The 144,179-nt window shown below is 38.8% G+C and overlaps 2 protein-coding genes, 1 long non-coding RNA gene and 1 pseudogene across 3 annotated transcripts; 1 reads left to right on the top strand and 3 right to left on the bottom strand.

Annotated features, from left to right (window-relative positions):
• Nucleotides 1–55,272: 55,272 nt before the first annotated feature.
• Nucleotides 55,273–55,418, bottom strand: LOC114696064 (annotated as a pseudogene).
• A 9,313-nt stretch (nucleotides 55,419–64,731) lies between these two features.
• On the bottom strand, nucleotides 64,732–119,254 carry Exoc5 (exocyst complex component 5). Its single transcript, XM_028873552.2, has 18 exons — nucleotides 118,705–119,254; nucleotides 104,505–104,599; nucleotides 103,517–103,664; nucleotides 100,869–101,063; nucleotides 96,013–96,077; nucleotides 91,156–91,184; nucleotides 89,754–89,863; nucleotides 89,060–89,104; nucleotides 88,800–88,940; nucleotides 88,000–88,082; nucleotides 86,928–87,137; nucleotides 85,078–85,225; nucleotides 76,291–76,399; nucleotides 72,685–72,805; nucleotides 70,953–71,039; nucleotides 67,869–67,977; nucleotides 67,476–67,691; nucleotides 64,732–66,899 (listed from the first exon to the last, which is right to left on the bottom strand). Exons 1-18 carry the CDS (start codon nucleotides 118,729–118,731, stop codon nucleotides 66,711–66,713), a joined length of 2,127 nt encoding a protein of 708 aa, XP_028729385.1. The 5' UTR covers nucleotides 118,732–119,254; the 3' UTR covers nucleotides 64,732–66,710.
• On the top strand, nucleotides 119,067–141,055 carry Ap5m1 (adaptor related protein complex 5 subunit mu 1). Its single transcript, XM_028873553.2, has 9 exons — nucleotides 119,067–119,411; nucleotides 124,751–125,396; nucleotides 129,925–130,152; nucleotides 131,205–131,344; nucleotides 132,041–132,126; nucleotides 132,217–132,335; nucleotides 135,605–135,701; nucleotides 138,154–138,268; nucleotides 138,989–141,055. The coding sequence occupies exons 1-8, from the start codon at nucleotides 119,338–119,340 to the stop codon at nucleotides 138,234–138,236; spliced, it is 1,473 nt and encodes a 490-aa protein (XP_028729386.1). The 5' UTR covers nucleotides 119,067–119,337; the 3' UTR covers nucleotides 138,237–138,268; nucleotides 138,989–141,055.
• Nucleotides 138,330–143,695, bottom strand: LOC119088537. The gene is made up of 2 exons (XR_005092187.1): nucleotides 143,575–143,695; nucleotides 138,330–143,189 (listed from the first exon to the last, which is right to left on the bottom strand). It is a non-coding gene; the product is annotated as an uncharacterized LOC119088537 (long non-coding RNA).
• Between the last annotated feature and the right edge of the window lie 484 nt (nucleotides 143,696–144,179).

The raw sequence follows: 144,179 nt of genomic DNA, 5'->3' as shown, positions 1-144,179 counted from the left end.
GGTGGAGAGCCACTCTCCAGGACCCAGAATCTGGATCCTGCCACTGACTGTGACTCTGACGTTGAGCTGTTTATCCTCCATTGTGTAGCCCTGCCCCTCTAATTTTCCTGAACTGTTTTTAAATTTTTATTGTGTATGCCTTTGTGCCTGTGTGAATGTGTGTGAATCATGTGTGTGCTGGTGCACCCAGAAGCCAGAATATATGGCACCCCTTCGAACTAGAATTATAGGCAGTTGTGAGTCACTTACTATAGGTATTTGGAACAGAACCCGAGTCCTCTGGAAGAGCAGGACGTTTTCCTAACCACAGAGCCACCTTTCTAGTCCCCTGAATTGACTTTTAAACTTTTAATTTTTCTTCATAGTACATTGAATCTGCCACCGAAAGCCTTGGAAGGCTCATGCTGGTTTGTATGGGATTTAGTCAATGATCTCATCACTCTTCATGGGCCACTGGCATAAAACTTACCGACATACAATTTCTCAGAAAAACACCACCAACAGAATTGATGTATGATCCTTTCACTCCACTTCTAAGCATGTACACCCAAAGAACTAAAGAGCAGGGTCTCAGATAATTAATTCTATGTTCATGTTTTTAGCAACATTATTTGCAATAGCCAAGGAGAGGAGACATCCAAGCACACTTCTGTGAATGAACAGGTGAATATGGCATTTAAATACATATGTCTTAGGGTTTCTATTGCTGGGAAGAGATACCATGACCACAGAAACTCTTATAAAGGAAAACATTTAATGGGGTGGCTTACAGTTCAGAGGTTAGTCCCGTTATTATTATAGTGGGACATGGCCGTGTGCAGGCAGACACAGTGTTGGAGCTAAGAGTCCTACATCTTGCAGGCAACACAAAGTGAACTGAGACACTGGGTGGTGTCCTGAGCATGTATGAGACCTCAAAGCCCAACTGCACAGTGACTCACTTCTTCCAACAAGGTCATACCTACTCCTATAAAGCCACATGCCTTAATAGTGCTACTCTCTATGAGCTTATGGGGGCCAATTACATTCAAACCACTACATACATGCTGTGGAATCCTCTAATAAGGAATGCTGCATAGTAAATGGATGTGCTTAATACCACAGAACTCTACACTTAAAAGTAAAGTGGTAAATGTTGTGTTTTGTTTATTTTTCTACAAATGAAAATTAAAACGAAACATAGCAACTCTAAAATATTAAAAAATAAAAACAAATAAGTAGAACTTACTGGCATAGTAAAAATGTAGGCCAAGGTGTAAAACGCATGAACCAGGATGTGCTGTGAACTGAGTAAAGGACTCTTCCTGTGATGGGGGGCAAGACAATGCAGAGGTTTCTCCACCTTGTATTCTTGCTGAGGCCATTTCAGGTTTAACTAGAATTCGATCTCCTTGATGGAGAATCCCGTGGAAAATCACTCAACTCTATTCTAGGAACCTGAAGTCAAGATGCCCCAACTAACTTACGTTAGCTTCTGTTAAACTGCTTGCTTGTGCAAACCTCCCTCTGCAGCTGCTGAGTGAGATACAAGATGTGGGTTTTTTCCTTAAAAGCCCCTTTAAATGCTCTGGGCTACACTTAGGTCCAAATCCCAATGAGTTGGAATAAAGACCTTCAATTGACTGTAAACTATGTCCAACTGGTCTCTCTGGTGAGTTCCCCTTAACACTCCCAATGAGACCTTTGCAGGTACCTTTAAAATTCAACTTGAAATTCGGAGGCCATGAACACAGAAACAATCTGATACTGTGAGCGACTTGGGAGCCAACAGTCCTTCCAGATGCTTCAGGATTAGGGTCACCCTGGAGATTTCACCTGGTGGCTTACTCTTGTCCTTCCTCAGTCATATGAAACCAGTTTAGTCAGTTTTAATAGAATGAGGCTCTCCTGTATCTCCAGTACCTCATCCATGGAGGTACTAATGAGGAATGAGGAACTAAGCAGGAAAGGCATAGACAGGAAGGGTAGAGGAGCAGACAGCTCCACAGGGTGGCAGTTTGCTTGGAAACCCAGGAAGGTAACTTACTGAGAGAGGAAAAAAAGAACTCATCATCTAAACCTTGAGGTCCACCATACAGCAAGTTTAGAGCTGGGGGGCTTGCTCCTGGGGGCTGTAGAGAATATCTGTGGGAGGTCACTGGTGTGCCAAAAGTCCACAGCAGGGAAAAGCTCAGGAAAAGTGTTGGCTGAAGCCATGTGCTTCTCAAAGCCGTTAGCGAGGCTTTGAGAGGGTTCTTGAACATGATTATGGAGCTAGGCTCTCTGACTGTAATGAATGCTAACTCTTTCTGGGCCCTTTAAATGTACTCTCCTCTGTTCTAAGGCCTATACACAACATTCTGTTCACAGACACTCTGTGAATTTGAAGTAAATACTACACCATCCCATTTTATTTATGTTTTCACAATGCTGGGGGATTGCCCATGCTGGGCAAGCACTCTACCACTGAGCTTCACCCTCTGCCACATCCTCATTTTTAAATGGGGGAAGATGGAGTATAGAGATGTTAAATGACTTGTCAGAGGATAACTAGAACCCATAGGGTCATCACTGACGTGTTGGGATGAGAAGATTATCCATATAATTACTCACAATCCATCTCTCTCTTACATTTCCATCACGTTGGATCTTTCTTTAGCAACTAAATATCTCTACCAGTCTCTTTAGATATTCTTAGGAATCCAAATCCAACATGAAACAGAAAGATCAGACGTAAAGGGTCACCTTTGGCTATATAGTGAGTTTGAGGCCAACCTGGGCAACATAAGATCCTGCCTCAAAAAAAAAAAAAAAAAAAAAAGGTGCTATTTAAAGTTCATATCATGAAGAATCGAATCGACTCAAGGTCTCTTCAGTTGAGAAGGCAGTGATGACATCATATTTCCTGAAAGAGTGACGTTCAAGTATTTGGAAAGTTTGCTACATACAATAATAAACAAAAATAGGGGGTGGGGAGTCAGCTTCAGTCAGTAAAATTCTGTCATGCAAACTGAGTTGGGATCCCCAGTATCTATGTAAAAAAGCCAGGCATTGTTGCACATCTCTGTAACCCTAGCACAAGGTAATGGAGACAGCTGGTTCCTCAGAGCCCACTGACAGTCTAGCAAATTGGTGAGCACCAGTGAGAGACCCTGTCTCAAAGGTGATATGAAGGCCTCTGGTCTCCACAGGCAGACAGATAGATGTGCACCCACGGTCACAAATGCGTATGTACATATATGCATGTTTACATGCATACACACGGCGTTAAAAATAAATATTAGCTGTATTTGCAAATCATCCACGATGCTACTTGGATGTGTATATATATATATTTGTGTGATTTTACTCAGCACTTGGAGAATGCGAGGTTTCATCTCTCTGTGCTTCAGAAGCATGCACACTGCTGAGATTATTTGAGAAAATGCAAATCACTGGCTGTTTGGGCAGCCTCCAAAAGAATGAAAGTGAGCAGCCATTATCAGCAGTGTTTAAATGAAAATGCAAAATCTTTGTCTTTAAAGGTGTTTACTTAACTGCAGAGTCTGTGCAGCTGGTGGAGAGTTATAGTGGAGGAAATTACACTTTGCTTCTCCTAATCATTTCCCCACCTACCGAACATCCCCATTTCAGAGCTGCTGGGGCTTTAGTGGTACTTAAAAGTGATCAGAAGAGAATACCAACATCTCCTATTAGGACAGGGAAGAAGGCAATGGCCCCAAATAATGTGCACCCTCTTCCTGATCCCCCCTATTCAGAAAAGTTTATTTAAAAACATGATTTAGGTCTTATTGGACTTATGTTCTACTTTCTCCTGACCCAGTGCTCAGGAATTAGCAGAGAGTCAGGGAATCACCTTGCTCTGGGGAAACACAGAACTCTGTTCCCTGTAAATGTTCAGTAAAATATTTGTTGAGTAGATTTTTTTAAGTAAATAGTTATATAAATTGGTGATCAATTTGTCATTCATCATCAATTAATGGATGCCTTGAGGTGAGATATGGTAACGAATGTCTCATTTTCTCTGGAGCATTCCCGGTCTCTCCCTCCCTTACTTTGAGTCAACTGTATAAACACTTGTATAGTAGAAGCTACTTGATAACGGGTAAGCTAAGATGAGAAACTGCTTCCAAGCCACCTGGCTATGGAGAAGAATCAAAAGGAGAAAGAAAACATCCCATTCCAAAGAGAAAAAAGCTGGGACAGAAGAGCTAGCCAGTGCCGGAAAAAGATTGGCAAGTCACCAAAAAGAAGCCTAGATGAACAGCAGCTTCATCCACAGGGCTCCCAATGGTGGAACTGGTGCTTGAAGCAGAAGCCACCCAAAAGAAAACCAGATGTCCCTGGTTTTTAAAAAAACAATACAGTGGCAGTCTTCCCCTCTGGACAAGTCTACAGCTCTTACAAACCCCAAAACCAGGTTTTTGAGGTGAGACACACGGGTCAGTGATGGGGAGGAATCTCAGTTTGATACTCTGCATGACCCAGAGGGCAATGGTTGGGTGAGAGAGTCTATCATTTAAAACTGAGCTAGCCTGAGGCCCTGAGAATAGGAAGTGACCACAAGTTAGGAAACTTGAATTTAACCTACCACAGCCCAGGGCAACAGGCTGCCTCCTAGACCGTCCGTCCCAGGAGGTAGTTGTAGAGTGCAGGAAGGCCCCATGTGTACAGGCTGAGAAGTCCAGGCCCCTGGAGGCTGGGCCCAAGCACTATTGGTGTTCAGGAGATCTCACCAGCTGAGGTGAATTCCGAAGTCAGATGGCCCAGAATCTGAGGTCAGCAGGTGGATCAACCTCTGCAGCCACTTATCTGCCATTCACGAAGTAAGAAAAGATGAGGACCTGGATTACAGATAATTCCTCACTTGCCATGCAGGCACTGGCCAGAAGTGAACAGCTGCAGTGTTACAACCCTTTCTGGGAAAACTCTAAAAGGAACTCTTCCCAGTGGGCAGAACTTCAGGCAGGACATATGGTCATGCCTTTTGCTTGGAAGGGGAAATGGCCAGATGTGTGTTACAGATGTGGGCCATGGTTTAGCTGGATGGTCAAGGACTTTGAAGGAACATGATTGGGAAATTGAGGAGAAAGATACTCGAGAAAGAAGTGTGTGGATAGATTCCTGCAAACGGGCAAAGAAAACGAAGATATTTGTGTTTCATGCTGGTCAAAGAATAACCTCAGCAGGTTACAATGCAATACAATAATCAAGTAGATAGGATGGTTCTGTGGACAGGTAGTCTTTCCCCAAAACTATCACCCATGGACTTACAGAGTGCCTTATCCACTGCCATATGATTCCACACAGCATTGCTTCTGACCAAGGAACTCGCTTAATACCCGAAGAAGGGCAGCCGTGGGCTGGTGATCATGGAATTCACTAGTCTCACCACATTCCTCACCTTCCTGAAGCAGCTGCCTTGCTAGCACGCTGGAATGACCTTTCTCTTCCTTCTCCTGCTCCTCCTCCTCTTCCTCCTCTTCCTCTCTCTCTCTCTCTCTCTCTCTCTCTCTCTCTCTCCCTCTCTCTCTCTCTCCTACAGCACTCAGATGAGATCAGGTGCCTTTGGGGTGGTATCCTACAGACTGAATGACCTTTTAAGATCCAGTTATAGAGCCAACACCGTGGCACTAGATTGGAGGGCTGGGATAGAGGTATTCTGAATATTCTCTGAACAAGCATATATGGTTCTGTCTGTCCTATTGTTAGAATACATGGGTCCAGAGTTCATGAGGTTGAAATGAGAATGGTACCACTCACTATCATCCATATCAACCCTTTAGCAAAACTTTTACTTCCTGATCCCATAACCTTATGCTCTGTTAGCCTAGAAGCTTTGGTTTCAGAAGGTAAAGTAGGTGTTTCTTCCAGGGGCCACAATAAGTACTACATTGAACTGAAAGTGGAGACTTCTGCCTGACCACTTCAGTCTCCTGACACCCCAAGTCAACAAGCTAAGAAAGGAGTTATAGGGTTAGGAGGGACAATTGATCCCCACTACCCAGATGGGGATGGGGAGATCGGACTGCTTCTCTACAAAGGATGACAAAGGGCCCAGACTCTTTAGGGATGAAGATGTTAGTTATCCCTCCAGTTAAATTACCAAGACCTGCTGAGATGCTTGCTGAGAGTGGAGAAAATGCAGAATGGGTAGTAGAAAAAAGCAATTATAAATACCAGCTAAGCGATGTTACTGTTTACAGAAATGAAGATTATAATTGCCATGAGTATTTCTGTCCTATTTTGTTAAGAATACATTTGTGCATATATACACACACACATTAAACAGATATTCATATTTTTCTTTCCTCTATGTCTTTACCATATAATGTAACATCAGTTGAGGTAATACCAGTAGTTAAGTATTGTAAATCTCTATTGTCACAGTTAAGTCAGTCATGGGACACTACAAGACTAAGCAATCTACAAGGGACTTTGCCACCTCTTTGTGGGGAACAACAGTGTGCTTATGTTGTTCATGGGGTGATTACTTCATATTAGGTAGGATTGTGGACTCTTTACGATTTTTATTTGGAAATCAAGCATGACAGAAGGGGATGTGAAGGGTGGACTTCTGATGGTTGGAATCAACTAAGAGACACACCTCTGGATGGATCTGAAAAGATATTTCCTGGAGGGATGAACTGAGTGGGAAACGCCATCTTCTAGCATGGATAGTGCTTTCTGGAAGCCCCAGATATAAGAAGGTCTGAAAGAAAAGCTACTGCTTTTCTTTTTACCTGCTTGCCTTCACCTCTTGCCAGTGAGTGCATCTGTGAGTTGATACCACTGCTGCTACTGCTGCCACCACCACCATTCTTCACTGATGACCACGCCCAGCTTCTCCAGCCTCCCCATGTGGACCGAAGACCAGTGGCTTCCAGGACTTCTCTAGGCCTTAAGTGCCAGACTGGGTCTAGTGAGTTCAGCCTCGGGAGTTGACCAGTGACCTGGTTCTCAGACTCTCCGGTGTGAAGGCTGTCACCACTGGACGACCCATTCATATTACGGAAACCAATCTAATAAATCCCCCTTAGTATGCATCCATTCTATTGGTTTTGCTCCACTAGTAAACTGAACCAAGAGACCAACTGAACACAACCCACAGACTGACACACCCAGCAGGCACTGGCATCCTCTGAGATTGTCTCTGTTATAACTCATGTGGTATTTGACTTCATCTGAATTTTATTTTAGAAATTCCCATCTTTATTTTCCCTCCCCTTACCTTTGTCTAATTTTTCTTTTAAACTTTCTAATTATCAGGGGATCTTTTTTCTTTTCTCTTCTCTTCCACAGTACTCTCCTCCATGCCTCTTCACTTTCATCCATCCTTGCTTCTCCTCTCTATTTCTCCTTTCTCAGTCTCCACACTCAGTCTGAACAGTTTTAAACTCCACAGAACATTCTGTCATTTTCCATGATGACCATTGCTGATCCGTTGGTGGGCGGTGCTTGAGTTTATGTGTACTTCTGTTTCACGTGTGACTTGATGCTGCTGCTGTTACAACGGTTGGTTTTCTCCTCCTTGACAGGTGTTGGGGATTGAGCCCTTGGAAGTAAGCTGCTCAATAAGAAGACACTCAATCTTCAGACAGGTCATCCAAACGAAAAACTGACCAAGGGACCTCAAAGTCCAACTACACTGTAGGTCAAATGGACCTGGCCGGTATCTACAGAACATCCTATGTAATAGATGCAGGACTTTTACCCTTCTAAACTAGACCACATTCTAGGCCACAAAATCTTAACAAATACAAAAACACAAAAATGCCGTTTTAGTTTATTGTCAGACCATAGTGTAATAAAACTAGAAATAAATAACAAGAATAGCAGCATAAATACTGGGAGATTGAACAATATACTCCTGAATGACCAGCAGACCATTAAATAAATCAGGATATTCAAAATATTACATAAGAATATTATATTAAGAATATTTTTAAATTTCTAGAATAAAATGAAAATGAAAGCACGGCTTGCTAGAACTTTCGGGACGCAAAGGCACCAGTTCTATGGGAAAGGTAATAGTTGTAAGTGCTCACATTAAAAACCATCAGGGGCTGCAGAGATGCTCAGCATTGGAAGCATACACGGCTTTTGCAGAGGATCTGAGTTCAGTTCCTTGCCTCACCTCAGGCGGCTCACAACTCCCTGTAACTCCAGCTGCAGGAGATCTGAAACCCTCTGCTACACTCCATGGGCATCTGCATTCACATATGCACCTATTCACCCAAAGTATACATATAATGAAAACAAAGATTAATTCTTTTTTAAAGCATGTATTTATTTTTATTTAATGTGTATGCATATTTTGCCTGCATGTATGTCTGTGCAACATGTGCATGCCTGCTGCCTACAGAAGCCAGAAGAAGATTTTGGATCCTCTGGAACTGAAGACATAGATAGTTGTGGGCTGCCATGTGGGTGCTAGGACCCAAACTTGGGTCCTCTGCAAGAGCAGCAGCTGCTCTTAATTACTGAACCATCTCTCAAGGCCTCTAAAATAAATTCTTTAAAAATCAGAGATGGGGGTCAGTGAGATAAATTAGCAGGTAAATTAAATCCCATTGATCCGCTTGATAGAAGGAGAAAATTGACTCCTACAAGCTGTCCTATGACTTCCAAATTTGTGCTGTGACACACAAACAGATAAATGAATAATAAATAACAAATAAACAAATACGTGTTTGCTACCAAGACGGATGATGTGAGTTTGGTCTTTAGAATCCACATGGCGGAAGGAGAAAACCAACTCCTGTAAGTGGTCCTCTGACCTTCACACACTTGTTGTGGTACACCTTTGTGCATACACACACACATGTACACGCACGCACGCACGCATGCACAAACACACATATGCACACAGGCATACACAAACACAACAAAAAACCCTATTAAATAAAATTCGTGAATGCATTAAGGTCGTATACCAAGACAAAGTTGGTTTCATTTCATTTCATGTATACGGGTTGGTTTAACACGTACAACTCAGTAGACTGAAAGACAGAACCCACGTGATCATCTCAGTAGATATAGAAGAAACTTCTGACAAAGCTCAATATCTCTTCAGAACGAAAGCCTTGAAGAACCTAGGAATAGAAGGCACATACCTCAACAAAATAAAGACTACATATGACAAACCTATAGCCAGAATTATGCTAATAGGGGAAAACCAAGAACAAGGGCAGCCAGTTTCAGCGCTCTTACTCAACATAACGCTCAAAGTCTTAGTTGAAGCAGTATATAAGGAGAACTGAATAAGAGGGACATAAACATGGAAAGAGCAAGTCAAAGTATCTTTATTGAAAGATGACATGATCCTACACTTAAAAACCTCCAAAGACTCCATCAGAAAGCCCTTAGACCTGATAATGAAAGTAACAGGATATAAAACCAATATATGAAAGAAATCAGTACCCTTTCTATATACCAATAACGAACATCCTGAGAGAAAAAAATCAGGAAAATTCATGCTTCCTAATATATAATTCCCAAAATATAAAATATTTAGGGGCAATAATTCCAAAACTATAAAATATGTAGGAATAAGCAAACAGAATCAGGACAAATTTTTGACAACTATACGTCAGACAAAGGATTAATATATAGGATAAATAAAGAACTGCAAAAATTAAACACCAACCCCCCCCAAATCATCCAGTTAATAAATGAGCCAACAAACTTAGTATGATGTAAACATTTGAAAATATGTTCAACATCCTTAGCAAATAGAGGAATGCAGATTACAACCTACTTGAGATCTGTCTCCCCCGCGTCAGAATGACATTGATCAGGAAAACCAAGGGCAGCAGGACTAGGGCTCCATTGATGGTCGAGTGAATGCACGGGCCCTGATTCAGTCTCTGGATGGGGATGGCAGCGAGGCCAGGCAGCAGGCGTTGGCAAGGAGGTAATGATGTGGGCAAAGGGGAGCAGGGGTAGAAGGGTAAAGTGCTACAGCCACTCTGGAAGGCCATGTGGGGACTTCTAAAAATAGATCTTTCATATGACCCAGATATACATAGCCCTCAGTCAGCACGTCACAGAGAAACCTGTGCATTCATCTTTACTACTTCACTGTTTCCAAGAGCCAGGAACAAAAACTAGTCCAGATATTTGTTAGCAGATGATTGGATTTTTTTAAGTGCTATATAAACACTGTGTGGTTTTTTTTTTTCATATGTAGACTCTAGATTTAACTCTGTGTGTGTGTGTGTGTGTGTGTGTGTGTGTGTGTGTGTGTGAGAGATGCATGAATGTAGAAGGGGAGCCATGAGAGAAAAGAACTCTTTTTTAAACTTTATTTTATGTGTGTTTTACCTGCATGAGTATATGTGCATAGTGTATGTGCTTGTTGTCTGGAGAGGTCAGAAAAGGATGCCGGATCCCCTGATACTGGAGTCACAGACAGTTGTGAGTTACCACGTGGGTGCTGGGAAACAAACCTGGGTCCTTTGGAAGAACAGCAAGTGCTCTGAGCCACGGGGCCATCTCTCCAGTCTCTGAGGAGGAAACAACCTAAGGAAGGGGAGAGGGAGAAAAGAGGCAGTGATGGATTCTGTGACATGAAAACAGAGGGGTCGGGTTATTTGGAAGGAAGGGCGACAGCCAGACGGAGAGGGACGAAGAAGGGAAATGTGTGACAGGATGTGCATGTGAGCATGTTGTATTTAAACCCATCACTTTGTACGCTAACTAAAAAAAAATAATTAGGGCCTGGTGTGGTGGCATATGCCTTAGAGGCAAGCAGATCTCTTATAGAGCTTGAACACAGCCTGATCTACATAGTGAGTTCTGGGAGAGCCAGAGCTACATAGTGAGTCCCTGTCTTAAAAAAACACTAACAAGACACATACAAAAATTAATTCAAAAACAAAAAAGCAGAACAAGTGAGCCAAAGAGCACCAGATGGGCCCGCCTGCTCTGAGTTGCTAGAATGGGAGTCCTAACATCCCTTTTACTTCACGCGTCTTAACAGAGAAACGGCAAATTCCAGGACACCCTGTCTATTCCTCATCCTGGCCAGGCGAACACGGAGCTGTCGGGAAAGATGCAACAGACGGCAGAAGTCTGTCGATCACAGTTAATGGAGCCTCTGTGGGTCCTGAAAAGATCCAGGGATGCACATAAGGAAGACACTTGGAAAAGCTCATGGTTCTGTGGGTTGGTGAGACGGCTCAAGGGTAGGGTATGCACTGCCTTGCCGAGGACCAGAGTTCGTTTCCCCGCACCCACGGTGACTACTCAGTCATCTACTGTAGAGACTGCTCTAGGGAGGTCCAAGACTTCTGGCCTCTGAGGACACCTGCACACCTATTACACGCCCCCCTATACACACATAGACATAATTTTAAAATATGTGTTTTTAAACTTGTAATTCTTAAGCCCATCATTAAAAAAAAAAAAAATCTGCTGAGATAAATCCCCAAGAGACCCGGTGACCTGTATTTAAAACAAAAAAACTTGCCCAGAGAATTCTTGGGATCATTCATGCCTAGGAAGTATTTCTGCATATTGCAACCGTGTGGTCTCTGAGGATCACCCATGCACATGTGATATTTAGACGACGAATACAATAATGGGAGACACGGGTGTGTTATAAAGAATACGCTTGGTTTCCCGCGGAGCTGCAGATGCTCGGCTGTCTACGATGCTAATGAGAAGGCTTCTTGATTCCATTTGCCTTCTTGATTGGACGGCAGTGGCCTGGAAAATAAAGCAGTTGTTTTGAAATAAGCACCTTTATACCCTATCAAGGTCAACCTTTTTTCTTGATGTACTTAACTAACCATGTAAAATATTACATCAGCAAGCCTACAAGGCACTTAGAGATATATCCACATTTGCATAATGTCCTCTGTAAGTTAGTCTTTGGTCCTTAAGGGTGTTTAGAATAACTGCATGCAAGAATATACTTAATCCAATCTCATTTTAGCTTTTGCTCTTTTAAGATTTCAAAATTAATAAATCCTCCTGATACTCCAATTACCATGAGCTTTTATAAGCATAACTTTGTAACTTTAACCCATTTATGAACATACCCCACAGGCAAATGTACTAATGAATAGGAAATAACATTAGAAGTTTAAAAGATGGTCTCTTTATGAAGTAATGTAAGAAAATCCTGTTAGCTGGATCAAGTACAAAAGTGCGATTTCTTAAAAAATAGAAAATCCATCACAAAATTACATGTAATTACAATAACCAAAGGATAGAAAGTAAGAATAGTTGGAGTACCATGCATTATTTAACTTAGTACATGTTATCACTTGCTTGCATATGGATGAAAGCAGGAAAAAGAAACTGACATAAACTCTCTGCCTGTGGCTAAAGAAATGGTGGTATTTTGTGCCTGACTTCCTTGATGTGAATTCTTGACCAAATCTACTGACTTGCCTTAGGTAGAAGGTACTTCTGGCTCCTTAGTCGTTGCCTCTCACACCCACCTTTACACACACACACACACACACACACACACACACACACACACACACAATCACTGCCTTTTATTCTGAGGTTGCATTACAGAATAAAATCAGTGCTGTCGTCTCCCTCAGAGTAGGAGGAAAGCTAACTTCAGCGTGATTAACAAAGGAGATTTCTTCTTTAATCAAGTCTTCTTTAAACTAGCCACACATGGTCATCCCAGGCATGCCTGCAGATGAATTTTCTATTGCCTGAATTATTTTATAGTGATTTCATTCCGTGTGTCACTACTAAACACCACATTGCGAAGAGGTCTGTTATACACACCTCTGGTTTTTTGGTTAGGATCCTGAGACACAGAGGGGATGCATCACTTACCCAAACCACACAGCATCTGCCTAAACAAAAACCAGAATTCAGATTCATGGCCATTTCAGTCTTACATGGTTCACTGAGCTCTCTTTCTCTTTCTCAGACACACAAACACATACTCACACAAGCACTCATGTAGATACACACTCATGCACATACACATTCACACACACACTTATGCACACTCTCATGCACACATAAATACACACTCACATACACATACTCATATATACAAACTCACACACTCAACACATATACACACACTCATACATACTCATATACATTCACTCACACACATCTACATCATATGTTCACACTCACAAACATACACACACTTATACACTCACACACAACTCCCATATATACACTCATGCTCCCATACACATGCAAGTTCAAGAGTTGTCATAAAGAATTTGGAAGGAAAAACCTGTAAAAAGTGTGAAATGGTAGTATTTGACCAGCTGGGTACACAGAGCAAGGCTCCAGTGTAAACAATATTGAGTCCTACAATGGTGACTGAGCTCTGTGCTGGAGATGAAATGAAAATGAAGATGAAAGCTGACCTCTGGGCACTGCTCCTGACCTGAGTGTCAATGACATTGCTGATAACTGTCTCTGACAGCTCCAGGACAACCAGAAGTTTATGTTTTTCCTGTTTTAAGTGAGACAGAAATTTGGACAAAAACTTATATTCAAAAGCTAACTGTAGGACTAGAGAGATGGCTCAGCAGTCGAGAGCACTTCCTGCTCTTCCAGAGGATCCAGGCTCCATTCCTAGCACCCACATGATGGCTCACAGCTGTCTGTAACTCCAGTTCTAGGGGATCCTATGCCCTCTTCTGGCCTCTGCCCCTGCACACATGTAGTGCACAAACATACATGCAGGCACCCTCCTGTGGCTTGCACAGGCACCTGTACACAATACACATAAATAAAAATAAATCACCTCCTCTAAAAAAGCTAACTGAGGATGTATATATCTGGTTAAAAAAAAGAAGTGGAAATGGCATGAATGTTCAATAACTGGAAACTTTAGGGAAGAGATGATGTTCGTGTGATTATGTATTTAATGTCACAGGTAAGTTTTTGCTTGTAATAGCGTATGGAAAAAAGAGAACATAAATGTTTTCAGTAAAATTGTCCCTAATTCAATATATTGAATTATTAGCAATTGTTCTGTTTCTGAATTATGGTGAAGTTAGGACAAAGTTAAACATTTTGGTAGTTTCCGACATTTTTCAAATTCTCTGTACATATTCCTTACATAATCAAAGGCACTTTTAAAATTGTCACGCAGATCCTCTTTCACTGTTGTTGGAGAGATACATCAGTGGCAGGCATCATCTAGTAAGTAAAGATACAGGCTATGTCAGGACCCTCATCATAATATTATTTAGAGAAAGTAAAAATGTAGAAAAAAACGTAAGTATCAGTAGGAGAGCAGATGGATAAATTAGCAATTATGATATATATTTGTAGCAGGAATCTTAAAGAGTCTTATTAATAAAATCAAACCTGTGGCCAGTTATTGGGGTGAATGCTGGAAGGTCAGAGAAGTAGAACAAGACACAGCCACCTCACCTCGCCAGTTCCTCAGCTGGTCCTGTTTCCTCAGACTGGAAGCCTCTGAGTCCTCATCCAAATGGATCTCAGCTGAACTGCTGCTAGAAACCCGAAAGCTTAACCAGCCAAATGCTTCTAGTTTCTGGTTCTCATGCCTTATATACCTTTCTGCTTTCTACCATCACTCCCTGGGATTAAAGGCTCACTTTCTGGGATTAAAGGCGTGAGTCACCATGCTTGGCTGTATCCTTGAACAGATGGATTTCTGCCTCTGGAATGCTAGGATTAAAGGTATGTGCTACCACTGCCTAACTTTTTATGTTTAATATTGTGGCTGTTCTGTCTCTGACCCCAGATAAGCTTATTAGGGTGCACAATATTTTGGGGAACACAATACCACCACATATATATTAACAATTCTTATTGCTGCTGTTATCAGATCTCTTAGATATACTTCAGAGCACTTCAAGCTTCGTAACTTTTCAACCATTATCATAACTCTTTGAAGCTCTATTGTTTCAGGGCTCTCTAGAGCCACAGAACAAACACGTCTGTGAGAGGATTGGTGAGATCTGTTTGGATGACAAGATGCTGAGCTGTCCACCCTGGCCAACTGCAGGCTGGAGAGCTAGAGCCAAGCGCTGCTGAGGCCAAGATGAGGTAATGAGGCAGCTCCTCTAGAGAGCCATCACCGCAGGTCTGCATTCAAAGGCTGAAGAAACCTAGAATCTATGTTCCCAAGCAAGGGCAGAAGAAAAGAGAAAAAGGCATGTGCTCAAGAAAAGTGGAGCGTGCCTGCTCTCCAACGTCCCCTTCCTCTGCACTTTCCTCTGCCTTGACCACAGACGGCAGAAATGGCAATGTCAAAGCATGCGTTCCCCACTCAGTTAGCTGACCCAGCCACCAGGGATCTCCGGAAACACCCTCACAGACACAGTGTGCTTTGCTAATTTCTAGGCATCTCTCAGTCCAGTCATGTTGACAACCCAAACTGACTGTTATAATGCTGTTTCCAGCTGAGCAGTTGCATACACAAAACGCTCGTTGCATTTGGCGTTTTAGTATTTTGTCTTACTGTAATTGTTGGTCGTATTCACATCTTGCTTATTTCTATATTCAGCATTTAAAGAGTGAAGTATTCTGATGTGCTGATGTGGAACAGTACCCATAGTACATTGGAACGCAAGCAAAGCAAAACCATAAAAGAGGACATTGAGAAAGGTCACTCTTTTGTGTGTTCAGAAAAGTACTAAGGTTCAGGATAGAGCTCACTGGTAAAGCACTTACCAAGCATGTACAAGGCCTTGTACAATGCCCAGTATTGGAAAAAGAATGCTTTAAGCCACATGTGGTGACACATAGGCTGTAATTCCAGAATTTGGGAGGCAGAGGCAGGAGGATCTCAAGTTTGAGGCCAATCTGATCTACACACTGAGTTTCAGACCAGCCTAGGCTACATAGGAAGACCCTGCCTCAGAAGAAGAAACAAAACTGTTTACAAAAGCCTTTGCAAACATGTGTACATAGAAATCAAGGGCCAAATCCAGTTAACCAAATTTTTGGTCAGGTATGAGGGTTGAAATGATACAGGGAATTTCACATTTTACTTTATACACTTGTAACTTTTGATAGAGGTGTGTAATTAAAATACCATTTTAATGTCATTTTGAGAAATAAAACTAGGTTATCTTTATACAAGAAGATAAAATATAACTAAGATAGAGGAAGATCCACAAAACACCCAGTAGAAAGTGAGCTTGCAAGTCCACAGATGCTTGCAATTACATTAGGTAATAGTAGGTGCATAGAGCTGTTGGTGCATATTTGACTGAAGTTACTTAGTGAAGAATGAGAGCTGTGAGTTTGGAGAGGTCCAAAGAGAGCTGATCCATCCAGCAAAGGGAACACCTTAACAGGAAAGGAGAGTAAGTGAACGAAGTGTTCAGTCAATGAGTGGAGGGCCTTGGGCCCATTCTCCTGAAAACAACTGAAAAGAGCAGCAGATCACCACTGCAGACTCAGAAGCCAGGAAGCAGTCCAGTAGGACACAATATTGGAAAAATTCATCTTCAAGCAATTTAGATGGGATGACAGGTGAAATACCCATAGACAGTTAGGACTATCAACGTCAAGTACAAAATAAGAACCAAGACTAAAGGTCAAATGTGAAGAATGCAGAGGAAGGATTGTATCAGAACAGAGTCCATGGTAATATAAATGAATATATAAATGGGGAAAATGTTTTTTTTTTTAAAAAAAAAAAAACTGGCAAGAAGGCTTGAGACCTCATATGTCACAAAAATTCAAAACAGTTGCATTTCGTGAAAAACTGGAGTGTCTCTCTAGGTCCAATGTTAGGGTTAGGGTTAGGGTTATTTCAGAATGCAATCCATCACTACATCCACCCCTTAGGCCCTAAAAAATATCCTACATTCCACCTTTTTTTAATCCTATGCTTGCTTTTTTGTTTGATTTTGTTTTTAGAGACAAGATCTCATGTAGCCTAGGCTGACTTCCAATTGGTAGTAGAGTCAAGGTTGGACTTGACCTCCCGATCCTCCTGCCTTTACCTCCCTAAGGCATCAGTTGGGCATCAGCTATAAAGGTGAGTGGTTAGTGCTGTTGTGTTAGTGTGGCCTCTGCAGGAGAGACTGCTTTGGAGTGCTGGCAGGTGTGAGCACGGGAGGCTAGGTTCCAAAATCACAGCCGATATTGACTATCACTTAACACCCAGCAAAGCCTTCTCTCTGCATAAAAGAAGTGATTCCGGCATAAAAAAGTATTTTCCTCGACAGTATTGAAAACCCATTTTCTTGTTTCCTTTTGTTTTTCTATTCATGGTTCCAGGGGTCTCATGAATTAGTGGGACCTGAGGAAAATTTTGCAATATTAAACAATTAACCTTGCTCTTGCATTTGAGAATCTAAATACAATATCCAAGGAGTAAAGATATTTATACAGTTTAATTTTAATAAAACTGCTTAACGAATGAGTGCTTAGAAAAGTTAATCAAAATGGAATGTTCGTGTAGCTCGGTAGGATAGGCACACAGTACCAAACCTGACCCCCTAGCTTGATCCCTGGAACCTACGTGGTAGAAAGAGAGACTCTACTCCTGTACATTGTCCTCTGACCTCCTCCACAGTTGTTCAATAGCACACACATGTATACATTACACAAACAAACAAACAAACAAACAAACAAATGCAAAGTTTTATTCCAAAAGATGTTTGTCTAAGTAACTTTGCTTTGAAATGTTGGTATTCAATATTGTCTGTATTTTAACCGTGTTATATAAATTTAATTATTTTAGAGGGGAATTTTTAAAGATACATTGAGTATAATTTTCGTATTTATCAAAATTTTTAATTTTGAAGGGCTGGGGACATAGCTTAATTGGTTGAGTGTTTGTCTTGTGTGCATATAGGCCCAGCTTCAATCGCCAACACTGAGCAGTGGTGGAGGCCTGCAATGCCAGCTCTCAGGACATGGAGGCAGGGGGATTAGAATTTGAAAGTCAGCCTGTGCTATATAACATCCTGTCTCAAAAAAAAAAAAAAAAAAGTTTTTTTCAATGTTTTGTTTTATTTCCAGTTACTTGTTTGCTGAAAAATATGTTCAATTTGCTTTCTTGAATACCATACATATTATTTTGTAATCTTTTGAATTGCTGTTGTTAATAGAATACAGATCATGTAAGAATCCTGGTTGTAACAATAAAACTGGTGATTTTGCTAAAAAAAAGAAAGAAAGAAAGAAAGAAAAAATATTATATACACATATAATAATTTATTAAATATGTGTGAATGCATGCATGCTGGTTGGTTTTGTGTCAGCTTGACACAAGGTGAGATCATCTGAGAAGAGAGAGCCTCAGTGGTGGAAACACTCCCATGAGATCGGCCTCTAGGGAAGCCTGTGAGACGTTTTCTTAATTGATGATTGATGTGGAAGGGCCCAGTCCACGGTGGGCAGTGCCATCCCTGGGCAGGTGGCCCTCCCTTTTTTATACAGCTCAGGCCCAGAGATTGGATGCAGAGCCTGGGAGAGGCAAGAGGCGTGCGGATGGTTGTCACTGAATATGAAGTAGGTCCCTGAAATGTCCTGCGAGTGAAGCCGGGAAGAACTGGAGTTCCTTTCGCTGCCATAGCTAACAGTCCTGTAAGAATGAAGCATGGCACAGAGAGAAGGTTCCTGGGGCCTCAGTTTGTTTTTAGGTTGTGTGATGATCCAAGTGTCTGGTTGGATGCTCAGTATCAAGTTTCGCCTGAAGATGCAGAGGGCTGGCTTCTCCAGTCAGAGAACAGGAAGGAGGAGGAGGAGGACACAAAAATGTGCTCAGACAGCCAGCAACATCTAAGACAGCTAAGAAAAGCCTCTTTCACCCTCAGCATTTCCCATTCTTCTTCTTGGGAATCTGCCAGAACTTGTTTTAAATGTTTTTCTTAGTGGATAGGCAGAATTTCAAGAGGGCAGCCTTTCTAGCCTCTTTCAATCTGAGTTTTCTTTCCCTAAGACTATGTTACATTTTGGAAGTGGAATGTCCCTCCGAGGCTTGTGTGCTGAAGGGCTGGTTCCCAGTTACTGGTACTATTGAGTGCTTTAGGGAATGGGGCCTGGCTGGAGGCAGTGGGACATTGGGGATGTGCCTTTGAAGGGTGCATTCTGTCCCTCATCCCTTCCTGCTCCACCCTTCTGTCTCCTATGCATGAGGGAAACCACTTTACTCCGCCCCCCCCACCCTCCCACCATGGTGCAGGCCCAGGAGCAACAGAACCAAGTGACCATGGTAAATGCATGGGCCCAAGTAAACCTCTCCCCTGCTAGATGACTTTTTTAGGTATTTTTTCACAGCCACAGAAACCTGACTCACACAAAAAGTTGATAACATTTCCTATCTTGCCCTAGAGGTAGATCTGCAAATGTTCTTTATGACAGACCATTGAGCCAAGTCTTTTATTTATTTTGATTTTTTTCTGTTATGTGCATCTATTTCACATTAAAAAATTATTGAAAGCATTCATTCCTACCGTGGAGTCAGCTTGTTGACAATCAAATCTCAATTTGCCTTTTCATGCTTGCTAATTCTCTCACTCAGTTAAGAACATCCAGAAAACACTGACTCTTTGCACATGTATATCATGGGGAAATCCTGGAAATGATGCACAAAATATTACCCAGTCTCCCTTGTCTCACTTTACTATGGAAAAATGCATTTGTATTTTAAACATAACATGGTCTGGATATTGCTTATAATTCTATGATGCTCCACATTACTTCATGTTCCAGAGAGAGTAAGATCAAATCCCAAAGCAGAGGCCCCGACTCGGAGCAAGACCTTGTCATTTTTCATGAGGATATAGTCCAACTCTAGAAGCAGCCACGGCTTAAGGATGCCAGATTTGGAGATAAGCTTTTTGAAGTGACTGAAATTTTAATCAACTGTTTTCTAGCTCGTAGAATCCCATATGGCATTGGGTCATTCAGAACATGGGAATGTTTTGACATTGCACATCACTTTTGTTTCTCCCCCGCAAAGTAGAGCACAAGGCTCTGTTTCTGTAGGAGCTACTCCCAAGAGCCTGCTGATATCTGCTGGCAAAGTGATCTGAGCCAGTCATGTGTGAGGAGTCTCCTGCCTAATGCTTTGGCATGTCATGATCATGCACCGCTAAGTCTTTGTCAGGAACAAACCTGTTGCCAATGTTTGCTGCTTATGCCTGTTGTTATTAATGGTCCCTTTCCCCCACCCCAATAGCAATCACCCTGTTGTAAATGATAAGGGAGCCCCATTATGGCTCTCCTCCCCTTTGCTAGCAAGAGTGAAAACAGAAGAGATGGGGGAGATGGGAAGCTGGGTGTATGAGATCACTTCCAAAAAAAAAAAAAAAAAGTTCATTGGCATGAATTCCTGCATCTAAAGCCGTTATATTCTACTCTAGCCCTTTGGGATAACTGGGAGACATTGAGAAAGGCTGGACTGGTGGCTTTTCTCTCTGCTTAACTGTGTCTGGGGATGAACTGAAGCATCAAGGCATTTTTAAACTCCCCCCTGGAGATGCTGATGTGGAATCAAAATTAAGAAATTCTGTCTTTACTCCATGTAACATTCCTGCAAAGATCTGCGTTAAAATGTGTGTGTGTGTGTGTGTGTGTGTGTGTGTGTGTGTGTGTGTGTGTAATTTTATTTATTTTGGGAGACATGCACAGAAGTCAAAAGGACAATTTGCAGGAATCAGTTCTCTCTTTCCACCATGTGGGTCCTGGGGATCAAATTCAAGTCTTCAGGCCTGGTGGCAAGTGCCTTGACCCACTGAGTCATTTCCCTGGTCCCAAGATCCAAATTTTAACAATTTCCCTATTTTCTACTTGGATTCATTGAATTGTCCTTTCTTAAACATGATGAGGTCATACGACATCACAGCAAACCAGGACCTCTTATAGCAAGCTGTCTCTTATGGGACAGTGGGGAACTCATGCAGGCTCTTCTAATCTCATTTTTATGTTACTGGACTCTGGGAAAATTTTGTGACTGTTATGAAGATGCCTACCTCAGCTCCTGGCATCATAGCAGTAGCTCAGTACACAGTTCTATCTTGTTTCTGTTGGTATCCATGGGGGTTATCACACTCCAAGGGGCAAAGTGATTTCCCAGCATTCTTTATTTCATGCCAGATGTTGTCAGTGGTGTTCTTATAGTCTCATTAGTTTTAGTTGAATCAAGTGAGAATACACTATTCTAACTCTATCCCTTATTTACTTCTCATCCCCTTTCTCCATCACCATATAAACACACAGAAACTTGGTTCAAGAGGATTTATACTACAGGAACAATTAGAAATATGAATACTGTTCAGGATTTCTAGGACTGGAGCCTGCCACCAAATCCCAGGTCTTTCTCAGTCTTTCCCAGTGATTCCAAAGGACCATGTTAGAATACAACAGCTTTAGATACAGGGATTCATGGCAATGGTTCTTTTTCTGGCCACTTCATAGTGTTTCAGGTGCTCTATATCTCCTCTGCTATCTCTTCCATCAGCCAAATGGAAAAATTCCACCAGAGATTAATTCTTGCCTACATGGCACTTTCAAGATTAAAATGGGCTACATTAAAAGAACCAAAGCTTTAGCTATAGTGAAGAATATCAAAATCACTAAGAGAAGAGGCAATAACAAGAGAGTGCACCAGAAGGCAAGTAAGCCCTGCTAAAAATGAGCTAAACAATTATTATAAACTTAGATTGCCTGTCTTGATCCCTTGAATATCTGTAGCTCCCTGATTGAGACTTAACTAAAATCAAAATTCCAGGCAAAGATGCTGTGTTTATATGGGACCAGTCCATTTTTTTAAATGAGAAAATTCAAGGAAAGTTAGTTCTTGGGCATTTAAGGTGTGTACTCTCTCTGTCTCTGTCTCTCTCTTTCACATGCACATTGATCTTCACCTTTAAATATGGCACAGTTGATGGTCATACACAGTGACCAGTAAACATCTGCCTAAGAAAAGAAGTCTTTCCCCCTTTGGCCTCCACCATGCTTCAGGGCCGTTAACAAGCTCAGAGAAAACACTGTCTGGTACGAGGACAGATTCTGGTCCCTTACTGCCATCCACAGAGATTCTGAAGTTCTGCAGATACACCCTGTTTGGGTCGGATAGCAAGCCAAGTACATGTTTGCTGGGAAACTGCAAAGCTAGGGAGAGGGATCGTCTTGAGCTGGCATCATAGAGTTTGTTTTTTCTGAAATGCCATCACTATTCCTTGAAACAATCAAATCTCAAAGTTTTGTTGAGGCCTAAGTATGACATCTTTCAAGAAAGCTTTGCTGCTACAATCTGTACTGAACAATTCCTCACCAAGCTTTGTTTTTGTTTGTTTGTTGATGTTTTCTTTTGGTTTTTGTTTTGTTTTTATTTTTGTTTTGTTTGAGACACAGTCTCTATACATAGCCCTGGCTGTCCTGAAACTCACTATTTAGACCAGGCTGGCCTTGAACTCACACAGATCTGCCTGTATCTGCCTCCCGATCGCTGAGATTAAAGGCATATACCACCATACCTAGTCTCCCCTCTAAGTTTATAAATTTTTAAAGTGTTTTTAAAAATCAAGTTTGCTTATTATAAACCCTAATGGCTGGTTGCAAGTGTAGTTCTCAAAGACAGCAGTTGGTGAAGAGGATGTGCTTGGCCTGGAGAGGGGACCAATGCAGGTGACACCATCAGAAAGCAGGAAACACAGGTTGGCCCCAATTCCAATGCTCCTGGACTGTGACTCATGAGATAAAACGTGCCAATCATTGAGAGATTCCTGGACCCACCATATCCTTCCTGGACCTACCACCACCACGATAGGCCCCAGAATCCTTCTACAGAAAGCCAGTCTGGACTGGTCACCTGCCACCAGGTGCTAACAAACTTTTGCTACTGGAGTCAGTAACTCATCCTCCATAAGCCAATGCAAAGAACCAAATTAGCTATCAGAAGATGTCTCAGTGTGGAAAAGTACTTGCCCTGAAAGTTTGACAACCTGACTTCCATCGCCTAACACTTACAAAAAGCGAATGATAGCATGCATTTATAATCCCAGCATTCTACAGTGAGATGGAAGGTGTGAATAAGAGAATCTACCAGAAGCTCACAGTCCAGGCAGCCTAGAGTACACAGTATAAAAGGAACTACAAAAGAGACCCTGACTCTCAGCAAGGTGGAAGATAAGAACCAACTCAGGAATGGCCCTCTGGCCTCCACACATGTGCCATGGCACTCACACATGCATGTACACACACACACACACACACACACACACACGCACACACAATTAATTAATTAATTCTAAATTCATTTTTTAAATAGCCAAATTAATAGTGAAAGGCAGAAAAATGAGATTTATTTGATATGACCATGTTGAAAAGAGAGGCAAAGAGATCTAGGGAACCCCAAGTCCACCCTCAGGTTCCTGACATAAAAATAAGATTTAAATACAAGGCAAGAGATATGCATGATTTAGTTATGTTCAAGGTGAGTTCCCACTCATTGGCCATCACTACCATGGCTCCACTCTCCATTGTAAGATGGTGTGGCAAGTTTTCAGCACCATATGACCCTTGCTGGTAGACAAGTTGCTCCTCTGGTTGGGAGAGTCTTTAACCATTGTCTTCTCCCAGCAAGATATTGCTGGGGAGAATTTTTAGTTACCTGGGGTGCCATATTTCAACAGACCAGATAGCCAGAGTTAGGAACACAAGTGTCCCTTTAGAATGTTCTCATTCCTTCTAGGGTATAGTGGTTTGAATGAGAATGACCTCCTTAGGCTCATATATTCAAATGGTTGGTCCCCAGTTAGTAGAATTGTCTGGGATGCTTTAGGAAGTGTGGCCTTGTTGGAGGAGGTGTGTCATTGCTAGTAGGCTTTGAGGTTTCAAAAGCCCATGCTGGGCCCAGTCTCCTTACTCTCTCTCTGCTGCCTGTATATCAAGATGCAAAGCTCTCAGCTACTGCTCAAGCACCGTGCCTGTCTGCTCCCCACGATAATGATCATGGACTAGCCTTCTAAGACTGTAATCAAGTAAGCCCCCAGTGAAATGCTTCCTTGTACAAGAGTTGTCTTGGTCATGGTTTCCTCACAGCAATAGAACCCTGACCTAAATCACTGTGGTCGGGATGGATTGAGATGGCACAGGACCCTGAGCTCTCAGACGGCCAGCTAGTGGGTAACCTCAGTCTGGTCACATCATCCATCCTGTGATACGGCTCCAGGTTTGAAGTAAGTGAAGGTTTTAGGTGACACTTTTCCCATCATGAGTAAGTTTTTCTTTTTATTGGTCTCAATTCATACAATATTATTTTTGAGTTAGTATAGTTCCCACACACACACCCCAATCATATTGCAAGTTCATGGAGAAATTGAGTCATCTACACTTTGTGTATGTCCCTCTCACAGTAGTACAGGATGTGATATCTCAATATTGATGCCTTTTAAAATTATTATTACTGTGTATGCATGTATACATGTTGCAGCCAGAGAACAAATATGTAGAGTTGATTCTTTCCTACGAACATCATGTGGGATCAAGGGATCAAATGCAGGTCTTTAGGCTATTGCTGCAAGCACAATACCCACAGAACGACCTCTTATGCCCAATGTGACTATCTTTTACTGCCTACCTGGAAACCGATAAGCCTAGACACCCCTCTCCCAAAGACAGCCCCTCCTATCAGGAGACTCTCATACTGGGGCACTATCATTGGTCAGGCTTTCAAAACACAAGCAATATACTCCTTTCCTAGAGAAGTAAACAAAAAAAAAACAACAAGAAAACCTTATTAAAATCATCTTTAGATTTCCATTTTTTTTGTTATAGGCATAGCTTTTTACTTTTTAAAAAAAGTTTCTGCCCAAATTTATCCTTATTTTTTCCCTCTTAATGCCAAGTGCTTGAGAAACACACACACACACACACACACACACACACACACACACAGAGTGCCCTTCTCAGGAGACACCACCAGCATCAAAGTTGGAATGTGCTTGGCTTCGCACCCATCACAGCAAGGCGTTAGAAGATTGGATTTAGTGTTGTGCATCCACAGATATGAAATGAGGCCGACAGAAGTCTGGATCTGGGCCTCACTCCATACTGCTAACTTGTAGAGTGCCGGTAGCCAAAAGGGTTTGGAACGGCTGGCTCTCTCTACAGATGCCGCCATTCATTTCTGTGGAAACAGGACCACTTACATCGAATTACAGTTTCTGCTTAAATTAGCAGGACAGCTAGGACAGCAGTAACTTCTTCAGAGTGGCTGGTGGGGGACCTTTAGCTGACACAGCTTTCAGAGCCGTTGGCTTGCAGCAAAGCAATGTCAGTTTTTATAAGTAATTTAGAATTCGTATGATTCCATCCACCCACCTTTTATGGCAGCCAGGGGAAAATGTTTGGGGTGCGGAATAGGACAGTGGGGTGGGCAGGCGAGTGCCGACAGTGTTCCTGAAGGAAGACTAGATTATCTTACAAAATGACTTTTTTATAGAGAGATTAGGCCGTTTTAATTACAGAGCGCCATTACATAGTCATAAAATGAGATAACAGACATTTGAACCTGAAAGATGAACTTCAAAGCCCTGGCATTAAAACTTGGCTGCCTGGAAGGATTCCTCAACCAGCCTCTACCTTGTGTTGAAAACACTGCTGAGAGGCACTCCGAGGGCAGTCCATGCTTCACACTGGCATGGTGGCAGTCTTACTAACCCTCCTTCTGGGCAGTCTACTTGATGCCGCGGACCCAAGGTGAGCTGGCCACTCTGCAGATTCACCGGAATGGGTCACTGTGTGAGAGACAGCCTGCAGCCAGGAAATGGGGTCAGACGGCCTTTGAAAGGGGCATCCTGGCAGATGTAAAGTTCAAGGGGCATCCCGGCAGACGTGAAGTTCAAGGTTTCCAGACTGTATTCTGAGTTGCTCTCTTGCCTGTTTTATGGCTTGTTCTGTCTCTCTTCCAGCTCGCTGAATGTCTCCTGTCCACCCACCAAACCTGTGATGATCATGGCCTTCTCAGATTCCAGCCCTTGTCTTCAGGACCTGGGCTCCGGAACTTTTTGTAGTGTTCTGTTGACAGACAAGCCCTCTGGCGGGTGCAGCCAGAGGGCCACAAGTCCCATCCTGCCCCTGTGGGTCACTCATCTAGGATAGACCTGTGATGGGTCACAAATAGATACAGTGTGAACCTGGGATACCTGTTTCAATTGCAGGACATAGAGCAACCCAGCTTGACTATTTGTGAAAGTAACTACTGAAAATGAAGTTTGGCTATTGAATTCATGGCATATAGTTGGTTCTCTGGATCTTTGGGTTCTATTTCTACGGATTTAACCAATTTAGATAGAAAAAATAAAGGAGGGCTGGTCCTACAGCTCAGTGCTCAGTATCATGAGGCCTTGGGTTTAATCTCCAGTACACACAGTATATGTACACACACACACACACACACACACACACACACACACACACACACACACATAATGTGTATGCCTTTAATTTAATATACAGATGTTTTATTGTTATTAGTCCCTAAATATTACAGTATAACAAATACATTTGGCGTAAGTATCCTTTGTAAGCTAGAAATGATTTACGGTCTAAGGGAGGCTGTGCTAACATAACCTAAGGTTATGTGCAAACAGTTACTTTAGAGAAGGGACTTGAGCACCACAGATGTGGAAGCAATCCTCATGGATACCACACCACAACTACATAAGCATACTCATTTTAGAGTTATGGATACATTATGTACAGGAATAATGCACACGTGAGATTTATTTTTCTCTGAGGAACATATCTCATTTAAAAGTTGTATTTTAGAACAAGGCACTCCAAGTTCTCCACTGACTCACTCTAGTTTCCAATTGGAGGACATGAGTCATTTTGAAAAGCGCAGTTCTAGACGTTGAGTCACAGGAGTGGGAATCATGAGTGAGAGCTCCTCGTCTACAGCTGACTGCCTCCCCCTTTTCTTTCTGTGATCAATCTCCCCATCTTTCCACTGCAATACATTTATCTCAAGAAGCTCTCAGACAAGAAGTCAGAAAACCATGGCCATATGGCTGCCTTTGTAAATAAAGTTTGTTTTTGGAATGTGTGGGAGGCCTACCCATTTCTCTGTGGGAAGCCTGCTCCCACTTTTTCCCCAGGGTACTCTTGAGGAGGGAGGAGGGAGAAATATTTATATAAAAAAATAGAGGAGAAGGAAACAGATAGAAACACAGATAGCCTCGGGAGGACCTGGATCAATAACCACCGGCCCCTTCTGGCTCTCCTAAAGGGCCTTTTAAAGAATGTTGAGGGGTGGAGCGAAAGACCTCCCCCTAGCTCAGTCAAGTGCAGACGCTTCCAAACACCTGATAGCCATGTGCACATGGTCAAGCCATCCTTTAATGCAGCCCTGCTGGGTAAAGCAAGCTCAGATCTCACTAGGAAACCTTTGAGGCCTCCACAGGAATGGAGCCGTGTTTGCTTAAGTGTGTGTGTTTGAGTGTATGAGTGTGTGTGTGTGTCTGTGTGTGTCAGTAGGTGTTTGAGTGTAAGATTGTGTGTGTCAGTGTGTTTGAGTGTGTGAGTGTTTGAATGTGTGTGTGTATGTGAACCTGTGTGTGTCAGTGTGTCAGTGTGTGTGCCAGTGTGTTCCAGCATGTGTGAATGTGTGTGTACATGTTGTCTACAGCTCTTGATACGGCACAATGAGCCAACTAGCTTGTCAGATGCTATGATCTGAGAAATCTATTCCATTTATTATCTGACCTTTCATAGAACAAACGTGAAGGTCCCATCCTGGCTAAATAATATGGTCCACAGTTTGCAGCATGGGCTTTTTTTTTTTCTTGTTATGTGTATGGGTATGAGTGTTCCTATTTGTGTGTGTGGTGCCCGTGTAAATTTATTGCAAACCCATTGCACATTTGATCCTGCCCTAGAACTAGAGAAGCCTCTAACTGGGGCTCAGTTCCCTCTTTTTCATTTGCATCTGGAGTGACGATAAGACCAGGGAAGAACCTGGCCCCATGAGAAACATGTCGTCGTGTCCCCCCCCCCCTCTGTGAATGTCTCAGTTACCTGCTTGGAGAATTCTGTCTCTATGTCCTGGGTCCTAAGATGGCTATTTAAGATTGAATGTAAGCTGACCCTGGGAGCAAGAGTCTTCTTGGCATTTGGAGCTGAGATCTTTATTTTTTCAAGGAGAGGCCTTCATTTGGTAAAGACAACCAGTGTTCCTTGACAGTATAAAGCAGTTGCTCCCAAACATTGTCACACCTGGGCGTGTCCTGGGGCCTTTGATGTGAAGCATGGGCATCTTTATCCACTCAGGGTGAGGTGGTGGCAGTTCTGGAACACTCCCCACAGTCCACCTTATTCTTTGAGGCAAGGACTCTCAGTCAAACCCAGATCATGTCATCAACTTGGCTTCTCTTGCTAGCAAGCTGAGTCCAGGGACGCCGGTCTCTGACTTCCGAGGCTAGCAGCCATGCCCTTCCTCACTCCTGCAAACGGTTGTTTTAATTCCCAAACAAAACTTGTTTTCAGATCTACGCTGAGGCTGGGAAAGAGACTAGATGTGTTGTAAAGAATACAGAGTAGCCCTCCCTGCACACCAGACTTCCTGGGCACACTCTTCACAGTTCCATCATGGAAAGAAACCTTGAACTTAAATGCCAAGACAAGGTTACCAGTTAACTTTCCCCAGCAGATACTGAAGCTATAACATGAAAATATCATTCTTTATTCCCATCATCTCAGACCAGCAAGGGCATGTGTTTGCCTGGTTGATTTTAATGATGAAGACTAGTGGGGAACAGGTAACTCACAATGTGAATGACTGCATAGATGAAGATAAATGAGACGAGGAAGGAGACAGCATAAGCATGTGTTTATCCTTTTTTGGGGTCTAGGGGTAGAGTTTGATTGACAGAATGCTTGTTAAACATGCACGAAGCCCTGAGTTCCAACCCCAGCTGGGGGTGGGGGTGCACTCTTACAATATTGGCACAAGGCAGGTGGAGGCAGGAGCATCAGGCGTTTAAGGTTTGTTACACACTGAGTTCGAGGCCATATGAGAGTCTGTCCAAATAAAAATTTATTTGTCTTCAGAGAAAACATGCACTGCTTCCAATGAATTTAAACAATTCCTCATTTAAATAGTATTTGGTTTGATAATAGTGAGAGGAATATAAAAGTGGTTTCTGCTTCTCTAAAACATGGACACAGAAATTAATTTCAAAATATGCTCTGCCAGCAAAGTAAAGTACCTTAATACCTGTGAATTTAAGGAGGATACAAAAGGGAACTTCCCAGCACACACTATCCCAATAGTTTGGGAAGTTAGCAAAGGTAAGTTCCTGGTACGTCTCTATGACTGAAACTGTCTCTAAAACTGAAGCAAAGTAAAAACCTGTCCTCTTGTGAGTCCAAGTATCATTTTGATATTTTTATTCTCTTTTAAAAATGTGTTTCTATTTCTATTAATGGTAGATGTTTTTGTATGTGGATAGGGATTGAATCTAGCATCTCGTTCATGCCAGGCAAGGGGTCTACAGCTAAGCTACAGTTCCCAGACTGCTGTTTCAATTACTGCACTGGTGTGGGCCACAGAGAATGAGGCTCCAGGCATCTCTGAACAGAACTGACAGGCCACCTGGCCACAACTGCTTCCAGGCACAAGAAGGAACAGATTTGGACTGGGCATCACAAACTGCAATCAGTCCTCATAGCTACTGCTGTTGCACTGTGTGATCTTGGGCAAGGCATTCATTTGAAAAACAAAACAAAACACATGCACAAAGTAGATCATTAAAAAGGCCCCAGTGTACCATGATGACCATGATGTAAAGTTTCACTGATAAAATGAAGTCAAGGATAAGTTAAAGATGTAATTAAAATTAACATTTTCTCCTAGAGGTGTGTGTGTGTGTGTGTGTGTGTGTGTGTGTGTGTGTGTGTGACTTCTGTTTTATTTAATTAATCAAATATAGATCAGTCATTTTCCTACTTTGAGTGAAGAGGCAGTCTTATTACAGAAACCCCCAACTGATCTGGAGATGTCAAGACTGGAGAGGCTCCTGTCCTCCCCAGACTGGTTCTCTGGTGGAGCTGGGTGTGAGGAGGCAAGACTTCATGAGAAGCATTGGCATGCAGAGGGGCGCTCCCACATCCCACCTCTCCCCAGCTACCTGTCTTTACTGGGTCAAAGAGAGAACAGGCGGTTATCAAGGAGGGGGGACTTGGGAATTACTGTCATTGGAGACAAGGTGGGCAAAAGGATGGCCTTGGGTGCCTCGTTTCCTCATCATCGGTGACAGGAGAACAAGCTCCTGGTGCTCGCTTCTCACAGCCTGTGATTCATAGCTCAGCCAGTGAATGTTCTTAATGCTGCTGTATTGTCATTTTCATGCCTTGTTTTATTTTATGTGTATCATAATCTCCAACGTTTTTCATTGTCTATAATCATGGCACTGTGTTACCTAAGGGCATTTTTGCACAAGTATATATTGCACTTGAACAGTGGTCCCCTCTCCACACTCCCGACCTTACCCTTCCTCATACCTCCCCTTCCATTAGTTCTCTTTGTTTCCCTAGACAGTTTATATTATCTCTCATGTCAAACACACATACACGGTTTTATGCATTCATATAAAATCTAGAAACCACATATGAGAGACAGCACGGTCTTTCTGAGACTTAATATCATTGTCCCCAACTGCATTTACCTTCTTGTAAGTGACCTGACTTCATTCTTTATGTCAACCATTCAATTGCTTTTTAAAAATTTTATTTGTTTTTTATTTGCATTGGTATTTTGCTTGCATGTATGTCTGGGTGAGGGTGTCAGATCTTGGAGTTACAGACAGTTGTTAGCGGCTACATGGGTACTGGGAATTGAACCCGGGTCCTCTGGTAGAGTTGTCAATGCTCTTAACAACTGAGCCACCTCTCCAGCTCCATAAGAATATACTCTTTTTTTTCCCCCAAGGCAGGATTTCTCTGTGTAGCCCTGGTTGTTCTGGAACTCACTGTGTAGACCAGGCTGGCCTTGAACTCAGAGAGATCTGCCTGCCTCTGCCTTCCGGATGCTGGGATTAAAGGTGTGCACCACCACCACCACCACCACCACCACCACCACCACCACCACCACCTGGCTCAACCATTTAATTTTTTCAACCCTACTACCCATATTAAGGAAGACTTAAGATGTGGGGAAATATTACTGTCGTCCTCCAAAGTCTTCTGGGTAAGAAGGTATCAGCTCTACTGACTTGGGAAAGGGCTTATTGCCACATAGTAGGACACTAATGTGGGATTAGCCTAAGAAGGATTCTTTAGTCCTGGATTTACAGAGCCTCAGAGTTCAGTAACACCAAGAATAAACTCTTGATTTATAGGCCTCAGTGTCCCTTGTCCTTAACTAGGTTCTAAGAAGTCATCTTTTTCCAGGTTGAGAATCCAATAAAAGGTAAGGACAATCCGTTCCCACACTCCCCTGTGTGACTTCTCAGATATTCGTATTAGAATGGCAGTCCTATGGGAAACAAGCCAGGATTCATTAGCATTGTTTCTGCACGGCTCTCGTGTACATTTTGGAAGCAGAAAGTGGCACAGCTCACTCAGAGAACATGACCAACAGTCCAGATAGCCACTTCAGCGGGTGAAGGGAAAGTGATAGAAATGGAAATCTCCGCCCTCAGCCCACTGGTGCTGTCCCCCTTCAGGCCACCAATAAGAGTTATGATCAAAGGGAAGGCAATTTAAATTTGTTGGGCAGAATTTTTTTCTCCAGCCCATGGGCAAGGCTGTTTTATTTGCTTGGCCCTCTCTAGTCCTAAAACTATTTATGGTCAGATATTACTAAACGTGTGGAGAGCCACAGGAAAAAAAAATTACATTTCTTTTAACCAACGGTAGGGGAAATAAGTTAATTTCATGCTATTTCTTGAGGTCAGATAACAAAATGCACATTTACCCAGGAAGAGAAATCATAAGCTTTTCTTCCTAAGGTTGCGAATCCTGAAAGCAAAAGCAGCTGAGACCAGGCACTGGGTCTAGCCAAGCTCTGAGAGACCCACAGCTCCAGGGAGAAAACAGCCGATCCAGCCTGCAGAGCACAGGGTCCAGGCCGGTGGGACTCTCGCTGGCCATTCTGGCCCCTGTAGTCATGCTCCTTTGAAGGCTGCAGGGATGAAACCAGCCCTGGGAGACACGGGGAGCTGGGGAGGCTTTGTTTCCCTCTATTTCAAACATAAGAAAAATGATGGAGGTGAGAGGCTCATGATGGTTAGGAAGGAGCAGATCACTAAGAGTAGTATGGAAGCAGATAACTAAGTAGTAGTATGCTGTTGGGATGGGAGGTCAATTTGTAAGTTTCAGAGCTGAGAGTCCTAAGGGATCATGTTGTCACCCCTTTTCTGCTCATGGGAACAGAGATCAAGATGCTCGACTCACTCAAGACATAGCAAGTTGGTGGCAAGGTGGGACCCGAAGCAAGGGCTCTGCCTGCCCATAGGTCAGTTCTCTTTGACCTGAACTGCACTCTCTGGCTCAGGAAGGGAAGAAATAAGTAGCATTCAGATAAGAAATGACTTTACTAGGTAAGCTGCCTCTGGTTTGGGCCCTGTGTATGGTTCCTTCATTCCCAAACCCCTCAGATGAATCTACATTATAACTCTATTGATAGGAATGTAAATTAATTAATATGGCCATTCTGGAAAACTGTTTTCTAATTCTTCAAAAAACTAAAACTAGAATTACCACGTGACTCAGAGGTACTCCTTCTGGAGATTCTCTCAAGAAACCTGAAATGAGGACGCAGAAGAGAAGGCTTCAGTAGGGTTGGGACATCAGCTTTAGTGGTCACCAGTGAGTGAGGTGACAAAGAAAATTTGGTACATACACGTGATGAAATATTATTCAATCCTTACAAAGAGAAACGCCATTGGTGATAATATGAATAGAATTAGACAACATTCATTAAGTGAAATGAAATAAGCTAGGCACAGAAAGAGAATGCTACATCTTCTCACATGCAGCGGGCATGAAAGGCCAGGGGGTTGGAGGGATGGGGTGCGTTGGTCAAAAGCTCAGGTAGGCAGGAGGAATAGGATAGCGGTGTTTGCATATGATAGATACTGTACAGCAAGGCAAATATAGTTAAAAACAGGGTTGTGTATGTCTCAAAATTATTGAGTAAAATTGGCATGTTCTCCCTTCAAAAATCAATATTTGAGATGACAGATATTAATAAGTATGATTTAATTATATGTTATCTTCATAATTAATAACAGCACTATACCCCATAAACATATACACTGATAATTTGCCAACTTGCAATAATAATTAAATCATTTTTAAAAAATCTGTGACTTAAATCCACTCTGTGCCCCTACCAACCATATGGGTAAATAGGACCTACAACCTCTCCCCGCCCCTCTGGCTTTGAAGCCATCTTCCTGGAACCAATTCTACCCATGGACTATAGAATCTCAAAAGATGTCTCGGTTTTCCCTCCAAACCCTGTCTTTTTTTTTTTCCCCATTAACACATACCAGGCCAAGAGTTTTGCCCTAACAAACTTAGAGGCACACTATAAGAAGAGACTTGTGAGTGCAAACAGTTTAAACTTTCTTTAGTATAGTTGACAGAGACCAATACATACAAAATGAAGTCCAGGTCCCACAAGAGATGACTGGCAATACCTCAAAGTGTCTGAAAGCCATCCTCTCCAGTGTGTGTGTGTGTGTGTGTGTGTGGTGTTGGAGATTGAATTCATAGCTTTGTGTTCTAAGTATGCACTCTTCCCTTGAGTCACCCCCAGCCTTCCTCATCTCTGTTTCTCATGGAGCCAAAGGAAACAGGTGACTATGGCTTCCTGAGTAGCCCACTTGTGAAAACAATGGTTCTCACATGTTAGGACACATCACAATTCCCCAGAAGGCTTGCTGAAGGCAGACTGCTGGGCCCTATCTCCAGAGTATCTAGTTCAAGAGTTCTGGGGTATGGCTACTGGTGTCTTAGCATTTAAACAACTTCCCTTGATGATGTTGATGCCTATTTTGCTGGTCTGAATACTATACTCTGAGAGCTGATGTCTGTGGGAGACCAGCTGGGAGACCAGCTCCCACATTTTACCTCGGGGTACTCTTGAGGAGTGAGGGATAAGAGATTTAGATAGAAGTATAGAGGGGAGAGAAACAGATAGGAACACAGGATAGCCTTGGGAGGGCCTTGATCCTTATCCACTGGCCCCTCCTGCCTCTTCTAAAGGGATATTTATAGGAATGCCAAGGGGTGGAGCAAAAGACCTCCCCCTAGCTCAGCCAAGTGTAGACCCTTCCAATCACCTAGAAACCACATACATAGTCAAGCCATCCTCTAATGCAGCTCTGCTGAGTAAAGGAAGCTCAAATCTCATTAGGAAACTTTTGTGGGCCTCCACAAATGTCCTAGGTCAAGAGTAGGGTAGTCTTAGGGCAGGAGACAACAATGATAAGTATTTCCTCTTTAGTGTTTTTCACAGGTTAGAATTCATCACACAGTTTTGATGGACGACCCTAAGGCCACCAGTGGAGTTCTGCTTTACCCACAGATTGTGTTGATTGTATGCATGGGGAGACTCTCACATCCCCAAGAAGTTAGGGATCAAAAAGCTGCTCCCCAAAGGGATGGGAGATTGGTGGACCTACAGTTATGATGATCTTGAGAGGAAACACTGGTTTGATACCAAAGGATGGAGGCACAAACCCAGTTATCCATCATGCCAACTTGCCTGGTCCAGATCTTCAGGCAGAACATCCAATAAATGATGCTCCTAGATACCATAGTGATGACCTTGAGCTGTGACCTCAGGTGAGCCAGAGGATCACTCAGCACATACATACCAAGAGCATTGTCCTCAGGTAACCCAGTCCTTTCCCTGCCATACCTCGAGTGTTGACAAAGCAACTTCACACGTGTCCTCCCTGAACTCTCAGGTCTGCGTTAGGATTCACATGGTTCCCATTTTACAGATGGGTCATGGACATCTCATCAGCTTCCTTCCAGATGGAGAACTGCCATCGAAACTGGGCTGCAGGCATTCAATGCACAGTGCCACAGTGCCTCTCAGAGGTAGCAAAGTGGAGGCACAGTACAGACAGCCCAGAGACAGCTCACCAACATTCTTGCCAAAACAAAACAACAGAAGAACAGGGCAAGGCGCAGGCTGTTCAGCCAGCAAAGATGGAGAAGCAAACAAAAACAATGTAAAAGAATTAGATTTAAAAAAAAAATTTGTACAGTGATTTCCCCAGTAACAGAAAAATTTATTTCCTTTCTAAACCACCCACTGGATCTGTAAGCAGACACCTCATTCACCAGGGCCCATGGATAGACTTAAATCCTCACTTTGGCTGGTTTTTATTTTAGGGTTAACCCAGGAAGAACCACTACAGCAGGAGCTAAAATGGCTTTGTTAAAGGTGGTCAACTTCCAGGACCCAGTGACGTTAAGAATGCCAGGAGAGCGCTTTAAATATGTATTTATGAAGATGCACGTCCCTCCTAAACTCAGTCTCCTCCTTGCTTCTTATCTCTCTCCCGTCCTGGGTCAGAGCCAGCCTCAGGCAAATCCGACAAATAGAGGTTTATTTCCAGCACCACCACCACCACCCCCATCCTAATCTGCACTCCCCCACCTCCCCTATAACCACCCCAGGTGCCTCTCCCTACCTCCCTTCAGCCAAACTCCATTTTCTGTCCTTCCCAATCAAAACTTGCCCTCCAGAAAGGAGATGATCAAATTTTTCACACTCAAACCGATGGAGCACAACTTGAGCTGCACATTAAAGCTATCTTCTATTTATTTATTATTTTTAAATATACCGAGGCCTGGGCTCCACCCCACCCCCATCCTTGACCAACTCCTGGAGGTAGTTACTGACAGTGGGTATTGGTATGTAGCGGACAAAACCAGCCGAGCAACGCTCCTGGTGATTCCACCATGCAGCCAGAGCCGTAAGTCATAGTATATACGTCCATGAAAAGCTGATTATGTTACACCTTCTGGAAATGCTTGGTTTTTTTTATATCATAATGGTGCCTTAGCAGTGGGATTTTTTTTCCAAACAGGTTATGAGTTTGATGCAGGATAAGGGAGCAGTAAAGCGAGAAATGACCCCTGTGTTGAAGTTGTTCCCGGGGGAGGGTGATTCCTTTTGCAGGTTTGGAGGTGTTAAGCTTTGCTTCAGACTTGCTGTATAGCTGAGGATGACTTTGAACTTCTGATCCTCCTGCATCGACCTCTTGAGGGCTGGGATTATAGGCATTGTGTCACTAGGCCCAGTTTATGTGATCTTAGCGATCAAACCCAGGACATTGTGCTTTCTAGGCTAGCACTCTAGAACTTGCCCTGTGGTTTCATTAATGAGATGTATGGGCCCAACTATGGGAGTGTCCTTCAGACCCTAAATTTGACTTTATCTTAGCCCTCTGTGGTTTGCTTCCCACACACCAAACTTTGGCATTTCTGTCGCTGGGACTCAGCCCCAGTTTTTCTGGTTTGCCAAAACAAACAAACAAACATTGGCAGTTTTTTCCACATTGGCAGATTGTTTTCTTTGAGAGCTGACTCAGACACCTGCCCAGGACTTTCAGCCTTCAGCTAAGGGAGTAAGGTGCCCTGGTGGAGGTTCTCGTGTTACCCTGTACAAGAGGTGGGAGAAGCTCGCTCTCCCTTCTGGATGGACCTCCTAGGAAGGTAGTTTGGTAAAATCCCAGCTCTGAGGGCTCTGAACCAGGCTTGTCATTGCCCAGAAGGTGATCAAGCTCTGGCAATGGCTCACTCTAGTCTCCCACAGGGAAGTCCCAATTCCAATGCGCTCACCCAGGTCTTTGACTGCCAGACTGACAATCCCTTAGCTGAGGGAGCAAAGGTCAGCGGTTGAAGGCCCAGCAAAGGTGTGCTCCAGAGCAGAGCCTACCAGACGTCCCGTCCAAAAGGTCTTGAGACCAGACAGCAGTCTTGCTCCCTGCACGGCCTCTCCTTGCCTTTGACTCAGACGAGGGCTTTCTAAGAACTGGACTTGGGAAGTAACAGAAAAAAAATAGCACTAAGGACATTGTTGCTAAGAGGCATGGCCGAAAGAAAGCCGTTATCCCACGGCCAGTGAAGTTCTTCAAACTTCGCACCCTCGCCCCCCCCCCCCCCCCCCGGGGAGCTTTCAAAACTCCTGATACACGGGCCAGACCCCAGCCCAGTTACTTCAGAATTCCCAGGGTAGGATCTCTTGGTATCAGTACATTAGGAGTGCTACACATACCTCAGAAATGTATGCCTACATGCTCTAGATTATTATTTTTTCCTTACATCTCCCAGCTAATTCCAGTGGAAACCTACATTCATAAACCAGCAAACCATGTCTCTGAAAATGACTACTAGCCTTTCTGCAGTTAGATTCTCCTTTCCTCTAGACAGGTTGGAATCCCTGCTTCTCTTCTGTCTACTGTATTGTTTAGGAGGTCAAGGGTAAGGGTGGTTTGTGCATGCTGTGTCCTCCCTTCTAGACACTGACTGCACATCCCAACCCATGGGACGAAGCTTCGGCAATTCTCAGCCTCCAAGGAAACTTGGAGAGTGTGCACTGGGGGTCTCTGAAGAGTCTCCAATCTCCCCAGTCAATGGATTCAAACCCGAGGCTGAGAGCTGCTGGATCATGTGACTCATCTGATGCTGGTGACATATGTTAGTACTATCATAATAACATCTATCTTTACATAGGAGCAGCTACTAGGCAGAAAAATCAGACAAACGCTTGTGACACCATTATATTCGAAACAGTAAAATTGTGGGCAATTGTTCATATAAAATTTATTTACTTACTATTTATTTATCTTGAGATAGGGCTTCACTGTGTAGCTCTGGTACTCACTATGTAGACCAGGATGACTTTGAACTCGCAGAAACATTCCTGCCTCTGCCTCCCAAGTGTTGGGATTAAAGGCATGTATTTAAAAGAAAGAAAGGAAGGAAGGAAGGAAGAAAGGAAGGAGGAAAGAAAGAAAGAAGAGGAAAACAGCATCTTTGCAAGATTGACCCACTCCCACTAAATAGACATTAAATTCCTATTTTCAGCAACCTTCCCACTCAAGCCCTTATGTAGCACCGTATTTTGACTGATGTCATTAGTTACTTCTGGACAGGCTGTATGATGTAATAAGGCCAGTAGCATCACTGTTTACTGAGCATTTACTATGCAAATAGCACTTACTGTCACCTTTTATTGTCATTTCTTTCATACAGGGAGCACATTCATTTACTCATATGATGACCGTTAGCTTTCTGCTAGAGAAAAGGCAGTGTTTGGTTTTGGGGAACACATGGGTTTAGAATGAGACGGGCATAAGGCTGAATGCCTGCCCCATGGGTACCGAGCATTTTTGTCTTTAACACAAGAGATTTATTCTTTCTAAGCTTCAGAGTTGCTGCTTCTGCAAAATACGAATAAAAATAAGATCACCATAAGCAATTAATTCATTAAAGCACTAAACACAAAGCTGATGAGTATTTAGTAAGAGTAATAAAGGCTTGAGATCGTTATTTCTTAAGTGAGTACTATGTGCTTGATGCGGGCTGGACTCTGGGTATTTAGTACCCTTATCTCATAAGAAAACCCACCATTCATTTATGTATTCATCTGGTTAGCAACACTCTCAGTTAGTAAACCATTTCATAATGCTGTCTAGGCTGTGGAAGTTCACTGCTAAGAGGGAAGGCAGACAGGAAGCAAATGAAGAAACTGGAGGTGATGATACCTGAAGGGGTGTGTGTGTGTGTGTGTGTGTGTGTGTGTGTGTGTGTGTGTGTGTTGTATGCAGCAAGAGATGCTGGGAATTTGGTGGAGGAGGGGCTCCAGCTAGCAGGCAAAGGAGACATTTAAGCCACACCTTCAAGGGAGACACAGTGAGACTGGAAGACAAGGTAAGAAAGTATCCTTTAGGCAAAGGAAAAGCCATGGGATTGGTCTGGTTTTCTAGGATGAAGGCCATTGCTTACTGTAGAGGACATGTTGTCTTTTCCCTGGCAGTCTAAGGAGTCTGGATTTAATCCTTGAGCTTAGACTTAGCTCTGCCTATCACAGGTCTCAGAAATCCCCATTAAGATTTGATGACTTTTCTACACAGTTCTTATGAATCAATTGACCAGAGCTGAGGTAAGTTGTGATTTATAACAGTTACTCAGTCACTCATGACAAGAACCTGAAAGTCTAAAGGCAGAAAGGAAATATGGGCTGGTAGCTGGTCCAGCAGATATTCTGACATGATTTTTCCTGTCACTTTTTTTTTTTAAATTAGCTTTTAAATATCAAGTGCACAATTCCTGGCCCCTCCCCACCCCATAAAAGGGCTTTGGAAATGCAGAAAGCAGTATTGTAAACATTTACTTATCACATTAGAATATATTCTAAACACAAAGGATCCCATCACTTTCTTTTTATAACAGAAAGTTTTGCTCACACAAGTACAAACAGAAAGCAAACCCGTGGCACTTTCTTTGTCTGGCCCTCCTCACACTCCGGAGGCTGAAGGAAACACTTCTTGATCCCTTCCACACAGCCCTCAGCAGCCAGGATGTCTCCTGGGAAGAAGTGTTTTAGCCCTGGAGTCCAGGACCTTGCCATGCAAAAAGGAAAAAACATAGTAAAGATTGTCTCTGCCACAGGGACTGCCTCGGAGCCGGGAATGACAGCGTTATTTCCTTTTCAGTCGTTCCCGAATGTTCTGCAATGGATGCGTTCTGCTTTTAAGAATTTCCCGATTAAAAAAATATCAGAACACAGACAAAACCCTGTCCCTCTTCCGAGCCCAGTCTGCAAGGACAGTGTGTAAGGGACTCAAAGAAGCCCATGCCTTGTTCCGGTTGGAAAACACATCGTTCACTCCTTCCCACAGTCTGCTTGGTTGTGTCTTAGTTTTGGATTTCATGATTCCAAGATGACAGTTTAATCACGTGGGCCTTTGGATAGGAGTACTGTCACAGCTGATGAAAATAATAGGTGCACAATGGCTGGTTGACGATCTATTCTCTAGAAAAGCTTTTCTGGAGACTTACAGTGGGAACAAAAGGCGTGGGGGGCCCAAAAATTAAAAAAAAAAAATCTCAAATGTAACTTCCAACAAATTGCACGAAGGCAACAATAACAATATTTCAGCCATCTGTAAACAAAATCGCTAATGTTATAGTTTGATAATTAAGTTAGACAATCTTACACACTGCTTCTTTTCTAGTTAAAAAAAATAATCACAGGGGAGGAAAAACGTCACTTCCTGGTCACACTCGTACACAGCAAGAAACATTTTAATTGTAAATGTGCCTTTCAGGACCTTTAAATTTCAAAAAGATGAGGAGGCCGGATCCCGTGTGTTTACTAATCTGTAAATAGAGAACAGGCCAAGAATCAATTCTGAAATGCGGCATCAATTGCACAGGCTTCCACTTAGTTTTAGTCGAATAAAAGCCCTACTAGATACACAAATAACATCAAACTTACTGGATTAAAGAGCGGCCCCTCATACTCTAAATCGTGATTGTCAATCATCGCCCGGGATTAAGGGATATATTTTAAAAACCTAAAAGCAAGCGCTTCCTTTTAACTTCTGCCTACTGCGCATTTTGGATTACCGCCCAGAAATAGTATTACTTGAAACAAGACTGCCTCCCTCCTACCATCTCCGAGAAGTGCATTGTTCGCAGCTGCCGCGGCCCATCAGCCAGGCACGCGGCTTAACGCGCGTGCTGAGCCTTTAGGATGCTGCTGCCTGTGTTTGGAACGCAGCTTCCCATTTACTAAAGCGAGCTGATTTCCAGTTTAGTCACTGTTTTCCTCAGCATTGCTCTCTCCCTACCAGAAAGAAGCGAATTAGTCTGAGCACTAAGACCACCCCAACTTATTCGCGTTGTAAAGCGGGAGCCTCCTTTAAACCCCGCGGTGGTCCAGCGAAGCTCTTCTGGACTTATTTAGCGGAAACCCCCCCCCCCCTCCGAACACACACACCCGTTTCCGATTTTCTCATTAGTATTTCGCACTTGGGCCTCTGTCTTTCAGTACCGGAAATATTCTTTGGGAAGTCACGTGCTATAAATAAAACTTAGAAGGTGTAACCATCCAAGGGCCTTGAACGGTTTATAGTTTTTCATATCACGGGAGCTTGGAAAAGAGTTAAAACAGGCCCAGAAACTTGTAACTTGCTTGGATTTACAGGCGAGAGAAGTTATTATTTTTTTTTATAAAAACAAATCTCTGAAGAATTCCCAAGACTGGTGACAGGTTTCTTCAGTTAAAGGTAGGGGAAGACTCTAAGGCTAGGAAGTTTGGACGCTTGCTTGTCTTTGCCGTTTGGTGCTGTTTTAAACAAGTGTGTTAACATTTGTATTCATAGTAAACATTTTGGAGGTATACCTAGTAATTCAGCCATTTAAAATGATGAAAAAGAAAGAAAATATCTACTGGTTCTTTAAATTAAAAAAAAAAAAAACACGTTCCTGAACTAATCTTATGAAGAAATAACCCTTTAATAAGATTACTGAAAAAAGTGTTAAGCTATGAAAAGTTCAGCACTCTTTTAAATTGCAAACAAAACACCAAATTTCAACCCAACAGGTTGCTTTGTTTAATTCATTCATCCACGCTTGGCAAAGACATTCCAAATTTGAACTTAATTAATATTCCTTCTCTTGGTTTCCATAGTTTCTTTTTAAACATGAGTAGCAAGCGGAAACTGGCAGTAACTTTACCCATATTCTCAATAATAACTCCCTCTGGCTGTCAATATGGATGAAAAGGAAAAAAATTTCCATACCCAAGGAACCTCCATTTTCACATCTTTTGTTTAAAGCTTTGCTGGTGATATGTTTTCCTCTTTTTTATTTTGAGCATACAGTCTGACATGGTTAACACTTTCCTGGACTGTGGCTCCGTCAGTACTTAGGTAGAGAATAAAATATTCAAGTGTAGATTGCCATTCCTGGATCCGAACAATAGCCTCCCATCTCCTTCCCCTAACCAAGTAAGGGCAGTGGTCTTCTCTGCCAGAGCCGGGCAGTTCTGTGTCCTGGTAGGAACTCAGTGCCGCGGGCAAGTCGGCTGGCACAGGAGGTCCCTTTGTTTATTTTAACAGTGAATGTACGTTTCTTTGGCCACTGTGAAAAAGGAATGAGTTGGTAAGGAACATGTATACGAGTAAATGACATTAGGTCCCATAGCGTGGTTGGTGTATAGGCACAACTCATTCAGTACACTCCCTGTATTTCCCCTAAAGATATGGACTCCCTTGCAGAGCAGATAGAACCACAGTCTGGTCTTGTATCACTACCGCTTTCCTCTGCCTTCTTTCCTCCAGGGTCCATTAGCGAGCTGAATGTTTTCCACAAGTCACGACGTCTTTAGCAGAATGCTGAGGGGCATGGCATCAGAAACACCTCTGTGTTCACTACATTTCAACCTAGAACTCTGCCCATGTCTTTCTGCCATCAAGTTATGGCTAGGACTTTATTATTATTATTAATGTTATTATTATTTTACAAATAATTAAAACTTCATGGTAGCCAGGCGATGGTGATGAACTCCTTTAATCTCAGCATTCAGGAGGCAGAGGCAGGCAGATCTCTGAGTTCGAGGCCAGCCTGGGCTACAGAGTGAGTTCCAAGATAACCAGGGCTACACAGAGAAACCCTGTCTCAAAAAAAAGACCACACATTCACAAAATAACAACAATAAAACTACTTTGTAAAGAACTTTCAAGTAAAAACATTAGCAGTGAGATTAGCCAGGCTCAGAGTCTAAACATTTCAAAACTTCTATACAGTTAGAATAGCCATTCTGAACTGTGGTGCTCCATATTGGATTTTACACTTTCACTATCAATTGATTTTTTTATGCACTTATCTACCACCACACACATAAAAGAAAAAATTTATGACCAAGTTAAAGCTAGAGAAACAATTAGCTTTATATCTTCTTTTGCTGTTTTTTTTTTTTTTTTTTTTTTCTCGTTAGAAGCCCATTGGGTTATCCACTGAGCCACAGAGCCTTTATTTATTTCATTTTAATTTCAAGTGTAGGGGTGATTTGCCTGCACGGATGTCTGCGCACCACTGCTCGTGACCACCACTGAGGGCAGAAGGTGGTGTCGAGTGACCTGAACAGGTGTTGTAGAGTTGCTAGCCACCTTTGTTTTTTAAGCTAGTATATGAAGCAATGAATTTCATCATGGCATCTTCACGCATGTATGATTTCATGCCATTTTACTGTTGTTCTGAGTTTTCATCTGGCTTCTCCATCTCCGTTCATTGGCATGTTTCACACTGCTGTTAGGAAATCATTTGTGCTGACTTAATGTATCCTTTGTAGTTTACAGGAAGGTTTGTAACCTTGGATCTGGCATGAAATGCATTTCCTCTGGTTTTCACAAGTCAGGAGAGGAGCTCCTGGAGCCCTTGTGTGAGCTGTTATTCACATTCTTTCCTTATTGGCGTCAGCGTCAAAGGCATATATGTAGATCCCACCGAAAAGGCCACAAGGTCAATGACCTCTCAGGTTACTTCTCACCGGTTTTGCTAACACCCACAGCTATAAGTGACCACTCAGGACAACCTGTTATGACCACTGCTGGTCTTGTCAAGAGCTCCTCTTTTAATTAGAACCCCACCAAAACTTAGCAGACACTCATAGTGTGAATACTGCTTCTGTTTACATGTGTGTTCCTGTTTTGGCTTTAAAAACACAAGTTCAAGGGTGAGCTTATGGAGAATTTCCAAAGCTGATGTCAGCAGAACACTGGACCAACTGTAGGCCCTTTTGAGAGCAGGTCCAGAGCAGCTGCACAGGTATCATGAACACAGGGCTCACCATGACATGCTGACCCCTGGCTTTTATACTGATGCTTTTCCACACTTACTCTGCTTTCCCACTATGGTCTGATCTAGGATCTTTCTTTGTCTCTTATCACTTTCAATGTATTACAGAGTTTATTTACTAATTATGTTGTTTGACTTTCAGTGGATGGAGTGCAAGTTCTACAATGTGACTTCTTCCCTTTGCCTACAGTGCCTGGCACTTACTTGGTGCTTAGTGGTTTTGGTGAACGAGAAGATAAAGCCTTCAGTGCTGCTTGGGCCTCTATCTACCTGGGGCTCAAACTCCACGAGGGAGAATTTTGTGGTAGCTCTTCCCTGGAAATATGTTGCCCTGATTCCTGAAAAGAGCAAACCTGATATTGGGAAGACTCATCATTCGCACAGTTGGAGTGTTACAACTTACAGGTTTAGTTAATTGGGCAACACAACCTATAAGTGGGCTCATATTGTCTTTGTTACTCATCATCGAACCTGAATCAGGCCTTGGAATCTAGTAAGCTATTAACACATAGGCTCTGGGGCTGTCCTAACCCAGTGCTCTAAGAACATTACCATCAACTAACTCCTGAATCTTAACTATTTGTTCAGAATTATAAAATGGCATACTACCTAAATTTTACATGTTGGTGTAGGTATTTCCAGCCTTTGCTGAGGCAGCAAAAGGCCATATATTAGTGATGTGCTTGCTGCACAATTAAGCATGAAAGACACTGATTATTTGAGATCAAGCTATCTGAAGCTATATTAATAAAAACCTATAGCTTGATTATAATCAGGGTTTTGATAGCAGCGGTGAGATTTTTTACTCTTGAAAGTTTCTGGCTTGTTTGATGAAGTGATCTGTTTTTTAGGAGGAGTGCTAGATAATTTGGATTGCTGACAGTAGACGATCTCATTATATTTTGATGTATTCCCTTATGGCGAAAATAGCCCCGAAAGAAGCTCTTTTCAGACAAAATTAATCTAATAGTTCATCTGCTGATCTTGGGAAGGTGAAGTCATGGAAAAATACAAATCCAGATTTTATAATCTAAGCAGATATTTTTTAAAGAAATGTACCACGAAAAAAAAAAACGTAAGTGGCAACAAACAAACAAACAAACAAAAAAAGAAATGTACCACGAATATAGACGCCAACAGGGAGACATCCTGTCCTGTTTGATCCTTTTCTTACCTGGGTGGGTTTCCATTGCTTTTCTCCATGCCTTAATTCATTTCGAACATAAAACAAGCGGCAGTACCTGCTGGAGAGTATGTGTGCAGATTAAAACAGAATCTGCCACAGAAGTATTCCATGAGTGCTAACTACCATCATTAGGAGTTCCATAAATATGGGACTGGCTGTGCTGGCTATCGCGGCATTGGAGAAGTGCTTTCCTATGTGCAGATTTCCTTAGATTTAGATGGGGGCATCGGTGTTTCTTATGTGATGGTGTGAATAGGCTAACCTTGGATTAGAAACATGCACTTTACCTGTGACTGACCTGGTTCCTTTCAATCATTTTAAGGCAGAAAAGGTAAATGGGCCTTGGCATCAGGAGTAAGGTTGTGGAGCAGGGATAACTTTTCCAAGTGTTCATCTGGAATACGAATATTCTCAGAGTTTTGGTGAACAGTGTTAAATTGACTTCAACACCTGGAGCCTGATAAGAACCTCACAGGATTGTTGATACTGAGTTTTGGGTTCACAAATGAGAAAACTCACCACCATCAGTACAGTAAATCATGGGGGGGGGGGGGGACTCAAGTACCAAGCATGTCGTAAGGCTTCATTGACTACTATAACCTTAGACTTGGTGCTGAATTCAAGTATTGTATTATTTTTTAAGTTGGTCTTTTTTTTTTTTTTTTAGCCCAGCCAATGTAAGTAGCATTACACAGCAAAATATTTTCTTGCTCATGGTATATTATATAATTAGGTTAGGGGTATTTATAGCATGTTTATGTTATTTCAAAAATGAAAAGGATGTGTCATACACACATATAAGTTCACCCATCCAGGGATTATTATAATATATTTTAACATGTCTCAGGTAAAATGATGTTAATTATTCAACAAACCCAATAAGCTTACAGTATATTATATCCAGAATGTTCTAAGAATGGGCTGTGGCATCTATAGTATTTTTACCAACACCATTAAGAGTTCTGGATTTAAAAAAGGAAGGAATTACAATTTACTTATTGTTTTAAATAACATTTTATTAGGATATAACAAACTCCGAAAAGTACATATAAATGTATTCTTAAGAAATACCTTCATGCCCAGGGATGCCACAGAGCAAGCTGGCCAGGGAAGCAGGGAGGCTGACTGCAGCTCTCATTTGTCTCTCCTGGTCCCCCATCCAATCTCCTGGTCTCACCCCCACCTGCTGTGGCCTCCCTTTCACTCTGCTTCTCCTCCGACTTCCCTCCCCACTCATCCTGTTGTCTCAGCCCTAACTCCAGCAGGCATTTTCTGAGAACTTGCCAGCCCAGCCTGCCAGAGAAGTAGGCGAGCTTCAGATCCTCATTCTCTCTCCTCTGCTTCCAATCCAGTCCCTCAGTCTCATTCCAGGTCCGTAGCAGACTACCTGTTGTGGCTTCTCCTCACTCTCTACACCCTTCCCCAGGGACTAAGCAGATCCTGGTGGCACACCCTGTTTTCCTCCTTCCTGTGGACCACTCTAGCATCCCCCTCTTCTATCCCATCCCCATTCCTAAGTGTCATCTCCCAATACCTAGAAACATATTTTCTTGGGAACTCCCAGTGGCTATACCTGGCAGGATCCCAGAATAATTCCCTATGAGGCAATACAAAGCCATCTACATCCTCCTAAGACCCAGAGAGGGCAACAGAAACAAGGCACTAAACATCCACCCACCAAAGAGAAGAACAGACACCAGCACCTATAACTACAATCGTCCCAAGCTCAGACGCCTTGATGCCAGTGTGAAAACAATCAATGAGCACCAGAACAATCTGTCCCCACTAGAGACCAGCAGCCCTACTACAGCAGGTCCTCATAAATGCAATACAGCTGAAGTGAATATGACAGAAATCCTCAAAGAGGAAATAAAGAAATCTATTAAAGAAATCTATGGAAGCACAAACAAGCAGCAAAAAGGAAGTGAATAAAACAGTTCAGGACACAAATGTGGAAATAGAATCAATAAAGAAAACCCAAATTGAGGGAAATCTGGAAGTGAAAAATTTAGCAACTTAAACAGGAACCTCAGAGACAAGCCTCAATAACAGAATAGAAGAGAAAGAAGAGAGAATCTCAGGCATTGGAGACCAGACAGTGTTAAACCTAAGAATCGTGAAGAGAAAAGATCAAATCCATGATTGTCCAATTAAAGCAAGCTATATTTTGGGGTGCACCCAGGACTGACAAGCCCAGCTGTCTCACCCTAAATTGGGTTTTGAGAGAGCAGCCTCTGCTGGCCTCTTGAAGTCCCTTTTCTAGGAGAGATAGTGTTCACAGGGGCGAGAGAGTTGGACGTTATACATTGTTAGAAAAGTACAATGGAAGGGAAGGAACAAGGGTATGGATATACGTCATGTGAATGGGGTTGTAAGCAGTTTACATCAGATCTAAGAAACAGAAACTTATTCTCAATTATAAATAGAAAACTTCACTTGCAAGGACTTAACACGGGACAAACAGGAACATATTCTTCAACTTCAAACCAAAGCCTTAACCTTCACAGGACAAACAGGAGCTTGGTAATTACGAACAGAAACTTTACCTTGTAAGGACTTAACACAGGACAAACAGAAACTTATTCTTAACTGTTTTAACTGCAAACAGAACCCTTTACATACAAGGTATATTGTTCCTGTTTTGGTCGTACAATAGAAAAAAATGGATTGTTCAGTAAAAGAAAACACTAAATCTAAAAAAATCCAGGCCAAAAAAACCACCCTGGAAATGTGGGATACTATGAAAGACAAACTCTAGGAATAATAGGAATAGAAGAAGGAGAAAAAAACCAAGGTCAAAAGCATAGAAAGTATTTTCAACAAAATCATAGGAAAAAATTGCTCTACCAAAGTACAAGAAGCAAACAGAACACAAAATAGACTGGACCAGAAAAGAAATTGGCATGAAATAATCTCCTTGGCATGTAATAATCAAAACACTGAACATACAGTGAACAAAGAAAGAATATTAAAAGCTTCAAGCTTCAAGTAACATATAAAGGCAGACCTATTAGAATAACACCTGACTTCTCAATGGAGACTCTAAAAGCCAGAAGGGCCTGGAAAGATGTTCTACAAACTCTAAGAGACCACAGATGCCAGCACAGACTACTATACCCAGCAAAACTTTCAATCACAATAGATGGAGAAAAAAAAAAAGACATTTCATGATAAACCAAATTTAAGCAGTACTTATCTACAAATCCAGAAGTCAATAAAAGGAAAACTTCAATCTGAAGAGGTTAACCCCCCCCAAATCCACGAGAAATAAATAATACCAGACCAGCAAATCAAAAGAAGGAGGAAAAGAAATCACACAACAACATAATAACCAGAATCAATAAACACTGCTCATTGATAGCTCTCAACATCAATGGTCTCAATTCCCCAATAAAAAGACACAGACTAACAGAATGGATGTAAGAACAAGATCCATCTTTCCGCTGCATCCAAGAAATATACTTTAATGTCAAAGACAGACATCACCTTAGGGTAAAATAATAAAAAAAAAAAAATTTCAAGCAATGGACCTATGAAACAAGCCAGTGTAGCCATAAATATCTGACAAAAAGGGCTTCAAAACAAAACTAATCAGAAGAGATAGGAAAGGACACCACATACTCATCAAAGGAAAAATAAACCAAGAGGACATTGCAATTCTTAATATCTCTCCACCAAACACAACAGTACCTAAGTTCATAAAAGAAACACTACTGTACCTTAAGTCACGTATGGACCCTCACCTACTTATAGTGGGAGACTTCAATAACCCACCCTCGCCAATAGACAGGTCACCCAGACAACTACTAAACAGAGAGATGCTGGAGCTCACTGAAGTCATAAACCAAAAAGACCAAACATATTTACAGACCATTTCTCTGAAATTGGCCACATACTTGGACACAAAGCAAGCCTCAACAAATACAAGAAAATTGAAATAACACCCTGCAACCTATCTGACCACCATGGATTAAAGCTGGATATCAACAACAACAGAAACAATGGAAAGCTTACAAACTCACAGAGGCTGAACAAATCACTACTGAATGAAAAATGGGTCAAGATAGAAATTACAAAAGAAATTAATGTCTCTCTAGAATTGAATGACAATGAAAACACAACATGTCCAAACTTACAGGACACAATGAAGGCATTTCTAAGAGGCAAGGTCATAGCACTGAGTGTCTACATAAAAAAAAAAAGAGAGAGAGATCTCTTACTAATAACTTAACAGCATATCTAAAAACATCTAGAAGAAGAAATTGTAGCCAAAAAAATAATCAAACATGGGGCTGAAATCCATAAAATAGAAATGAAAGCAAAAATAACAAAAAATACAAAAAAATGAGACGAAGAGTTGGTTCTTTGAGAAAAATCAATCAAATTGACAAACCCTTAGCCAAATTAACTAAAAGGTAGTGAGGGAAGATTCAAATTAACAACATTAGAGATGAAAGGGGGGCATGAACAGAGACACCGAGGAAATCCACAGAATCATAAAAACATACTTTAAAATTCTGTACTCTACCAAATTGGAAAATCTAAAAGAAATGGGTAATTTTCTCAATATATACCACCTACCAAAATCAAATCAAGATCAGATAAGCAACTTCAACAGATCTATAACCCCTAAGGAAATAGAAGCAGTTGCTAAAAGTCTACTAATCAAAAAAAGCTCAGGCCCAGAGGGTTTTAATGCAGAATTCTAGCAGACTTTCAAAGAAGAGTAAATGCTACTCCTCCTCAAATTATTCCACAAAGCAGAAACAGAGGGAACGTTGTTCAGTCCATTTTAAGAGGCCACAGTTACCCTGCTACTCTAAAGACCCTGTAGGTAGAGTTTTCCTGTCCAAACCACCTGCTCCCAAATAACCAACACAGAGGCTTAATATTACTTATAAATTCTTGGCTGATAGCTCAGGCTTGTTACTACTTAACTCTTACACTTAAATTAACCCGTATATTTTATCTATGCTTCACCACGTGGTTCATGGCTTGCTACCTCATTTTCTACATGTCCTGCTTCTTTGGTGACTGGCTGGCTCCTCTGACTCCATCCTTCTTCTTCCCATCATTCTCCTAGTTTGGTTGTCCTGCCTATAATTCCTACCTGGCTATTGGTCAATCACCTTTTTATTAAACCAAACTGAGTGACAAGTATTCAGAGTTTACAAAAGGATTATTCCACAGCAAGACTCAACAAAGAAAGAGAATTACAGACCAATTTCCCTTATGAACATAGATGCAAACATTTTCAATAAAATACTGGCAAACTGAATCCAAGAACACATCAAAAGGATCATCAAACATGATCAAATGGACTTCATCTCAGAGATGCAGGGATGGTTCAACATTTGTAAATCAATAAATGTAACTCACCATATACACAAACTGAAAGACAAAAATCACATGATCATCTCATTAGATGCAGAAAAGGCCTTTGACAAAATCCAACACCCCTTTATGAAAAAAGTCCTGGAGAGATTAGGGATACAAGGGGACATACCTCAACATAATAAAGGCAGTTCATAGTAAGCCCATAGTCAAAATCAAATTAAATGGAAAAAAAAAAAAACTAAAAGCAATTCCACTAAAATCAGGAACAAGACAATGTTGTCCACTCTCTCCATATCTATTCAACATACTACTTGATGTCTTAACTAGAGTAATAAGGCAACTGAAGGAAATGAAGGGGATACAAATTGGAAAGGAAGAAGTCAAAATATCTTTATTTGCAGATGATATAATAGTTTAATTAAGTGGCCTTGAAATTTACATTGGGAAACTCCTACAGCTGATAAACTTTTAACAAAGTAGCTGGATACAAAATTAGCTCACAAAACAATAGCCTCCCTATATAAAAATAACAAACAGGCTGGGCGGTGGTGGCGCACGCCTTTAATCCCAGCACTCGGGAGACAGAGGCAGGTGGATCTCTGTGAGTTCGAGGCCAGCCTGGACTACCAAGTGAATTCGAGGAAAAGGCACAAAGCTACACAGAGAAACCCGGTCTCGAAAAACCAAAGCAATAAAAAAAATAAAAAATAAAAATAATAAACAGACTGAGAAAGAAATCAGGGGAATGACACTTTTCACAATAGCCTCAAATAATATAAAATATCTTGAGGTAACTCAAGCAAGTGGAAGGCTTGTATGGTAAAAAAAGTTAAGACATTGAAGAAAGAAATTGAAGAAGATATCAGAAGATGGATTTCTCAGGCTCATAGATAAATAGGAATAATACAGTAAAAATAGCCATCCTACCAAAAACAATCTATAGATTCAATGCAATCCCCACTAAAATGTTAACACAATTCTTCAAAGATTTTGAAAAGACAATTCTCAGCTTCATATGGAAACACAAAATACCCTATGATAGGTAAAACAATCCTGAATATTAAAAGAACTGCTGGAGGTATCATCATCTCTGACCTCAAATTGTACTACAGAGCTATTGTAATAAAAACAGCATGGTATTGGCACAGAAAGACACATTGATCAATGTAAATGAATTGAAGACCTGTACATAAATCCCTACACTCATAGACATTTTTGGTAAAGAAACCAGAAAGAAATACACACTGGAAAAAAGACAGAATTTTCTTTTTGTTTTAATTTAAAATTATTTACTTTATTTTTAGATCATATAATTACAATATTCCCCCTTACATCCCCCCTAAAAACTCCCCCAAATACCCATTTTAGCTTTCTTTCAAATTCTGATCCTGTCCTGTTTTTTTTAAATTTAATTTAATTTAATTTTTTTTTACAATACAATTCAGTTCTACATATCAGCCACGGATTCCCTTGTTCTCCCCCATCTCACCCCCTCCCCTTCCCCCCAGGATATACCCCATTCCCACCTCCTCCAGGGCAAAAGCCTCCCCCGAGGACCGAGATCAACCTGGTAGACTCAGTCCAGTCCAGTCCCCTCCTCCCAGGCCAAGCCAAGCGACCCGGCATAATCCCCAGGTTTCAAACAGCCAACTCATGCAATGAGCACAGGACCTGGTCCCACTGCCTCAATGCCTCCCAAACAGATCAAGCCAATTAACTGTCTCACCCATTCAGAGGGCCTGATTCAGTTGGGGGTCCCTCAGCCATTGGTTCATAGTTCATGTGTTTCCATACGTTTGGCTATTTGTCCCTGTGCTTTATCCAACCTTGGTCTCACCAATTCTCGCTCATATAAACCCTCCTCTTTCTTGCTAATTGGACTTCTGAAGCTCCACCTGGGGCCTAGCTGTGGATCTCTGTATCCAGATTCCTCAGTCATTGGATGGGGTTTCTACCATGACAATTAGGGTGTTTGGCCATCCCATCACCAGAGTAGGTCAGTTCAGGCTGTCTCTCAGCCATTGCCAGCAGTCTATTGTGGGGGTATCTTTGTGGATTTCTGTGGGCCTCTCTAGCACTTTGCTTCTTTCTAGTCTCATGTGGTCTTCATTTACCATGGTCTCCTATTCCTTGTTCTCCCTCTCTGTTCTTGATTCAGCTGGGATCTCCTGCTCCCCCAAACTCTCGGAATTTTCAACAAATGGTGATGGTCTAACTGGATGTCCATATGTAGAAAAATCTAAATAGATTCATACTTATCACAAAATTCAACTCCAAGTGGATCAAAGACCTCAACATAAATTCAGATACACTGAACCTGATAGAAGGGAAAATGGGAAATAGCCTTGAACTCATTGGCACAGGAGAAGACCTTCTGAACACAACACTGTTAGTGTAGGCTCTGAGATCAACAACTAATAAATGGGACCTCATGAAACTGAAAAGTTATAAGGTAAAGGACACCAGCATTCAGACAAAGCAGTAACTTACAGAATGGGAAAAGTGTGTGTGTGTGTGTGTGTTTACCAGCTACACATCCGATAGAAGGCTGACACTGAAAATTTATAAAGAACTAAATGAAACTGGATACCAAGAGAACAAACAACCCAATTAAAAAGTGGGGTACAGATCTAAACAAAGAATTCTCAAAAGAGGAAACTCAAATGGCTGAGAAACACATAAAGAATTGTTCAACATTCTTAGTTATCAGGGAAATGCAAATCAAAGCTCCTTTGAGATTTCATCTTATACCTGTCAGAACGGCTAAGATACACATAACAAGTTGACAGCTCATGCTGGCAAGGATGTGGAGTAAGAGAACACTCACTAATGTTGGGAGTGAAAATTTTACAATCACTATGACAAATGAGTATGGCAGTTCCTCAGGAGGAAGGGAATTGATCTGCGTCAAGATTCAGCTATATCACTCTTGGGCACATAACCCAAGGATGCTTCATCCTACCAGAGAAACACTTGCTTAACCAAGTTCATTGCTGCTCTATTCATAATTGCCAGAAATTAGAAAGAACCTAGAATACTTCAACAGATGAATGGATAAAGAAAATGTGGGACATTTACACAATGGAGTATTACTCAGCCTTTAAAAAACTCATGAAATTTGTGGGTAAATATGAATGGAACTAGAAAAAAATCATCTTGAGTGACCCAGAAAGACAAATATGGTATGTATTCATTTATATGTGATATTAGCTGCTAAGTCTTTGACAATAAAGCTACAACCTGTAGAACCACAGTTCTACTGGGGGTGAAGGCAGATAAATCTTCCTAGGAAAGGGAAACACATAGATAGCTATGAGTTGACAAGGTGGCTGGGGACTAGAATAGGAGGATCAAGCAAGGAAGGGGAGGGGATATGGGGAGCAACAGCTAAAATTAAGGGTCATTTGAGGGGTAGTATGAAAACCTAATATAGTAGAAGCTTCCTAAAATACATTGCATGTATGAAGATGATCTAAATGAAATTACCAAACAACGGGGGAGACAGAGCCCTAACTGGCCATATCTTGTCACCAAATGTAACTTCTAGTACTGGGTTTGGGTGACTTCTTATTGAGCTATTGGCCCAAGAAGACCCACAGGAATCCCCAAACAACGAGGCTATTGCCAAAACTATAGGTTGCTCTCCACAAACTGAGGGTAAAGCAATTCCTGAAGACAACACCTACACAACTCATAGAACATGGAGATGTCAAGGTGCTGTGTACCTAAAGCCTTCACCTCTATGGATTAGTGTTCTTGGTACTCAAAGGTGCTCTGCACAGTACCAAAGTAGAAAAGTAAACCCCAACTCAGCTACCAATCTTCTGATCTACAATGGTGTTCCACTAGTGCAACAGTGGCACAAAGCTTGTGGGGTAACCAACCCCTAACTGATCTGACTAAAGGCCCGCTCCAGGAGATGGGACCCATACCTGGTGCTTTTTTGGGTGACCAAACACCTGAGACTACAAAGTGCTAGGACCTAGGGTAAAGCCAAATAATATGTTCTTCTAAAGGGACTAGCAGTAAAATGACTCCTAATGACATTCTGCTGTACTCACAGGTCAGAGTTTGCTCAGCTCTCATCAGAGAAGTTTCCTCCTGCAGCAGATGGGAACAAATACAGAGACCCATAGCCAGACGTTTTATAGAAAGTGAGAGACATTGGAACACCTGTCCTAAATGGGACAGGGCTCAGAGAGCACTGAGGAAGAGGAGACAGAAAGAGTGTAAGGGTCAGAGGGGATGGACTGAGGACACCAAGAAACAAGGCCTTCTAAACACAACAGGATTGGCACACATATGAAATCACAGAGACTGAAGCAGCACGCACAGGGTCTGCAGGAGCCTGCACCAATTGGGGTTCTGGAGATGAAAGAAGTGGACACAAGCCCACATCCCTAACCCAGGAGCTACCTCCAATTGATAACCACTTGCAAATTAAAGTTTAGTTTTTCCAGGGGAGTCTTACCAGGGAAACAAACTACTCTTAAGTGTAGGCTGTATGCTCAGCAGTACAGTAGATAGCCAACAGAAAATGAACTCAATATCCTTGGAGGGTCCTTGTTTCATAATATTGTGTCAAGGCCTCTTTTTAAAGAAAATATTTGTCTAAGTTCTAAAATTTCTCATTTTTTACCCTTTAGGTCCTTTGCATATATATTATGGCTTTTAATTTTGTGCTTTTATGGAGATTCTTGAGTGTGAAAACTAGTGGGTCTCTGAGTCTGTATCTATTTCTTGTGTTTTTTTTTTTTTTTTAAAAAAAAAGACAGGGTTTCTCTGCGTAGCTTTGTGCCTTTCCTGGAGCTCACTTGGTAGCCTAGGCTGGCCTCGAACTCACAAAGATCCTCCTTGCTCTGCCTCCCGAGTGCTGGGATTAAAGGCGTGCGCCACCACCGCCCAGCTCTTGTGCTCTTTCTTGGGCTCTTTTTCTTCCATGTTTGCTTTGTCCTATTCCTCTGGTTTTGTTTTATCTTACTGTATTTTATTACTATTCCTTAGGTGCCTTTATTTTCTCTTGGGGGTTGGGTGTCACAGGGGTCAGCACATCCAGAGTGCAATGGATAAGCCTCACCTTGGGAAAACCACTTTTGTGATCATGGTATCTCCCTTGTCAGGTAAGTATGCCTGTTTGTTTTCTAATGAGACAGAAAGGAGGTAGACTGAGATGAAAGAAGAGGTAGAAAGGAATTGGAAGGAGTAGAGGATGGGGAAACTGTAAGCAGGATATATTGTATGAAAAAAAAAAACCCTCTATTTCCAATAAAAGAAAAAAAAATCAAAAAAGAAATGCACTCATGTTAACTGTGCTCAGATGCCCCCTTGCATTCTTTTGGACATTAATTTGCCTGTTTAAAGGCAAGAATGGGACTTTCCTGTATGCATATGGAACTGAAAAAATAAAGTAACCCAAATCCTGATATGCCCACCCCATCAGAAAGGTGTGCCCTCCACTTGGTTCACATGGCTATGTGATGGAGTTGTCTGACCTTCTTAATGCTAGCTGTTCTGTGGGATGTGGATTCTCACAGGTAAGTATCCAGTAAGCAGGAAGTTTGAGCACTTCATGTTATTTCTACCGGTTGTTAAATGCCTTCATTTGTGGCTGTCTCAAATGGTCTGCCTGTTTTCTATTTGAATCTTTCTTAAGGATATATATATTTTGTAGATACAACTTGTATTAACTATTGCAGGTATTTTTCTCTATTCTTTGGCTGCACAGAAAATGAATGGATTTTGGATTTAGGAGTGGTGACAGGAGACTCTTGCTCTTAGAAGCCAGGGAGTTGGAGGACTGTATTTGGAGATATGAAGAACACTGGAAAGCTCTTTTAGGATTTGAGATAATGAAAAAGCAAAATGAATTTGGAAATATTTCTTCCTTCCAGATTAAAGGCTCTGTCCTACCTGCATAATGAACTAACTTACACATTCCAGAAGACAGAATTCCAGGATTCTATCACAGCAGAATGGATTTCTCAAAGCTCAAGTATCTCAGTTAAGATTCTGTTAAATGTAGAGATCACTTTATAACCTTGAGCCCTCTGACCCATGATGGCTTTGTATTCTACCTTCCCTCAAGAATGTTTTAAAGTCTTAGGCACAGCTCTCACATCTGTTACTCTTAGGTAGCTAGTGCTTGTACAACTGGTATTGTCTGAAGATCTTTATCTTCAAATGGCTATTGCTAGTGTAAAGGAAAATTCATTTCTCAAATATTGGTTTGTGCCCAGCAATCTTGCTAGATTCTTACAGATTTTCTGCATATACAATCACATTCCCAAACAATGCAATTTTATTTCTTGCCTTATTATGTTGGCAAGGAGCTCTAGTATATTAAACAGAAATGATAGCATACTTCCTTGTCTCACTGCTGATTTCAGAAATCAGAATTTTAACACTTTAATAAGTCTTGCTACTTTTTATACCTACTGTAAAAAGTTTTCTTTTATTACTAATTTGCTTTAAAAAACAATGAATACTGAACTTCATTAACAATTTTTTTGCATCTTAGTTCAATAAACATGGTAGGTTTTTTATTTTTATTTATTTATTAAAATTTTTTTTTCTTTTTTTTCCAGAGCTGAGGACCAAACCCAGGGCCTTGTGCTTGCTAGGCAAGTGCTCTACCACTGAACCCCCAACCCCGGTAGATTTTGATTTTAAATAATCTATTGTTGAAATAAACCTTATGTGGATATAATGCAGTTTAGTTTTTAGCTACCGCTGGGATTAGGTTGTTAGTACTTTGGGATTTTTGCTCTACATGCCTGAGAGATTCTGTAATTTCCCTTTTTCCTGTTGGTTTTCAGCCTGGAGGTTATACTGGCTGTATGTTAGGTGTTCTACTCCTTGGGAAGTCGGTACAAAACTGGTATCATTTCTCCTTTTAATAGTTGTAGGAACTTTTCAAGTATGTCACCAGAGTCTAAGTTTTTTGTTTTCTTGTTTAGACAACATCTCACTCTTTAACCCAGGCTGGCTATGGTCTTTGAGATGTATAGACTTTGAATCTGGTTAATTTGAATGAATGGCGGGTTAGTGCTTTACAATCTCCTTCATGGAAAAAAAAAAAAAAACAAATATAAATATCTTAATGTCACTAGTGAAAATTATATGCACTAAGTTACTTACTAAATATAATTTTATAATGTTAATGAAAAGGTATTTATAATTTCCTGAATTATTGAAATATTGAATAATCTGCACACATACTTTTGGTCTAAGCATTAGAAATCCAAATAAAACCTATTTCATTTCATTGTGTCAATAAGCTCTCACAGCAGATTAGAAAGTACCTGTACTCTGAGATAACTCATCCTTTGGTGAACTGGCAGTCCAACTGAAATAACTGAACACATCAAACTTCCAAATGGTCATAAAACATGCTTTCAAAACACGAAAAGCATCAAGGACAATTAACTGTTTAATTACACTTCCATACACTATTGCCAAGGGGTCATTTTGGTAGCCTTACTCAGATAAACATGCAACTGTTTGGGATTATAGTTAAAATAACAGTGGGTGAGATTTGTGTTACAAAACTGGAGTATTTTTCCAGATACCCTTGGAAAAGTGAAAGATCAGGGCTTAGAATTAGGAATCAGGATATAAAACTTCCTAATGATATGAGCAATTACTTCAACACAAAGACAGCCAGAATTTCCAGTTTGTACTCTCTATAGGTGTGACCTCAAGGACAACTGTATTATTCCCCCAGTCTCCCTACTACAGCTAGCACTGGAGTATGGAAATACTAGGGCGCTTGTTTTCCATTTTAAGCAAAGGAAATTTTGAAGACATATACAGCTATCAAATGAAATTTCAAAAATTCATTCCCTTATCAAAGCCACAAAAGGAATACATTTCTTTTTCCAACCTTGTTTTTCTAAAGAGTGAAAATTTGAAAGTTTCAATCCCTCACAAAACCTAGGCCAAGTTCTGGAGACAGGTCTGACGAGCTTTCGGCACACAGGGATATTCCTCCTAATCCTACTTTCCTAATATACACAAACAAGCCAATGGTTTGGTCCTGTAGCACTATCCAAGTTCAGGCCTTCACCACTCCCATTAATGCAGGAGCCTGGCTTCTGCTCTCTCTTCTCTCTCACTGCATGTTTATACTGCATTGTCTAAAACAAACTCCATCTTATGATTTGTTGTTTCTATAATAAATCAACTGACCTATCACTGAAGACTTAATCGGCTAACCCAAACCATCCCAGCTTTGCCTTCAAACACACTCACTCACGCTGAACTCTCCTCTCAAAGCCATCTTTCCATTTGGTGAACACAGCAGTGGTTCAGACTCTACACATCTGTAAGCACTCTGCCCCGTCTCCTGCCTCATTTTGTAAAATAATGCTTGCATGAGTCCAGATGAAACATGGCCACCTTTGTGAACTCTTTCTATGGGTAACACAAACAAGTGTTTAAAACACTGGTCTCAGAGCCAGAGAAAGTTTGAATCCTGTTTTATCTTTTCGAAATACAACTTGGTTGACGTCTGTGTCTCAGTCTATCATTTCACACGAAGTTAACCTTAGTATGTATGAGACCTAGCGTTGATAGACATCTGTCTCACATGAAGTCAATCTGAACACATATTTTTTAAGGGCCTATAAAAACAACAATTCTATAAGTATTTTTTCCTTTGAAATTTATTAGCAAAATAATTTTATCCAGTATTTAACAGCTAAAATGTCATTCACAGTTCCTATGATGTACTCTATCATTAAATAAGCAATTACAGCAGTAAAGAGATAAACAGGCTATGCATTTTAAATTTGCCTCCAAATTTTAACTTTTTAGTGTAATATTTTATAAACAATTCACCTTTACTATTTTCCTCACTACAGTATACCCCCATATAGTTGCCTGAGTGCTAAAGCTATAATTTATTTAGAATTTAAAAATCTTTATATGATTTCTTTTCTTTTTTTTTTTTTTTGAGACAGTGTTTCTTTGTGTAACCCTGATTATCCTAGAACTCATTTTATAGATCAGGCTGGCCTCCAACTAAGAGATCCACCTGCCTCTGCCTCCTGAGTGCTGGGATTAAAGGTATGCACCACCAACACTTGACTTACATGATTTCTAAAATGACCATTCCTGTTCTTCCAATTTGGTCCTAAAGTCAATACTTCAGTAGCTGAGTAGGATGAGGATGCCCTCCCTCCTCTGCATGGGATTGGGAAATCCAGTATGGGGCACTGAATCTCATGGGGTTGTGTGTGATAAAGGGGGGAGAGGGCACAGGAGTGTATGCCCATGGATATGTGTTTTAAGAATGAGTATATGTAGAGACAATCACACAAAGCTCCCAGCACTACACACTAGAAGCAGCAGCACCTCCATTTTAATGAGTATAACCAGTGCACAAACCTTGGCTTCCAAGTACCAATTTCCACTGAAAAGTAGGATGACTGATTTGAGAGCTGCAGGAAATCTCCAGCCACACTACCCTGGGGGGGCCCAATCTTACCTCATCCTGGAAGTGAAGCACAGTTGGGCCTGGTTAGTACTTGGATAGGAGAGCTAGGGTAGACAAGTACAAAATGAACTTAGAAAAGTCTGTTGTACTGAGTGCAAGCCAGTGCCTTTAAAATGTTGGGAATGCCAAAGGAGCACAAGAGCCAACCTGAAGAGGCTCCCACTGACCCAACTAGAGACAATCTTCATGAGTCCCTTGAATAGAAAAACTGGTAATAACTGAAATTGTGATTAGACTCTGACACATACAAAGCAACTCCCCACATCATTTTACAGGGAAAAGAGCACTCTACACAGTGCAGGCCTGATCCCTAAACACATGGTTAATGAGCACTCCACAAGTGGCTGAGGTGGAGCTGTGAAGACCCGGGAGAGTGCAAAGAGAGTGCAGCAGAGCAACTGTGAAGGTCCCCACAAGTATGACTGGGATCCAACCATGAGCAAACAGGAACCAAACTCAGGGACACAGTAACTACCTATAACCCACACAGTGTGTGTGTGTGTGGGGGGGGGGGGATTTGAAAAGTCAGAAGCAACAGGTGTTCAAGCAAATGAATTGCAGATCATATGGAGCCTCACATGTTTTTTATCTGGATCTCAGAGTGAGACACTGAGACAAACCTATAAAGCTGAAGTGGGGTCTGAGGACTAGATGTCAGTTACATGTCAGAGCAGATTCCCGAGTTTGACAGCTGTATTATGGTCAGACAGAATTCTTCTTCTGGAAAATGCTAAAGAATTGTAAGATAACATCACAGGAGCAATTTACCATCAAAGGGGAAGTTTTTGTTTGGTACATCCTTAAAATTATTTCTTTACACTTGAGTTTATTCCAAAAGTTTCCCCATTAAAAAGTGAATGCAGACAATGAATACCTTATTTTTAAAAAGCTGACAAAGAATTCAATGTAACATACAAAACTCCAAAAACACAATTTTAGTTGTGGTGAATTTGGTTCAAGTCGTCCATCTCTGTATACAAACATGTTTTGGATTTTGTGCTCTTAATTTTCTTAGACTTTTCCTCATTGATGACTTTCTGAATTACACACACACACACACACACACACACACACACACACACTGCAGTGTATGACAGTAGTGTTCATAGATGTTCAATAAAATTACATGAATTCTATTTTTTAAATAAAAATAAGTTACCACTATAAAAATAACATCACCCCCTTGTGGTCAAAATTGAAAATACGTTCTACTGGAGAATCTTAATAGGCACTTAGGAAAATATTTATCAAGTATCGTCACATAATTTCATGTGTGTCCCCTACAGTATTTACAAACAATATGTGCAGAGGTAGCCCCAGTCTTCTTTAGGTTGGTACTGTGTCTGGATTTCTAGTTGGAAAAGCCACACATTTGACAGAACTGCTACATCCAAAGGCCAGAGTTCAAGAAAACCGGAAACCAAGATCCCCACAGAACTAAGGGGAAAAGCCACACATTTGACACAAGTGCTACAACCAAAGGCCAGAGTTCAAGACAACAGGAAACCGAGATCCCCACAGAATGAAGATAAAGATGACTGTCAGGCATAAGATCAGCCTCACTGAAGGGCACTTGCCTGTTTAGGATTACAGGGGCATCAAGGTTTCCACTTCGTCAGGTCTAACCTACGATTTGGAAGTCTTCCTTAGGAGATCAGTTCTACGGAACAGGTTTTACCCAATCTTCATCTAGCTTACTAATATAAAGACATTATGGAAGGGATCTTTTCTTCATTTAAAATTGCCAATAGTGATAAAAGTTATGAGTATAAATGAGCCTTTAGTTTTCTCATTCTAGATTCCTACCTCCAATCTCAACCCTCTGTATTTCCTCTTATTAAGTAGCAGGCATGGTAAGTCTGTCTTACTGATCTTTTGATTATAAAGTAAGTTAAGTGCTTTCTGGAATGTAAACATAATTCTGGTCTCAAATTTTTTAATTAAAAGTGGCTCAATTGGATACTGCCTCTTAAACACAGTAATATAAGTATTAGTATCCTGGCTAAAATGAATTATTGACAGCTTTAACACATTGCACAGTACATATTAATAGAAAAATATATGTCCGCAAAATAATGTGGATCATATTCTAATCCATTCCATCTGCTCAAATATTAGTGCAAATAATTATACATTTGTAGTGCCTCACTGATGTCCAACACAAAAAATGCCTTCCTAATGCCTTTCTTCTGAGGTTGCTTGCTATTTGGAGTATGATACGATATATTCCTATTTAAATTGGTCTTGTACGTTAAGGCAGATGACAACCCTCTAAGCCATTGAGAAAATGAGCAACTGTGTTTAACTGCTGGTCCTTTTTGCTCCACATGGATATTTAGTCATAAGAGTGAATGCTTATTGATACCTACAGCAAATAAATAATATCACCAAATAGCAGTGATAAAATATGCAGTGCCTAGTTTAAAACTACATACTTAGTTAAGTCCAGGGCTACCAGTTCCATTCACCAATGAAAATTCTAATGATTATAAATTATTAATAAATTACTTTTTGTCCTATATTTTCACTCTAGAATTAGCCATTTCAAGATGCATTAAATAGCTAACAGAATCAGCAAGCCCATGACATTTAAAGTAGTCTATTTTTGAATGTAAAAACACTGCTTTCTTTGTATCCCCTAAGGGGGAGTTATTATTTTCTCCCATGCTATAAGAAAACTGTATGAGCATATGCATGTATATATACACATACTCCTAAATACATAATTACAACCTACTCAGTCTATATAATGGTATTTGTTATGTGTGTTTTCTAGGCTGACCAGAATTTGAAAAAGAGCAAGGACGGGCAAATGGAAAGGTTTGGAGGAAAGAAGAGGAGGAAATTATGTAATTATTATAATCTCAGAAAATAAAAAATTCAAAAACTTTTATGAAATACCTAGACTCTTTCTATTGTTAAAATTATTAAGCAGAAACAATATGAAATATGACTGTATAATATATTCACTAAGGGAAACCTTTGTGATGGGTAGGTTTCCATTAAATACAAACTTAATATTGAATTAAAATTAAACGACTACTTATATAACTTTAAACACCAACTGAGATAGTATGATTGTACACTAAAATATTTTTAAAAAATCCAACAGTAGCTTGATACAGATCCTGTATTCCAACTTCATTATCTAAACTTCACAATGAGAATCAAATACTGGATGAAAAGAAAATTAAGTAAAACTGATGAGGCTATCAAAATAAGCAATATACATAATGTCACACAAATAAGAAAAATACAATATAAATTATAAAAAAGACATTATCACTCCCATTATACGAGATTTAAGTCTAAGCCTGTGTCAGCCTATAGACCTTGAAGGTCTCCTTACCTGTTCTGTGACTTAGGTCTTTCACCTGCCAAACAGAAATAATAGTACCCAAATGATAGTTACTCTGGAATCAACAATATATGCAAAGGACTTAGCATAGCACATGAGACTTAAGTCTAATAAATGTAGATATAATTACCTTTACTATGCGTTAAAATTTTAAATTGCTGCCTTTAACTTCATGAAAAATTATTTGGCACAATGATATGCACTGGTCTTCTTTCCCAAAATATGTAGTAAATTGTAGGATAAGCCTTCTCAAGTAGAGTAGTAAAGGAATTGAACATAATTCAACGAACTGGATAAATCAGAGTACTTTGTATACCAAAGTCTCTGTTAGAAATCAAGTAAGTCCAGGGGGCTTCTAGAAAAGATCTCACACTCCTGAAAAAGCAGTGAACAGTGTGTGGGCAATGACAGATTATTTTTGTAAGAACACCATGTTAATCAGGAGATATAATCTTTTCTGGTCACAAGGCATAAATTTGAGTGCCCCTTATTCTTGCACCAACAATTCAAGCATGTCTTAGCCTTATGAACATGACCACTTTAAGGTTCAGGGATATTTTAGGAGCCAATATCTCTTCATCTGGATGTGTACTAATGTAGGCAGAAACGTCTCAAGGAAGCAGTAAATTCTCTACTTTGAATCAATCTATTGACTGGTAATTACTTCACTGTGTATAAGAAGCTAGTATTCAGAAAGTAAAATATTTAGGCATAAAAGGAAAGAAAAATGGAAAGAGCAAAGAAAATATACCACAAATTACCTGCTTTAAAATTTAACTTAACCTCCTTTAACCTATGATAGCAGCACTTTTTAAAACAAGGAAGAACCTAGGGATTCACAGCAATGGCATTCCTAAAGGAGGCCAGTAATTGTCTTGGAATGGTTACATTGCCATATTCTAAAAATCGATCCACCCAATAAAATCTAATAATTCTTGATAGGGGCTCACAGTGTACTCTATCATTTTCAATTAATTCAGGGGCCATTCTAAACCTATGTATAAGGATTTGTGTGATCTATCATTTCCAGTAATTCAGAAACTAGCCTTCTTCTGAAGTCTGTGTTCTGCATCTCAAATTAAGACACTCAAATTTAGACAAACACTTCTCAGTGTTTTGAAGCACATTTTAAATGAAATATTTATACTTAAATATTATGTGTAGTTCACACAGAACTGTGGGATAGTATAAAGATTATTTAAATTTTGGTAAAATTTATTAAGCTCCATTATCTCTTACTAAAAATTTCCCATGTATATATAAAAGCATCTTATTTATTGGCAATCTTTTTTGAGTTATACATTTTGAACTAAATTTTATGATGCCCATATATGTAAATACTTTAAGAGTGAAATGCAAAGAATGTATACTGGTTTACACAACACATATTTTTATTTCTTTAGAGAAACACCCTATTCTAGTTAGATTTTTAAATCTTGATTATATAGTCATGTTCCTTTCTGCTAAAAAAGGGAGAAATCTAAACTATGAAAAATAAGGAATACTTTTAGTTAAAAAAAAATCAAATATATAATTCATTATAGATGTTCTTAAAATGTAAAAATTGGGTGAAATAAAAAAAAACAATTGCAGGGAATTTGTTTATTGAGCATGAAAGTTAACACTTCTAAATAAGGTATTCACTTTGAATTTTCTTTGTCCTGTCAGTGGACATAATGGAAAATATTGCACAGAACTCAAGCATGGAAATAATAATTAACAAAATATCTAAACAAGTAACTGCTTTACATTTTTAAAAATTAATTCAAACAAAATAATTTGAAGTGCTTCTCTGATTTGGAAGTCTTAAAATGTTATCTCATGTTTTGATTTTTTTCTTCTTCTTTTCTTTTTTCTTTTTTTTTTTTTTTACAAATTGACACTGTACAAAGAGTTCAAATGGCCAGTAAAACTACTGCCTGAAAACTGTTGGCTTGAAGTAACAGAGGTATAATTTGAATTCACATCAGTACTTTTTAAAGTGGCAACAGTACAAGTATAGATCTTATCTAGTCTCCAGACCTGTTCTGGCTCTCCCTGGTCTGAGGACTGCTTTCTGGAAAGCCTCTAAAACTGCCACAACGTCCTATAAAAGTGACAAAAGTTGGCATGCTCATTGCCCTTGCTTACCTTTGTAACACTGGGCTAAACAGAAAATGGAAATACAGTCAACAGTAACTTGTACAGTAGCTAATTCTGGATTAGACAGCTTGGTAATGTTGATAACTATTCAGAGTGAGGTTCTCAGAAGAAATAAACAATTCACCCCAAATTAGGCCAAACCCTACATTAAGAGAAAACAATGCTATGAATGAACTGAATATTACAGCTCACCTGGGTCCTAGAACACCATGAACAATATAATGGACTATATATAACTTAGAATGTATTCTTACAGAGTAAGTTAATAGGGTTTACAGAGCAATGGCCTTTCTAAATTTTTATCTGATGTTTAAACTTTTGTGAGTGTTTTATTATTGTACCATATTAAGCCAATTCAATCAATAATATCCAAGTAGGAATAACTTCAGAAATGTCTTGAAAATAGACAATGAAAGAATCTTCAGAACTGAAAAGCAGGCTTTTGCTGTGAGCTTGCCTCCAAGCTTGGAATATATAATATTTATTACCTGAAATTCTCAATTCCTCTTAAAATAGAAGACTACTGGATGTTTAGCCATCCCATTTCATTCAAGGCTGGCTGGTCTTAAGGGACTGACTGCATTGTTACTAAACATGTTGCTATTTCTCATAAATACCGTTTACACTATATGTCACTTTTTTACTCAGAGTATTAAAATAACAAACATGGTCCTTTAAAGTATTCCACCTTAAGCTAAATATAAAATAAGGTAGTTTCATTAATTTTTTACTAATTAATTGGCTTAAATCTATTTATCAAATAAGAAATAGTAAACTTGGAAGTTTTACCCAGAAAGCAGATATATTCTGATTTGTTCCTACCATCTACTTAAAACAGTTCATCATTTTAGTTTAGTTTATAACATTTTCCCTGGACTAGTACTGCTATACCTCAGGAAAAGCCCCCCAACCACCCATGGAAATGATGCTCAACTGTGGTCTTTTTGAGTTGTTACAAGTTCTTTAGGGAAATCTAATAACTTAATTAACATCACCGGTGCTAGAAAGTTAACTGAAGAACTGATAAATAAGAAGTATAGTTTTACTGCACTTCACCTATTTTAATCAAAACAGGAATGGTAGGGTTTCCAGAGAGAATGCGTCAAAGATCAAGAACCAGAACACTGGTGAAATTCATTCATCTTCTCACACCAACGTTTTTCAGGATTATAACAGTCACGTATAGGTTTAAAGAATTTGAAATTTATAAATTAAAGTATGGAATTCAATGTAACAGGGAAAAGAAAAAAAGCAAAATATAGCTAATGGTGTCCAACTTCCAATGAAATTCCTGGGTAAGTATGGCTGCTGCTTTCTTCCAGTCATTTTTTCACATAAAACATTGGCTATGTCATAAGGAATCTCCTGTGCTTCTATCACCCGAGGCCTTCTGAAATACAACACATTTCCTTTGTGACTTCAACTCAGCTGAAGTGCCGAGCTAGGCGGGCAGATCTATAGTCAGCACGAAGTTGTACGAAGGAGTGAAGGATGTTCTTGTCCAGACTGGCAAGTTGTTCTCCTGAGCAGACTTGCTTTAAGTTATCTGGAGCAACGACCAGGAGATTGCAAAGTGCATGCAGAGTGTCAAAAAGATGTAATACCATTGGAATCTGAATTGAGAAAGCAAAAGAAAAGCATTGAACCAGAACAACTTACTTCCTAGTAAGTTCTGCAAATTCTTCTCACATACTGGTTGTATGGGAGACATTCCATATGTTAGAATTTTTAAAGCTTCTGAAGAGCTAAATCTCAAAGGTTTCCATAGTTAAAACTCTTAATAATCTTTGAAAAGATCCATATTATTCAATTTTCTCAATAATTTGTAATTTGATACACTAGAACTAATTATCATTAGTATAGCACCTTTAAAAATAACTTAAATATAAAAGAAAACTGATTTTAGAGGAACACACATGAAAAAAAGGGTAATTTCCTAATGTGTGACATAACCATAATTTTTCATGAATGTTAAAAGGCACCTGGATGGAATGTGCTGAAATATGACCTTAACTAAAATAAAACCCCGAGGGGGAAATGCTAATATTGGAATATAACTGGAATAACTGCCTTTAGGTAAGCTGTATTAGAGCTCTCCTTATGATGCCAATGAAATCACACACTTCTTAACAAGTCAGTATAGGTTTTTAATGGTATGGCCTGCAAGCTCGATATTTGTTTAAACGTACCTTGAAGTCTTTGGCACATTTTCTATATTCAGCTACGTCGCAAATTGCTAACATGCCACCCATACAACTATAGGAATATTGTTGAAGATGCTCATAAATGAGCCGATGAAAACGTACTCCAAGTTCCATCAGAACTGTGTCCACATTCTTCCCATCCATGGAATTTTTAATCTTCTCAACTTGTTTTCTTACATAAGCACAGACTTTTACACATGCCTGTAAAAGTTTTTCTACACTTATTATACAGATATGTGTATTAGCTTAGCAAAGAAAAATAGTTTTTCAATTTCCAAGTATAAGAGAAAAAACTTAAAACACAATTATGCACACTAATGATTGTTCAAGCTTTAATAAAGAAGATAATATATTAGCAAACTGAATAGTTCCACTCACATTAGTATACTGAATCAAAACATTGTTTTCATCTTCTGGCTTAAAATCTGTTTTCTTTTGTTCTGCAGCCAAGATATGCTTCATCTGTCCAATCATACAATTTAATGTCCTAAAGATTGAGAACACAAAATATATGACACATTTAATTTACTCAATTTTACCTTTGTATTATACTGAATTAAGTTAAAGTATTTAATTTCCTATAATTATAAAACACTTTGGTATTGGCAAACTAGAATTTAGAAAAAAAAAGTCATTTTATGACTTGATATCCAAGAGCTCCTGGTTTTATCATCTTTCTCCCATGAAAAGATCTTTGCAATCTACCAATAGTTACTTCCTAACTAAGGCTCTTCTAAGGCAAAGCCATACATAGAGAATCTTAAGGAAAGTAGAAGATAAAAGGCTTCAAAAGAATGGCTGTGGTAGTAGGCACATTGAGTCCCATAGTTAAAGGACAATCAGGAAGATGAACAAGTGCACTAAATCCCAGCTGAGAAATAAAGGCACTGGTTAGAAGGCACCAATAATATCTAACTTGTGTGATATTCTCCAAAAATAAGCTTATGGGAATAAAACAGACTACACTAATTTAGAGTTCAGTGGCTGCAAGCAGAGTGGTCAAAATTATAAGTTTTAGGTTAAATTTAAGGGACAGACCACATAATTAAGCACAACAATAATGAGGTCAAGTTATAAAATAACAGTAGACCAACATAAGATGGTGAGATTAGGATACAAATCATGGTCTTTGTACTTTGCCTGATATATGGCAAATACTTGATAACAGGGAGCTATACTAATTTTCAATCAATATAAGACCACCATCATCTGAAAAAAGAAACCTGTAAAGTAATAGTATTTATAGTTTTCAGTAAATATTATAAAAAGTTTTAAAATTCACTCAACAGAAGTTACATGTACAAAACCAGTACAACTACTAAAATATTTCATAGATAAGCCAGAACACACTACATGGAAATATAACAATAAGCACTGCATACCTTTGTTGTTTTAGCAGCACTAAGGATTGAACCAAGGGTTCTCAGATAATAAAGTACCCTTACCTGTAGATGTAACCAACTGTCTTATTAAATAAGAAACACAGAACCAATGTAAAAGAGAAAGCCAAGAGATCAGAGCTCAGAGCTAAAATCTTACCCTTCTTCTTTCGGTGCTCCTACCTCTCCGAAAGAGACCTACTTCCTGTGTGTATGTCTTTACATAGTCTTTCTGTTCTGTCTTCTCATTGGTCTTAAAGGCGTGTGTCTCCAATGCTGGCTGTATCCCTGAACACACAGAGATCTACCTAGCTCTTCTACCAAGTGCTGGGATTAAAGGTGTGCGCCACCACCGCCACGCTCTTGCTATGGCTCTGATAGCTCTGACCCCCGGGCAACTTTATTTATTAACATACAATTAAAATCACATTTCAGTACAAATAAAATACTACCATATTTCCCCTTTTCTATTTTAATAAAAAGAAAAAAAGCAAAAGGTTATAACTAACAAAAGAAAAACTATATACAAAAGTACAATAACTATATACAATATATACAAGTAATAAATTCCTAAACAATGTCTAGTCCATTTGTATTTGACAAATCAGAGAAAATAATTCCTTTATCTATCCTATTTTGGTAAGTCCAAAATGTATCTAATTCACTTTCTATTCTAGTTAATCTTCAACTATAACTAACTAACCTTCAACTGTAACTAACTAATCTTCAACTCCCTCAGAGACCCAAGAAGGAAATAATATTAGCTAACAAAAATAAAAAAAGAAGTGCATGCAAGCAACTTCCAAAAAATTACTGCAAGCTCTTTGCCAAGGTTCACTTTCTGTCCATAATTTTTCAATGTCCTCCTTAGTTAAAGGTACGACAATTTCTGCTGGGTCTAATCCTGCTAATTGACGAAGTCTCAATTTTCCTTTTTTCCACATAAGTTTTTAATTTTTCTTTTTTTTTCTTCTTCTTCTTCTTTTTTTTTTTTTTTTTGGTTTTTCGAGACAGGGTTTCTCTGCGTAGCTTTGCGCCTTTCCTGGAGCTTACTTGGTAGCCCAGGCTGGCCTCGAACTCACAGAGATCCGCCTGGCTCTGCCTCCCAAGTGCTGGGATTAAAGGCGTGCGCCACCACCGCCCGGCAAGTTTTTAATTTTTTATTTGGTTTATTTGGTAAAAATATCCATTCCAATATAATATCTCCCCTCTGCATTAATATTCCAGTAGAATGCCTAGAAGGTAAAATAACCAAAATGCAATCCAGCTTTGGATCAATACGATCCACGTGCCTTTCATGTACTTTCTTTTCTACCAAGGCCAATTCTTTCTCAGCTTCAGGTGATAATTCTCTTGGACTATTTAAGTCCTTGTTACCTTCTAACGTTTTGAACAAATTATTCAGTTCATCATTTTTTACCCCAACAATAGTTCATAGATGAGAAATATCTCCAAATAATCTTTGAAAGTCATTAAGGGTCTGTAGTCTATCTCTCCTAATTTGCACCTTTTGGGGTCTAATTTTTTGTAGCTCTATTTTATATCCTAAATAATTAATAGAATCTCCTCTTTGTATCTTTTCAGGAGCAATTTGTAATCCCCAGCAAGGCAAAATTTTCTTTACTTCTTCAAACATTCTTTCTAAAATATCTCACACTACATGGAAATATAACAATAAACACTGCTTACCTTTGTTGTTTTAGCAGCACTAAGGATTGAACCAAGGGTTCTCAGATAATAAAGTACCCTTACCCCTACACTATATCCCAGCCCCGCATCTCATTTTTCAAAGGAATTTGTAGCTTGTATAAGTGTGGTACAGAGGAATGGGGTTTAAAAAGTATTTCTAACTGTTTTGACTTGAAAGTATATCTAAGCACACTGACTTTCAAAACAAAACAAAACAAAAAACACCATGGGGATTAATAAAAATAACATTCTCCTAAAAATAAGAACAATATATTAAAGTATCAACTTTACTGCCAGAAGAGTAAAAATAAACAATGTTCATGCTGCAATGCAAATGCACTTCTACAATTTTTAAAAATGCAGGGGAAAAAAGAGAGAAAAACAGTTAACTTGCCTATCGATGCCAGTATCCAATTTCATCTCCATCTGCTCAATTATCTCTTTTTTTTTCTGGAGGCATTCAGATAATTTAGGAGAAGAGCTATTGTTTATTAAAGAGGAAAACAAACTCCAGTTAATAACCTACTTTCTATGTTTCTAATCTGTACATCATGAATACATATTTGTAAATACATTCTAACACCTATTATTTTCATTTGCTCACATACCCAATAATTACAAAATAAATCATTACATACAATTATGTACATTAGCATACCCAATTCATTCACACTAGAAAAATTAACCCATTAAGAGCAAAGCAAAGACAGACTTGTTATTCTGACCTCTGAGGAGATAGCACTTAACATCACCATGTAGCTTTGAAATTTTGATACTAGTTTCCTCTGTATCTAAATATCTGGTATAATAGTAAGAAAAGTCACAGACATCACCAAACTCTTAAGAATATAGTTAATCCTACCAATAAAAATGTGGACAGTAGTAAGTAAATCCAGTTTCATTTAGCTTTTTTAACTAAAAAGACACGAAAACTTAATAATATTTGTCAGCTTCTCAATTCTATTAAAATATTAGGGAATACACAACACTACAACACCTGTGAATTATGTCACCTGTGAATGTGACATAACAGCTCTTTGCAAAGTAAATCAAGAAAACTTCCTAAGCTGGGCTTGGTGGCTCATGTCTGTAATACCTGCCTGGGTTACACAGCAAAAGAGTACATTTCCTTTCCAAGTATGATTCAGGAATCACAAATGATCTGTGAACTTGTTTCTAGTCTAGACATGTCATAGCACTGTTTAAAAAAAAAAAACCAAAAACTATCAAACTCGATCATTTATCTGAACATTTCCTGCACAGATACTAGTGATAATGAGACAACTTTAGCAACACGTAACATTATATATTACTCCATTTAATTTTCAAATGCTTTAGAAGTCCATATAAATTGATATGATGATATGAACCAAATCTTGATGCTTTATTAAAATTTGTTCATTCACGTTTCTTGTATGTCTTTATAACAAGTGTATTGTGTCTATTGGGGTGTGTGTGTGTGTGTGTGTGTGTGTGTGTGTGTGTGTGTGTGTTACTTGGGAGTGAGCTCAGGACCTTGCAGATACTAAAGCAAGATCTACCACTGAGCTACATCCTTAACTTTAAAAAAGAACTTTTTAATTTTCTTTTTGATAGTATAACAATTACATAATTTCTCTAGTCCCTTTATTCCCTGAAAATTCCCCCTAAATACTCCTCCTATCCTTAGCCCTTAGGGAAAAAAGAGAAAAAAGAAAACAAAAACCAAAAACAAACAAACAAAAAAAACATCTTTTGAGACTGGGTCTTGGTTGTCCAAGCTGACTTTGAAATCATAATGTTGACTAGACTGCCTCAAACTTGAGATCCTCCTGCCTCAGCCTCCTGAGTAGCTAAGATTTCAGGTGTGCACTACCATGCCTGGTACCTAGCTGCACTAGGCTGGAAGGCCTTTTTCATGTTAGATTTCCAATTTTGGTAATGATAGTTAAAAACTTTTCAAATATATCAAAATTAACAGCACAGTGGGAAGAGAAAACAAGAATTCAAGGAATTCAAGAAAAGAAGAAAAGACTTATTTCAAACCTCCTGTCCTATTTGATGTTTTCATGAACATGTATTATTTTAAAAAAATAAAAATATAATACTCATTGAAATACCAATGAAAATATGACAATGCAACTAACCTTATTAGTGGCATAAGGTGATCATTAAACTGTTTGTCAAAAAGATGAAAAATAGTATTGGCCTGTTGTACAACATCCAAAAAATAGAGATTTGCATTCCTAGAATCTGATGATGGAATTCCTAAAATTGGAAGGCACAGATAAGTGAGAAGCAACCTTGAAAAACACTGGGCAAAAGAATGATTTTATATATACCACGCGAATAAAAGTAACTGACATTTAATAAATCAGCAATGGTTCTACAGAGATTTTGTTAAACAGCTTAACAAAATTCATCCAAAGCTATTTTTATAACCCAAAGTTAATCATCCTCATGGTTCATTTAGATGAACGGAAATGAATCAACACAGAGCCTGGGCTCTACCTTCTTCTTTCCCCAAACCTCTGACCATGTCTCATGGACACATCTAACCATCTTCCTTCTAACAGGTCTCCCTCCCTCTGACATGCAAGTGTGTTCCTTGTGGTCTTCTACTTCAGTTTTTACCCTCTACTCTACATAGACTCCTGTCAATGACACACTGCACTCATCCACAATCTCAACACCTCAGAGACGTGTTTCTTCAACATCTCCTACTATTCTGTGTGGTCATCAACCACATTCTGACACCAAAATGTGGAACTGAAACCTCTCTGGATCTGTCTCCTCCTTTCATAATGAGTAACTCACAGACTCAAGGTTCCTTGTTCTTTTTAGCTCTAGATGCCTGTGTTTCTATCCAGTTAAGACTAGACTAAGAAAAACACCCACAGCTAATGATAATATATAACCTTATAAACTGGAGTTCTTTATATGACGATTCTTCAACTTTACAATTGGAAAACAAAGGTGTTGTTTTGTACAAAAGAAACAATCGGGTGGTAGGAAAATTAAAGGTGCCAACACAAACATAATAAATTGAAGCACATGTAAAAAACACTAATCATAATAAAACATGGAAATTAAGACAGTACTCATGAATGTTTTTAACCAATAAAATATAAAAAAAATTGAAGAATATTTAGTAGCATATATAAAAATTGATATACACATATAAGCTAGAAGCAGCAGAAATTGTAGGGAACAAGCCTCTCAGGAAAAATGGTAAATTAATTTAAAATAAATAATAAATAATTTAAAGTAAGTTTTAAATTAAAGATTTAAGTAATGAAAATTATTTTAAAACATGTATACATAATATGCTTTGACTTGGGATTTTACCTAAAAAGAGTAAACTCTACAATGCTACTCCAGCATTATTTCTTATCACCTGGCTGAATTTTATGTAATCATTAAAAACAATGACCAAGAATACTAACTATATGAGGAATATTCCCCATCCAAATGAAAATTTCCTAAACATTTCCAAGTTCAGAATACTGCTAGTAAAATGAATAGGAAGGTTTCCATACTAGATAAACAATAAATCCTTCATATCAGATTTAAATTCACATTACTTTATCATCGTTTTTAATAAACAATTTATTTGAGTGTGTGTGTGAGAGACATGTGTATTAGTCAGAAGACTACACTCGGGAGTCAGTTATCTCCTTCCACCATGGGACTGAACTCAGGTTGTCAGGCTTGGCAGCAAGCAATTTCACTGCTGGGCCATTTTGCTGGTCCTTATTCTTATTTAATATCTTCTGTAGTTACCACATTTTTGAAGATTTAAATAATTTCAATACAAATGACCATACTAAGTCATTTACTGCCAGCATGGGTTAAATATTTGATGTCAATAGTTTGCTATAATTAAGTTAAAATACATTGTTACATTGTTGCTTATGAAGGTAATAAATGAGTTATGCCAAAGTGACTGATTTATGGCTAAATTTGGTTCATTACTAAAGGTTTCTAGGATGGTGTTCTACACAGGCAAAAAGAGACTTTTTGAACTGTAAATGCTTTCTATGTGCCAGAGTATAATGCTGGGGGTAGGGATACTGAACAAAATGAGATTCCAACTCTTAAGAACTTATAAGCTGTTGTCTCTACTTACAATAGTTTTACTCCAAATACTTAGTTTACTCACCACTTTAATGAGCTCTCTGATTCATGTGTCTTCTCAGAGGCCTTCTCTGACTACCCTTTCATAATAAGCTTTTGGGGGGCTGGCGAGATGGCTCAGTGGGTAAAGGTACTTGCTGCCAAGCCTGACCACATGAGTTCGATCCCTGGAACAAATATGGTGGAAAGAGAGAACCAACTCCTGCAAGTTGTCCTCTGACTTCTACATGTGTGAACACACACAAAGTAAATAATAAATAATGTAAAAGAAAAAGGATTTCTGCCTGTAAATCCTTCACTCTGCTTCCCCAATAGTATTCTCTACCCCTTATCCAGTTTTGATTTTACCGTACTTCCTAATAAGTTGTCCATTATTTTTACAAGAATATGAACCCATGATTAGGCATGTAAAAAATATGTGCTAAATGAAAGAATACTGACAGAAGACAGACATTAACAAATAGAAATGTCATTGTGGTATTATTATAAAAAGTAAATTTAATAATGAATAATGGATAACTACGCTGCAACAGGAGCACTACTACTTTATGTGAGGTGATCAGCACAAGTGTCTCTGAAAAGGTGACATCTTAGTTGAGGTCAGGTTAAAAGACAAGTATAAAGAGCCAAGGCAAATGAAGCATAGTGAGGAACACGTGGAACACACCACAGATCGCGTTGTTCTAAGCAGTTTGTTTTTAATTTCCCTCAAGAGTAATAACCACTAAGGAGTCTTCAACAAGAAAATAAGAATTAAGCTGGCTATTACACAGTAACTTAGGAAGGCAAGAATGGACACAGGAACCAGTTAGGAGATGACAGTGTTTAAGGTGGGGTTACATCAGTAGATGAAGCAAAGTAGATAAACAAGCTATATTTGGATGTATACTGACAGGATTTGCTGATGAACTGGCTATCAGCAATGAAAACAGGAAGGTTAAGCACTTTCTGGGTTTGGTAAATAACTACTTCCTTAAAATCTTGGGAGAACAGTGTTGGAGGAAGACAATCTGTTTGCTTTGTTATTTTAGGTTATTCAGAAATCATTATATAGTCTAGGCTGACCTCAAACTAATAGTGACCTCTGCCTTGGCCTCCTGCATGCTGGGATTGCAGGCGTGAACCACCATGCCTAGCTGAAGAGTTTCATTTTTAAAATGTTAAATCTGAGATACTCACTTAACAGGTCATGGGGTCAGGTAGTAAACCCAAAAGAACAAGGCCAAAAAATTTAATATAAATTTATTCCTTTCCAAATTTATTTTTAAATATTTTCTCTCTAAATTTTGTTACTTAATTCCTAAGCAGAATTATTCTTATCTCTATGTATGCTTCTTGACATTTTATAGCATAGAGCATTGTTATAAATTCTGCCAATATATTGTGCTGTGTTTTGTAGTCTATGGTCTTACTCCACTGGATGTAAACAATATGAGAGAATTATGCCTATGTTTAGTTTCCAGCACCTCACACATCCTAGCATTATATAAGCTCTAAATACATTGTTTTGAACTGAATTTATCACATAGAAGTCATACAAAACAGCATTAAGAGTACTGGTCAACCAAACAGGACCAAAGGCGTTTAAAAAGAAAGTATAGTATAAGTATACTTACCAGCAAGCCCCGTTTCTAAAGCATAATCAATATGCTCAATACATAAAAATTCCACAAGAATGGTAAAAATTCTAAAGGCATTCCTTGGTAAATCAGAAGGATCAGACAGCTTTAAAAACAAGCAAAAACAGTATTACTCTTCAAATCTATATTTTTAAAAAGCCAACTCTTAATAAAGCAATCCCTTTTGTGTAGAACACTATTTCAGGTAACAAAATGTCAGTGTTCCCCTCTGACTGTCCACAAAACAGTTATAAGGCTCTGGATTGGTCTGTAACTCTCCTGATCTAGAGCAGTGTTTTTTCAAATCTAGATTGTATGTAATCCATGAGTGAAATCCAATTATACTTTCAAGAGACACAGGCAGGCAGACACACACACACACACACACACACACACACACACACACACACACACACACACACGCATATTCTGCTTCCATGTGAGATGCATTTTTAACTATGGTGATCACAGTGAAAGAAGTTTGAGAGCCACTAACAAAGAGGGTTGTTCTAGTAAAACTCAAAACAAAACTGTAAAGATTCTCATGGAATCAGGATATGAAATCAATTAATATTCATAGTAAAATATAAGAAATCAAATTTTAACTCATCACATCTGGTGGAGCAAGACTTTAGAATGTTACTGAGCTTCCCTACATCTCATTTTCTTCATTTATTCGATAGTCTAACATTGACAGTATTTCACTTTAGTCTTAAGGTTCGAATAAAACAGGAAAATTGCAAAGTGTTTATAACACAGAACCTGATTTGCACTAAGCTCACAATTTTCACTTCAATGTTGCTGCTGCTAGACTAAAGAATTATTAGTAGTTACATTGAGAAAAATGAATTGTTCTTAAAAGGAAATTATTCTCAACTTCTTTGAACTGCTTTCTATTAATTATAAATTGCTTTCTGCCTCTGTCAAAGCTACTTACAGTATCTATTCACATGATTTTCAGGATAATGCTACAGGTGAGAATTCCTTATGCGAAAGAGTTAGGCCTAGAAGTGCTAGAGACTTTGGACTTCTTGGATTTTGAAATAATGAGGTATCTTAAGAGACTCAAATCTAATCATAAAATTCACTTGTTTTATAAATACCTTATATAGACAGTCCAAGGACAACTTAATACAGTATTTTTTACTAAAACCTAACCTTAAGGCCATGAGTAGAACTTTCCAATGTGCCACCATATTAGTAATCAAGAATTTTATATTCTGGAGTGTGAAAGATTCTGTATTTTCAAACCAAGGACACTCAACCCTAACGTAATAACGAGAGCCTGACTTATAACTGAGTTTATAAAGAATTCCATAAACCACTTTAAAACCCCAGTGATTCAATATCCCCATTTGGTACTAGACTTCTTAATCGCTACGCCAACCTTTCACTTTTACTAATCTCTCTACTCCTTTTCTTTTGTTTCTGGTGCTCAACAGGCGCCCTCACCTCCATCACAAATCATAAAAACTAAGCCTAAGTTTTCACCTTTCTCCTGCTTATAGCCCCAAATCCATGTATAACATATAGAATAAACAGAAAACTGATAAAAAATTCAAGAAGACATCAACGAATAAGATCTGACATTTATAGAATACTCAGTCAACAATGTGAAGGTACACATTCTCTCATGTATACAGAAAACCATCAATATGGGCTGTATGTTGCATCTCAATAAATTTAAAAAGGATTGACATCATAATGCAAAGTTTACCCACTAACTACAATGGTATAAAATCTAAAATCCAAATAACACAACTTCACAATCACTCTAGGACAAGAAAAAAAAAATCAAAGAGAAATTAAAGAGTATTTTGAAATGAATTAAAATACTAAAAAACTTAGTTTCAGCGAATGCAGTACTTGAGAATAAGGTAAGTAAATGCACACACTGGAAAAGGTCAACAAACTCAGCTTTTACATAAAAAAACCAAACCAAGACAAACAACTAGGAAAGGGGCATATAGCGCCTACATTGAAGGAAGGAAACAATAAAGAATAGAAATCAGAGCGGTGGTGGCACACACCTTTAATCACAGCACTCGGGAGGCAGAGGCAGGTGGATCTCTGAGTTTGAGGCCAGCCTGGGCTACAGAGTGAGTTCCAGGACACACAGGGCTACACAAAGCAGGTCTGTCTTGAAAAAAAAAAAAACAAGAACAGAAATCAGAGATATTTAAAGAGAGAGAGAGATTAATGAAACCAAAAAGTGGTTCTTGGGGGGAAATCAGTAAAAATAATATACCTTTATCAAGATTTGTTTGGAAAAAAATTTGGGAAACAAATACTGACGTTGGGAATAAAATAGGCAATTATTACAACAGTTTCTACAAAAAGTTATAAGACAGTAAGAAAAAGGTCATGCCGGGTGGTGGTGGCGCATGCCTTTAATCCCAGCACAGGATCTTTGTGAGTTTGAGGCCAGCCTGTTCTACAGAGCGAGATCCAGGAAAGGCGCAAGGCTACACAGAGAAACCCTATCTTGAAAAAAAAAAAAAAAAAAGAAAGAAAGAAAAAAAAAAGAAAAAGGTCATGAATAACTTTATCCCAATAATACAATTTTGGTGATAAATGAAAGTCTTTAAAAGATACAAATAGGCTGATGTATTGGTGTAGTACACCTTTAATCCCAGTAACTGAGAGGGAGAAGCAGGTGGATGGATCTCTGTGAGTTGAGGTCAGCTTGGTCTACATAGTAAGACCCTGTTTTAAAAACAAACAAAACTCACTTAAAATTATATTACCTGAGTATTTCTGCATGCATTAAGTAGGCTGAATTTTTAGTTAAAAATCCTTACAAACAAAACCACAGCCCCAAGTAATTTTCCTTGTGAGTTACGGCAAACGTTTAAGACAGAAAGACCATCATCTAAACCCACAAACAATTGGAAGGGGAGGCAGAAGTACTTAGCATATCATCCTATGGGTACAGCATTACCTTCATTATTAAAACAAGACAAAGATATTAAGGGCCAATATCCTTCATAAACACTGATGCAAAAATTCTCAACAAAATTTAGTTCATATGGGCCAGCAAGATGGCTCAGAGAGCAGTTGGCTGCCAAGCCTGATAACGTGACTCAATTCCTGGAACCTACTTTGTAGACAGAGAACCCACTTCCTCATGTTTTCCTCTGACCTCCAAAATGTGTGCCCTAACACAATAAACAAAGGAAGTTAAAAACAAAAAAAGTTTTGTTTCTGGTTTTTTTTTGTTTTGTTTTGTTTTGTTTTAATTTGGCAACCCTATCCAACAATGTATAACTAGGACAATAAGAAAATGGCTAGTGACGACCAACTGGGATTTATTAAAGAAATGCATAGTTAACATGATTCTCCCAAAAGAAAAAAAGAAAACAAAAAGTAACAAAAAATCTTTTGTTTTATTTCATTTGTTTGTTTATCTGTGTGATACAGTCTCCTGTGGCCAAGGCTGGCTTCAAACTCATCATGCAGCCAACGATAACCCTGAACTCGAGATCTCCCACCTCTACTTCCCAAGTACTGGGATCTAATAATACTTAAACTTAATATGCCACTTTAATAAACCTGTATACATATCTTGCTGGAGAAATGGTTCAGCAGTTAAGAATGTGGGCTGCTTTTCCAGAGGACTCAAGTTCAATTCCCAGGCCCCAGACAGCAGCTTACAACTGTCTATAACTCTAGTTCCAGAGGATCTGACATCCTCACACAGATATACATGAAGGCAAACACCAATCAATGCTCATACAACAAAAATAAATAAGTGAAAAAAAAAAAAAAAAAGACTTTCCTCAAGTTCAAAGATAGTATTCATGAAAAACCTACAGTCCCCATCACATTAAGTGGTCAAAGACAAAATGCTGTACTACAATGGCCAGGTATAATAACAAGTGTTTGTTCTCTGCGCCTATTTCCATTCCACACTGTACTGGAACTCTAGTCAGAGCAACAAGGCACAAGAACAAAAACAACAACAAAACGCATCTATATGGAAAGGAGTCAGTAAAGCTTTCTTAATGGTAAAATAACATAAGTTTTATATTTTTGGTTGTGAGCCTAGCCTTTAACGGCTGAGCCATCTCTCCAGCCCAAAATAACATAAGTCTATGTAGAAGGTCTAACAAATTCTACAAAAAAGATTATTGAATAGTAAACCTAACATGTAAAGACCCAACTACATACTTCTACATACCAAGTTAAACTTGAAATTAAGTAAGTTTAAAAATTACATTTAATTTTTTGTTTTTTTGAGACAAGGTTTCACTTTGTAGACCAAGCTAGCCTATAACTCACAATGTAGCCTGACTGGCCTTGAACTCATAGAATCCTTCAGCATCAGTCTCTCTTGTGCTGGGATTATAGGCCTGCCAAATTGAAAATGCTTTTTTATATTATAGTAATAAAAAATATATCAATTCTTCCCAAGTAGAATCAAAGATTCACTGTCATTCCAATCAAAACCAGACTTTCCCATGAGAGAAACTAATAAGCTATTAGACATATATGAAATACAAAATAGTGTATATGGAAATGTCAAAGGCCATACTCCCTGACTCAAGGCCTCCTGTGCCATTACAGTTAAAACAGCATGATATTGACATGAAAGATATATAATACAGAACAGAGATTAAAACAAACCATAAATAAGCAGTCAAATGATTTCAACCAAAGTAGAAAGTAATTTTTTGGAGAAAGAAGTCTTCAATAAATGATGGCAAAAACAAATGGAAACCTAATTGTAAAAAATATAAACTTCAGCCGGGCGGTGGTGGCGCACGCCTTTAATCCCAGCACTCGGGAGGCAGAGGCAGGAGGATCTCTGTGAGTTCGAGGCCAGCCTGGGCTACCAAGTGAACTCCAGGAAAGGCGCAAAGCTACACAGAGAAACCCTGTCTCGAAAAACAAAAAAAAAAAAAATATATATATAAACTTCAATCCATACATGATTATATGAGATTCCAAAATTAATTCAGAGCTGACTATAGGCTTGACAAGCAAAACTGCAGATTATAAAACTACTAGAAAATCTAAAAGGCAATTCCTGTAACTCTTAGTTCCACAAAGATGTATCTGCAATACAAAAAAGTACCATTCACAACAGATGTGTTAAAATTCATTTTATCTAAATTAAGAACTTCTATACTTTGAAATATTAAATTGCAAAATCATATATCTGATTAACAAACTATAACCACATTATAGAACTTAAAAAGTGTTCAAAAGATAACCCGACTTTAAAAATGCACTAAAGATGAATAAAACACTTCATTAAAGAGGATGTCCAGACGACAAACACATGAAAAGATATCCAGTGTGAAGCTAATGCCTTTAATCCCAGCACTCGGGAGGCAGAGCCATGCGGATCTCTGTGTGTTCAAGGCCAGCCTGGGCTACAGAGCGAGATCCAGGAAAGCCACCAAAACTACACAGAGAAGCCCTATCTCAAAAAATAAAAATAAAAAATAAAAAAAAGACAGAAAAAAAAAAGCCTAAGCTAGCACTGCACACTCTACTAGTCTAGTTCTTAAGAAGAAATACCCTATGACCATACCACTGCCAAGTATTTTGGAGATTAATTCATGCTGATTGGTGTAATTCTAGCTGATTCGTTTAAATTGGTATAGTTTTCTAGTGTGTGAACAATGCCATTAATTCTCTCTTTTTCATGTGTTTACTTCTAGGTTTTTTTTTTTTGTCGTAATAAAGAATGCTGTAATTAGATTACCACATGCAAATAAGAATTTTTAAAAACCTGACAAATTATTCTTCCAAGTAACTATTGCAATTCCCCCCAACCCTCAGCATTACTGAGGATTGAACCGAGAGTCTCACATGCTAGACTCTAACACTGAGCTGCAGTGCCAGTTCTCACTGTAACAATTTTCCAAGTCACTGGTAGTATATGAAAGTGTTTTTTACCTCACTTTGTTACCAACACATAACAATATCATAGTTCTTAATTTATGCCACCTTAATAAAAATTAAATGGCATCATTCCTAATTTACTTTCTTATTAATATGTAATTTATGCTTTGTTATATATGTATATTCTTTGAATATTCCTACCAATTTGTATATTAATTTATTGACATTCAAAATGCATAAGTGATAAATATGCATGTAAGTGAAATACTAAGTTTTCCTCAGTTCTTAATTCCAGTATTTAAGAGCTATGGTTTTCACTATAAAAGTGTAAGAGTCATCTCACTGGGTCTTTATGATGATTAAATGAATTAATATATAATACTTGAAGTATCTAGATTAGCTACTAAAACATATTATAAAATACAGTAACAGGCAAAGTCTCACTACTACTGCCCCAAGCCAAAGTCTATGGATGGAGCCTCTGGACTGGCCTCAGTGCTAAGCAGAAATGTGCAACAAGACAGACTTGTGCTCAGGCCACATCACTATCAGCTGCAGCTTGGGCCTTGAGTAAACCTCTAGGATAATCCCAGGTCCTTCAGCCACAAGTCTCAGTCACAGGTCAACTTAGGATGAGTCATGGCAACCAAGGGATCATTTTTACCATGCTACTCAAGACCTGAACAACACAATGTGTAAAAGACTTCATCTGCTAAAGGAAGGACAGGAAACTAAGCACACAGTTTTCCTCAGAACTGAATGCCAGGCCTTCCATGGTAAAAGTTAACACAAGATAGAACACAAGAGCCCCTCTCTTGAGCCTAGCCCACAGATGGAACCTTTAAACCTGTCCTAGTACCAGGTGGAAACTATAGTCTGAGTGCACCAGCCACAGCACCCCCAGACCTGCAGAGGTCTCAGGCCACAAACAGACCATAGTTCTGTGCAGACCACAACAGTGTGGGACTTTGTCCTATCTCTGTGCTGCACTCATTCTGATGGACTATGAGCTCTGGGTAAGACCAAGCATTATGGTATCAGTGACAGCAAAGACAGAGTAACTTCATTTGGAAAAAGAAGACAGATGGATGCATATCATTTCTCCAGAGGTATAAACCAGACCTCCCATAGCAAGGCTGCGGAGTGCTGGGCAAGAACCCTGAAGTGCTGAACACAGGTCAGTAACTGTAGAAACAGCTTTTGGGCCTACCTTGGCTCAGTAGAAAGATGCATAAACAGCATTATCTACCTTTCTACGGAGCTCCTAATGTCTAGGTCTTTCCTGCTATCAAGCCAATGTCAGCTTTATAGGATGACTGTGGATCTGTGACAGACTCAGGCTGAAGGCACTCTCTAGTGTTGACATGATGACAGCAAGAGAACCACAGAGTTGGCAACAATCTAGACTCAGGGTGCCATCTAGTGCTAAAACAAGAACAGTGACCAAGGTCTTGGTGAAAATAATAAACAGATTATTGTGGAACAATGAGTATAAAACAAAACAAGGGCAGGTTACTATGATGGTAATAAACATCTAAACATCCAATATGCAGACACTGCTGCAGGCCAACAAGCACCCAGAGGTTTCAGGGTCCCAAAAATGAACAAAGTAAGGCATCAGAACCACGCAAAGTGTGTGATCTCTCAAGACAAAAAACTCAAAGTAAATGTTTTAAAGAAATTCTAGGAACCTCAAGAAAATATATGCAAATAATTCTGCAATTTGCCAAAGAAAGTTGAAATAATTTATAAAACCAAAACATCCTGGAGCTAAAAGCATGGTAAATAAAATGGAAAATGTAATAGAAGCATCAATGGCAGAAACAAGAAGAATCAGCTATCTCCCAAACCAGACTATTTTAAGTATACATATAAGGAAAAGAAAAAAGGAGTAAGAATATCTAAAGATTGCAGGAACTATAGGAAAGCATTAAAAGAGAAAATTTTGGGGCTACTAGGGTTCAAGAAGGACAGGAAAGTAAGAATGGAGAGTTTATACTTCAAGATCCATTATAACCAAGTCAAAGGTTAAAGATAAGATTCTGAAAGAAATAAGAAAAAAAGGGGACAAATAGCATGTACATGTAAAGGGATCGATAGTGTACACCTGTCCTTAGAGGTGAAATTTGGCTTTTTTGTTGCCTTCCAGTAGTATGCATCGGAATCTTTTTTTTTTAATTCCACTCAGCCACTCATCACTCAACTGGAGAATTGCAGAACTTTAACATCCAGAAGAGACTGAGATGAGATATTCACACATTGAAGAAGGCAGAAAGAAGATAAACAAAGCAAAACAAAAACCTAAAAACAAAAGCCTGCCAACAGGAATATTACACCCAGCAAAGCTAACCAACAGGAATACTATACCCAGCAAAACTAGCCTGGAGACACGATGAGAGGTAAGAGACATTTCCAAACAAACACTAAGAAAATTTATCACTACCAAATACTGCCAGATTTCACTCATAGACCAAAACCAAACAAGGGAATTTCATAGACATTAAGAGTAGAATATGGTCACTAGCAGCTGAGGAGAGACTGGAAAGAGGTAGAGAGTGATGAGAAAAAGTTGGTCAATAGGGAAGAGAAATAATTTGGTATTCTACTGCACCAGTAGGATGACAACAGATTAACAATGTACTCTATATTTTTAAATGCTAGAATAGATTTTGAAATGTTTTCCACAAAGAAATGATGAATATTTGAGGATACATATGCTCATCCTGATTTGAATATTACTCAATGTACACTTTTATCAAAACTTCACATGGTACCTATAAGTACATGCAATTTGTATAAACTGTGTCAATTAAAAATTAATATTAAAAAATTAATTGGTCCTAATGAGGAAGTACATTTATATCTTTCTATAAATGAGGCAAAACCTAAAATACACAACTATAGCTTAAAAAATCAATTTATTATTCTTACCCTATGACATCTTTCAAAGGCTTGTTTGGTTTCTTGTAAAAGATTAACTACCACTTCTTGAGATAGGAAAGTTTCCCCATGCGTATCAATACTTGGCCCCAGTGGTAAGTTGGTACGTTGTCTAATCCTTTCTTTCAAATCTTGAATACTAGTACATCAAAAAGACAAATGAAAAAAGAAGTTTACTATATTTAGGTTTTAACTGCAAATACTCTCAACTTTAATGCATATTTAAAAAAAAAAACAAAATAAGCCAATAAACAAGACATTGAAATGCTAATTACAAAAACTCATTTTTAATCACTTTTATCAAAAAAGGATAGCTTTGGAGTGTATGTGCACAAGTGTGTCTGGGTGCATGCACCTGGTTGCTCACAAAGAAGCCAGATGAAGATGTCAGAAGTCTGACCTTGATCATTGTTTACCCTATTCCTTAAGAAGGGGTCTCTTGTTGCATCTGAAGCTGGGCTAACAATCAGTAAACCCTAAGGGTCCACCTGCCTGCTCGCTCCACCCAGTGCTGACAATCTAGTTGTGTATATGGCTACATCTGGCTTTTTATATAGGTGCTAAGGATTTGAACTCACGTCATTATGACTGAATAGCAAATGCTCTTACTCACTGAGCCATGTCTCCAGTCTCTAAAGTTATGGTCTTTAAAGACATTTTACAGCTTTGGAATTTCAACTCAAGAAGCTATTCTAAATAACAAATAACTAAAAGTAGTCTTACATACAAAGAAAACTTAAAAATTTTAGTGCTTTTTTTAAAAACACAACCATTTAAATATATGGCTTATGTCTTCACTATATTAAACTAGATCTATTACGTACAACTGAGCATTTCTTAGTGACTAGGGATCATCTAGAACATTTATTATGTTGACATCTCTAGGCTAAACTACTTTTGCTACTAGAACATATAGCTCAGGCTACTATGAACTCATTTTTTGAAGTCTTATGATTACTCTTTAGGTTTTTATTTTTTGAAATAAAGATTTTGATTTAGCATGAAAACATCTCAAGAACTTTTCTTTTTAAAATTTATTAGGTATGTGTGCATGCATTTGTACAGGTGCACATGGGTCAGAAGGCAGTTTTGAGGAGCCAGTTTTCCTACCATGGATTCTGAGGATGGAACATGGGTATTAAGGCTCACATCAGAAGCACTTTTACCAGCTGAGCCATGTTGTCAGCCCAAGATTTTCACTCCTTTACTAAAGCCATTCAGATATTATCTTTATTTATTATTATAACCTCCAATCATAACAAGAGCAGCCTGGGTGTACAAGTGTACAAGTCTGCAAGACACCAATAGAGGTTGGTCCTACTTGCAGGATCTGCTAGGTCACATCTGGAAATGATCTGAGCAACTAAATGTCATCAACTTTACAGCAAATTCTCTTCTTTTCATATGCAAATTATCTCAGACTTTAAAGTATAAATCTAATAGTTTTATGTACAAATGACCAAAAAAGCTCATCAATTCAGTGCTGCCTAAAATGTAAAATATTTGCTCTGTTCTTTACAGCTTCAATAATGAATGATGTGATTCATACTTAATAACCCAGAATAATTAACACTGGAAAGAAACTTAAACTACAGAATACTTTATATTACTAGCATTATCTTTATATTATTTTGATTGAGAAGTATATGATTTACATTTTAATCATGTTAGTTTAGGTCATTTCAGTGTGTCATTCGAAAGCAGGATTTGGTCAATAGCACATACAGTATGAAGAGCGGTTCATAGAAAATCTTAATGACAGTTAATATTTACTAACTTTGCCCAAACTTAATGTTCTTAATGTTTTTAATGTTAACTATATTTAATTTTTAGAAACCTACCCTCCTGTGCCAATGGATCTCTTTTGGTGGTTTTTCGAATCATAATAGCGCTGGAGAATCATAGCACTTCTGCTTTTCAGATATCCAATCTCCACTTCAATATAGTTTTCCAAATAGGAAATGAAAATGGACTTGATAAGCTTAGACAAGAAAGTCTGTTTATCAGTACCTAAGTTAAACTCCATCAATTTGCTTGAAAGACTGGTGGTTCTTTTCATGGAAAAGAGAGAAAAGATTAATATATATTTTAGATACAGCAGCAAGATTAAAGATCCTATATATTCATAATAGGACTTTAATGATTTATATCAAACAATCATTTCTTAAATGCTGGGAGACTACTTAGGATACAGAAAGCAACTTACAAAGTTATATATGGAACAGAAAAAAATATTACAAATAATATTATAGCTTTGAAAACTGACATAAAATGGTAGAGATGACCTAGAAAGAAGGCTGTGGAGCAATGACTAACGTAGAAATAGCAAAAACGGAGAGCAGCCTAAGGTATGTTCTAAAGCCTTCCCCATAAGGCACCCACATGATTCTGAGAGTTCTACTGTCTATTCACCACTTCTGTCTCTGTTTGTGGGGACTGACCGCTAAGTTTTTATTTCACACTGTTGAAGAGAATGTTGCTGCTGTTGTTAGGATGAACTTTCTCCCAAAACAATGGGACTTCGGATAAATGTAACTGCACTAATTCTTAAGAACAACAAAAACTAGCTCACAAATAACAAATAAAATTCTTAAGTCAGTTTAAACAAGGTCTTTTGCTAGTACAGTAAGAATTCTGCTCTTTTGTAACTCCAGTCTATACAGGCAAGAATTTAATGCAAAACAGGATGCTGCTATCTGATAAAGTACCTGAACACTTCCCATTTTCTATTAAAGGAGAGAGAGAATATGAAATGTATTATTATCATCTAATAAGTAACAACAGACCTCAGCAAGGCATGGTCACACATGCCATGAAAGCTAGCATTCACGAGGACAGGCAGCTAGACCTTGGTGAACTTGAGGTCAGCCTGGTCTTCACAGTGAGTTCCAGGCTAGCCCTGTCTCCACATACCTGGTATACAGATCATAGAGACTTTTGAGATACTGCTCAGCATCCGATTTCCTACATTCTTCTAACTGATCTTTCACAAAACTCTAAAAATTAAAGTAACATTCTGTTAAGGAAATATAAAATTGTATAACTTCTCAAGATCATTATGTTAAATAAATAAACAAAACATAAAAACACAAATATCATTCTTCCTTGTCTTTGAAACCTAGATTTAAAATTCTATGAGTATGTCGAAGGTAAACCAGAAAGGGGGCTGGAGGTAGGAAGAGATCTTAAGGAGGTAAGAGATAAGAGGGTGAAAGCGGAAGGGGACTTCCATGAGGAAACAAAGGGACTTCCTGGAGGAGGAGGGGGACAGGGCAGGGAAGCGGCAAAGAACAAAGAAGAACATATGAAGCTGCTATAATGACACCCATTTCCTGAAATGCTAACCAAAAAAAATAATAATAATAAGAATAAGAAGAAGAATTAAAAAAAAAATCTTTCAAAGGTCCCGAGTTCAATTCCCAGCACCCACATTAGGTGGTTCATAACTACCAATAACTGCAGCTCCAGGGGGAATCTAACACCTTTAGCTTCTGTGGGTACCTGCACTCATACGCATGAATACAGACACACACACACGCACACGCACACGCACACGCACACACATGCATGCACACACGCATATACACTCACACATACACATGTGCACACATGATTGAAAATAATGAAAATAAATTTGAAAAATTTTGTAAAAAAAAAAAACCCAATAACACATTGCCTTAAGAACTATTTAATTCATTACTGTTTGAAGTTACCTGTAGTTTGATTTCAAACACATTCTGAATAAGTTTAGCCAGTACTGCTTCTGGATTACTAAAGATATCTCCAACTTGCTTGTTCACTCGCTGACAGAGTATTGCTGCATCTTCAAATATATCATTTCTCAAGTAAGCACCCTAAATGCCAGAGGTATTTTACATTGTCAATATATTACTTATAAATGGCTTCAAAATACAAATTAGTATAAAATACAAATTAGTATAAAATAAAATTCAAAAGTATACTGTAAAATTACCTCCTGGCACTGCTTTATATAAACATCAATACAATGGGAATAACCCTGTTAAAGAAGAAACAATGTTATGGTCTGGTTCTAATTATAATAACAATCTCAACAAAGTGTTACATGTAATAAAACTATATCTTGTATCCCAGTGAATGATCAACAGTCATCAGACTTAAATAAAATTAGAGGCATCGAACCATCTAGTAACTTAGCTAGTAACTTAATGGGTATCTTATCCTATCTTCTTTGATTAAATTAATAGGGTTTTTCAAATGAGGTTTTCCTCTCCAGCTCAGGTTCCGGGAAGATAGCTCCATAACCCACACCTTTGTCTTCAGCACCCGAGATCTCTCAGACCCCTATTTCTAGCTACAGTGAATCTACTCTTTGGTTCATATCTCCCACCAGATGTTTATATTCAGGTTTTCCTACTTTTTACTTATTTACAAATATTTTTAATTGAAAATGATGTACTATAAGCAAGAAGGCTGATGGCATGATTTTCTTTCTCTAACTATATACACTGCTTGTTATAGCATTAATATTACCAGAAAATCACTGAATATTAAGTAACAATTAACAAAAATCAATCCAAATTATTCTGTCATATAGTTATACAATAGTTAGGGGAAATCAAGAGACATAAAATATAAAATCTTCAGAAACTTGAAGACTAATCCTGAGTGAAAATCTTACCATTTACCTTAAAATGTAGTAAAACTGCTGCTACTTCCCTCATCCTGGAGATCTCCCCTCTTCTTTGGGCACTAGTAAACTCCTGAATCAGTTGGCATTCTAAATCATGGTATTTACCTAAAAACAGGAAATCATCCAACTGTATACAAATTACATACAGCCATCTCAATCTACAAATATTGCAAAATTTATAGTAGCTATGGGTCTGTCTTCTTGGAAGAATTACAAAAACATGAGATTACAAACAGTGATACTAACTAACTCATACAATATACTGACATACACAAATCTGTATTTAAAGACACAAAAATTACTAACTGGTAAAAATAGTTGAGCTCTTCAGAGTATAATAGCCATTTATAATTATTACTTAAACCAAAAGATGACTATATATTTGAATGAAAGAAAAAGGAGAGGAAAAAGAAGAAGAAAAATAAAACCCTTCAGATGTCAATTTTGATGGCAAAATATAGGAAAAAAAAATCCTTAATCTTTAATCTAAAGCTAGGAAGTATGAGAACTAGAATGCCTTTACCAATGCTAATACTTCTACTGAGAATAAGTCGATTAAATATCAAATTTTATCCTAAGGTTGTATGTGGTCCTTGATGTAATACCATATTCTCAAGGCTATTATAGTTCTTAATTACTACTTGAACCTTAGACTAGTTTATAGTAATCAAAAATATTCCTAGGGAATCCAAATATCTATACAAGTCCTCATTCTAAGACTTGGAAAAACAGGTCGTTGGCTTTCTGAGAAATAGCTTACCAAACAGTGAACATAGGTAAAGGCTGCTAAAAAATATAGGGATTTTCCCCCCAGAAGCATGGGTATGGCTTAAAAGACAACCCAAAGACTGGCATAAGCCAGGTGTGGTAGTTCACACCTTTATTCCCACCAGTACTCAGGAGGCAGAAGCAGACATATAGATCTCTGTGAGTTCAAGGCCAACCTGTTCTACATAGTGAATTCCAGGATAGCCAGGGATATACAGTGAGACCTTATCTCAAGAAAACAAAATAACTCCCCCACCAAAACAAACTATAATCATATAAGGAACCAAACAGCTAAACAGGAATTGAAATGCTCATGTCTTCCCAATATAATAGAAAAACCCCTGTTCAGAGATATGTAAATGAATACAATTTCTAAAAATACATAGTAAAGCTAAATATAGAAAGTCTAAAGCTACATGCTCCCAATTATTTTAAAATATAGAAAGATACATCAAAGTACACACAGGTACTACTAGAATATCCCAGAAATATTTTGAGGAAAGAAGCCTCAAACTATAGGATGGCATAGATCAATGGTATCATTCCCACTTTCTCACCTGTTGCTATTTTTTTTAATATGAGTTTTTTTTCTTTTTTAAAGATGTGCTTAATAAATAGATTGCACTTACTTGCAATTTTTGATTTTACTTCTGAAAACCTGAAAAACAGAAAGTCAATGATGAGGTTCATTATTCATGACAAATCTGACATAATATAAGACAATACAAAGGGGGAAAGTGGGTGCAGTAATGAATGGGGACCCTCTATATTATCTAACTTTTCTTAAATATAAAACTACCATAAAAGTAAAATGCCACAATAAAAAAAAGAAAGAAAAAAACTGTGGAAGAGAATACTGAAAGAAAACATGCCAGGTGACAAAAATAAATGTAAGCAATTCAGATGAGATTGCTATTTCTTATTTAGGAAATGTACATGGACTCATTAATTCCTTTGTTAAAGGAGAAGTTCCACCTGAGGCACTAACAACCCAGCCAATCTCAAAGTTAGGTTACTGTCCTTACTTGTTCACTTGGCAGCTGTGAAGAACCACAATGTAAAGCTTTACTTTTTTTTAAATGATCATATATGATGATACAGCAATTACAAATGACAAAAACCACAAATGAATTATTCTAAAACTAGGAAAATGAAAGAGACCATGAAAGGATTCAGAGATGTGTAGGGGTGGTTGTCTGTGCTTTACCCCTGAAGCACCACCCCTAGTAGGCAGCAGGTAACTGCTAGGTACCTGCCCTGTGGCCGAAGAGGGGGTACCGCTTAAGACTTGTTGGCTACTGGATGCTGGTACTAAGGACCAAGGCAGAGTTCTCCAGAGAACTGCATTGGACCATGTCCCACCCCTCCTGGATCCTGTGACCAACTCCCTTATACATATTGCGAGTTAACTCAGAATAAATCCCTTTTGACTATCAGACAGAGTCCGTGGAATTTCCACTTTATCTGGCTCCCAATGTGGGGCATGAACCCATGACCCTGGATTAAGAGTCCCATGCTCTACGGAAAATTTGATTCAAACAGGAGAAACCCCTTGATGAGGAGAAATAAATGCTCTCATCCACCGATGTGACATCTCTACAAGTTGTAAGAAAAATTTAACAAACAAGATTTGGGGCAGGGTTCTGTTTTCTGTCTTTACAGGATAATAGAAACACCCATCTTCCAGAAATCCTAAGGCCTTGGATACCCAGACGTCTACAGCAGAAGGAAAGAACCTACTGGTACCAATATACTCTACAGGGTAATATCTCACTGCCTGACATCAATATCTCTTTAACTCGAGAATAGTTGATTCAATTATAAATCAAGCTGACTTTGGAGCTGGAATTTGGCTCCCTCCTTCTCTAAATCCAAGCATATTACTAAAAGAAAAATTAGGAGATTCTGTCTCATATCAGAAGAGCCAACTGGTGTGAAACAGAAGAAAACCAATTATTTAGGGACCATTGTTATCTAGACTCTATTTCTATGCTTTTCCTTGCCTTTGAAAAATCCCTTCTCTATCCAATATAAATCCAAAGTTTTCCATTTTGATATTGAAAATGTTCAAGTTTTTCCACAGTAAAAAAACAAATCTTTTCTAATAGCAATCTCTGAAGTCTCCAGAAGGAAGATGGGGTTCCACAACAACTCTACCCAGTCCAGAATGAAGCCACAGTATCCATGAACAATACTCAATGATTAACCTTGGACTAAAAACTCTCCAAATTAGTTCCATGATAAGATGGTCCATGATATCACACTTTTAGCCAGAATCTCAGACAACCTTACCCATTACTCTGAGACTGGCTGCAGAATCTACAGTTAGTCCAACTGAGACCTGACTACCTGAGCTTTCTTCCAGGACCCCACAGAGATACCATAGCCCCCAAAACAGCAGGAAGCAATTCTAAGAAAACGATGCTCCTTTTCCCAAATGTTTCATGTTTCTCAGGATTATGGATAATGGTTATAGGGTTGGGGTGGAAGAAAATATTGGACTCAATATTCTCCTTAGGAAAAGAAAATAGGGAATGGATAGGTATAGGATATTAAGGTAGATTATTGTATATACTAGTAAACTAATTTAGCAAAATATCAGCCTTAGGTAAATTGTACTCTTATGGATACTTGTATATTGATACAAATGTAAACTATTTTTATATTCCTATTTAAGATAATGTGTATATTGATACAAATACAGAACTATATTTGTTGTAATGTACATATATTTCTACTCATATTTGAAATGTTTATATATTGATATGAATGTAAAATTATATTTGTCATACTGTATGTATGTTCTACCTCTGTTTAGGATAATTTTTATATTGAGACATATTTAGAATTATTGTCATATTGCATACATTCCTACCTCTGCTTAAGCTGTTTTGTGTATTGTCACAATTTTGAGGTCACTGTCTTTTTACTATACATTTGCTTAAAGACTGTCTACCTTGTTCACATAAAGCCTTAGCCCTTAGATTATTTAGGTAGATAAGACAGATTTATAGTCACCCATGCTTGTCATCTCTATAGTTAAGTTAGTTAGGTTGTCCAGATTTGCAGATATATAGGTCAGATGGACAGGTAACCTTCAAACACTTCATGGACCTAGATAATATGGCATTTAAATAACTTAGAATTCTACTGACATGAGACATGATTGCTCCTGGCAGCACTGATTTGATCCTGAGAGAATGCTGGGCCTCTAAGACATTTCCGTTTGGAAGTTTGTCTTTTTCTTGGCACAAAATGGCCTACTGGGCAAAGAACTGCCCTTGCCTTGACTGCTCACAGTACGAACACTGTCCTTTCTGAATGAGCAAGATACAAGGAAAAGTGACTACTGAACTCTACCGTCTAAGACAGTAAGATGGTCTTTCAAAATTCCTGCTTCTGAATGGTCTGTCAGACACTCTAGGCCTGTAGCCAATTTGAATGCACCAACGATGCTAAGAAACTCTAGGTGACTGTCCAGGCTGCCAGCTGTCTCTGTCTACTCTTGCAAGACTCCTGAAAGGTGCTTGCGTCCATCTCCCAGTTTCTCAGATATTATTATATTTCTTCTCAGGTCTTTGATGGGATTGAAGACTAATAGTTACAGTTAGAATCTTCTTGTATCTTAGCTAGAACATGTTAAGTATTAGATTCAGGTTCTTCAGGACAGACACCTTTTGGAATGATCTCTGTAAGTGCCATTTACCTATGCTCCAGACGTCTCTGGATTTTAGTATGTGTCTCTTGTTTGATGCTGCTCTCATTAATTGTAGCTCCATTTGTTTATGCCAATACCCTTTATTTCTCCTTGATAATTATTCCTATTGTATATGGTTTTGTGTTAGGTTAGAACTTTCTTCCTTAGACAAAAGGGGGAGAGGAAGGGGTGATTGTCTATGCTTTACCCCTGAAGCACTACCCCTAGTAGGCAGCAGGTAACTGCTAGGTACCTGCCCTCCCACCCTGTAGGCGTGGCTGAAGGGGACCCTTAAGACCTGGAATGTGTAAGTACTCACTCTCTTGGCTACCTTGTGGTCTTGGATGCTGGATGCTGGTACTGCAGATCAAGGCAGAGTTCTCCAGAGAACTGTGTTGGACTGTGCCCCACCCCTCCTGGATCCTGTGACCAACTCCCTTATACATATTGTGAGTTAACTCAGAATAAATCCCTTTTGACTATCAGAGAGACTCCATGGAATTTCCACTTTAAAGATGAGTCTAGGAGAATAACTGTCAATTTTTACAAACTGAAAACCGTAAAATACACTAAAAACTTTTCAAGTATTAAGCATCAAGAAAAAAGGATTTTGAGAGATCCTTTACAACTGATCATTTGAAGAAAGAAGATGCTAAAAGCAGGTGAGGAAGGGTTACACAGTTAAAGCACTATATAGAAATAACAAAGCCCACAACAGAATGGCTATATTGATCTATGTGAATACATTAGATCTGATTAGGATATATATTCAACTCCAGGCTTGGCTAGAGGCATGTCAAATGTATGAGAGCTTGAGTTCACTCCCCAGCATTCAGAACCCTCCACCCCCACAAGGAATAGAAAAGATAAATATAGGCATGAACAGTAACAGTCTGGTGGAGAAAAGTCAGAATGGAAAGCAGGATACAGAATGTAGCCAACTATTAACATCTACTTAATCTTGACCTAGACATTTTATCCACTTAAGTAAGGGTCCAACTCTTGGGTGACTAAGAAAACTATTACTCTTCATCCTTTATGATGGTACAGGGTTGAGAGTGAAAAAATTTATTGGGGGTGGTTAACTGTAAGCTAGGAAAATAACAGTCAAGCTTTTAGTACAACAAACTATATCCACATTCTATCTGCATCCGAAGATCTTCAAGTATCAACAGATGAAAACCATGTTCTATATTATGCAGAGAGCTGTATTTCTTTCAGATAGTTACCTGAAGGAATTGTTTCTTATGAGAGATCATGAAGAGCATTTCTTTCTCAGTGGACACTTTATTTTAAAGTAGAATCTAGTTAGTGATGGCCCCAGGACCCTGCATTACACAGGCATTCTTAACTTACATTCTCTAGGATAGTTTCTATGGGTAGTCTAAAATTCCATACAATTACATACCACAATCTTTATACATCTTAATTTTTTGAAGAAACTATATAGCTCTCACCAGCCTTTCAAAGGTGACCAGAATCCCCCCAATTTAATCCTGGTCTATTAATACAAAAAGAGTTGAATAGCCAAGTTAACCCTGGTTCTCAAAGTTCCAAATAGGAAAATTCAAAATCTTACTTTGTCAATTTAAAAGATCTCCTTCATCAATTTTGTTTTTCAAAAAACAATGAAGTTTCTTCAAGGTATATCATTATATTACACTGTATCTTATACAAATGAGGTGCTCAATAAATTCTTGCTGCCTTAATGAGCAAGAAAAATACAGGAAAAATGCAATTTTATCCCATAAATTATATTTACTATTAAGTTCTTGAGGTATAAACTTGCCTATCGAAAGGTAACTCCTGGGCAATCAGATGCAACTTCTGAATGACGTCTGCTGCTTCCTTTATCTATTAGAAATAAGTAAAAGCAACAATTAAAAAGAACTCTTAGATTACAAAAATTAATAGTATAGCTGAAAAGAGTAATACATAGCCATAACGCCTGACCCAAACAATCTTCTTTAAAGCCTTGGGGGCAACACCATATCAACTCAGAAGCCAACCATGTATCTTTCTGGTGCTTAAAATATTGTGATTTTTTTTTCTTGATGCCACAATTCTTCCCCCAACAAAGTCTGCAATTCAATTTTACTCTCTGAAAAAATGAAAAATCCTTGTTTGTCAAAAGCAAAGTGGAAATTTCTTCTAAGTTTATGAGGTCAAACAAAACAGACAAGACTTAAGGAGAAGATTTAGAGTATACAACTGCATATATTAAGCTGAATGATTTAATAACGTTAAAAAAAAGATACAATTTAATACAGTATCTTAAATGAAATATGTATATACTCTCAAGTATTTATTTTCAAGTAGAATAAAGGAATTTAGGTAAGGTTTCTAAAATTCTTTAAATACAGACATTTATGCTTATTTATGAGAGTGTATGGAAGTCATACAGGGGCCACTTTTTCCTTTAAATTTCAATTTAGTACTTTTATTTTCACACCATTTTAGTAACTGACTTCGTGATGATTCATACTGTTCTACATGAAGAGTCATAGAACCATAAAGGAAGGATTAAGAACATTAGTATAGATATTTCTAAGAGCTTATGTGACCCCTGGCAAGGAATAGTGGCAGGACTTGTTCTTGCTTACTCCATGCAATAGTCCACAGTAGTATTGCTGCTTTAGACCTCTCCCTGTCTGAGTCAGCAAGTCACTCATCTTAGCTGCCATGTGCTCTCTTCAGAACCCTGACACATGTGAGTGTAAGTGTTACTGCAGCCGCACTACTGGCCATGCCGCTCAGTCTTACTAGCAAAGCCCACCATTTTTTCCTAGTCAGTATCCTCTTCAGAACACAGCTACCAGTCAGCCAGCTCTGCTTCCATCAGGATTTTGTTCTTACTCCTTTTAGGAAGCATGCTGTTTGTAAATTCTGCTTGATGCAGTAGAAGAACCACAGTTTTGTTTCTGAAAAGCTGTTTTTACTGAATCCTCAGAGCTAATTGTTTGGTAAGAATTGTTTACAATATCACTTAAAATATTCATCAATAAATACAAAAGGTATCAACAGCACCTAATAAATTGTTTGCATTTGAACTGTTTAAAGCAGTCATCAGGTCTTACACACAAAAAGCACTAAACTACTACTCTAAGAAAAAGGTGTAGCTCAGTTTGTAGATTGCTTGCCTAGCATACACAAGCCCCGAGTTCCATTCCCAGTATCCTATAAAAACCAGTGTGGTGATATACAACTGTACCCAGGACTTAGCAGATGAAGGAAGCAGAAATTCAAAATCATCTTTGGCAATGTAGAGAGTTTGAGGACAGCCTGGACAAGAACTCATCTTAAAAAAACAGAAAGAAAGGAAAAAAAGAAGGAAAACAAACATACGTGTATGGACAGAAATAAATATAAAACAGATTTTTTTAAAAGCAAAAAGTATAAGATCCCTAAAAGACTGCAAACTTTGTTTAACGTATGAAGTAAGAATAGGCAAGTAGAGTTTGCTTTTTAAAATACACATATATCACGAGAGAGAGAGAGAGAGAGAGAGAGAGAGAGAGAGAGAGAGAGAGGAGAAAAAGAAAAAGTAATATGATGTGTTTGGCATTTTATCTAATTCTAATTCCTCCTACAGTCACACTTCTTTAGAGCTATGTGGGTGATTTTCCTTTTCTTTCCATTTGGAAAGTAAATGGCAAAAATTCAGAAACTGAGATAGCCAGAAGTTTATTTGATAATTGTCAATCTAATGTCACATATGAATTTAATTTTTTTATTTATTTAAAAGTATGTGTATAGCTTTTGCCTACATATATGTATGTGTACCACGTGCATGCCTGGTGCCCATAAAGATTAGCTCCCCTGCAACTGGAAATATGAATGGTTGTCAGGCACCCATGTGGATGCTGGGAACTGAACCTGTGTCTCTTAGGACAGACAACTCTCAAGTCTCCGTATTTGCAATCGTAACATATGGCTAGCTGTTAAAGTGCCAGCCCATAAACTGATGACTCCTAATTACTAAAGAGTAACCAAGTGACAAGAACAAAACAAAGCCAAGTGGGGAAAGCAGAATAAAGTATACAGAGCACAGGAGACCAAGGAAAACAGGATTACAAGTCAAAGTGAAGCAAAGGAGAGAAACTAACTTAAATACTGTGAGTCTCCAATTATGATGACTCAGGAACCAAGAAAGGTACTAACAATGTAAAGATGGTTTTCTTTCGATTAAAACCTAAAGGGGTTAAGAGTCAACAGTAACATCAAGAAATACGTGATTAGTTGATGGTAACTTTAAAATTTTAAGGATTAAAGAGTAAACATTCAAGTAAATATAAATCAAGTTAAAAAAAATCAGTCAATGTAAATATACTTTTTGCTACTTCTATCCAGAGTTTCAAAAGGAACATAACAATAAAATGACTTCTAATGGCGTTCTGCTACATCCATTGATCAACGTCTCACTCAGCCATCATCAGAGATGCTACCTCCTGCACTAGATGGGAAATAACAGACAGACCCACAACTGGACACTGCAAAGAGTGAGACTTTAGAGCAATCAGTCCTAAATGGGATATCTCTAGCTTTTCTCTCCCTTCAAGGTTCAGGAAACCCTGCAGAAGAGGCGGAAAGATTATAAGAACCGGAGAAAACAGCAAGAAAACAAGACCTTCTAAACACGGCAAGACCTTCTGACACATACATGAACTTACAAAAACTATGACAGCATGCACAGTGGCTACACAAGTCTGGGCCTGATGGGGTCCCAGTGCTGAGATGGGGAGGGGACACAAGCCCACATCCTAAACCAGAAGCTCTCTCCATTGATAACCACTCACAATAATGAAAAGTTAGGTTTATCTAACTGTGTCTCACTTGGTATACAAAGACCAGGCCCCATGTCCATCAGCAGATAGCCAACACAGAATGAACACAATGGCATTTTGGAGGTTCTTTGTCTTATAACACTTTGTAAGGTTTTTTTGTTTTGTTTTTTAACTTTGTCTCATAATGCTTTGTAAGGGCTTTTTGTTATTTTTAACTTTATAGGTCCTTTGTATATATTATGGTTCCCAGTTTTATATTTTTATGGGATTTCTATATGTGTGAATCTGAATCTGTATGTTTTTTGAACTTTTTCTTTGGCTTATTTTTTTGTTTTGTTTTGTTTTTTGTCTTATACTGGCTTGCTTTTATTTTGTATAATAATAACAACTTTGATGATGACAATAATAATTTCTGAGTCTCCACTGCACGTTGTCTAGGTGTGTTTACCCCTTCCAACTGGTCTCCAAGGTGACACACTTTGGTGGCTACATAGCTAATGTGCTCATCTAGTTCTTGGAAATGTTGGAAGGCAACCTAGGACCATGTGCACACAGAATATACAATCAGAATTGTTTATTAATAATTTTTGTATAATCCCAATAATCATTTTAGATACCTGATTGTATCATAATAAGTGAGAAAGGGAGTAGACTTGGGAAAGTGGAAAAGTGGGGAGGATCCAGGAGGAGTTGGGGGAGGAAAAACCATAATCATAATATTATATTAAAAACAATATATTTAAAAAAAAAATGGGCTAACATATTGGTTAAGCTAGTTGTATTTTGTTTAGAGCATACAATCTAACAGATACAACCAAAAGTAATCCAAGGAATCAGTCTTACTACATCCAACTCATTCAATAGAAAATAGAATTTTCATGTTTTAAATCGGTACTTTCATACTATATTTATTAAGATTTAAAAAAAAAAAGCTTAAAAATTCCACAACCATCCTGAAATGCAATTTGCTGTTCAAGTCTCAAATACATTCTTGTATATAAACCACATAAATATAAAACAATACTATGATATTTATCCGGACTACTTTATACTATAATTCTCAAAACTCAATCTTTAGAACACTGTCTTTCTTTAGAGGGATTATCTACTGACATGTAACCATTTTTATATATAGATATTATAAATCTTTTAGTTTTACAGAGTTCTACTCATAAGAATATGTTGCTTAATTCAAAACAAACTTCATTAACATTTAGTTTTTAACATCTTGAAATCTGATGTTCTACACAATAAATTTGGAATAAATCAGTAAAACTGTATTCAACAAATGAATGGGTAACAATACAACAAGCATATGATTCATGAGACTATCTTTTTTCTCATAAATTGTTATTTTTCCCTAAAAGGGAGGAAAGCAAGCTAAGTTGCTTCCTCCTAATTGTAGAACAACCAATAACATAAAGGTACCTTTAGATGAAGATTAAGTGGCTATGTTATGAAAAAAATAACAAAACTAACTCAAGAGTTTTCAATGATCATGGTCTAATTTGCTTTAATCCTTTGTAAGGGATCTTTATTCAAGTAAATAGAAGAAACTAGGACTTGTGGATTCCTTTATAAAAAGAGTTCAGCTCCTCAACAATTCAGGTCAGGTCTACTACTGTATAGTATATAACTATTAAAGACTATGTAAATTTCATTAATGTTAAAAGTAAAAGGATAAGGAAATACTTAAAAATAGTTATCCCAGTATTTATAATGAATTATAATTCCATAAATAAAAATGCAAGGCAACTGTGCACAGGTGTATGAAGCTCCCACACAAACAAATAAATCTTTTTAAAAATACAAGGCAAACCAATTAAAATTTGATTATTGCTTTTATTTGGACAATGCTTACCTTTTCAGAATTTGTAAAAACATCCGATTTCAATTCTCCATCTAGAAACTCATTAAAATATTTCATCAACTTCTGAGCCTCCACTGCACGTTGTCTAGGTGTGTTTACCCCTTCCAACTGGTCTCCAAGGTGACACACTTTGGTGGCTACATAGCTAATGTGCTCGTCTAGTTCTTGGAAATGTTGGAAGGCAACCTAGAAATATGTGCACACAGAGAATATAATCAGAGAAGTTTGTAAGTTATTAAGTTTATACATTAATACTTCTCAAAACTAAACTACCAACTCAGGGCATTAATGGTAAATCACTTGCCTATCATGAACAAGTCCCTGGGTCTGACCCCTAACACAGTAAAAACATATTTACTATACCAACCTCACTATTACTCTCTAACAATAACACAGAACATATAGATGAGGTCCATAAAACAATTCATACTCATTAGCACGGCATGATCTGAAAACTCTTAACCAAGTTTCCAACTTTTATACCATAGGCACCCAAGAGCCCTAAATAATGATTGTGAAAACAATTGAGTATCAAAGGGACTAGACCTAGGGGAGGGGAGAGCATGCATGTGGGGAGGTATGCTTGCCTATGCAATGCAGTTTAGAGATCAGAGGTCAACACCAGATGCCTTCCTCTACTGCACTCCACCTTACTTTGTAAGACAGTCTCACTGAACTTGGAGCTTACTGTCATGGCAACTGGCAAGCTCAAGGGCTCCTCCTGTCTGTTTTTGCCATCCCTTCACCCCACCCCTGTGCTGGGTTACAGAGGAATGCCACCAAACCCAGCTCTTCAGGAACTCGGGTCCTCATGCTTGCAGAGCAAGCCCTTTACGCACAGCCCCCTCCCCAGCTCCATGGGACTGGACTTTTAAAAAATACTTTCGCTACTAAACTGAAAAGATTAGAAAAAACGTATTAGAAGTGGAAGGGTACTGATTAAAATGAAAATATTAACATTAAAAATATTTAAAAAGCAATACTAAGCTGTGCTTGGTGGTACATGCCTGTAATTTCAGCACATGAGACACCGAGATAGGAAGAAAATTGCAAGTGAGTGGCCAATCTCCACTACATATCAAGACTCTGCCTTAACACTTCCAACCAAAATGCAAGTGACACTAGTAAATCTGTGATAAATTTGTTCTTTGCAAGTTTTGAAAACAGGATAGACTACAGAAATTATTCTACTAAAGCAAAGATAATACTTTCTGCATTCTCTTTCCCTTGTCCTACAATACAAAAAAACTGAACGCAATCAATTCCTTAGATTTGCCAATAGCAGGACAATTGATAACTGCTGATAATTCAGTAGGATACTTTTGTTCTAATCTTTAGAGGGGGAAAAGCTGCAACATTTATTAAGGACTTGCTTTGCATCAGATACTATTCTAAATATATCGCTTATCAATTATATATTACTATCAATATGTTTACTTAGTTATCATAACCCATTTTACACATAAAAGCATGACGCTCAGAGATGTTTAATTGCTTGAGATTACACAATTAGCTTAGTGGTCAGGCTATAATTCAAACTCAGACAGACTGGTTCCAGTCTGTTACATTAACTATTAATATTATTTTTATTAATCAAGGCAAAACTCTGTTAGAAGTATATGGAAACTGTCACCATGATTATTCAAAACACACTTATATTATTGATTTCTTTAATCAAATACTTTACCATAGCCATATACGCTTAAATAAAAGGACATGAATGAGCTTATAGCAGAAATGAGCTTGCTCCCCGAGAGTGAACAAAGTTCAACAATGTTCTTCAAACTATTAGAAAAGACAAATTCCAAATTAAACCAAGCCAGGGAAAGAGATTTAGACATTTAGATCAATCCCAAGACCTAATAGGAGCTAAGAAGTCTGGCATGTGTAGCCCTTTCGGCCAGACTAGTGGTTTGGTTTTACTGAATTTACTGGAAAATGGACTGAGGAAGAGAGCTCTCCACCTGCTTTTCCCAGTTACAGTAGAACTTGCATTGAGGCATATCCTAATGCCCTTTGTGAAACTACTCAAATCAAATTTCTTTAGGATAGCAGTTCTCAACCTGTGGGTCATGACACCTCCCATATCAGACATCCTGCATATCAGATATTTAAATTATGATTCATAACAGTAGCAAAATTATAGTTATGAAGTAGCAACAAAAATAATTTTACGGTTGGGAGTCACCATAGCATGAGGAACTGTATTAAAGGGTCACAACATTAGGAAGGTTGAGAACCACTGAGAACCACCGCTCTAGGGGAACACTTGATCCAGATCTGGTCGTATTTATGATTAAATAGAATTAAAACAACTTCTTAAACATCCATTCTAATAAGGAGTTTCTCAAAGTACAGGTCTATGGACTAGTCAGTCAATCTTGTGAACGCTTACTCAAGAGCTGAAGCAAGGGTCATAACCTGAAAAGAGGAGTGCTGTGCTTCCAAACCCACCCAATGAGCACACCAATGCCAACAGTAGGCAATAATACATCATTTTATTACACAGGACCAGAAAGTTAGAAGTTATTATAATTTGACTTGACTCTTCAAATGCCTAAAGCTGAAAAGGCAAGATCACAACAATATTATAACCTAAGAAAAATGAAAATATGTTATAGTCTCAGCCAAATGTATACCTGATTGCTTTTCTGGAGCTCTTGGACCTTCTTAGCAAATTCCTTAGCTTCCTTCTGACACTGTTGTTCTAACTTCTCTACTTTCCTTTGAATCCTTTCGTCCATTATCTGGAGTTCCTGAATATGATTCACAAATTCTTCTAATAGCCTGGTAGAGGACAGTAATAATACAATCAACTTGACTATTACTAATCAAAAAGGGATGACCAGGTCCCTTCAGGAAGGTCTTAATAGGGTTTGGTGAGACAAGGACAAGCATGTTATCCTTACAGTATATTGTTGTAATTTCTTCAATGAAAAAAAAAAAAAAAATTTTGGCAATGTCATAATTTTCTTTTCACTTTTAACAGGTGACATAGCATTTGGAAATATAGGCAGTTGTTATTGACTTTGCAATGGATTATCTCTAAGGCAAAGGAAAACCTCAAAGAATTCCCATTAAATATCCAAACAAGCTTTATCATTTAAAAATCAAGAAGGTAAATGCACAATAAAAAGTACACATAAAAGACTTCAATGACTTTGTTTCTCTGATTTACAGCTGTTAGGTTTAAAAGAACATAGTCAACTTTTTATTATTATTATTATTATTTGTTTGTTCAGGCTCAGAGTTTTGCTATGGATTCCAGGCTAACTTCCAGCTCCCAGCTCTGCCTCAGCCTCTATTGCTGAGATGATAGGTGTGCACTACCACACCAAGCCATGGTTTAACTTTACAAGTATATAACCAGATTTTTTCAACTTAATGCTAAGCAGAGAAATTAAATTCTTAATGTCAATAAAATCCCTTCATTCAATCAGCTAAAGTGCTTCTGGAAAAACACAATTTCAGACTTCTAATGCTGTGAGAAGTTTTTTTGAGATAGGGACAAACTGTTAAACTCGTTTTATATGAACACTGAAAGGAATCCCAATACAGTCATCTCTAATCTAAACACAATTTGTAGTCCTACATTGGGACTATGGAAATTTTGGTTTTTTAGCTTACCTTTTAGGATCAAAAGCTTCAGGTCCACCTCGAGACCCACCTCCTGGGGTTCTCCACACAAGACGTTCAATGTATTCATCGGCCACAAAAGGCTCCTGGTTCACAGAAGAAACATGTTTTAACAAGACCTTACAGAACAACTTACAGGTCTAAAACAGGCTTTACTACACAGAACTTGAAAATTAATGTCTATTATTATTAAAAGATATTTTGTTGTTTAAAAATACTCAATAAATAAAGCTGTTTAAAGAAAAGTAGTATACTAAAATATTAGAACAGCATTACTGACCAGTTGGAGCAACCAAATAGGAAATGAGAAAACAAAACACATGCACTGTATAGCTTTACTAGTAATCCAACAAAGCCAAGTGATCTTTTTGGGTGGGTGGGCAGGCATGAGGGAAAACAGGGCCTTCCTCTGTAGCCCTGGCCAGTCTTGCTATGAAGACCAGGTTGGCCTTAAACTCAGAGATCCTACTGTTTCTGCCTTGCCAGGGCTGCTGGGATTGAAGTCCTGTGCCACATGACATCCAGCAGGTTATTATTTTTTTAACCTCAGAGTGCAGTGTGGTGAGAGGATAATACTGAAATCTGCACACGCACTGCTGGCAACAACAGGTAGAACCTTTAGAAGACAGCAGCAACCTTTTAACAACATCAACAGGGTTAAAAATGCTCAACTCTAACCTCCTGGCTTTATTTTCCCACCACTTGGAGACTGAGGCAAGATCACAACAAATTCTTGGTTGCCTAACAAGCCCATGTCTCAAAAACTTAAAAACAGAAATTAAAAATAAAAATTGCAAGGAAATGCATATACAAACAAAAAATTCTGGAGTAACTAAGCATTGTGTGTAATGCTGATAACTACATAGTCAATAAAACTGCATAAAATTATATGGAAAGCTATATCCTAATAAAACAATAGTCAATGAAATGAAGAAACATGTGTACATGATCTGATATCAAGCATATTAAATTTTCTTAGACAAGTTATTATTAGATTACTATTATTTAAGTTATTAAAGTAGAAGTTCCAATAAAAAATAGTAAATATGCTGGGCAAAATGATGCATTGCTTGTAATCCTAGCACTTTCAAACTTTTGAAGGGCAAAGACTTGTGAAAGTAACATGAAAGAATGAAGTCACACACACAGGGTCACCTAAGAATATTAGCAGGGCTTTTTATCACATTGGTGGCCAGATGCCTAATAAGTTCAAAGTGCTAAGACAAAAAATTGTCAAAGAATCCTATACCCAGCAACACCAGCATTCAAAAGCAAGGGAGAAATTAAGATGTCCCTAGATTAAAATAAATAAGTAAATAAAAGCTGAAAGTCTGTTACCACTAGACCTGCCCAGGATAAAAGGCAAAATAAATGGGCACTAGACAACAACCTAACAACATATAAAATAAAAATCCTAATAAAGATTGTTGAAAGGTCTTGCTGGCTGGTCAGAGGTTGCAGTCTATCATGGCCTGGTAGTTTTTTTTTTTCCCAAAAGCTCAGGGACACGAAGACTCCTCCTTCCCCTGTGAAATTTCCTGCTTTCTACCTGCCCTTATCTGGAGAATGTTCCTTGGCCCTGAGGACTGACCTATCTGAAAGCTGTCTCTAAGCCAGCTGCCTGATTTATCTTTAGCTTGACCGTTGGCACAGATTCCTGCTAAAAGACTTGTACTAGGAGCTCTGCTACAGGACCCTACTGCCACAGATGAAACCTTGTGATAGAGCATGCCACTTAATGGAAATTAGGGTTTGTCCCCAGGCTCCCCAGTCCTATATATTCCTTATACTCTGGAATAAAGTTGAGCTGATTCACTGAAGTCTGTCTCCCAGAGGGCTGTCTCCATCATACCCACAGCTGTCCAAACCCTGTTCCCTACTCCTGCTCCCTCTACCCTCATGGACCAATGCAGCAACAATCCCAAGGAAGAAGCAGAGCTGCAAAGGATAAGTAAACAGATAGGTAGTCTTAAACAATAATAACCCTGGCTACAACTTAATATTTTGTTTCATGCATAATTTAAGAAATTAATATATTTTAAAAAGTATAAGCTTATGTTTGGGGCATACAATATATAAAGGTAATTTGGTGATTCAACAATAAATGAGATGTGAATAGAGCATAGTTATTAATTTATTGAATTGAAGCTGTTATAAATTCAAACTCGAGTGTGCTAAGAATTCAAACACAAGCCTCATGGTAACAATAAACATAATTCTACAAAATATACAGAAAAATAAATGAATACAGAATGTAAGTGTTTCAGAACAAAGTAGCAACTAAACTGAGAAGACAGGCCAGAAATGAAGGGCAAAAGCTGTAAGGTACAAAGAAAGTAAACAACAAATTATATTAGTCTTTCCTAATTAGCAGCTACTTTACATATAAGTATTAAACTTTCCAGAGATTGGCAGAGGATCAAAAATAGGACTTAACTACATGCTGTTTGCAAGAGACTCAAAGTGAAAGGATGGGAAATGATATTCCATATTAATATGTTATGGAATAATCTTTTTGTACATTGTGAAGATGTGTCCTTGCCAAGGTGCCATCTGATTGGTTTAATAAAAGCTGAATGGAGCCGGGCGGTGGTGGCGCACGCCTTTAATCCCAGCACTCGGGAGGCAGAGGCAGGCGGATCTTTGTGAGTTCGAGGCCAGCCTGGGCTACCAAGTGAGTTCCAGGAAAGGCGCAAAGCTACACAGAGAAACCCTGCCTCGAAAAACCAAAAAAAAAAAAAAAAAAAAAAAAAAAATAGCTGAATGGCCAGTAGCTAGGCAGGAAGTATAGGCAGGACAGTGAGACACAGAGGACGCTTGGAAGAAGAGGGCAGAGTCAGAGGAAACGCCATGAAGCACAGAGCAAGCAACATGGGAAGTTCATATATGAGGTAAACGAGCCTGGGGCAGCACATAGATTAACAGAAATGGGTTAATTTAAGTTATAAGAGCTAGCTAAAAAACAAGCCTAAGCTATCAGCTGAGCATTTATAATTAATAATAAGTATCAGTCTGGTTATTTGGGAGTGGCTGCTGGAACAGAGAGAAACTCCGTTTATATAATTATAATATTAACCAAAAGGAGGACTTGAAATTTGAAAACAGATTACAAAAGACAATAATACTACAAAGGTTTCAGTTAACAATAAGATACAACAATTTAAAACATTTAAGTACCTAATGAGAAACCACATATAAACATATGGACAACACTGAAAGTATAGTAATAAATTTTTATGAAAATATCTCTAATTCAAAAAGTCTTAACTTTTGGCAGACCCGACAGCAAAGTTAATAATGAACACTGAGATCATTTAAGATAATACTCAGCCTGTTTAAATTTAACCTGCCTTTAAGAAAACAGTGTAACCAATCTTACTATGTCTTGGATTTTCTGGGCAATCAACTTTTACAATCTAAGTTAAACATAGTTTGAATTTTAAATTATGAAGTTTTCTACCCTGAACCAAAGTAATGTATTTGTGTATGTGTGTTGTAATCATTTGCTAAAAGCAGCCAAGAGGCTGGAAGCATCCAATGTCTACCATAAATGTTGGAAGCAATGTGGATATAGCTTGATGATGCCTATTTGCAGTACTGTTTGCTATTCAAGAGTCAGCTTGGGCCAGTCAAGTAATTTTTCTTGTAAAATTCTGTTAAAGATTTCTGTGAAGTATCACTGATTCTATTCACACGCCATGTTTACTGTGCTGTTTAGTAAATATAGAAGAAAGTCATTTGTTAGGGACAGTCAGAGATTCAGGGGCATAACCGACATAAGGCACAATTTACAGGCAACAGGGACAGATTACAGACAGGTAGGTAAGCAACCAGACTACAAACCCAGGAAGAGGCAGAGAATTGAAATTTGGGCTCATTCTTGGTTAAATTAACCCAAGAAGAAAGTGCTGTTTTCATTCCTTAAGGAAACATGGGCAGGACTTCTGAGGTTATTATCTTTAATGTGTTAACCTAGTGTGTATTGGCATGACAGAACTAGACAGAAGAGAGCTATATAAAATCATAGGAATTTCAATACCTTATTCTCAATAATGGCCAGAATTAAGAGAGAGAGAGAGAGAGAGAGAGAGAGAGAGAGAGAGAGAGAGAGAGAGAGAGAGAAAACAAACAAAACAGGGGAGTAGAGGACTCAGGTTTATCATAACAGACTAACTAGACCTACACTGAAGTTATAACAAAAGCACCAGTTCAAAGGTGGTACTCCCTCTATAGAGATGGAGTTCTGTCCTCTTAAGTTGCAGGATATATTCCAAATTAAAAAACCTTTAAAGTTTTCTTATGAGGAAAAACTATCGGGATTAGGAACAAGAAGTAAAGTACAAACTGCCCTGCCTACCCTAGCTCCTAATCTGTTCATGTCTCACATCCACAGTGAAAGAGATCGTGACACCAACGGGGGAATGTGTTTGCCTAAGCACAAAGGAAGTAAGAAGTGCATTAAAGGGGTAGAAGCTAGTGGCACCGGGTGTCCTACTGTAGACAGTGATGTCCCTCCAGCTCTCCCTGCAGAAAGGGACTCCCTTGAGCCAGCAGTGGTGCTTCTACCGGGTGGTGTTTCAGGGACCCTCTCAGCTACTGAGTGCCATTCCACTGAATACACACCTTTCTCAATGTAACATGACTCCAAAGACTGAGTCAGGCGCATAAAGGCCTGATGTGTATGGTCAAAACCAAAGTGACAAGTCATTTTAGTTTCATAGCTCTTCACACAGCTGCTACCAGCATAGCACATTGCCATAGATGTTCTACTTCTCCATGTGTCCTATCTACTCCCCCACCCTACCTCTTCACCCCAGGGGTACCTCCTAATAAATGTGCTGCCTAATAAACTCTCTCTCTCAGTGTCTGCTTCTAAGAGGACCCAACCAACAACACTGTCAAGAGATAACAGTTGTTTAGATGAAAGTGGCGGAGGTCAGGGTGTTGAGAAATGGGTTCATATAATTTTAAGCGATATATTTAAATCCTGCTGACGGGATGGAAGTGAAGAGAAACGAGAAAAAGGAACAGGAATTTCTTTATTTTAATTAATTAATTTATTCTTCTTTCATATATTACATCCTGACTACAGTTTCCCTCTCCCCCTGCTCCTCCCAGTCCCTTCCTCTCCACCTCTGCTCTCCCCCAGATCCAATTCTCCGTTTTCCTTCAGAAAAGAGCAGGCCTCCCGGTGAAATCAACCAAACATGGCATAACAAGTTATAACAAGACCAGGCACATACTCTCATATCAAAGCTGGACGAGGCAACCTAGTAGGAAGAAAAGGGTCCCAAAAGCCAGCAAAGGACTCAGAGACAGACCCCACTCCCACTGTTTGGAGTCCCACAAAAACACCAAGCTACACACCATTACATATATGTAGAGGACCTAGGTCAGACCCATACAAGCTCCCTGATTGTCGCTCCAGTCTGTGAGCCCCTAGGAGCCCTGGTTAGTTGATTCTGTGGGCCGTGTTCTTGTGGTGTCCTTGACTCCTCTGGTTCCTACATTCCTTCCTCCCCCTCTTCCTCAGGATTCCTCAAGCTCTCCTAATGTGTGGCTGTGGGTCTCTGTATCTGCTCCTACCAGTTGCTGAATGAAACCTCAATGATGACGATGCTAGGCTCTGATCTAGGTATAGCAGAACATCATTAGGAGTCATTTCACTGACTATTTCTTTATTTATTTTGCCAGTCAGAAACAGAAATTTCTTGAAGAGGTTTATGGCCTGAACAACTATATGGTGGTACTTTTTACTGACATGGAGGAGACCAGGGAAGGAGATGGAAAGGGAATGAAGAAACAAGAGTTTTGTTTTGTATATATCATACTATAGATTAGGTGTCAGAGTAAAAATATAAAACATGTAGCTAAAAAACCAGGCTGGTGTTATAACAAAAGTACGGAATATGTAATTTCGGAGTTGACACATAGACAGTTATTTAAAACCTCAGGAATGCATGACATCATTAGGAAGGAAGAAGGCATGCCAATTTGGGGGGAAAAGAGCAGGAAAATGATCCTACAGAATAGACAAAACAGGAGATACCAATGAAGGAGGAGGAAAATTGAGAGAACAATATTCTAGAAGCAAAACAGAAGTTTTATTGCTGTGGGATGTCCTTCTGTATGCTGTGAATATGTGTTGCTCTCATTGGTTGATAATAAAGCTGTTTGGCCAATAGCAAGGCAGAATAAGGTTAAGTGGTACATTCAAACTGAAGACAGAGATAAAGAAGGGCAGAGCTAGGGCAGATGCCAGCCAGCCAGCCGTGGAGGAAGCAAGACATGTAGAAAATGAGGTAACAAGCCACGAACCACGTGGCAAAGCATAGGTAAGAAATATGGGTTAGTTTCAATGTAAGAGTTAGCTAGTAGTAAGCCTTAGTCATCAGCCAAGCATTTATAATTAATATAAGCCTCTGAGTGACAATTTGGAAAGTGACTGCTGGGTATAATGGGGCATACAGGACAGAAAGCTCCGCCTCCAGTTACATTTTATCTTCTGAAACAATCAAATTATTGCTAAGGTCTAAAACAAAGCAGTTACTGATCACTACAGGATGAAAATTCTTTAGGAAAAAATTCTGCTTATAAACCAAACAAATCTCAGTCCTATTTTCTAATATATAACCTTGCTGCAATGGCATTTACCTTAAGAAAAAGATAATTTAACAAGTACCCTGGCTTTTAAATAGGTCCTCCCAAAAGGCTTCTCATTTAAAAAAAAAATAGAACTTTATAAGCCTAATAAAGATGTATCATTCCTCTTTTATTTTGCTAGAGTAATTATTTATTTATTTATTTATTTATTTTTTTCAAGACAGGGTCTCACACTGTGTAGCTGTCCTGGAACTCACTATGTGGACCAGGCTGGCCTTGAACTCACAGAGACTCACCTGCCTCTGCCTCCCGAGTGCTGGGATTAAAGGCATTCACCACCACCACCTGACTTAGAGTAATTTTTTTCAATCAACAAAGGTCAAAGAACTATGTACTTAGATACTATCACATTATATTTAATTCTACATCATTAGCCACTGTGCAAACTGGTTTCATATTCTCTAAATAATAACAATTTGAAAATTTGAAAGACAAAGCATGGCATTTATGCTCATTCCTACTGAAATTTCTTGGAAATTATTCCCTTTAGCCAAGAATATAAATCTCCATTGAAACAAAACCAACTAATTTTAATTTTCCTACACCACTACCCCCAAATAAATCAATATGATGTGTCAGAACTACCCACAAACAAAGAAACTGGAGTAATTCCCCCACAATCTAGGTGAAAGAATAGAGAATTTCAACGTCAAGTATTTCTGTATTCTCTTAGGCCAACAACTGTTACCTATAGTATATTTTCCTTAGATTTATAATGTTTCTATTTGTCACAGAAATCATTAAAACACTGCTACCTTTTATTCAGAAACTTCCAGGCGTAACCCCAGTTGAGTTCACATTCATGTGTCTCTGCTTTACAGTTTATCTTAAGCCACCCTACCCTGATTTCTGTTTCCCAAAATGAACAGCCACACTCCCATCAGCCTGTCTGACTACTCTAAACTCAGGCTACTCCAGCTACCTAATCTGGGGTCATGTTACTTACTCTACAGAATGCCTTTTGTTCCCTATTAACACAACTTCTTATGGTTTGAATATGTTTTCCAAAAAAAAGCATGTGTTGGTAACTTCATCTCCTATGAAGTAGTGTTGTGGGATAAGGTATAATGGGAGATGTTTAGATAATGAAGACTACCTGCATGAACAGATTTACTGCAGTTATAAAGAAGCTTGAGGCTGTGAGTTCATTAATCAAATAGTATGTGCTTACTCCAATCTCTTACCTGTCTCCTACCCTTCTTTGTCCTCCACCAAGAATAAAGTAAAAGGCCTTCACCAGATGCTAACACCTTGATATTTCAATTCCAAGTACCGAGAAAAATGAATTTCTTTTAAAATTACTGAGTTTGTTGTTAAAACAGTAGCAACAACAAACCAAAAAACAAACAAAACCAAGCAAACAAAAAAAGAACAAGACACAATGACTAAAGCCTAGCTCAAATCACTGGAAGTTTCCATTTCTTCCCCCACATTAACTCCACCATTTTTCCTCAACCCCCTAAAAAACCATAAAAGTTCAAATGCCAATGCAAAGCAATTTATTGCCATTTATTCCTTTTTGGGTTTTGTTCATTTACAAACACGTAAATACAGGGATCGGAACATGTTAAATAAGCACTCTCCACAGAACTATACTACCAGCCTTCTGACAACACCTTATTGCGTTGCCCAGGCTGGCCCTGGACTGATTCTGTAGTCCAACCAGACACTGAACTTCCAATCTTCCTGCCTCAGACTCCTAAGTAGCTGGGATTCCAGTTTTGTGACACCAGATCTAGTCTCACTTACTGTTTCATAACAATTTTTTTTTCTGTTTTACTCTCTCCTCTATATTTTAACTGAAAGCAAAGGCAAGCTCTGTCACATGCTGTTCTTCCGTTCCATCTGTAGTCAAGGGAACAATGCTGAACAAGCCAAAATACTAGCTAGCTAGGGGTATGTGCAAATCCCCTTGCAAGGCTCTTGAAAAATCACACCCTGGCCTAGATACAAACCCCAAACTACTAGTTCATGAACTAGAAATAAAAAACTGGTATTACATGGTGCTGCCAACAAAAGATATATTAGAAATATGAGCCTAATACAACAATAACACTAGAAGTACATTATTTTGCCCTCCTCTCTAGTTCCACTTGATTTGTTAATGATATTCTTTATATAATTCCTATAAACTAATAAACTCTATTGATTTTTGGCTATTTGAAAAGCACTATAAAATCCTTTGTCTCAGGCTACCAAAATGGATCTCAAATTAATAATAAAATAAAGGTAGAAAAACAAAGCACATTAAGATACAAAATCAAGACAAACTAAAAAGTTTTTTGGAAACTACCAATACAATCTTGAAGGAGATATCAATGCTTTAAAAGAACTGCATCAGTTTTTTAGGTCACATCAAGTAAAATCTCTTTTCCATGAGAATATGCTTTATTTTTAAAAAATATCTGATGTTTTAGGTTCCAAAGGAAAAGTAACAGAATTTAATAGTTTTTACATGATTTTACATCTTTTACATGATTTAACAGAATCACAGAATTAGATTTAAAAATTTTGAAGCAGGAATGGTCTTTAAATGTCACCCTAGCTCAACTCTTTCATCTCATTTCTTCTTTCATTTCTAAGAACTGAGGACAACAGAGAAGATCTTAGAGGGATCGTCTGGCTGAGACCCACTGCTGCTTTCAGAACAGTCTTCTGTCTGGGTGTCTGTTGCCATGTATGTTTCCTCACCCCAGTAAATGACTTTCTTCAAATTTCCAGGTTCACAAAAAAGCAGACCTAAGAGGATGAGTGTAAGTCACACTGTAGGGTGACAGACCTTGTAGACATCATGAATAATATAACCTTCCACACTCACTATTTGTAATCTCTCATTGTAGTCTGCTATCATTCTCTCCAGTATGACTATTTCTCAATCTTTGAAAGGCTTTTCTCCCTGATGGATGCTCAATTTTGTCTTTGGGGACGGTGGGGGGCTTGCCATATAGCCCATGACTTCAAACTCACACCCTTCCTGCTCTGCAACCCCAAAACCAGAATCACAAGTATGTGCTGTAGATATCGCTCTGTATAAATAAAATGCTGATTGGTCAGTAGCCAGGTAGTAGGAAGTATAGGCAGGACAAACAGAGAAGAGAATTCTGGGAACAGGAAGGCTGAGTCAGGAGACACTGCCAGCTGCCGCCATGAGTACCAACATGTAAGATACTGGTAAGCCACGAGCCATGTGGCAAGGTATAGATTTATAGAAATGGGTTAATTTAAGATAGAAGAACTAGATAACAAGAAGCCGGCCATGGCCATACAGTTTGTAAGCAATATAAGTCTCTGTGCATTTACTCAGTTGGGTCTGAGTGGCTGTGGGACTGATGGGTGAGAGAGATTTGTCCTGACTGTGGGCCAGGCAGGACTGGAGAAAACTTCAGCTACAAGTATGCACTTCCATGCCAGGTCCCTCCTGCCCTACTAATCCACTTAAATTCAAAGCAGCTACCATTCTTCTAAGAGGTTTATCAAATTTAAGGTAAACCTTCACTTTTTTCCCCTGAGATAAAAACTTAAGGCAATCTTCAAAATAACTTTCTTCTACAGATGGGAAAACTGAGGTACAAAGAAAATAGGTAACCTGCTCAGACCATCTAACTAATGAGATGTACAGTTGAGAGATGTCATCCATCTCAGGTCTAAATTATCCATATGAAGCAATCATTTCTAAAGGGCTAAAACTAGTTGTAACTTCCTTCCAAGTTACTTATTCATATTTACAGTTATAGTGGCTGCCTTCTGATATCTTCACAGGATACCTTGATTAAGCCCTTTTTGCTGTTTTAGCTTTCTTTATTTCTAGCATTCTGAAACAAGGTCTCACTCTGTAGCCAAGTTTATCTTGAACTTCTTCTGCCTACCTCCCGACTGCTGGGATTACAGGTATGTGCTACAATGTCCAGCTTTAATCTATACTGTTTTTTTTTCTCCTTTTTTTTTTTTTTTTTTTTGCAATACTTTGGGATTGAACCCAAAGCCTTCTGTATGCTAATCAAGCACTCAACATATCCTCAGTCCTCTGGTGCTTTTTATTTTGAGACAGGAATCTAAGTTGCCCCCAGTTGGTCTTGAACTAGCAATCCTCCTGCAGTGGTCCCTAGAATAGCTGGGGTTATAGATCAGTATGACTAGATCTAGCCTAACATTCTTAAAAATTCATTCCTTCTCTCCTTAATAGATACTTAAAGTTAATATATTATTTCTTCTCCCTGAAAGGGCCCTACCAATTTTCTTAATATATCATTAATCACCTACTTTCCCAATTTCACATACATGAATTAACTTCTTAGTAACCAAATTCTTTTGTTCTTTTCCAAATGTCTCCCCAAATTCTCTGATTTTTCTGTCTCCATTAAACAAGTTTAAGATTTTTACCTCCTAGGTTCATCAATCAACAATAGACAATTCCGGAAGGATTACCAAATGACAAGAAGGGAAGTCAATGACAATGACGGACGGTCTATCTATAATCCCCACTGAAGGACATTCTTCAAACTAACATTAGTCAGATGATTCACTTGAGCCTACTAGGGAAAAGTCATCAGTTTCTTTATACATGATCTACAAAAGCTTTCTCAAAACTTCCTCAAACTCCTATCATCTTCAAGACTTGCCATGACCTACTACTCCCTAAACACACACACACACACACACACACACACACACACACACACACACACACACACCTCCCTAGTCTTCCTAGTTTTCTAACACCCTTCATTTTACAAACTGGAGTGACCTTCTGTCACTGTCTTAGAATTCCTTTCTCCTGCTTGAAGTTTCTACTCATTTACCAACACCTAACTTCAGGTATTACATGAAACCTTTCCTAATTATCCCAGGAAAGAAGGAGTCTGCCCTCCCTCTGCACCGGGCTTATTAGTTAACCTATCTGTCTACCCCATCTATAATTTTACTTCATGATCGTTTAAGCCCAATGCCTGGACTATCAGCTGCATTAATGCATAAATGAATTTTCTGTGGCATGTCTGATGAGACATGCAGTGTTATTAATTTTAGCACTTTATCTTGAAGTTCATGGGTACTCAAAAATATTTCCTGAATGAATAACTAACTCTAGTTTTAAACAAAGAACTCTCCTCTATAATGTAACCTGCCCAAAGAAATGGGAAGAATCTGTGAGAATGACAGGGAGACATTCATCAAAGGAATAAGAAAGTATCTTCAGTAGTACAAATAAAAGAGCAATGTCTGCAGCAACAGGAAAGGTTTTATCACTCAAGCCATTTTTTTTTTAACATGCTGAATATATCACTAATCCAAACCACTGAGAAATCTCAGTTCAGATAGGCCATCCTGAGTTTATTACTTAAAACACCACAGACGGATTCTTTCAGAAAGACCTGTCAACAAGATATGAAACTAAGAAGGTATTCTGGGAAACTTCCAGGATATACATTACTGCAATCACTGAGTCATCTATTAATAAATTATTCTGTCAACTGAGGAAAGATCCTACAGTTTGATTTTATTGTCAGAAGCTGTCTGTTCAAAAAGATGAGTCACCAAACCAATAATAACATTTTATAAGAAGTCGAGTTAACAATGAAATTTCATGGGTTCAAAACTCTACTTTGTTTCCATTTAATTTCTCTAATGTGGAAAATGAAAGTACAATTCTATTTAGTAGTACATGAAAACCAGGATGCATAAAAACCAAATATCCTTGACTACATCCTGCCCTGTTTCCTTCAGTTCTCCAGCTGTGACTGTGAATGGGAAGCAGGAGCTCTGCAGCCTATATTTATGGCAGTAGCTGCAGAAAATGGCAGCAGAAACTGGGGGCCTTTATCCTTCTCCCCTCTTGAGAGTAAAATCAATTTTTCACTAGGGGAATGAAAGCTTATTCCTTACAGGGTAAGACTCACAACCATCCAGGAAAAGACAGACTTCTTAATTATACATAACTGATAGCATTTAATTGTAACTACTATGTTTTTAATTTTGATGAAACAAGATATGAAGGAGGGGTCGCTTCAATTATAAGACCTATCGATATGCTCATCTGTCCTAAGAATCTTCTGATTACTGTATCATCACCGGCTTCCTCATCAGCTACTATAGCAATGGTCTCACCAAGTTAAACAACTTTAACAACTCTACTAACTGGCAAGACCTAGAGAACACACACACATTTCTTCACCCCTTTTCTTCATCCCTGGGAAAGAAAACACACTTTCAAGTAAGTTACTAGACTCATCTGGCCATATATTTAAAGAAAATGTATTGTAAGCCAAGACAAAACTGTGAATGCCAAAGAGAACCCATTATAACAGTAGGAAAATGGAATGATTTTGTTAATAAGTGACTAGTGAAATCCATTACTTAAATATCTCAAATTCTGTAAAGATGTAAAAATTGAAACAAGTAATTACAGAATTACCTAGTATTTTGACCAAGGATACACAGTAAATGTTCAGAGGACTAAGACAGTTTTCCTGGCCTAGTGTAAATAAACAGATGGCAGAATTTTATGATTAGAGACGCTAATATTAATCATCTCCAGACACTTATGTCTGAGAAAAAGCAACACATTTTTCTCAAGTGCAATAATAACCCTTCACTCAAATCACTTTTATTATAACTTACAATTTAAGAACGCTATTTCTCCTAACAAATGCGATATCCATGCTGGGGATGACTGCGAGCCAAGGTGTAGTAACAAAAAAGTAACAGTGAAAAAAGTTCAATTCGTTATGGAAACTATGGCATTTAAAATTCAAGCCACAATCCACTCTGAAGCGCAAACCAAGAGGATACAATTTTCACCCACGGTGACATTCTTAACTGTGAACCGCAGTGTTCTTTACAACTTTCACTTCTGTTGATATGAAGTAATCACGCCCCAAACGGGGCAGATGGTGTAGCCTTCATTTTCCTTCGTATCTCTACTTCTATTTTTTTTCCCACATAAGGAAATACTGTTTCATTGTTTTGTAACCCCATTCCATTATCTCAAACATCACAGCTGTTCACAACGAACGCCACCAAACCCAGTTTTCAAGTCCAAACGCCGAACCACTCCAGAACGAGATCGGAACGAACGCCCACAGGCGCTCTCGCACCTGAAGGATTCTCTAACCAGCGGTTGGGTGGTTCCACAGCCATTCAATGTGTCGCTTCCCTAAGCTGCTAAAGGCTCAGTAGGCCTTCATTGTCCTAAAAAACCATCCTCTCCGCCTTCCAGCCTGCACGGTAAGCCGGCGGGGACCCCGGGGCCGCTTCCTGCCGGTCGGAACGTCCGTCCACGGGGAGAAGCTTCCAAGAGTCCCAGTTCAGGTGGCTCCAGCAGCACCGATCGCGAGTTGTCGCGCGGCAAGACCGGGCTCGCCCAGCCGGGGCTCCTGACTCAGCCCAGCCCACTCCTCCGGTCCGGTCGCCAGGACGTCGGGACCCCCCGCCCCCCGAGCCGGGCCCAGCGTCCTGGCGGCCCCCGCACCCCCCAGCTCCGTCCCCGCCCCTCCCCCGCCGCCGCCGCCGCCTGCGGAGCCCCGGGACCCACCTCGAAGAGCTCGGCCGTCGTGGCCATGCCGGCCGGCTGAGAGGCTCGCCCCGCGCTCGAGGCCGTCTCCGCTTCACATGCTGCGCCTCAGCGGCGCGGCTCGCACGTCCCAGCTCGGCCTGACCGCCTCCGGCCCGGCTGCCGACCGCCGCGGGCTGCCCGGCTCCTCACACGGCGCAGGCTGCGCGGGAGAGCGGCCATGAAGCGGAGCCCCAGACGCCTGTCAGCTGCCTCCCGGCGCCGCCCGCGCCGCTCCCATTGTCACCGCCTCGCACGCCGGAAGTGGGGCTGCGCGCGCCGGGCGGGCTTGGCGGGGCGGGCGAGGGGAGCGAGCGGCGGGCGGGCCGCGGAGACGCTCGCCTGCGAGTGAGCGAGCGAGCGACGCGCCTTGAGCCTCGCGGGCCGCCATCCCGGAAGTGGGAGGTAGAGCCTTGCGGTCCTCCCGGATTCCGGGTGCGGGTTCCCAGGACCTGTCGGCAGTGTGTCTTGACCTCCTGGAGGGACCGGGAGACTGGCGTCGCCTCACCGGGAAGAGCGAGCATCTCCCGTGAGCTCTTGCGGCGCAGGGCCGTCTGCTCTGGCTGGCTGGCGACCTTAGTTTCGGGGATGAGCTGATCCTTCGGTGGCTTTACCATGGCCCAGCGGGCACTGTGGCTCATACGTCACGAACCGGGAACTCCACTCGGTGGCACCGTCAGATTCTCCAGGTAATTGCAAGTCTGGGTCCTCGGGCATGATGGGGCCCAGGATGGATCATGTCGCAGTTTTTGTGGTGCATCGAATCCCAGATCTGCCAGCCAGCTGAGTGCCATAGCGCAAGTTAAGCTTTGTGTGCTATCCTTATCTGACATTGTTGTAAGAAATGAGTTGCTTGACCCATGTTGCTACATGCCTTCTAACATTACTATTATTGTATCTTTCTGTCGTCGTTGTTGTTGTTGTGAGGCAAAAAATACCCCTAGCTATCCTGGAACTCGCTCTGTAGACCAGACTGGCCTCGAATTTACAGAGATTTGTCTGTCTCTGCCTCTTGAGTATTGGTATTAAAGGTGTGGGCCACCATACCCGACAGTATTATTGTATCTTAAAATGAATTCCATCTGTGCAAGATTGGTACAGAAATGATGAAGGAAAAAATACTTACTGAGCACTAAACGTGTTTCAGATTTTTCAACTTTCAGTGGCAAAATTATTTCAGAACATTTTAATTCATGCTTACGGAATCTCCTTGTTGAGCGATACTGTTGTTTTCGTCTTATCAGTATACGCGATTGTTAGAAATCATTATCGTTTGCAGTTTTTAGTGGTTGAACAAAATAGAAGGAACTATGAAAATTTAAATTACACTCACTTTTTTCCTGGGTGACATAAGTGATCCGGTCCGGTTTTAAGACTTTGCCATATCTTACCAAAATAATTCTTTTTGTGGTTTTTCGAGACAGGGTTTCTCTGTGTAGCTTTGCGCCTTTCCTGGAACTCACTTGGTAGCCCAGGCTGGCCTCGAACTCACAGAGATCCGCCTGGCTCTGCCTCCCGAGTGCTGGGATTAAAGGCGTGCGCCACCACCGCCCGGCACTACCAAAAAAATTCGATGGAGAGGACTATATAGTAACTCAAAATATGGACAGCAATCATGCACTCTTCTAAATATATGTTTTAGCTATTTTTGTTTCTTCTTTTCAGAACTGATTACTCAGTTCATTTTACCATTTATTGATTGGAAGTTTGTGTGTGTGTGTGTGTGTGTGTGTGTGTGTGTGTGTGTGTGTTTAGTGTTTGCAGTTCTTTATGAAGTATAGCTGGCTAAGTGTTTTTCCACAATCTGTAGGCTCTCTCTCCATTTTGCTTGTAATTTTATTTGTTTTGCAGAAAGGTTTTCATTTCATGTGATCCCATTTGTCATTCTTTGAGTTGTTTTCTGTTCTTGGCAGTATTTCTGAGAAGCCTCTGTCTGGCTGAGTAGCTTTGTGTTCTTGGAAAGCAGCACCATACACTAGAACTTCCTGCATGATAGAAAGGGGATGGATTCTAAGTCTATGTTAATGTTAGAAACCAGTAAGCACGTATGGGTGGTGTGACTGAGCAACTCAGTTATTAGGTTTTTGTTGTTGTTGTTGTTTTGAGACAGAGTCTCACTGTGTAGCACTGACTGACCTAGAACTCACTATGTAGATCAGGCTAGCCACAAACTCATAGGTATCCTCCTGCTTCTGCTTCCTGAGTGCTGAGATTAAAGGCATGCAACCACCATGCCTGACCTCAGCTGTTAGTTTTGCTTACATTTAAATAGCACATGTACCTAGCGTCTACCATATTTGACACTGCAGATCTAGATATTTGATCCATAGGAATATATGGATTTCTTCACTCACATTCCTTAGTGATAGATTCAAGCTGCCTCTCCCGTTCAGAACAGTGCTTCAGTAGACCTCCTCAAACAGGGCTTTAGGACAAGTCTATACAGATTTTGACAAAATATTGACAAGCAGCTTCCCTGAATGCCAACACATCCATTAGGAATTAGTGGATTTCTGTACTTAACCGACTTCTTACTCTAATTTTTACCGACAAAGGAGGTCTAATTTCTATTTGTATATTTTTCTGTAACAATATTTGTTAGTGTCTTGAGTTTCCTTTTCTGTGAATTACCTTTACCTTCCAGAGATACTATTTTATCCATTCTGTATAGTTTTATCTGTTACATTTAAACCTCTAGTCCACTTGTACAGCTTTGGATATGGTGTTGAGTGGGAATACACTTTTTCTTTATACTATTTGACAGTTTTCCTAACATCATCATGTAAGCCCCATATCTTTTCTCCATTGACTCAGTATTGATGCTTGCTATAGTCCTTCATAGAAACACTGGTCTATCGCTGTTCTACTACTTTGTCCTTTTTGTGCCAATGTTCTGATTTTATGTGTATACACTTGTATCTTAGCATTGTAATTGATGTAAGACTTTCGTTAACTGAAAAAGTAAGTCCTTTGAAGAAGTCATGGAGGGCTGAAGAGATGCTTGATATTTATGAACATGCAGAGGCTCTTCCAGAGGAGCAGAGTTTACTTCCCAGAACCCAGGTGAGGCAGCTCACCAGCCACCACGAACTCTAGCCCCAAATGGATCCAACATCTCTTCTGGACTCCAAAGCCATATGCACTCAAATGTACATAACTACCCCTCTCTATATATAATTGAAAAATGACAAAAATAAATATTTTAAAAGGTCATATTAGTTTTCAGAATGCTTTCCCAGTAGTGTATATTATATACTTTAGAAGACACGTTCAGATACGTTTAGGTGAGTTACACTACATCTCTGTGGAGGTAGCAAAATGGGGGTGGGGGAGTGTCTCACAGGATTCATCTATGTGTCACTTTAATTCTGTATTATTGAATAAATTGCTAGTTTTGTAAAGTTCTCCATTTTCAGATTTCTGACCACTTGGAGCTGATGTTAAGGCTAATAGATATGAATTAACATATATTCCTTAACCTTTTCTGGAAAGATGTAAAGAAATGTGTAATAACTCTGGATTTAAAGGACAATAACAGACCAAAGGAATCTATTCAAATTGAGATTGGCAAACCAGTGTGTTTGTTGGGATTACTTAAGGGAGCATGGGTGACTCACAAGAACACACACCAGCCAAAGTCACCTGAGTCAGTTGTTTACCTGTTGTGTGGTAGTAGTTGGTGTTTGGGGGAGAGGAGGCCTTGAGAGGTTCCTGGGTCATCATAGCTACTCTACTTCAACCCAGAGGAAATAGCCACACCACTGCATATTCTCTACATACATGCCAAAGAGTAGTGGCTATCATTTATGATACAAGAGGGCGGATGATCTTAATACAACAATCTTGATTTATAGTATCAGCTTAAGTGCACCTCTGATTGGTATTACATCCATAGCTATAGGGACACTTAAGGCTTGAATCCTGTCTTGAAACTGATGTCTTTCTGTTCGTTTAGCAACTGCACATGAATCTATTGATATTTTAATTATCATCTGCTGTACCATGGCCTGGCCAGACTTCTGGTCCTGCGGCCCTGGCTTGCCATAGCTGCAATATGTAGGTTTAATTTAAGACTCTACCATTCTATTTATCAGTAACACTCGGGAGTCAAAGACTGGGGTGAAAACCTGCTAGCTCAGAGATGCCGAGTAGCAACTAGCTGACCTTGCTTTTAGACTGGAGATACTGCAAGAGATACATCTTGTCCCAGAACTAAGAGAGCTCAAACTCTAGTCCTTGCCCTTTCCTTCATGTGCATCTTCTCTATCCAAGTTGCTGGCTTCTCTATGGCCAATTCTGGTCAGCTAGTCACTGGCTCTACCCCTTGATTCAAGGTATAACTTTATTGGGCAGTCTCAGTAGTGTCAGAGTGCAATCAAAATATCCCACAACATGAAACAAAACCTAGATTAGTTAGAATGACAGATTAAGTAATCCTACAAAATTTTAAACATATTGAGACATTGTTTAAGGTCCCAGATTAGTTTATTTTCTTTATTGTCAACTATGAGAGTATGACAAGTCACTAATGGTATACTAGCTGATTTTTCCCCTTTTCAATCAGAAAAATACATAAGAATCTAAGTAAGGGTCCACTAATTAGTAGATCATTTTAATGCATTATTTTTATTATCAAACATTACCATCTTATTAGAGAAAAATATTGGTTTTTTTGTTTGTTTTTGGTTTTTGGTTTTTCAAGACAGGGTTTCTCTGTGTAGCTTTGCACCCTTCCTGGAACTCGCTTTGTAGACCAGGCTGGCCTCGAACTCACAGAGATCCGCCTGCCTCTGCCTCCCGAATGCTGGGATTAAAGGCGTGCACCACCACCACCCGTCAAGAAAAATATTGTTATGAAAATTATTTTTAAAAGTCTTAGTAGTTCCTATCCATTTGCTAGGCTTTTATTTGTTTGGTTTTGGTGCTGGAGATTGAACCTAATCTTCCATGCATGTGAAAGATATTCTCTTCCACTGACATATACCCCTTGACCTATCATTTATTTTATAAATAAGAAAATAGGCTTAGTAGAGTATATTAGTCAGGGTTCTCTAGAGGAACAGAACTGATAGAATGAATGTGTGTATGTGTGTGTGCGCGCGCGCGCGCGCGCACGTCCGTCCATATATGTTTACTGAAGTAGGTAACAGCCTGTGGTCCAGCTAGTCCAACAATGGCTGTCTACCAATAGAAAGTCCAAGAGTCCAGTGGTTGTTCAGTCCATGAGGTTGGATGCCTCAGCTGGTCTTCCATATACACTAGAATCCACAAGAAGTAGGCTTGAATTCCAGTGAAGGAATGGACTTCTCAGCAAGACTGAAGGGAAGCAGGCAAAGAGAACAAGCTTCCTTCTTCCATGACCTTTATATAGACTGCCAGCCAAAGATGTGGCTCAGATTAAAGGTGGATCTTCCCACGTCAAAGATCCAGGTTAGATGTGGATCTCCCCACTTTAAATGATTTAATTAAGAAGAAAAAAATCCCTTACAGGTATACCCAGACACATAGGCTTTTAATTCCAGATATAATCAAGTTGACAACCAAGAAGAACCATCACAGAGAGTTTGCTTATTTACTCAAAAAATGAGTAGTTTAATAGATAGCTTTATTCTGGACCTAAAAGTAGAAAGAAAAGGAATAGCCGGGCGTGGTGGCGCACGCCTTTAATCCCAGCACTCGGGAGGCAGAGCCAGGCGGATCTCTGTGAGTTCGAGGCCAGCCTGGGCTACCAAGTGAGCTCCAGGAAAGGCGCAAAGCTACACAGAGAAACCCTGTCTCGAAAAAAAAAAAAAAAAAAAAAAAAAAAAAAAAAAAAAAAAAAAAAAAAAAAACCTAAATATGAAGCATTTGTTCCAGACATAAGTCAGCAGGTTTAATGGTTTAGGGTTTTTTCCTTTGGTAGTGTATGTTATTTGTTGCTTTATGTCTTATAATTATGACTGTTTGCCTTCTATTTTAAAGTTTTTTAATTCTCTCATTGATTTTACTTGGAAGAATCATTTGTAATGTTTCTGTTTCCTTAATACAGACGATATCCTACTGTTGAAAAGAGAGCCAAAATCTTGAATGGACTGAGTTATGTTCCTGTACCTGAAGATGGTCCCTTTCTTAAGGCATTACTCTTTCAACTTAGATTATTGGATGATGATAAAGACTTCGTGGAGAGGCGTGATAGCTGTTCATACATCAATAAATCACCTGTCTATGGACTTTTAGTAGGAGGTGAAGAACTCTGGCCAGTCATTGCTTTTCTGAGGAATGATATGATATATGCAAGTGTTCCACTAGTTGAACAAGCTCTGTCCCCTCGACCATCTTTAATTAGCATTAGTGGAATTTCACAAGGCTTGGAACTGCTTTTTGGGATACAGGATTTTCTTTACTCAAGTCAGAAAAATGACACTGACCTAAACACAAAATTGAGTCAGTTGCCTGACTTGCTTCTGCAGGCTTGTCCATTGGGTACTTTATTGGATGCTAACTTGCAGAATTCATTGACTAGTATTAATTGCTCATCTGTGACCCAGCCACAAAAACAGCCAGCATGGAGAGTTGGAACATACAAAGGAAAACCACAGATTTCTATTTCTATCAGTGAAAAAGTAAAGTGCATGCAGTATGGTAAACAGGATATAGCAGACACATGGCAAGTTGTTGGAACAGTCGCTTGCAAGGTGAGGTTTTCTCCAGGATTTGTTTTGTCACAGCATTAACACTGAAGAACAGTAAAATTTACAGTTGTATTTTACAATTTTTTTAATGATATGCTTGTTATCCTTATCTGTATCTTTTACAAATTGTTTACTTAATGACTATTCTATAATGAATTGTACCATTGCTCTAAAATAGACATTATCTTCATAGTTCCTATGGGTCAGAATTTAGGAGCAGCTTAGCTGTGAACCTTAAGTGTAGAATCTTATGAGCCTATAGTCAAGATGTTGGTGGGAGCTATTATCATCTGAAGACCTGAGTAGGGCTCGAATACCTGCTTGCAATATGACTTACATGACTGTCAAGTCAGGACTGTCTGATGGAAGGAGACCTCTGTTCCACTCCATAGGACTTCTCCACTGGCTGCTTAAGTATCCTTACAACGTGGTAACTGGCTTCTTTCAGATCAAATAGTGTATGTTTGTGTGTATGTAAAAGAGAAAGACTCAAAGCTATTGTTTTTACTACTTACTCTGAAAAGCCACATGGCATCATTTCTACTTCATACTGTTTCTTAGATGCAAAGCCAATCACTAAGTCTGGTCACACTGAAGAGATATGGAATCAGGTCCACCACAGGAAAAGAGTAGTTAGGGAGAACTTATGAATATACTTAACATCTCACTTCCATTTCTCTAGTAGATGAAGTTGACAGGTCCTCTGACTACATCAAATAACAAGAGTTCTTGTTTTATTTAAATAACTCAATAGTCGATTTATCTGTTTTAAAGTTAGAAAATGGGGAAAACAGTGGAAACATCAATAGAAATAACAGTGATTAATGTCAGGATGAATAATGATCAAAGTCCTCCAATTAAACACTTCATGCATATATTAATACTATTCTCAAATATCTTTTGTAGCCCTTTATTTTGTATACTTTATAAATTTAATGTTTAGTTACTATATATAAATTCTATGAATATAGTAAATTTTAAGAAGAGAATTAGACAGGCAAATTGACTCTTCTAATTAAAGTAACCTAAAAGTTTTGCCTATGCTAAAAATTTCTGTCATGCTCAAAATTGCATTCAAATTATTCATCCTATTAGGACCTCTATTCTAAGACGCTTGACAATCATGGACTGTGTCATTCATCACTCTTAAAGTAGTCGAGTCTTTTTCTCATGAGTTCAGTGTAATAAAAATTAGAAAGGTCACTATGTTTTCATCCTGGATGTTATATATATTGTGATTAACATGATGTGTACATTCCTCTGTTCATTGATAAGTTGACCCCACTTTCTTGTGTGTGAGAAGTGTGAGCTGATGCCTTAGTGCTGGTTCAAATGACCGTAGTGGAAATCTTTGTTAGTGTCAGGAGGATGGGCTGGTGATGTGGCTCAGCCGGTAACGGCACGTGTCTCCAAGCCAACAATCTCAATTCCATTCTGGACTCTCACATGGTGAGAGAACTGACTCTCACAAGTCATCCTCTGACCTCCACATGTGTGCTGTAGCGTACATGTTTATACACGTAGATATACACACATATGTGCTCACATACACTAAAATAAATCAATGTAATTTTCTAAAAAAACGTTCTAAAGTGAGGAGGGATGGTGGAGTACACCTCAACCTAATACTAAATGTTTCTTTGAGGTTGTCCTTTACCTCTAAATGTCCTGGGTTCTTACAAAGTCACATAATTTTGTAAATCATTTATCATTTATCATTAAAGGAAGATAACCTTTTATGTGCCTTCTGCTTTTATAGTTCTGAGGTCCAGATTCATCTATGCTAAACTTTTAATAAAGAGTTTAGAGATTCCTTCGAGATTGGCAATCCTCATCCTGTACTTACGGTATTAGAAGTGACTAGATAGTGGATAACTTATTGAAGGTTTCCATAGTGGTGCAGTGCCTTTGATCCCATTGCGAATGATACACTGCTAGGATGTTTTACACATAAAGGATGTTTTAAGTTTTAATACTATTTACTATTAAATATCTGTGTTTATTATCTCAATAAATAGCAAAACCCAAAATTTTTTATTCTTACTAATATACAAATGCAATATAGAACATGTTTTTAAATTCCCTATTAAGAAGATTGTCATCTTAACTTTCAAATTTGAGATTTGATTGATATTCTTGTAATTGTCACAAAGGACAAAAAGATACTTCTAAGCTACTGATTGTACCCCAGCACAGTTCAGAATGCCTGCCTACTGGTGAAGTACTTAAATCTGAAGCAGAAACACTAATGAATTCATATGTGTTAGATGGTAGATCACACATTACAAAGTGAGATGGCCTAGTGGTTAAGAGCACTGGCTGCTCTTGCAGAGGACTGCATTTGGTTCCCAGCACCCACATGGCAGCTCACAACTCTAATTCCAGTTCCTGGTGGTCTGACACCTCTTCTCACTTCTGTGAGTTCCTGCTTGCATGTGATGCACATACATACACTCAGGCAAACACACAAACCATAAAACTAAACAGACTCTTAAAACCTTCCAAAGTGAAAGATTTTATATTAATATTGAGGAAGAGATAAGGTTCAAAATTAGAAAAGGGGTATAAAATGGAAACATTTTTAGGATCTCCTGTGAATAGCAATGGATATATGAAGAAGCACAGAACAGCTCTTGCTTTGAAAGAACCTAAAGTTGCAGGAGGGAAACAAATAGAAGCACAAATTACATGGTGACAAGTAGTCACTGTGTGGTGCGGACTGTATACATCTAGACCTAAGCATTTTGCCTGCTGAGCCTACCATTACACATTCTGTGTCTAATCAAACAATGCCCCTGAACTCTTGTGGTTCATTTGGCTAATGGGATCCAGTACTTTACCAAGTAAAGGCTGGAGAGATGGCTCAGCAAATAGAGTGCTTACTGCTCATGCAGAAAGCCTATGTTTGGTTCTCAGCACCCACACCAAGCAGCTCACAACTAACTGCTTGTAACTCTAGCTCCAGGGGATCCATTGTCTTCTGGTCGGCTTCCACAGACACTGTACTCATTACACATACCCACACGCAGATTCACACACATGAACATAATTAAAAATAAAATAAGAAGTAAATGTCAAGTTAGAATGAAGGTACAGAGGAAGACCTTGAGTACACCCCTCTCCCTACGCCCACATTTATACACACACAAGTAAAGTTTGTTGGTGTAGATTTATGAAGTAAAGACATTAAGACTTTTCAAGTACCAGAGGAGCTGGGGAATAAATCTTTTCTTTTGATTACAGAAACAAAACCCTTAAGACTTTATTCTGGAGACCAGAATTGGTAGAGGAGTTCACAGAGAAGTCTGTGAACTGCCATTTCAGTCTGTTGAACCCCAAAGCAAGAAATTAAGGAGAGGGCTGTGAAAGTACTCCATCTGGCCCTGCTAGCCATGACATAGGAGTTCATAGACAGACCTATGGAGCTGTCTTATCTTCCTCCCAGTGAAATCCCTCGTAGTTACCCTACCATTGGCAAACTAACCCAGTCACACAGGGAAGAAGACCCTGTGTCTCCATGCAAAAGGAGACCCTCAGTAAGACTGTACAGTGTTAGGCTTACACGGCTTTCTTTTAAACCTTTAATTTTGTGTGGGGGGGGGTGGGGGGGGGGTTATGAGTATGGGTGCACATGCCGCAACGCCCATGTGAAGGTCAGAGGACAACCTGGGGGAATTGGTTCTCTACCAGGTGGGTCCTGGGGATTAAACTCAAGACTGTCAAGCTTTGCTGCAGATGCCTTTATCCAGACAGTGATCACACCAGACTAAGTGAAATGCTACATAGGGAGAAAACACACCTGCAAGGACTCGCAGGTGTTAAGGTGCACATGGAAATACAAGACAATATGGTTTATTCAGAAAACAAGATGCAGAATTTTTATATATTTGCAACATAAATCAAGGGGTAGAAGATTAGAGTTAGATGGGAATCAAACAATGAAAGGCTTCAAAGTATATGAAATGAAAGAAGAACCATTGAAGTGTCTGAATCTTGGATTCAATGTAACAAAAGTTGAATTACCATTCATCAATGTGACTGGTGCTGTGACCCTTTCATACAGTTGTTGTTGTGGTGAGCACCCAACAAAAGTTATTTTCATTACTACTTCATCACTAATTTTGCTGCTGTTATGAATGTAATGTAAATATCTGATATGCAGGATATCTGATATGTGACTCCTGTAAAACGGTTGTTCAATCCCCAAGGGGGTCTTTACCCACAGGTTGAGAACCACTAGAGGAAAGCAAGTCAGGTAACAGCTGTAACATTGCGAGGGCCTGGTTGCAAAGGCGCCTGAGAGAGACCAGTGGATTTGAACTAGCTTTTATAGGGCCTTAAAGGTGAGCCAGGGGTCTGTGCAGCCTCTGACCATTGGCTTGGCTATCTGTATCCAATTGTTCAACAGAACAAAGAGAATAATGCCTAGAGAAAAAAGTTAAATTGCAGAAGTGACTTGAATTCAGAAAAGCCTCAGGCAAGCTGCACTGATGTAAGCGCCTGGTAATACTCATTTCTGCTTTCGTTCCAGTGTGATTTGGAAGGAATCATGCCAAATGTCACCATCAGCTTGAACCTCCCCACCAATGGCTCTCCACTTCAAGATATCATCGTTCACCCTTGTGTGACTTCTCTCGATTCTGCCATTCTGACTTCCAGTAGCATTGATACAGTGGACGACTCTGCATTTAGTGGGCCTTACAAATTCCCATTCACTCCGCCTCTCGAGTCATTCAACTTATGCCACTACACCTCTCAGGTACTCCCGGCTTTAAACACAAACAGGAAATAACTCTAATCCCCCAAAATCTTAGCTCAATGAACATGTAAGATGAGCCGTAGCGATCTGTGCTCACGGCGTGAGTGTTGTGTGTTGGACGCTGTCCTAGGCACTTGGTGTGTCTTTTTCTGGGAATTTCAACACATCTTAAGGTCGATGTTATTATCTCCATTTTATAGATGGTGAAAGTCTTAGGGAGGTTAAATGACTTGAACAAATCTTCTGGCCAGTAAGTGGCACAGCCTGGGTTTGAACCCAAGTCTTCCAAATTCCCAGAAGCTGGCGTGTTTTCTACTATAACGTGTCATTTGTCTCTTGTCCTAATTATCAGCCAGTCAGATTAGAAAATCGTGTTCAAGCCAGACTGACTAGAAATAATTTATTTTGGTAAATTCAGCAGGAATTCTTATTATCATTCAAGAGAAGAAACAGATGTAGGCTACCCGAGAATTCGAACCAACGTTAAAATCATTCTACACTGACAGCCTCCCTTGTCTCCCATCTTCCCCAGTGCTCCCTGTCTCTGGGTTTCTCTGTTTGCAATGCTCTTACAGCTCTCGGACCTACATGTGAGAACCTCCCTGTGTGCACCAGTAAGATGATTAGCTCACATCAGCGTAAAATTTCAGTCAGTCATTAATGCCCGGGTAAGCTATTGCTGAGCTAGAGGCAGGAAAGGAGAAACAGTACAGTCATGAGATAGGAAAGGAACATGCGGAACTGTGAGCGGAACAGTTAGCAAGATGCGTAAAGGATGACCTGGGCTGCAGGTGTGAGAACACACAAGAGCAAGAGTAGGAACAAGTATGGACTGTAAGGTACCCTTCATCTCTGTTCAGAGAGGTAGAAGAATGCCCTCAGGATGAATGTAGATACACCACTGCTGTTGTGAAAGCAAAGGAGAACAGCCCTCCAGCTATTAAAGCCATACCTGTATAATAATTATAAAGTATAGCTCTTTTTCCCTGTCAGCATTTATATCTTAGACTCATCAACATGAGAATTATATTAAGAACTGTGTCTGGTTTCAGGTCCCTGTCCCACCAATACTGGGTTCTTATCACGTGAAAGAAGAAGAAGCACAACTAAAAATAACAGTTAATTTAAAACTTCATGAAAGTGTAAAAAATAATTTTGAAATCTGTGAAGCTCATATACCTTTTTACAACAGGTAGGGTGAATAATATGGCATCATGGTTGCTGTCCTCTCTACTAGATTCCTACTGCCCCACAATAAAATGTCTTCTTCATTTTCCATATTTTTAAAATCTAAATAATTTTATATTCAAATAAATACTGATTCTGAGCTAAAATGTGGTTGCAAAAAGAATCTATTTAATTTTAAATGGTGCCTCATTTTTTTCCACTTAAGCTTGCAAATAAATTTCAAGCTTAAATCTGTAACTTCCTCTAGGATCATTGTGCCACTGGCTTTATTGCTATAGTTTCTCTGAAGTCTACATATAAATCAGTCTTAACCATCAGCAATCTGGTGAATTAGTCAGTTAGAGCATAGATCAGTTCTTCTTTGAAAATGTATTCTGCAGTGAAGCTCTTTACAAAGTGTACTTAATTAGTAAAACATAATTTTAATGCTGTTCCAACGCATGTGATATAATCTATATGATTTTTATAATTGTTTTTGTGATATGATTTTATAATGCTAATGTATATATATAGCTACTATAAATGTTTATGTGATGACTGCTGTTTTCTAAAATCTATATTATTCATTCTCTTCTGCAGTAGGAATACAGATCTGCTTTTGTGATATAAAAAACAAGATTTGGCTCATCGCTTTAAAACTTATATCTGAGATTTTTTTTCTATTTTCTTCTTTTTCCTTTTTTTTTTTTTTCTTTTAAAGAGGTCCAATTACCCATTTGGAATACAAAGTTAGTTTTGGCCAACTTGAGGTATTTCGAGAAAAAAGCTTATTGGTCTGGATTATTGGTGAGCAAGATTTTGTTTATTGATTTTTTTTTCTCATTTGCTGTAGAATCTTCTGTTTTAGAATAATTGATTTGTACATTTGCGTTTTAGGGCAGAAGTTCCCCAAATCAATGGAAATTAGTCTTTCTGGAACTCTAACTTTTGGAGTCAAGGGCCATAACAAGCAGCCATTTGATCATATTTGCATTGGAAATACAGCATATGTAAAGGTAAATATATGAAACATTGCATTAGAACCCCTTAATTTAGTTCTAAACTGCGTATATATTTGAGTTTTAGTATTTTCTAACAAAAAAAAAAAAAACTTTTGTGCTTTTTGTGTAGCTAAGTTCCTTTTTAAAAACATTTGTTGGGGGGTGCTCTGTGTTTCTTTTTTTTTTTTTTTTTTAAGACAGGATCTGTGCCATAGTCCAAACTGGTCTCCATATCTCTATGTAACATTAGCTGACTTTAGGCTAGGAGCCTCCTGCCTCAGCCTCTCCTAGACACTTGGTTTACAAGCATGAATCACCACACATGGCCAGTAGTAGTTATTTTTCTGTTTCAGTAAGTACTCAAATTGTAAGGGAAGTAGTTAAGAATAACCTAAACACTCCAATTTAAACTACCCAACTCTTAGTTATCAAATTAGATTTGTGTTCAAAAATAAGATGCAGCCCTTGATCTCTAGTGTTTTCAGTAGTGTGGATTAGTGACTGATCAGTACTAACTGTTGTGAAATATTATTTTAAGGTGTGTTATATTTGTTTATATTGTGGAACATTTGTTTAATGATGCAAAGATGTGTTGCATTCTTTTATGTTGCATTTGTTTAACTCTGTAAAGCTGTGTCACTTTGCCTGTCTAAAACACCTGATTGGTCTAATAAAGAGCTGAATAGCCAATAGCAAGGCAGAAGAAAGGATAGGCGGGGCTGGCAGGCAGAGAGAATAAATAGGAGAAATCTAGGGAAGAAAAGGAGGAGAAACAAGAAAAGGTGAAGTAGAGAAGGACACCAGGGGCCAGCCACACAGTCAATCACAGAGCAAGAAGAAAAGAAAGCTATATAGAATAAATAAAGGTGAAAGCCCAGAGGCAAAACATAGTTAAAGAGAAACAGGATTATTTGCATTAGAAAAGCTGGCTAGAAACAAGCCAAGGCTGGGCATTCATAAGTAAGAATAAGTCTCCATGTTTTTATTTGGGAGCTGGGTGGCGGGCTCCCAAAGAGTTAAAAAAAAAAAACAAAAAACTACAACTAACTGCTTTTGGTGTCTCAGAGAAAACATGAGTCCTTCTGGCCAAAGAAAATTCTGAGGACAAGATAAGCATGAAGGTTAATTTACGTCTTCATCTGAAAAAATGGGCTAAGGGCTGGCATGATGGCCCTGTGGGTCAAAGCATTAGCCTAAGATCAGTCCCTGGAACTCAGGGTGGAAAGAACCAGCTCTCAAACATTGACTTCTGGCCTCTACATCCACACGTGGCATGTATGTGCCTGTGCTTACACACAACTCAGCACACATAATGTACATGCTTGCATAAACATAATATGTTTTAAAGTGACTTAGAGAGTGAAAAGAGGTAAACAGTTTCAGAAGCCGGTGCTTAGAATGTAAGTTCTACATAGGAAGGACAAGTTATTTAGGCTGGAATATAGAAGGCATGCATCTCTTATTCCTTTGGTAGATGTTTTAGCTTTTCAAAATGGTTCATTTATGAGTGTTAATCTGCAATGGATTCAAGGCAAGTGCATGATGGCAGAGACTGTATGGTCTTATTCCTTTTTTGTTTCATATTCAACATCTAGTCCAGTGCCTAGTACTTAAATATTTGCTGAATATATATGTATATGTGTACCTAGTAATAGCAGCATTTCTTAATATAAGTGTACAACAGGTAGATAAAGCCCTAGAATTTGATTCACATGGGAGATCCACCATATATAAGGATTTAGGAGTACCCGTTGAAAAGAAAAACTTGATGCAAGGAAATGAATAAGATCATATAAACAAAAGAAAATAAGGAAAGATTCAGAAGAATCAATAAGGAAAATGGAAAGAATAACCACAGAGTTTACAGGAAAAGAGAATGCTATTGGCGAAGTCAAAGTTGAAAGATAAATATCTATGAAAGCAACAGTAGCGAGACTGGGGTTCACTGCTAAGAATTCATTTTTCTAGGCGAGCTCTGACTTTGCCTACTATCTTGTTTGAAAGCTTATTATTTAAATTCCTGGTTTTTCTTTTCAAAAAAAAATATGGAATGTTACTACATTGTGTGCCCACCAAGGGTAGTTTTTAGAATTTTCTACTTATTTCTTTCCCTTAATCAGTTCTAGTCTGATCCAAAGCATATAATAAATATGGAAATGGACCTTGTCTACATAACTTCCAGCACTGCGAATTATAACACTGATGCAAACACAAGCTCTTTGCTTTCAAACTCTGAATTGCTGTAAGAAAGAGATTGTTACAGTCTCAGAGTTATTATACGCACATGCACAAACACAAAATGGGAGAAATTTGCAGAGAAGAGAGGAGAAAAAAGTATACGGCTTGGGATGTAACCCAGAGATGGAGGGCTTGCCAGGAATGTGCAAGGCTCTTGGTTTAGTGTAGGGAGGGGTGTTGAAAAGAGCAGGATCTTGCTACATGAGGTGTTTACCAGCACAGATTAGAACCACAGAAAACGGAGACTAGGAAGGTACTAGTGCCTCATTACAACACAGTGCAGTGCTGGTGTTCACAGTGATAACCCTACATCACCAATGGAATCCAAGAGCTGTGGGTTACATTTTAGAAAGGTTTTCAAGATGAGGGAAGGGATAACTTGGTAACAGTTCTGTAAAAGTTAGATTTTGGTTATCAAAAAAAAAAAAAAAATTAAGTAGAGCAGGCCATTTCCCCAAGCATGAGATAAACAGATACTTCTTCCTGTTGTGATTGCATTTATGTGCTTTATTAAACAACATATACATTCCTACATATAAAAGATTATGATTGGAGCTAGAGAGATGGCTCAGGGATTAAGAGCACTTGCTGCTGCTGCCCTTCCAGAAGACTCAGATTCAATTCCCAGCACCCATGTGATGGCTCACCAGCTTCTGTAACTCCAGTTTCAGGGGATCCAGTGCCCTCTTCTGGCCTCCATCGGATATAGACATGCATGCAGGCAAAACACCTATATACAGAAAAATTAATTAATTAAAAAAAGATTGTCACATGAATTTATCAGATGGTATGATGCACGCTCTGCTTCACTGTACCCAGGCTTCACAGTAGTGGAGTAGTTGTATGAGTTAAGCACTCACAAAGAAATGGAACTAGTACAAAGTGGTGTGCACACACTTATTGTGTGTTTTCACAACTGTACTTTACTGTTGGGGTCTAAAGTTTGTGAACTATCAGGTGACGCTCTAAAAATTGTGAAGGGGAAAATATGATGAAGATTCTTAGCCAATCACCTCCTCAGTTGACTCTTTCTCTCATTTCCCTAGCTTCATTTCAGGATCTCAGATTATACACTCACTGGATGTTATGCAGATCAGCATTCAGTTCAAGTTTTTGCATCAGGAAAACCAAAAATAAGTGCATGTAAGTTGTACAGGTTCAAACTAAACAGAATTAAAATGGTACTATGTTGTCACTACCTAAGGCAAAATTAAAATGTAATGAAACTTGGAGATTGGAAAATAATCTCATTTTATAAAAATGTCTGTGATTCAGTCCACTCCCACATAACCCTTTGTGAACTTTATGTTGCCCTCTGACCTCTGTTCAAACACAGTCTGGATGAGTAGGACCCAGTTGGTGTGGGCTTTAGTATATAGTATATATAGATATGCTTTGCTCTGGCTATATTAAACTCTTGTCTGTTTTCAGTGAATGTAACTTTCAAAATCTAGTCAATGTCTTAAAGTTTTAGTGTCTTCATTTATAAAGGAGAAGAAATAGGGGACTGTTTAGCACTCTAAAGGTGGTGAGACATGGGAGAGGAGCCTAAAAAAACGAGGTGGAAGCCGGGCGGTGGTGGCACATGCCTTTAATCCTAGCACTCGGGAGGCAGAGGCAGGTGGATCTCTGCGAGTTCGAGGCCAGCCTGAACTACCAAGTGAATTCCAGGAAAGGCGCAAAGCTATACAGAGAAACCCTGTCTCAAACCCCCCCCCCCAAAAAAAAAAACAAAAAAAAAAAAACGAGGTGGACTAAAGCCTCAGGCAATAGCCAACTTTATTCAGAGCATCGGACAATTTAAGAGGGTTAAGAGAGGTCACATGAGTAAAGTGTACAATCACAAGGACAAGCCACACATTGGCAAAAACATATTTTTTCATAGTGGTATATAAACAATAACAATAACCAGTTGTAATGAATAATCAAGTCAACTCACGCCTATCCACTACACCCAGGAGTGACATGAAAGCACATTCCAAGAACAATTAAATCTTTTTGAAGAAATTGAGGTCACAAGACTTTTGTCTTATTTTCTTGGAGTTTTCTCACAAGCACTTAAAATTCCCCTCACACAACTCCATTCTTAGACTGTATTCTGACTGGACCAGCCAGATGGCTCTGTGGATAAAGACGTTTGTTGTCAAGTCTGATGGCCAGAGTTCTATCCATGGAACCCACACAATGGAAGAAGGGAACTGACTCCTAAAAGTTGTCCTGTGACACTCATATGCATACACACACACACACACACACACACACACACACACACACACACACAAACAACATACATGCTAGGTTTCTTTTAATGTAATAAAGTTAATAAAGTAGAAATGACAATATTATATACCTTATGGTTTATATGAATAAATTGTATTTATTGAGCATTTAGCTTAACATAAGATGTAATGAGTAATAAATTATCATTTTAAAATTTAAATTATTTTTAGTAAATGCCATAGCCAGTAAGCATTATTTAGCACCTTCTTTGTCCTACCAGTGGCAAGCAATAGAAAGATGATTTCCTGCCACATATTTTTTAGATGAATATATCAGGATGTGAAAAACAAAACAAAATTGTTTAATTCAGATCAAATACATACAGGTGGCATAGAAGAGTAGATAAAAGAAGTAAGTATCTAGGTAAAGGTAGGGGTTAAGAAAAATGTCAGATTATGTATCTAGATTGGAATAATCCAATTTATAAAAGTTCTCGTATTTAGGTACATTTGTTGGTTGGTTGGTTTGGGCAGAGCTTGAGCAGCTGCAATTCAAAGCCCCATGTATGCCTGGCAAGTGTCCGATCACTGAGCTACACCCCTAGCCTCAGACTTACATTCTAGAACTAGGATTAAGGTCCCTAAAAATTGGAAGGCTAGGACCAGACTGTCCCTGAATGCTTCAGAAGAACTGGGAAACTGAACTACAGAATCTAGGCATCTCAGATAAGCCAGTGTTTTGACCTCTGTGTTGCCCCTGTGTTTTGTCCTCTAGCAGTCCTGCTGTTTTTAGATGACTTGATGAAGGCATGTTCACAGTGTATATGTTCTTTTATGAAAGTGTAATATTAAACCATCATCACTGTGTCTAAATACAGATGAGTATTTTTGATCTGTGAGAAATGTTATCTTTTTAGATAACTAAAATATGTTTAAATATTTTATTAATATTAACTAAACATTTTAGAAAGTATAATAAAGAATAGAAAGTTTTTATAATATACCTGGTTTTTAATACATCAGTAACATACCTAATTACTTCTTTACTCATTTATTGAGATAAAGTCTCAACTGTATAGCCCAGAATGGTTTATTAAAAAATCAATTTAAGATGTAGGGGAAATAAACATTTGGTATAAATAAGAGATTCGTATAAGTTCCAGTATGGTTTGCCCAAATATTTATGAGCTCATTTTAATGATATATAAGTAGCAATAAAGCTTCAATAGAGTAAAATAAATATTAATACTTCATAGTTATTACCATGACATGACTGTACTCCACAAATTCAAAATGGATAGCTTTGTTCTCTTATTGGATTTTTGCTAAAAATTATACATTTTTATCATTAATTTCTTTCCTTTTTCCTTTTGTAGACCGGAAACTAATTTCTTCTGACTATTACATCTGGAATTCTAAAGCACCTGCTCCAGTAACATATGCGTCATTGTTACCATGATTTTCTCATAGTCAAATAGGATTTAGATGACGGTAACATTCTGTAGTAAAATCATAGTATTTTTATTTCTTACATATATTCGTATCTGTCGGGTTTTGTCTGATACAATGTGAAAGACTATTTTCAAAGCTAATGTCTCCATTTTTTGTTACCCTCTGTCTTCATGCCAGTATGACTCAGAACACATAAAAGTAGTGATTCATTTTGAATTAGGATCAGTCTTGGGTCTCCATGCCATATGTTCTTTCCTGTCCCTGTGGCAGGCCTCCAGACTCAGTCCCAGCCAAGACAGGGCCAATTGTGGCATCCTGTGGGGCAGACCGCACTAGTCAATCAGAACCCCCTCCTTCAGTAAGAGCTCAGTCTTCTCCTGGTGCAGTCTCAGGCAGCTGTCCTGTGGTTTGTAGTTGATTTACAAGGAAATTATGTGCTTATCCAAACCTCAGTACAAACAGCATGCTTTTACAGAATACCCATGATCTGGTTAAAATAATCATAAATCCTTTCTTTCAAAGTAGCCAGTGGAGATAATGTTCAAATAGTAACCCACTCTTCATCACATCTCTCGTCCTGGCCAATAAAAAGCCTGCATATTTCTATTTGATGTTCTAGAGCTACTTTCTTTCTGAGACTGAGTCTCGTGGAGCCCAGACTGCCAGGGATTCACTGTGTAGCTGAGGATGACCTTGAACTCCCTCTCAAGCGCTGGGATTACAGTGGTGTATCACCATGTCCAATTTATGTCCTTCTAGGGATCCAACTGAGCTTCATGCGTGCCAGGCAAACACCCTACCAACTGAGCTATGATGCTAACCCCTCTCAGGCTCCTTTAACTGACTTGATAATCTGCCACAATGACGTGTGTCTAAGATGCCAGTCGACCTAAGAAGACTGCAGTAACTTCAGAAGAGGAGCATAGTCATCTATGATGTTTAGTGTCCTGGGACAAGGTTTTAAAAATAATTTTGGGTATTATACTCTCTGTTTTGTTTTTTAATTAAAATCTGTTAATGAATGAACTCAGGTAAATATTCAAAAACCTTTTCATGAGTATCATTTACACTTATTTAATGTAGCATTTTTTTTCTTTATCTGTCCCTGTCATTTCTTTTTACCATCTTCTTGATTCCTTCCAAACTACCTAGCCATGCTCTTTATCCTCTGCCTATTTCTCCTATTACACATATCCTGCTTCAGAGCAGTATGCTCTCGTCAAGTTGGACTTCAAGCGACCATTTAAAAAAAAATCTAAAGATCCTGAGAATTTCGCTGACTCCAGCTGAAGCCTAACAGAAAATAGGACTTGCAGATTGATCTCTAATTAGATTTATCCTGGCTTCTGTTTCTTTTTTGTCTTTTTTAAAATGAGTCTTCTAAAAAAAAAAGACTTAGAAAAGCTGCTGATTCTTTGAAGGAGAGTTTCAATCATTGAATGGGGAAGTGTGTGTAAACTTAGGACTCAAAATCAATTTTTTAATTAGGGTCAGTCCTCATTATAAACCCTCATTGCCTGCAAAGCATTATCATAGCCCAAAGTTCTGTTTTCACAGTCATCCTAAGTCAGGAGAGGGAGTAACTGCCTGACAAGGACAGTGCCTTGCTGTTCCGACTGACCCGAAGGGAGTCAGCAGTAGAAATTCTTCTGTGAGAAGAAAACATTGTCCCATAATGGTTTTTTCTCACTCCTCAACTCAAAGCTCAACATTTTACTTCAATTTATTAGTAGAGCCTTTTAGAAATTTTGATTGTATAAATACTTAGCAAATTATACTAAGGTAGACAAGACACATTCATCTAGTGAGTAGGGAAAGATTCAGTATATAATCCTTGAGGCAAACTCTCTTCATAAACAAATTAGAAAAACCAGTGACCTCTAATTTGACATTTCTAGAAACCTGGGGGAAAATCTAGGGGTTCCTAGAAAAGCGTGGCGTGATGGGGAACCAAGACCATCTGTTGCCATTCCGTTCTGACACAACACTAGGAACTAAAAGCCAGCCCACATTTCATCCCATTGAGATCAGCTGGGCACACTGATGCTTTTGATTTTGTCTAGAAACCTGTCACTTCAGGATAATTTCTGAAGACAAAGCTTGTTCCCAGTTTGGTAGGTGACCTGTTTAATGTTTTCCCTGTGTCTGGGAACTCCTTAGTGTAATTAGCGACCTTTGAACTCCACAACTAATCCTGAGCTATTTTGTATTCCTTACTCATCTTTAAGGCTGGACCTTTCTTTTCTTCAGAGTCCACTGCCACAATTAAAGAAGAAACAGCTGCATTTCAAAGGGATTCCGATTCCAGAAGCTTAATCGTGATTGACATGTTCTTATTCTAAGCTATAAGACACTCTAAGAGTCCTTTCTTTGGTTAAAACTTCAATCATTTTCTAAAAAATTATCTCACTATGGATTTTATTCATTTTCTTTGATAGCTATTCTTTTCATTTTTTTAACTTGAAAGGTGCTTTGCATTTGCAGTGAATGTGAGCATCGACTTCCAGTGACAGATTTGGATGGTGTCAGACCTGCTCTAGATACAATATTGCTAAATTCCCTTTTAGTGCCAAAATGTGATTATGAAATCTGATATCTATGCTGTAATTATTCTTACTCAACCCAAAGGGTTAAAGAAAGTTTTAAATATCTGAGAATGAACTCTAGAAAAGATGGGTCATGATTTGTGTGATACCTGTTCTCCATTTTTTTTACTAAGCAATATTATAAAGCCCACAATGTAGTAGTTAAACAGTGGGGATGTTTTGTACTCTTAAATAATTGAGCCTGTCAAATTAAAAGTAAATAGGCTCCTTGGGAATCTTACGAGTCTTTAAATTTTATTTAAACATTAGCCTATCTCAAAATCTTTTTCTTTTCATGCCATCTTAGTATTTCTACTGTTACAATATTGTGGTCTTCGATTTCATGTGCTATGTTTAGCAGCAGACACATAGTATCCATTGCTGATTTTTTTTTTTTCTGTTATTGTAGTTAACAATATTTAAAAAACTTGAACAAGCATTCAGATTCCTCCACTGCCCCTGGGAGGTAGCTAGGTGAACTTCCTCTGCGGGGATTGCTGCCCTAGTAGAGGAGTTGTTTCTAAGACAAAGGTCAAAAAAAGGATGTTAATAAACAGTCCTCAGGTTTAAGGGACTTTTTAGGATTACATCTTAAATTCCAACAAATCAGATTTAGGAGTTGCTGAAAGTGAAATTGATCCATCCCTCATCCAAACTTTGCAATACTTTCCTGTTCTGACATCATTTAGATAGTTAGCTGTATTATCAGATTAGAAACCATTGTACCCGGCTGCTGAAAGGAGAAGGAGGCAAAAAGCTAAACATGGGATGAATTCTGAACCTTTTAACCTGGCTGAAGTATGTTGGTTGCTGTTATGCAAATACCTTCAATCCTCTGCTAAGTTCCGTGGAAATAATTTTCTTGAATGACAGGTTGATTCAGCAAGGATTCAGTCGGTGATTAATCCCCCTTTGATCTGGGGTATTCACTTAACTACCAGTTACCTCGTTCTGACAAAGTGCAACTGAGATTAGGGAGATCACTAGAACACTACCAGCCCGTGCGTTTATTCTCTATAACCTTTTAAAGCAAGGGCCAAGAATGCAATTTATTCTCAGTTTTTGAAGATGCAAAGTCCTGCCTGCTAAGTTAGAAAGTCAATTGAATACCAAATGAAGTTTATTTCTTACATAAGAGAACAAACATTTCTTTTTTGCTCTGCCTATCAATGATATTAGGAATCATAGGCTTTGAAGAGAGAAAAAAACAAAGGCTACATTCCAAGTACAGCTTCTTGTTTGTGTCGTGTGCTAGAGTGCATGCTCACTGCCCCCAGATAACCCAAGAATCAAAGGAATGGCTACAGTTATGCTGAAAAACACTTGTGTTTCATGTGTCTTCAAGTCCAGCCACCCCCGGACCACTAGAAAAAACTCAGTGTAGTAAAGAAATCCAGCCAGGGAGACATGCAGCACACAATCTTGTTAGCTTTTATTTTTGTGAGGAAGTAGATAGAGCCTTATATTCTCATTAAAATAATAACTGCATTCATTTCCCCATAACTGGTATCATTGCCAAAGTACATGAGCAGTCATTCTCTTAAGTGTTTTCTGCCTTTTGCTTTATCTTTTCTTCCATATATTTAGACTTTGAAATGTCTGTGCAGTTCTAAGAAAAAAAATTCAGATGTATTTCATGCTGTTTTTCAAAGAATTCATTTTTAAAAACTATTATCAGTGTTAGTATTTATTTTTCAAGATGTCAAATTAAAGATTTATTCCTTTAGTATACTTCATGTCCTATAAATACATAGATACATAATATACACACCATTATTTGTAACAAACTTTGTTTTTAATTTTTTATCAATGATTAACTTTATAAATAAGACAAAACATTCTTATAAATGTTATGTAGTTGCTCATTTTCCTAGTAGCAATCTACAATAAAAGTTACTGTTTAAATCATTTCTTACGCTTTTTTGACTCAAACCTTTTGTAACTAATTTATAAATCAAAACAACTCAAAGAAATGTATACATAAGTTTGTGGCACACTGGCCTCCTGTGGTTCCAATTTAATCGTCAGTTTTCAAATACTTCGGAAGATAGAAAAAAATGTCAAAGGTCAAGATTCCATAGTTATGTTGCTAAGAAACTCATGTTTTTAGTAGTTAACTACTCCATGTAATAAATAGTGAGGTCGTTATGGAATATAAATATATTCAACATAGGCATTTGTGTTTCTGCAATGTGTTCCATGCCTGTGTAGCTGAGTTTACCTGTGAGCCACTTCAGCATTGTTTCGGGAAAAATATTGTGAAGTCGTCTGTTCGTACATCGCTACAAACAGCGTTAGTTCACAATATTAAAGATTCAATGAAATGAAACTTGCTAAGGGTCCTATGAGATTTGTCTCAGAAAATAGTTAAGAACCTTAAAGAGCTGTACTGTTCTGATCTTCCTAGAGCATTTGGTAAACTGTTGCTGTTTCTTCTCTTCTGTTGCCAAAAGAAAACTGCTTTTCCACTAATTCATGCCTTTCAAGCATTTTAAATACAACGATATTTATAAATGTGTGGTTTGGAGGAATTGTTTAAATTCTTTTTCCTAATTTTCTTTCTTCAGGATAGATTATTTCAACAAGTAATTTGTAGTGATGACTGTGTTGACTTCAATTTTGGAGTGTAGTAGCTGTGTGAAAGAGTAACCATTTGGTCTTATTGAAGCCAACACAGAACTTGCTGCTGTGTTTTTTCTTCGGTGATAAATAAAATACTTACATACTTAAAAAAAAAAAAAAAAAAAAAAAAAAAAGAACCTTAAAGAGCTGGTAGCTTTCCTTTTTCTTCACCACCCGTTTTATACCTGTGACATGGTGTAACATAGAGAGCCTGCAGAAGCACTGTGGCATAACTCCCACTCATAGCTGCCCTGTAAGCATGATACCCTGAGGTCTAGGTTTTCCTTAAGCCCTGGATACTTTGTGTGATTGACACCAGTGTGGCTTAGTGTTTGATGCTCCAGCCCTAGCAGATGAGGGCCGAATGCCCAGGAGTGGAGAGATGAGTTTTCCTATAGGAGGTGCAAATTTGCAAACTGCATGTTTCCTTTAAGTGTCCTTTATTAGATGATAGTTTCTGTTTTTAAAAAATCATTTTTGATAAATACTAGTAATGATGATAATTTAAAAAATTAAAAATGTTTACCTTTTCTTCAAGGCACTTGAGTGCCCTCTGCAGGTTACAAGCAGATGATTAATGACTATAATTTAAAACTGTGGAGTTTTTTTTCCCCTATTCAAAAAATATCACCTGCTTCCTTCAGATCTCAAAAAAAAAAAAAAAAAAAAAATGTGATCCCATTTGTATTGTTCAGTGTTAATTGTCGGTTATCAAATTGGGAATTTCCTTTCTCTGCTGGTTT

The sequence above is a fragment of the Peromyscus leucopus genome, chromosome 9, assembly GCF_004664715.2.
Source record: "Peromyscus leucopus breed LL Stock chromosome 9, UCI_PerLeu_2.1, whole genome shotgun sequence".
NCBI classification, from domain to species: Eukaryota; Metazoa; Chordata; class Mammalia; order Rodentia; family Cricetidae; genus Peromyscus; species Peromyscus leucopus.
This window is presented reverse-complemented; position numbering and strand designations above follow the sequence as displayed.

Coding starts and splice junctions, on each gene's coding strand:
- Exoc5 (XM_028873552.2), bottom strand. CDS start 118,731: ATGGCCACGACGGCCGAGCTCTTCGAG. Junction 104,600..118,704: donor CGACGGCCGAGCTCTTCGAG/GTGGGTCCCGGG, acceptor TCTGTGAACCAG/GAGCCTTTTGTGGCCGATGA. Junction 88,083..88,799: donor TGTTTGAAATCAAACTACAG/GTAACTTCAAAC, acceptor TTTAATTTTTAG/AGTTTTGTGAAAGATCAGTT.
- Ap5m1 (XM_028873553.2), top strand. CDS start 119,338: ATGGCCCAGCGGGCACTGTGGCTCATACGTCACGAACCGGGAACTCCA. Junction 132,127..132,216: donor CTTATTGGTCTGGATTATTG/GTGAGCAAGATT, acceptor TTTGCGTTTTAG/GGCAGAAGTTCCCCAAATCA. Junction 135,702..138,153: donor AAAACCAAAAATAAGTGCAT/GTAAGTTGTACA, acceptor TTCCTTTTGTAG/ACCGGAAACTAATTTCTTCT.